Source organism: Prionailurus bengalensis, chromosome A3 (genome assembly GCF_016509475.1).
Source record: "Prionailurus bengalensis isolate Pbe53 chromosome A3, Fcat_Pben_1.1_paternal_pri, whole genome shotgun sequence".
Classification (NCBI taxonomy): domain Eukaryota; kingdom Metazoa; phylum Chordata; class Mammalia; order Carnivora; family Felidae; genus Prionailurus; species Prionailurus bengalensis.
Window position 1 is genome coordinate 101,236,972 of NC_057354.1, and position 144,179 is coordinate 101,381,150.

At 38.8% G+C, this 144,179-nt stretch overlaps 1 protein-coding gene across 4 annotated transcripts; it reads right to left on the reverse strand.

The window, feature by feature from the left end:
* Window positions 1-3,327: 3,327 nt before the first annotated feature.
* Window positions 3,328-112,641, reverse strand: LOC122497139 (E3 ubiquitin-protein ligase RNF103). Of its 4 annotated transcripts, XM_043603919.1 has the most exons (7): window positions 111,424-112,179; window positions 109,076-109,215; window positions 35,901-35,961; window positions 18,104-18,283; window positions 8,540-8,661; window positions 5,296-5,410; window positions 3,328-3,921 (listed from the first exon to the last, which is right to left on the reverse strand). In XM_043603919.1, the coding sequence occupies exons 1-7, from the start codon at window positions 111,647-111,649 to the stop codon at window positions 3,779-3,781; spliced, it is 987 nt and encodes a 328-aa protein (XP_043459854.1). In that variant the 5' UTR covers window positions 111,650-112,179; the 3' UTR covers window positions 3,328-3,778. The 4 variants fall into 4 exon arrangements, with proteins under 4 accessions (XP_043459854.1, XP_043459852.1, XP_043459851.1 ...); XM_043603917.1 differs by lacking the exons at window positions 109,076-109,215; window positions 111,424-112,179 and adding an exon at window positions 58,721-58,933; XM_043603916.1 differs by lacking the exons at window positions 3,328-3,921; window positions 5,296-5,410; window positions 8,540-8,661; window positions 18,104-18,283; window positions 35,901-35,961 and adding exons at window positions 89,507-91,522; window positions 98,540-98,655 and having other exon boundaries at window positions 111,424-112,629.
* Window positions 112,642-144,179: the final 31,538 nt, after the last annotated feature.

Genomic DNA, 144,179 nt, shown 5'->3' on the forward strand with positions numbered 1-144,179 from the left:
GTGGTGAAAGTGTGGGGTCTTCTCAGATCTTTTCTGATATTTCCTGTGCATGCATGTAGCTTTCCACATGCTTTTGAATGCCCTAATATCCCAAAGAAACCCTCTCCCTCACTTTTCTTCCCAGGTTTTAAGCGATCTATTGTAGGTCTCAAGTGTAATCTGTTGCCCCAGGTGGTCTCACTTTTTAAAAATTATTTCCTTAACATGTTTTCAAGCAATGCCTGCTGCTTCTCCACCCTAAGTTACAAAATAGGCAAACCAGAGATAAGCACCTTACATTAGTCCTTCAGGATGGCCCACAGACAGGTAAGGGCAGACAGACAAACAGATAATTTGTGACTAAGTCTACTCTGTTCTCCCCCTGGAACTAGGGACCAGGGTCACACACAGAATGTGAGTTCCTGTCTTTAAGACTGCTACCAAGTTAGGAGAAGGATTTGGCAAGGGCAAGTAAAATGCCACAATGCTTTCTTACTGTTTTTACATTTCTTTTTTCTTAATACAGTGTTCACTTGGTTGCTGTAAACTCTCGTTTCCCAGTTCTGACAAAGTTAGTTCTGACAGTTTCTGGTACTTCTGAAAATCTGGAGGTGTGAGTGTATGGAGCTGTCTACTCCACCATTTTCCTGATGTCACTCTACATTTTTTAAAACTATCATTAATTATATGTAGAAGAGGAATTCCTTAGCTTTAAAAAAGGCATTTCCATGCTGTGATTTAGACCTGCATTTCTGAAAAGACTTCAGTGATAAGGAAATGTTAATTCTGGCATCTCAAAAGAAAACTGTCTTGGTCAAATAAATTTGGGAAAAGTATATGAAAAGCTCTGAAAAGTTGGAAAAGACCTTGCTTTTTATTTGAACCAAATATTTCCAGTTTTACTTAAGAGCCTTTCTTACTGATACTACAGATTAGCATTTGAAGAGCAGCTGTGTCACTATGGTAGGACACGAAAAGTGGTCATAGTTCTTCAACTAGGTGTTGGGTGTCAGGAAGAGGTGCAGAGAAAGGCATGACTAGTACTCTTTGGGAACAAATATGAGTCAAAACCCCTTCTCTCCAGGAGTCCTGAGATAGATGAGGAAATACACGACAAGGAGGCCCCAGGTGATGTGAGCTGTATGAGTGGTAAGTGCTCAGGAAGGCATGAAAGGCAACATGGGGAGTGTGGGGAGGGACAGAGTAAATGAGGTTACAACCTGTCTAGAGTGAAATGCTGGGTGATCACCACAAGCTGGATGGTGGTTTTTAGTGTGAGCTATATTTCCAAACAAAACAAATGGGTCAGTGTTGTGGGATGCTACTGTTGACATTGTTTGTTTGTTTGTTTGTTTAGGGCACCAAGTAGATTCAGTCTATGGTTGGGGTGGAGAATGTGAGCTGGTGCTGCTAGTGCTGGACCTAAGCTGACAAGCTGAGGAAAGAGGAAAACTTTTATTGCAGGTATTTACACCATCATTTCCCTTCCCAGATTGTGGACCCTTACAGAGCCAGTGTAGTAACTGACTCTCCTTATTTCCAATGATGCCCAGAAGAATACTGAGGGAAAATGGACTATGTAACATGATAAGACAACAATGATATTTCCTTAACCTGAAAACAGGAATGGAGAAAAGAGGACCTCTTCAAACAATGAAAACAAACCAACCCTACATTTACATCATTTTATTTGAATGGCTGGAAGAGTGGTTGTAATTATTCTGTCCATCCATCCACCTGGATAAACTCTGATTATCCATATAAGACAAAAATGCTCAGGGATTCTGAGCATCCCTTAATTCCATTATCATTCTGTGAATAAACTAGCCAGATAAATGCAATCATGAAAATATATCCTGTTAATGTCAGTTCTTCTCAAGTTAATTTATAGATTCAAAGTAATCCCAATCAAAATCACAGCTAGTTTGTAGATATTGACAAATGAGTTCTAAAGTTTATGTGGAGAGGCAAAAGGCCCAGAATAGCCAACACAACAGTGAAGAACAAAGCTTGATGGTATTATCTGACTTCAAGACTTACTATAAAGGTACAGCAATAAGACAGGGTGGTAATTAGTGAAGGAAAAGGCAAATACATCAATATAACATCAGTGAAACAGAACCGAGGGCCTGAAACAGACCCACACAAAAATGGCCAACTGATCTTTGAAAATGGAGTAAGGACAATATAATGCAGCAGAAATTGTCTTTTCAGCAAATCGTGCCAAAACTGGACATCAACATGCAAAAAAATAAATCTAGACACAAACCTTACACACGTCGCAAAAATTAAATCAAAATGGATCAAAACCTAAATGTAAAACATTAAATTCCTGGAAGAATTTTGGAGAAAATCTAGGTGATCATGGGTATGATCATGACTTAAAATCTAACACCAAAGGCATGATCATGAAAGAAATCATTGGAAAGCTGGACTTAAGACTGAAAACCACTCCGTGAAAGACAATGTGAAGGAGTGAGAAGACCAGCCTTAGACTGGGAGAAAATATCTATAAAAGACATATCTGAGATAGGACTGTTATGCAAAGAACTCTTCAAACTCAACAATGACAACCCAATTGAAAATGAGCAAAGACCTAAACACCTCACCCAAAAAGATATACAAATGGCAGAAAAGCACATGGAAAAATGTTTAACATCATAAATCACTAGGGAATTGCAAATTAAAACAACAGTGAGATAATACTACATACCTGATAGAATGGTCAAAATCCAAAACACTGACAACATCAACTACTCACGAGGATGTGTAGCACTAGGAGCTCTCAGTCATGGCTGGTGGGAATGCAAAATGGTACAGCCAACTTTGGAAGACAGTTTGGCAGTTTCTTACAAAACCAGATATGGTCTTACCAGTGATCCAGCAATTGTGTTCCTTGGTATTTACCCAAATGAGTTGAAAAACAAACAGCAGCAGCAGCAGCAGCAGCAGCAGCAGAGAAAAGCAGCAGAGAAAAGCAGCTGGACGGTGAAAGTCCTAATCTCACAGCTGTCTGCTCTGGGTCCAACGTGCATTGGGAAGGAAGGGAAGCAAACTACATATGCACACCTGTCAGGACATAATACAGCCATCCGGCCAACAGGACAAGGAGTCACAATTCTTGAGGATCCTTTTGGTTAAACAGATGACAAAGCAGAAGCGTCGCTCCCACACCACATCTGTGAAAGCTGGGGAACAGCATCCACGGAGCAGAAGCCTCTTCTGCTGGGCTTCCAAGTCCCATATGACTGGCTATAGCACCTTCTCTCTTTCCAAGGCCAACATATAATCTGAGACCGCAAACACCTTGAAAATTCACTGCACATGACAATCTACAATGAGACCAAGTGTTAAAGCAAAAATTTATTAAAATCCATTTTATATAGTGTTTTAGAGACAAAAAAATGGAGAGTCCTCAACATTCAGGCCAACTCTATCCTCAGAAGTGCTTCGGGAGAAGACAGATTCCTTTGCCCTTCCCTCCAAAAGATACTTCTGTTTATGCTCCTGAAAATGATGCATCGCATGAAGTCAGATTCCTTTGCCCTCCCCCCCCAAAGGATGCTTCTATTTATACCCCTGTAAATGATGCATTTATAACCCCAACTCTCAAGGACAATCCCATTGAGATCCCCAAACCTCTGCAAAGTGAAGAGATATGAGCAGAGAACCTTCTCAGAATAAAAGTGCCTCAGAGGCGTAGTGCAAGAGATACATAACATGGTGACTGCTTCAGAGGAGTGTGCCCACTCCCAGTAGGTGGGCTGTGAAAGAGCCTGAGGGCCCAGCTGGGCAGCCACTAGCTGCGGAGTGTGGCCAGACGGGACTGCATGGCCTCCAGGGCCTCTTCTTCCTCCTCATCTTCTGATGCGGCCATGGCTCCTGAAGGTTCAGGCTCCGGAAGGGCGTCGGTCACTTTACTAGGTGCTTTGCCCAAGGCCCCTGAAAAGAAACAGCAAACAAATGAACAAATTATCATTTTAAAGAAGTGGTTCCCTATCCTCTCTGCCTTTCGTACCTGAAGAGCCTAACAAGAAACAGAAAAGGGGCAATAAAACAAGCTGTTTGAGGGCGGATTTGCTCACTGTGACAAAAGTGCAAACGCCAACTTGTGATGATACCAAGGTCATAATAACAGAGGATTCGGGTTTTAAGAAATTGGGTACTGCCACTCTTGTTCTAAATTCCTAAACACTATTGAATACTTAAGTTTCAAGATTCATGAAGATGTTACACGTCTCTCAGTAAAACTAAACTGTTTTTAAACTTCCACAAAAGGTTTTCCTGGAGGAACTAGTCTTTCCCAACAATTTAAAAACAAATAATTAAACAAATAATTTTAAAACAGATAAAAATTAAATCTCACGAATTTTTTTGTTAAACATAAAACCCAAACTCCAGAAGTAAAAATAAAGCTTAAAACTTCATTAACCATTTTTCAGAGAGGACTGTTTTTGTTCATCCTCTTTCCAGTCTTTTCTTATAGACATGTTTTTTACACACGAGCATGTATTTCAATAACAAGGCTCTTCTCACACATTATATTGTGAATGTCTTTCCATGTCAATGAACGTATTTCCACACTATCACAGCTATAAAGTATTCCATTAAAACAGATATAATTCAACCAGTATTCTATTAGTATCCACTTAGGTTATTTCAAACTTTTCAATATGATAAATAATGCTACAACAGACTTCCTTGAGTTAAATCTTTCAGCACATCCTTAATTACTAGTTTAAAATAAATTCCCAGAAATCAGTCTGACAGGTTGATGGCTTTTGACAGCTACTGCCTAATTGCTTTCAAGAAAGTCTATAGAAATTTAAGCTCCCCTGGGGCGCCTGGGTGGCTTAGTCGGTTGAGCGTCCGACTTCGGCTCAGGTCATGATCTCGCGGTCTGTGAGTTCGAGCCCCGCATCGGGCTCTGTGTTAATGGCTCAGAGCCTGGAGCCTGCTTCGGATTCTGTGTCTCCCTCTCTCTCTGACCCTCCCCCGCTCATGCTCTGTCTCTCTCTCTGTCAAAAATAAATAAAACATTTAAAAAAAAATTAAAAAAAAAAAAAAGAAATTTAAGCTCACAACAGCAGTGTTGTGAGAGCAGTTTCTCCTCACCATTCTGAAAACTTTAGGAATTTTTAAAACTCTTTGCATTTTTAAAAGATCTTGAAAAATAACACAATATATAGCTAACTTGCATAAAGAGTCACTGCATTGCATTTACAGTCATAAAGAAAAAGGTACTAGGTAATTTAGTGAATGCAAGAAGAATGACCATAAACGGAGGAGAGAAAGTCGAAGAGTCTCAGGACATACCTGCTGTGATTTCAAACAGAATTTTGTCAATTTCCATTTCTGCTGCTTCTTCCATTTCTTCCTGATCATCCATGCTTTCAAAAGTATCCTCTAACATTTCTTCTATGATGCCAGCCTAAACACAGAAAAAATCACGTCACGTCCCTCAACTGGTAAAAATGTTCCTCACAGAAACATCTGTGGGTCCAGTTCCACCTGAGCTCTAGTGTCTATAAGTCCAGACCACCCTTTTGACGGTGAACACTCAAGACAGATGGTCATGAGAAACGAGGATGCTGTCTGTCCTCTCTGAAGAAAGGCAACGGCCATAGGGAAACTTCCCAGACTCAGCACCAAGGTTGGACGGGGGCCTCTGTCAATGGAGCCTCTCACAGTAACCCAGACAGTAATGATGGCACTTGGGGAACAACTTGTTGAAAGTGAGTGTGCCTGAGCTGTCTTGGGAAGCATGAGCCCTAACGTTGCAAGCAGAGTCCGTGAGCACCGTACTTGAAACACTGTGAAAGCTGAGTGGAGTCTTAGTGGGCACTATGATAACAAGTACCAAGAGCAGAGTGGGGCTCCACAGAACCCTAAAAAGGCCTGAAGAGTACTTCAGCACGTCCAGGTCACAGCTGCTGGTGTAGGGCCAGTCCAGGGGGTCTGGCAAGGATCAATCAATTCACCAGAGCCTCATCCTCCATTCCTGACAGAATTGATCAGACAGCATTTCTGGACCCAACAAGGTAATGCCCAGACTCTACTGGAAGCCTTGTGCCTGGAAGCCTGAAGCCAGCCACTCAGCCTCCTTTCTCCTCGAGGTAGCAGGGCTCCAGTATGGCATACAAGAAAACTGTTCTCAGGGCGCCCGGCTGGCTTAGTTGGAAGAGCATGCGACCCTTGATCTCTGGGTCATGAGTTCGAGCCCCACACTTACATAGATAAAACATTTAAAAAAAAAAAAAAGGAAACTGTTCTTGAACACTTGCCAACACAGGCCAGACCCGCAGTCTTCCTTGCCAAGCACTGTCCTCAGCTCCCAACCAGGACCCTACTGACTGTTTTTTGTTTGGTTTTGAAGTAAAAGGTCAGAACAGCATCCTCCAATGTCAGAAAGAGGCCCCCTGGGGAGAAGAGGTGGGAAGGGATGGAGAGGCAGAAAGAAAGCAAGGGTTCGGGCTTCTGAGAAGCTGCCAATAGCGAAAAATCCTCACTGCTTTGCCACTTGCAACAGCTGAGCCCCTTGCTTTGTACCTAATCCAGTGATTCAAGGAGCAGAAGGTCACCTGTGACAGCTCCAGCCCTGGTTCCCTGCACTCGGCAGAGCATGACTCTCACTACCTACGCTGATGCTATCAGATGTAAAAGCAAGCCCTCTCTCCTGCCCGCCTTTGTGCTGCCAGAACACTCAAGTGACTCCTAATAACATGAATCAGAATAACCATATTCTACCCATTCTCAGATCCTTTCCTCTCAACCAAAATGAATAAACAGATTCAATTCAGATTCAATTCAATGGCCTGAATGAATGGATGTCATCTCAGTGCTGGAGGCTACTGAAAAGAGGTGCAGTACATGCTGGTTAACTAGTTACACGAGCCTCCTGGAATCCTGACTGTAACAGCCTTGCACATCCTGGAGGCAGAAACTGTTATTCATTCATTTATCCACCTATTCAATCAGCAACCATTCATCAAATGCCTACTCTGTGCCACACAAAGGACAGGGGCTGGGACAAATGGAATGACTAATATCATGTCCCTGCCCTTGAGGAGCTGGGCCCCTACCACAGGCTTCAGTTTGTACTTGGGGATGTATATCCTGGAGTGACCTCAGTAACTATTATCTACTACATGCAGGCCTTCCTCCAAATCTATACTCCTTTCACTATTCAGAAACCACTGTGGCAAAGACCCCAGGTTCTTAAAGGGGCTTCCCCTCAGATCCTAGTGGTCACAAATTTAGAATTTAGCGGGCCTAAAGTCATTCCAAGAATTACCCTGTTATCCTGTTCTACATGGACAGTCATCACAACTTGGGAGAAAAGATCCACGTACCACTTTTAAAGGACACACACTCCTGACCCTGGTCCCTCCTTCCTACTACTGCCCAAGGATTTCTCATCCCAAAGACCTAGGTTCTGAGCTTTATATGTTGCTATTGGTTTTCTCCAGTTCCTCTCCCCCATGCCTCATAGTCCCGCATATAATTCAAGTTCATAAATGAAATTCTCTAGGAAGAAGAAACACAATTTCTATGCACAAGCTGAAGTATACAATGTTGGCTCTTAGGTCACAAGTCAAAAGTGTGAAACACACCTGTCTGAGATACTTCCTATCACCATTTCTGAGGCAGCTCAAGCAATAAGGTCAGACATCTGTGCTCCAAGCCCAGATCTGTCACGACCAAGGCCACTTAGGTAAATTACCTGGCAACTTGAAGACTCAATTTCCTCCTGTGTAAAATGGGGTAAAAAAAATATCTCCCCCACAGGGTCACTGGGAGGACTCTATAGGACAGCACGTGTGACGTACCACTGGCTGGCAGGGAACTCAGTAACCGTGCTCTTCTGAGCCTTGTCCCTCCCTGTCTGAAGGCCACCGGTATAGGTCCTCTCCAGGCCCTGATCCTGGGGGTGGCAGGTACTTACTGCTTTCGGTTCTCAGTCTCTCCTCTTCTGGCCTAAAATAGGGGACATTAAACTCCACAGAGTGTGGGCCAAATCCAGTCCACTGCCTGTTTTTGTAAAGTTTTACTTTGATACAGTCATGCTCATTTGTTTATATTATCTATGGCTGCTTTTGTGCTACAAAGCAGAGTTGAGTGGTTACAACAGAAATGTATGGCCCATAAAATATAAAATACATTTTATTATCTAGCCCTTTACAGAAAAGGTTTGCCAATTCCTGATCTGGAACGACTTCCCTCCCCAGCGTCACTAATACTCCCCTGAGGAAGACCCTGGTTTCTTTCTGTCTCCCTGCTCATGTCGGAGCCTGGAAACTCTAGCTCCCTGAATCTTCCACCTCCCCTTGAGCCTTGGGTATACTTTCACTTCTTCTAAGGAACACTGGCAATCTGACCCATCCTCTGCCATGCTCAGTTCAGACAGTTTCAACCAGTGCTAACAGCTGCTCCTCGGTCTTCAAAATCATTTCTGTCTGGCACCAGTGGTCCGTCCATTCCCACCCAGCCCCAGCCCCCTGCTCTGCTGGAAGTGACTGCTAACTGTTTGGAATAGGATGCAGAGTTGGCCCCAGGTCACCTTCATCATCTCTTTGGATAGCTCCCTCATGGTGGCCTGGATTTCTGGGATCTTCACAAGGCTCTGCATGGCCTTCATCACTTCTGTGCTCTTCTGTAGGGAACCGGCCACTCGCAAAACCGCTGAAAAGGAAAAGGAACAGGATCGTTCAAGAGAATGTGACACAGGATTGGGAATAAAGCATGACAGTCAGGTGCGCCTAGGTAGCTCAGGTGGTTAAACATCTGAGTCTTGATCTCAGCTCAGGTCTTGATCTCAGGGTCATGAGTTCAAGCCTTGCCCTGTGCTCTGTGGCAGGTGTGAAGCCTAATTAACAACAACAAAGAAAGAGTGATAGTCAAATTATAAGCTATTCTAATAAAAGAGAACAGTAGTAGGTAGACTCCCAAAACTATCTGTGAACCTACATTACTATGCTAGTTGACCAAGAGACTGACTTTTCTAAACCGTACACTTTAGCTACAACAGGTACAAACTCTGAGCATGCACACCATCCGGCTGATGTGGAAAGCAGCCTGAAGGCGTGCATCTGAGCTTTAGGGAAGGAAGCCCGCTAGGAATGACTGTGATACCAGGACAAGTCACACGGGAGGAACAGCTCTAGATCTTGCCAGGGCCACACTGGAAAATACAACACTTTAGGCTATACACAACTAGTGTTCCCCATACACCAGCCTATGGATGGCTGCTGCTCTCTGAGGGTCCTGTCACTAGTCCTCAGGAAAATGAGATAAATCAGGATGAGATATACAGTGAGTCTACGTGTTGCTGTATGGCGGTTACAGTTCCTTGCTACGGAAACATTTTCTGTAGTTCGATCATATACACACTTCTATATAAGAAATCACGGTAATAGCAAATGATCATCCCTCTGCCCTGCACCCTACCCACCACCACACACACATCTTTAACATGTCAAAGATATGGCAGCCTTCCAAATCTGTTTTGCAATATCATAAGACTTAAAGTTCTGAGCTGTCCAACAAAACTGGCACAGAGACTGCCTGAGCACTGCAGTGCCTGGCTAAGCTACGAGTTACTAAAAATTTACCCATCTGAATCCAGACTCTAGGCAGCTCTCACATGTAAGGGAAAACAAGAGGCAAGGAAACAAGAGTGACCAGGGAAATATCTGGGTGACATACACACCCAGATTGGGGGAAGTAGATTTTTAAAAGGCCAATACTACAATGGAAACTCAAACACACACAATCAGGATTGGGGGAAGTAGATTTTTAAAAGGCCAATGCTACAATGGAAACTCAAAACAAAGAAAGATGAATATACAAAGAAAAATAAAAGACTAAAAACTAAAATGTACTTTCTATGTTCCACAAGGAAAGAAGCATGTGAGGAAAATAAAAACTGTTTTATAATAATAAGTCACCCCTACAGCAGAATGAGAAGTAGGCCATAAGCTGGAAGAAAATATTTGCAAAAAACAAATGAGAAAGGAATGTTTATCCAACGTATGCAAAGAACTCTTAAAACTCAGTAAGAAAATGAACAATCCAATTAAAAATGGGCAAAGACCTAAACAGATACCTCACCAAAAAAGATGGCAAAAACCCCGCAAACCCCACACGAAAAGATGATCAACATATCATTAGGGAATTGCAAACTAAAACAAGGAGATACCACTACACATCTATTAAAATGTCAAAATCCAAAACACTGACAACACCCAATGCTGGTGAGGATGTGGAGCAACAGCAACTGTTGGTGGGAATGCAAAATGGTACAGCCACTTTGGAAGACAATTTGGCAGTTTCTTACAAAATTAAACCTACTCTTATATATGAGCTCCTTGGTATTTACCCAAATGAGCTGAAACGTACGTCTACACAAAAACCTGCAGATTGACAGCTTTCTTCATTATTGCCCAAACTTAGAAGCAACCAAGATGTTGCTTGCAAAAGAACAACAATAATGGAGCAGATAAAGCGTGGTATATACAAGGGAATATTCAATGTTAAAAAAAGCTCTCAAGCCATTAAAAAAATGAAGGTAACTGGGGCACCTGCGTGCTTCAGTCAGTTGGGCATCCGACTTTGGCTCAGGTCATGATCTCACAGTTTTTGAGTTTGAGCCCTGCATGGGGCTCTGTGCTGACAGCTCGAAGCCTAGAGCCTGCTTTGGATTCTGCGTCTCCCTCTTTCTCTGCCTCTCCCCCACCGTGCTCGCTCGCTCTCTCTCTCTCTCTCTCTCTCTCTCTCTCTCAAATAAGTAAACCTTAAAAAAAAATGAAGGAAATTTACTTACATGCATATTACTAAATGAAAGAAACAAATCTAAAAGGCTTACTTGACACATTGTATCAGTCCAACTATATGACATTCTGGAAAAGGCAAACACTATGGAGACAGTAAAAAGATCAATGGTTGCTTGGGGTGGGAGGGAGGAGTGAACAGGCAGAGCACAGAAGATTTTTTAGCTATACATATTTCACAATAAAGAATCTCCAAAAAGGTTAGAATGATACAGAAAACAAGAGGTTAGCATTATAAAAACTACCTGACATTTAAAATTAGAAAGAGCAAAGTCACACGGGAAGGGATCATGACATGAGCCTCATTGCCCGGTTATAGCTCTTTCTGCTAGTCCCTCCCCAGCCCACCGCCAGATCTTCCTGCTGTTTTTCCAGCATTCCAGGCTCCTCCAGCTGCAAGGTCTCTGTATGCTCCTCCCTCAATATGCAGGGCAGGGCCCCACTAACAGCTCTAGAGAGTGGAGACCTAATGGATGGATTTCTTTTTTTAACAGTATGCTTCATGAATTTGCATACCATCCTTCTGCACAGACCATCTTCTCATTAAAGTCACCATTCTGGTAATATGTGCTGCCCAAGTCATTTAATGAATCTTCTCATTAAAGTCACCATTCTGGTAATATGTGCTGCCCAAGAGAGGACAAGATATCTTTTTTATTTGGAGGTGGACTCATGATTTTATTTCCAGTGCCTTCCATTGTGCCTGACACAGCTGACTCTCAAATGTTGAATAAACCAATGAATGCATTTAGAAGACAACAAGCAAAACTATGATATTCAAACTGGATTTTAAAAAATGTTAAACATATTCACGTCTTAACAGCAAGCAACACTGAGGTGGTTAATAAAGACTCAAATGCCTCTACATATAATGACATATTTAGATCAGAAATGTGTTATTCCTTTCTTGTACTGACCATAAAAATTCCAGAGCGTTTCTTTATGGAAATAAATAAAATCAACCAATTTCATATGGCAAAAAGAAGGGGAGGGACTTTAACAAATAGAAACTAGTTCTCCCCAAATTTTCAATTACATAGAATGATGGCACCTGGGGAACAACTTGTTGAAACACTCAACTTCTCACTTCCCCTCCTTCCAACTCCTGGCAACCACCAATGTACTTTCTGTGTCCGTGGATCTGACTATTCTAGGCACCTCATGTAAGTGGAATCATAGTTATCTGTCCTTCTGGGACAGGCCTGTTTCACTTAGCATAATGCCTTCAAGGTTTATCCACATTGTAACAAAGTGTCAGCATTTCCTTCCTTCCTTCCTTTTTTTTTTTTTTTTTTTTTTTTTAAAGTTTGAGAGTGAGAGAGTGCGAGCAGGGGAGGAGCAAAGAGAGGGGGAGAGAGAATCCCAAGCTGGCTCTGCATTAACAGCACAGAGCCTGACTTAGGGCTCGATCCCACGAACCATGAGTTCATGACCTGATCAAAAATCAAGAGTTGCACACTCAACCAACTCAGCCACCCAGGCGCCCCATTATTTTTTTCCTTTTAAGGCTGAATAATATTGTGTGTATATATACCACATTTTGTTTATCTATTCATCCTTCAATGGATACTTGGGTTACCTTTACCTTTTGTCTATTGTCAATAATGTGACTATGAACATGGATGTACAAATATCTGTTTGAGTCCCTATTTTCAATTATTTTGGGTATATACCCAGAGACATTATTTCTGAATCATATGGTAATTCTATTTCCTGTCTCACCTTTGAAACTTTCTCTTAACTTACTCCCCCTTTTAAAGCATACTCATCATCTGTCTTATTCTGCAAGAAGCTGCTGTCAGAAAGCTATCACTTGGAAAGCATCTAATCATAACGTATTAATAGCTGACAAGGCTTAACATGTTACCCTTCCCAGGGATATCTGCATTTTAGCTGAAGATCTTGAGGAAAGTGACTTCATCAAATGGTGGCTTTTCAAAGCAACAACAGGCTAGGATAGAAGGGGGGCAGACATTGAGGGCAAGACCCTAATCTTAGGAACTCTCATTATAGTATTTCTAGTTTTCTCTTCTCTCATTCCAAAATATAGACTCCTCCCTCCTGCTCTGTCCTCGGTGCCACCTTCTCTGCTGTATTTAATTTGCCAGCAGGAACATCCTACTATAAGGCCTCTCAACAACCTCCCCAGGGCTTCCTCCCACCAGCCTGGTGCTTAAGTACTTAGAAGCAGGGTGATGATCCTCCTGGAGTCAGTCTGGACAGCCCCAAATAGAAGCTCTGTTCTCTCTTTAGGGCCGCTTCCCTTCTCTCAGTTTCCAGTGTCTTTTAATGGCCCTGCATTCTTTTCAGGTTCAAGGTCTTAAAGCATTTCCAGCTTATTTGTACCCTGACTACATCCATTTACTCTGCATCCAGACTAAAACTTCCCAGTGTCCTCTCTTCCGTGCATCTCATTTGACTAAGCTACTCAGGTCCTGCCCATGGCCACTCAGGTCCCCCGCCTGCCATCCTGCTGTGCCAGTCCCTTGCTGCACCTACAGTCTGTGCTCACAATGTGCACGGCACTCTACTGCCTACAAAATGGAATGATAAGTCCTTGCTTAACTTACAAAACTGACTCCAAATTACCTTTGGAGCTCTACCTCCCACTGCCCCACTTAATGTGCTCTTGTCAAACTGAAACACGTACTGTTTGCTGAACACAGCCTGAAGTATTTCATCTGTGCCTTTGTGCACCCTAATCCATGAACTGAGATGCCTCTGATTCGCCTCAGAATACTTTTCCTCTGAACTCGTCCTGCAGTTTATCTGTGCCACCCCTACAGCGATCTCAATCTGAGCTTGTCTCTGAAAACCCTTGCTCTCCTGACGGCTGTAAAAACTGTCTTCCTCACCTCCCTGCTCAGCCTCTCCGGCCATCCCTCCTCCATGTTCTCCTGTACCCCAACCTCCCGGAACTTCCTAAATGTGCAGTTCTTCTTGGCCCCAGGGCTCTCCTATGAGCTGCCTGGCACTCAGGTTGGAGTACCCATGTCGTCCTTCAGTATTGTTGGTCCCTGAAAGGAGCCATTCTCCACTCCGGTTCCCTTTTCCAGTCTCCTGGTGCTTATCACAGTTTGCAAGAGAAGTACCACTTACTTGACTATTAAATTTATTATTTTTTAGGTATTTTTATTAAATTTACAGATTAGCTGCTTTCATCCCATACTTAGAGGGCAATGACTGTGCCTATAATGTTGACTATCCCTGGTGCCCAGCAATACATCTGCCACATAATAGGGGCTAAAAAATGGATTTATTAAAGAATTATCATTTCACTCTTGGTAGCTTTGTCTGCCTGAGAAGACTGGGGAAGTTTCTCATGCTGCCTACACTTAATCCAGCCTCCCCAACATCCCCACCCTCTCCTTTTCTTTCTTAAAAAAGAAGAGAGATAGAGAAAAAGAGGGTGGTGAGAAGGAGCTCTGACAAACAGTTCAAGGAACACTAGAACATTTCAGAAAGAAGTGTTCATGAAATAAGAACAGGATGATTTCAAAAAAAATCAGAGAACTCTTCTGTAAATTAAAATTCAGATAGCCAAAATGAAGAATTTGAGAGAAGAAATGGGAAATAAAGTTAAGGAAATTTCTCAGAAAGTGAAACCCAACAACAAAATTGGTGACAGTGATCATATTTTGAGCTATATATAGAGCAATCACCACACACCAGGCGTTGGTTGATAAGCCTCACAACTACTCTATGAGGAAGGTGCTATTATTATTTTCAAAATGGAAAACAGGAAAGGTAAGAAAATTAAAGGATCAGTCTGGGAAGTCTAACAAAATCTTCTGCTTCCAGAAAGAAAGGGAAAATACAGTGGAAAGGAAATGATCTCATGAACACATCCAAGAACTAAAAGACCAGGGAACTGAAGGGACAGCACCCTTGTCTTTTAGGAATCCATGTGGAAATATTTACAGATGAAACTGTGTGGGGTCTTAGGTTCCCCAGGGGGAAATACAAGGGAGTAGATGCAGATACAGATGAAGTAGGACCAGACAAGATTTCTGTGCAGGTGTAGTAATTCGGACATAACCATTAAGACATAAGTGGAGATAACCACTTAACATAACCATTAGGATATAAGTGGAGTCACCATACCCTAGGTGACAAAGTCAGGCGTGAAGATAAAAATGTGGAAAGCAGTATTTTGAGGCACGACATTAGATAAGGCCACCTGGGGGAAGAGAGTGAACATGGAAAACAGCGGAGGATCTAGAACGGAGTCTTAGGGCACTCTGACTCATTTAAAGGCCAAACGGGGAGCCTGGCTAGCGTGGTTCGTTGAGCATCCAACTCTTGATTTCAGCTCAGATCATGATCCTGGGGTCGTGGGACAGAGCTCCAAGTTGGGCTGTGCATGGAATGCAGAGCTTGCTAGGATTCTCTCTACCTCTGCCCCTCTCCCCACTTGTGCACGTGTGCTCTAATTTAAAAAAAAAAAAAAAACAACCAGCAAATATTTTACTTTCCAGTTGTGAGAAAACCACAAATAATATGTATCTGAAACAAACAATAAAATATATTGTTATGGGTGTATATTTAAAGGATAACAAGCTCTGACTTCTGTGCAGTACATTCAAGAGCTTCTGTTTACTACTGAAAGTACATGCTACAGGAGAAGAGATTTTTCATGTGGATGATTACCTATGAGCTCTACCTGCTTGAAAAGGTCTTTAGGAATCAGTACACCAGAAAGAAAAGCTAAACAGAAGACAGTGATCAAGTACACGAGTTCCCAGAGAAATGTTATCTGCTGTAATAAGGTAACATTTCTCAAAAATTACAAAGTCTGACAAGGGTTGGTGAAAAGGTATGGAAAAAGGAACTCTCATCCACTGCTTGTGGGAATGTAAATTAGTAAAGCCTCTTTGGAGAACAATTTTGCAATTGTAGCAAATTTCAGCCCACTTATTTTTAACCCAGCAATTCTACTTCTGAGTATAAAATTGTTCTAGAGAAACCTTTACACATGGGCAAAAGAGAAAAGACATTCACAGCAGCACTGTAATAGCAAAATATTGAAAAGAGCCTAAATGTCCATCAGTGGAGGAAAAGTAAAATGTGATACATCCATCTGATGAAACAACATCCACTAGTTAAAAAAAATATGTCATTATGGGTATGCTTCAAAAACACAATGATAAATGAAAAACAACAAGGCAGAATGGTATATACAGAATACCATTTCTACCAACATCAAGATTCATAACAGTGATTACTTATGGGGTGGTTGAGAGAGAAGGGAACTGGGAAGACATATTAAAGGAGCTTCAACTTTAGTAGTACTGTTTCTTCTAGAATATAAAACTGAAGCAAATACAACAAAATGTCAAATTGTATTCATTCCAGGTGACAGGTACTCAAACATCTACTATATTATCCTGCGTACTTTCATCTCTGCAACTGGGGAAACAAAAATGGCTGTGCATACAGAGCTTTATGGGGGGGTGTGGGGAGAATAAGCCAGATGTTTTCTAAATTTTTTTTTCAACGTTTACTTATTTTGGGGACAGAGAGAGACAGAGCATGAACGGGGGCGGGGGGGGGGGGCAGAGAGAGAGAGAGACACAGAATCGGAAACAGGCTCCAGGCTCTGAGCCATCAGCCCAGAGCCCGACGCGGGGCTCGAACTCACGGACCGCGAGATCATGACCTGGCTGAAGTCGGACGCTTAACCGACTGCGCCACCCAGGCGCCCCTGCCAGATGTTTTCTAATGTTCACTCAGAAGAGGAAATACCAAAAAAATTTTAAATAAACTCATCAGGGTCACAGCACAGAGCCCGACGCGGGCCTCGAACCCACAAACCGTGAGATCATGACCTGAGCCGAAGTCGATCACTTAACTGACTGAGCCACCCAGGCGCCCCTGAAAATGTTCGTTAGTGTAAAATTTCTCTGTAATTTCTGAGTCCACACTCAAGTCTAAATATCTAACAGTCATTTGGTGCCATTCTCAAGGAACTATAATTCTGAGTTAGGACTTCTTAATTTAACAGAAATTAAGTTAAAAAACAGAAACTAGGGGTACTTGAGTGGCTCAGATGGTTAAGCGTCTGACTTTGGCCCAAGTGATGATCTTGTGGTCCATGAGTTTGAGCCCAGAATAGAGCTCTGTGCTTGACAGTTTGGAGCCTGGAGCCTGCTTCAGATTCTGTGTCTCCCTCTCTCCCCCTCCCTCACTCACACTGACTTTGTCTCCCTCAAAAATGAATAAACATAAAAAAAATTTAAAAAACAAACAGAAAACAACTGGATGTAAATTTAACCTATGACTCAAGCTGTCACTGGCCTAGAGACAGATGCATGTGAAAGATCACAACAGTATTACACTGGACAATAAAAGAAAACTAAATTATGTTTATTTTTAAATATTATAATACATTTTTAGAAATTAAACTGATAGCTCACATGTGTGAATACCCATTACAAGTTTGCAGATTCCTAAGATGTAAGGAAGCATTAGGTAGAGAGCCAGAGACAAGACAGAAAAGGAGGTGGGGTTAAAGCCAAAGATAAACTTGGATTGAGTGATTACCTATCTATCTATCTATCTATCTATCTATCTATCTATCTATCTATTTAAAGTAGGCTTCATACCCAGTGCAGGGCTTGAACTCACGACCCTGAGATCAAGAACTGAGCTGGGATCAAGAATTACATGCTTAGGGGTGCCTGGGTGGCTCAGTCAGTTATTAAGCATCTGACTCTTGATCTCAGCTCAGGTCATGATCTCATGGTTTATGAGTTCGAGCCCTGGAATTCTGTTTCTCCCTCTCTCTGATCCTCCCCTACTCATGCTTTCCCTCTCTCTGTCTCAAAATAAACAAATAAACTTGAAAAAAAAAAGAACTGAATACTTAACTAACTGAGCCACTCAGGAGCCCCAGACCTGGACTATTTTAGCATTCTGCCTTGGGTGACTCTGCTCTCGGAACAGAGGAAATTCTCTTCTTATTCCTCCAATGCACAGGCTCACTTCTTACTCCTCTGACTCAACTCTCAGGTCACTTTATAACACTGTTCACATGAGGCAGAATATTCTAAGCAAAGCAGATTTATATGCTTATTTTGCCATTATTGCAACAACACTGCAAAAGAAAATGAATCATAAAATAATGATAGTAATAATTATATTTTGCATTTGTGTAACACTCCAACCAAGACAATATAAAGAATAAAAACCAGAGTGGAGTCTGTTCTTCCCATTCAAGAAATCCAGCCAGGACTAATAAAAGTAGCAAGAGCCATCAGCATTAATGAGGAGGCTGCAGATAATGGCCATCTTACCCAGCTGGTTCTTCATCCCCATGAGCACAGAGTTCATGTGAGCTTTGGAAGCATAGAGCTTGCTCACAGCCTTCCTTGACCTGATCATCTCCTTGGCCAAAACTACACAGACGTCTTTCTGGCCCTTCTTGGCAGCATCTTTCACTGACCGTTTTACTTTTTCTTCTTCTCTTTGGATATCTAAATTTAGAACATAAGACAAAACACCAAAAAATTAAGGGTAAACCAGATTTATTGGCATTCAAATCCATTCTTATGGTGATCTAAATGGGTCTATTAAAAGGAAAACAGAGGCGCCTGGGTAGCTCAGTCAGTGGAGGGTACAACTCTCAATTTTGAGGTTTTGAGTTCAAGCCCCAAGTTGGGTGTAGAGATTACTTAAAAATAAACATTAAAAAAAATTTTTTTTTTGAGAGAGAGACAGAGCACGAGTGGGGGAGGAGTAGACAGAGGAGACACAGAATCCGAAGCAGGCTCCAGGCTCTGGGCTGTCAGCACAGAGCCCAACATGGGCTTGAATACATTTACTATGAGATCATGACCTAAGCCAAAGTCAGACACTTAACTGAGTCAACCAGGTGCCCCTTAAAAATAAAATCTTAAAAAAAAACTAAAAAGAAAAACAGAGAGGATGATTTAAACAAAATTAAAATAATTAATGTGATAGGTTTTCATTATTTCCAGAAACAACATTAAAGTAACTTAGGAGTAAACAGGTAAGTAAATCCTATTACATTAGGCAAAATTTCAAAACTGCCTTTCCAAGGCCATTCTAACATTCATTGGTACTGTACTAAGGAACTTTAACCATACTATAAATGAGCTTTCTCTAATAATCAATAATGTTTCTGCAATTATGGGAGTATAATCTCTGTACATTTATTAATGATTTATAAAAACCTGCAACTTGAGGAAAACCCAAACATATTAAAGTATCAAAACATCATCAACCAGAGGTAAGATACATCTGTATTATATGCTTTATGAACAGCAGAAATACTTTTATTGTGGTAAAACACACATAACATAAATTTGCCATCTTAACCATTATTTTAAGTGTACAGCTAAGTGGTATTAAGCACATTCATTTTGGGTTTTTTTTTTGTTTTTTTTTTAATTTTTTTTTCAACGTTTATTTATTTTTGGGACAGAGAGAGACAGAGCATGAACGGGGGAGGGGCAGAGAGAGAGGGAGACACAGAATCGGAAGCAGGCTCCAGGCTCTGAGCCATCAGCCCAGAGCCCGACGCGGGGCTCGAACTCACAGACCGCGAGATCGTGACCTGGCCGAAGTCGGACGCTTAACCGACTGCGCCACCCAGGCACCCCAAGCACATTCATTTTGTTGTTAACCATCACCACCATCCATCTCCAAAATTCTTTACAACTTTCAAAACTGAAACTCAGGCTGTGTGCCCAGGGTCATGGGGATCTGTCTCTTGCTTTAACAATGTATGTAGACAGAAAGGCCCCATACCATTTTTCTAGTTGCAATTGTTGGAATCATCTTCTCTGCCACCCTCCACCTGTGGGATCAGCCAACACCACATTTCCAGCTTAACTCCTTACTGCTACTAAACACAAGTGCCCAGATTCATCTGAAGTATTTCACTGAGGTTCTGAGATTCCTAAGAATTATTCCACCTTCAACTTCCTGGTCAACATTTACCTGTGTACTTCCTATACCTGCCTCTCCTGGGCTTCTATTTCAACTGTTAGAATGTGACTCAGCAGGGCCTGGGCCACTTCCTTCATAAGTGGGCACCTCGCATCTCTTGAAGATGAAAAATCAGCTCCCTCTTCCAGGAGGTGCAGAAGCCGCCTCAAGATCAGTGGGGCAAAAACTTCAGGGTTCTAGACAAGAACCTGAAGCAGGCCCCTTGGGATCTGAAAGCCAGGGGTTCTGCCCACACAGACCCCCCCATGTCTGAGGCTTTTTGAGGAACCATTTCCTGGATGAGGAGGGGAAACTCAGGAGGATGGTGACCACCTGGCTTGCCTGCGCAGGCTGGCCAGCCACTAGGCTGGGCAAAGATCTCTTCGAAAGGCTCACTCCCCAAGCAAGACGGAGTCTGCATAGCCCGGCAGCCTCTGAAGGGATCCCTCTGGCACCCCCTTGGTGTCTGGGCTTCTGCCTGAGCCTCCCCGTGCAGCCACAAGGCAGCTTTCAACCACCCAGGAGCCCCACCCTGACCATGTACCAAATGGAAACAATAATGTTTTTTGCAGCAAAAACAACAAAAAACCTCAAACTCAAACCCATTAAACAATGACATCCCATTCCCTCCTCCCATCACCCCCCCAGTAACCATCATTCAACTTTCTGCCTTTACGAATTTGACTACTCTAAGCACCTTATATAAATGGAATCATAGAGTATTTGTCTTTTTGTGGACTAGCTTATTTCACTTAGCATAACATCCTTAAAGTTCATCTGTGTTGTAGCATGTATCAGAATTTCTTTTTAAGGCTTTCCACTGCATGTATATGCCAATTTTGTTCATTCATGTATCAACAGGCATCTGGGTTGCTTTTAACTCTTAGCTATTGTGAATAATGACACTATGAACATATCTCTACAAGACCCGTTTCAAATTTTTTGTGTATATACCTATATTACCATAGACTGGGTGGCTTAAAAATCATAGGTTTATTTCTCACAATTCTGGAGGCTGGAAAGTCCAAGATCAAGGTGCCAACAACCAATTTGGTTCCTGCTGAGAGCCTACTTCCTGGTTTGCAGACAGTTAGCTTTTTGCTGTATCCTGACATGGCTAAGAGACACAAAAATTCAGTCCACAGCATTCTGCTCTGCCCCCGCCCCCCGCCCCAAATTTATGTCCTTCTCACATGCAAAATGCACTCATTCCATCCCAACCACCTCAAGTGTCTTAACTTGTTCCAGCATCAACTTTAACTTCTCAAGTCCAAAGTCTCATCTAATGCCTGAAACTAATGTAACATGTGAGCCAACTATATTAAAAAATAAATTATATATAAAATATACAATCTAAATTTTTTTTAACATTTATTCATCTTTGAGAGAGAGACAAACAGAGCATGAGCAGGGAGGGGCAGACAGAGAGGAAGACACAAAATTCAAAGCAGGCTCCAGACTCTGAGCTGTCAGCACAGAGCCTGATGCGGGGCTCGAATTCATGAACCATGAGATCGCATGACCTGAGCCAAAGCCGGATGTCACCCAAGTGCCATATATATACGTAATCTAAATCAGATATGGGTGAGACTCAAGGTATGATTGATCCTGAGGCAAAATTATTCTCCAGTTATGAACATGCAACAGGCATTCCAAAAGGGAGAAATAGGGAAGGAAGGGGTGACAGTCCCAAGCAATTCCAAAACCTAGCAAGGCAAACTCTAGAAGACCTTAAAAGTCAAGAATAATCTTCTTTGACTGAGTGCTCTGACTTCCAGACCCACTGAGGTGGCAATATCACCCTCATACTTTAGTGGGGTACCACCATGCTGTGACTTTCTGTAAAGGCTCCATCCAACCTAAGGCTCTGCTGGGCGCGGGACGGGGGGGGGGGGGGGGGAGGCATACCACCAGGGGTCTACTAGAAGTCCTTCCCTACAGCTTTGATTAAAAGCAGTGTGGGTTCCTAGAACCAAGATGGTAGCTCTGATGATCTCTGAATCAGCTTTTGAGACATTCTTTCCTTGAAGAACAGTGCAAGTTTGAAGCCTAATGGTCTGTTTTATTGTCCTGTCCTGCAGAATCTAAGTCTGACAGCCTTCGTTCATTCTGACCTGTATCCATCTCCTTCAGTCCAAATTGGCAGTAATCTTGCTGGGGTCACTGAAGAAGTCCATGGTTAACACACATTCTAATCTCTTTATCAAATGGTTGGTCAGTCATACCCTTGTGTCTTCTTCTAAACATGCTTTCTCATTTTTTACAATATGTACAGATTGAGACTATTCTAAAACTTTAAGTTCTGTTTCCTTTTTGTTTAACGATTCCTTCTTTGAAATAATAAGTGAAGTCAGCAAGGTTGCCTGATAAAATACACAGAAATCAGCTACATTTATATACATTGATAACGAAGTGGCAGAAAGATGAATTAGGGAAACAATTCCATTTACAACTGCACCAAAAAGAATAAAACTCCTAGCGGGGCGCCTGGGTGGCGCAGTCGGTTAAGCGTCCGACTTCAGCCAGGTCACGATCTCGCGGTCCGGGAGTTCGAGCCCCGCGTCGGGCTCTGGGCTGATGGCTCAGAGCCTGGAGCCTGTTTCCGATTCTGTGTCTCCCTCTCTCTCTGCCCCTCCCCCGTTCATGCTCTGTCTCTCTCTGTCCCAAAAATAAATAAACGTTGAAAAAAAAAAAATTAAAAAAAAAAAAAAAAAAAAAGAATAAAACTCCTAGGAATGAACTTAACCCAGGAAGTGGAAGACCTGTACTCTGAAAACTATTAAAACAATGATAAAAACAATGAAGATGATACAAATGAAAATATATTCATTCCATGCTTGTGGACTGGAAGAATATTAAAATGTCTATACCATACAAAGCAATCTGCAGATTCAATGCAATCCTTATTAAAGTACCAACAGCATTTTTCACAAAACTAGAACACATAATACTAAAATTTGTATGCAACCACATAAGACCCTAAAAAGCCAAAGCAACCCTGAGAAAAAAAGAATAAAGCTGGAAGTATCATAATCCCAGGTTTCAAGATATATTACAAAGCTATAGTAATCAAAACCCTATGCTACTGGCATGCGCGCGTGCGCGCGCGCGCACACACACACACACACACACGACATATAAACAAATGGAACAGAATACAGAGCTGAGAAATAAACCCAAACTTATATGGTCAATATATGACAAAGGAGGCAAGAATATACAATGGGGAAAAGACACTGTTTTTAGTAAATGGTGCTGGGAAAATTGGACAGCTACTTGCAAAAAAATGAGACGATACCACTTTCTAACATCATACACAAAAATAAAGTGGACTAAAGAACTAAACATGAGACCTGAAACCATAAAATTCCTAGAAGAAAACATAGATAGTAATTTTTTTTACCATGGCCTTAGCAATATTTTTCTAGATAAGACTACTCAGGCAAGGGAAACAAAAGCAAAAATAAATTATTAAGGCTACATCAAAATGAGAGCTTTTGCAAAGGAAGGAAATTGTCAACAAAAAGGCAACCTGCTAAATGGGAGAAGATCTTTGCAAATAATATATCTGATAGGGGTGAATATCCAAAGTATATAAAGAACTTAAACAACATATCAACACTAAAAACACCCCAAAAAACAAAAAACCCACCCCAAACAAATCAATTAAAAAATGGGCAGTAGACCTGAATAGACATTTCTCTGAAGATCACCAACAAACACACAAAAAGATGCTCAACATTACTAATCATCAGGGAAATGCCAACCAAAACCACAATGAGATATCACCTTACACCTGTCAGAATGGCTAGAATCAAAACAACAAGAAATAACAAGTGTTGAAGAGGATGTGGAGAAAAGAGAACCTTCATGCACTGTTGGTGGCAATGTAAATTGGTGCAGCCACTGTGGAAAAGAGTATGGTGGTTCCTCAAAAAATTAAAAACAGAAATACTATTTGATCTAGTAATTCCACTACTGGGTATTTACCCAAAAACAACAAAAATACTAATGTGAAAAGACATATGCACCCCTCTGTTTATTGCAGCATTTACACTAGCCAAGATAAAGACAGAATAGAAAGATGTAGATAATAGGAAGATAAAGATAATAGAAAGAGATCTCTTCTGATAAAGACACTAAATCCCATTCATAAAGGATCCACCTTCATGGCCTAATTACTTCCCAAAGCCCCACTTCCTCCAAATACTATCACACTGGGGATGAGGGCTTGAACATATGAATTTTGGGAGCAAAACAAACATTGAGTCCATAGTAATACTCAAAAGCAGAATTGTGGAATCACATGGTAATTCTATTTTTAACTTTTTTAGGAATAGTCATACTGTTTTCCACAGCTGTTGTGCCATTTTACATTCCACCAAGAGTGACCACTGGCTTAAATTTCTCTACATCATTGCCAACACTTGTTTTCCATTTTGTTTTAATTGATAGCAGCCATCCTAATGGATGTGAGGTGTTATCTCTTTGCGGTTTTGATGTGCATTTCCCTAATGATCTGTGATTTTGAACATTTTTTCATGTGCTTATTGACCACTTGTATACTTTCTTTGGAGAAATATTCTAAAAGCCTGAAAGTCTATTCAAAACCTTTACAAATTTTTGGATAGGGCTATTTTTTAGTTGTTGAGTTTTAAGGGCTTTATATATATATTCTGGATATTAATCCCTTATCAGATATATGATTTATAAATATTTTCTACCATTTGGTGGGTTACCTTTTTACTGTTACTGTTTCTACTATGTATTTTGAGTCACAAAAATCTTTGATCTCCATAAAGTCCAGTTTGTTATATTTTTTTTGTTGCCTGTAGTTTTGGGGTCAAATCCAAAAAATCACTGCCAAATCCAGTATCGTGACGCTTTTGCCCTATGTTTTCTTCTAGGGATTTCAGTTTTAGCTTTTACATTTAGGTCTTAATTTTGAGTTAATTTTTGTATATGGTATTAAGTAGGGGTCCAACTTCATTATTTTGCATGTGGATGTCTAGTTCTCCCAGCCCCATCTGCTGAAAAGACTCTTTTCCCCAGTGAATGGTCTTGGCACCCTTGTCAAAAATCATTTGGCCATATATGGAAGGATTTATTTCTGGGCTTTCAATTCTATTTCGTTGGTCTTTATGACTGTCTTCATGCAGGTACTACACTGTTTATTTATAGTTTTGTAGTAAGTTTTGAAATGAGAGAGTGTGAGTCCTCCAAATTTGTTCTTTTTCAAGACTGTTTTAGCTCTTCCCTGGGATTCTATATGAATTTTAAAGTGGATTTTTCTATTTCCGAAAAAATGTCTTTGGGATTTTGAAAGGGTTTACATTGAATCTGTAGATCACATTGGGTGCTATTGATATCTTAACAATGCTAAGTATTCCAGTCCATGGACACAGAATGTCTTTCCATTTACTTAGATATTTAATTTCTTTCAGTAATGTTTTTATAGTTTTCTTTGTACAAGTTTTCCACCTCCTTGGCTAATTCCTAAGTATTTCACTCTTTTTGTTGCTACTGTAAACAGGACTGGTTTAAAAAAAAATTTTTTTAATGTTTATTTATTTTTGAGACAGAGAGAGACAGAGCATGAACGGGGGAAGGTCAGAGAGAGAGGGAGACACAGAATCTGAAGCAGGCTCCAGGCTTTGAGCTGTCAGCACAGAGCCCGACGCGGGGCTTGAACTCACGGACTGTGAGATCATGACCTGAGATGAAGTCGGACGCTTAACCGACTGAGCCACCCAGGCACCCCAATAGGACTGTTTTCTTAATTTCTTTTTCAGACTATTCACTGTTAGTGTATAGAAATGCAGTTAATTTTTGTATGTTTTATATCCTAATTTGCTGAATTAACTTATTAGTTCTAACAGTTTTGTTGTAGAATCTTTATACACATTAAGATGTTTTATACACATTAAGATTGTATTATCTGAAAAGAGATAATTTTACTTCTTCCTTTTCAATTTGGATGCCTTTTCTTTCTTTTACTTAATTGCTCTGTTTAGAGATTCCAGTACTCTGTTGAGGAGAGGTAGCAAAGTCAGGCAATTGTTGTGGTGTTTCTAATGGTACAGAAAAAGCTTTCTTTCACCACTGAGTGTAATGTTTGCTGTGGATTTTTCACATATGGCTTTTATTATGTTGAGGTAATTTCCTTCTATTCCTATCAATGTTACCATAAAAGGGTGTCAAATTCTGTCAAATGTTTTTTCCATCAACTGAGATGATCATGTATTTTTTCCTTTATTTTATTGATGTGCTATATTACATTGGTTGATTTACATATATTAAACTATCCTTGCATTCCAGGAATCCAATTTTGCCATGGTGAATAATCCTCTTGAATTTTGTCTGCTAGTTTGTTTTTTTTCTTTTCTTTTTTGGTTATTTCTGCATCAGTGTCCATAAGAGATATTGGTCTGTAGTTTTCTTTTCCTGTAGTGTCATCTGGCTTTGGTATCAGGGAAATGATGGCCTTATAAAAGAACTTAAGTGTTTTCTTCTCAATGTTTTGGAAAAGTTTGATAAGAGCTGGGGTTAGTTCTTACAATGTTTGGTAGAAATCACCAGGGAATATATCAGATCTAGGACTTTTCTTTCTCAGGAGATTTTTGCTTACAGATTCAATCTCCTTACTAGTTACACCTGTTCAGATTTTCTCTTCATGTTTCAGTCTTGGTAGGTTTTGTGATTCTAGGAATTTGTCCATTTCATCTATATTACCCAATTCATTGGTATACAACTGTTCATAGTACCCCTATAATATATATTGTCAATTTTTTTTAGAATCGTAGTAGCACTCCCACTTTCATTTCCAATTTTAGGCATTTGAGTCTTCTTTCTTTCTCTTTTGTCCTTTTAGTCAGTGTAGCCAAAGATTTGTCAATTTTATTGGTGTTTTCGAAGAACTCACTTTTGATTTCTTATTCTCTATTGTTTTTCTATTCTCCATTTTATTTATCTCTGCTCTAATCCTATTACTTCTTTCATTCTGCTAGTTTTAGGTTAAGTTTCTTCTTTTTCTAATTCTGCAAGATGTAAAGTTAGGTTGTTGATTTGAGTTCTCCTTTTTTAATGTAAGCATTTTTACAGCTATAATTTCCCTCTGAGTACTGCTTTTGCTACATACCATAAGTTTTGATATACTGTATTGTGATTTTCACTGATCTATAAATACTTTCTAGTTTCCTTTATGGTGTGTATCTATCTATCTATCTATCTATCTATCTATCTATCTATGATATCTATCTATCTATCTATCTATCTATCTATCTATGATACAGATATAGATGTACATATCGTATATATACATATAGGCCCATATACTGTTTTGAGTGTGTTGGGGTACCTGGGTGACTCGGTCAGTTAAGCATCTGACTTCGGCTCAAGTCATGATCTCACTGTTTGTGAGTTCAAGCCCCACATCAGGCTCTGTGCTGACAGCTCAGAGCCTGGAGCCAGCTTCAGATTGTGTGTCTCCCTCTCTCTCTGCCCCTCCCTCACTCACACTCTCTCTCTCTCTCAAAAATAAACATTAAAAAAAGAGTGTGTTAATTTCCCAATATTTGTGAATTTTCCAGTGTTCCATCTTCTGACTTCTAATCAACCTTGTGATCAGAGAAGACACATTATATAACTATATTTTAAATTGATTGAGACTTGATTTTTGAACTAACATATAGTCTATTCTGAATGTCCCATGAGCACTTGAGAAAAATATGTATCCTGTTGTTGGGTATTCTATATAGGTCTATTAGATCTAGTTGATTTATTATGTTATTCAAGTATCCTTATTTCTTTATTATTTTTTTAAGTTTATTTATTTATTTTGAGAGAGACAGAGACAGCACAAGCAGGGGAGGAGCAGAGAGAGGGGGAGACAGAGAATCCCAAGCAGGCTCCACACTGCCAGCATAGAGCCCAACATGGGGCTCAAACTCACGAAACTACAAGATCATGACCTGAGCAGAAACCAAGAGTCAGATGCTCAACTGACTGAGCCACCCAGGCACCCCCCTTATTTACCTTATCTGGTTGTTCTATTCACTTTTGAGAGTAGGTTATTAAAGTCTCCAACTATTATTGTAGAATTACTTCCCCTTTTAGTTTTGTCAATTTTTGCTTCATATATTTTGACAATCTTTTCAGGGGCATAGATGTGTATAATTAATTGTTATATCCTCTTATTCTACTGAAACTGTTAATAACATATAATGTCCTTGTTTGACTCTTCTAATCTTTTTGATTTAAAGTTTGTTTTGTGTAAATATAGCAACCTCCACTCTCTTTTGGTTACCGTTTCCATGGATTATCTTTTTTTGTCCTTTCACTTTCAACCTATTTGTACTTTTGGATCTAAAGTGATTAAGTCTCAGGGTCACCTAAGTGGCTCACTCAGTTGAGCATCTCTTGATTTTGGCTCAGGTCATGATTCCAGGTTCATGGGCTCCAGTCCCCTGTTGGGTTCCATATTGAGTGTGGAGCCTGCTTAAAATTCTGTCTCTCCCTCTGCCCCTCTCCCCTATTCGCACTCTCTCTCTAAAGTAAAAGAAAATAAAATAAGTCTTTTGCAGACAGCATAGAGTAGAATCATTTTTTAAAAAATCCATTCTGCCAGGGTGCCTGGGTGGCTCAGTCAGTTAAGTGTCCGACTTCAGCTCAGGTCATGATCTCGCAGCCCATGAGTTCAAGCCCCGCGTCTGGCTCTGTGCTGACAGCTCAGAACCTGGAGCCTGATTTGGATTCTGAGTCTCCCTCTCTTTCTGTCCCTTCCCTCCTCTTGCTCTCTCTCTCAAAAATAAAAATAAATAAACATTAAAAAAAAATACATTCTGCCAAGCTCTGTCTTTCAACTAAAGAATTTAATCCATTTACATTTAACTACTGATATGAAGGGGCCTACTTTTGCCATTTGTTGTATTTTTCTGTAGGCCTTACAGCCTTTTCTTTCATTTCCTGCATTAATGTCTTCTTTTGTGTTTACTCATTTCTTTTTTCATAATGGAACTTTTCAAATCCCTTTTCGTTGGCTTTTTGGTATAATGTATAGCTATTTTCTTTGTGATTACCATGGATATTACACTTAATATCCTAAAGTTATAACACTAACTTGAATTCATATGAGCTTAACTTCAATAGTACACAAAAACATTACTTGTATACAGCTCTGTCCCTACGCCCATTCAGTTACTGATATCACTGAAGTACTTTTTCTGTACTGTGAGTTCAAACACATATTTTTTTTTAATGCTCAAGTCTCCTAAATCATGTAGAAAACAAAAACGGATATACAACCAAAGTTACAAAAATGCTAGCTTTTATAATTGTCCATGTATTTACCTTTAACAGAAATATCTATTTTTTGGGGCGCCTGGGTGGCTCAGTCGGTTGAGTGGCCGACTTCGGCTCAGGTCACAATCTCGCAGTCCATGAGTTCGAGCCCCGCATCGGGCTCTGTGCTGACAGCTCGGAGCCTGGAGCCTGTTTTGGATTCTGTGTCTCCCTCTCTCTGACCCTCCCCCGTTCATGCTCTGTCTCTGTCTCAAAAATACATAAACGTTAAAAAAAAAATTAAAAAAAAAAAATCTATTTTTTCACATGGCTTCAAGTTACAGTCCTATTTTAATTTCAACCGAAAGGACACCCTATAGCACTTACTGCTAGGCAGTAACTAACACTAGGCTGGTCTAGTGGTTAACAAATTCCCTCAGTTTTTGTTTATCTACGAATATCTTGATTTCTCCCTCATTTTGCTGGATATAGGATTCTTGGCTGATCAGCATTTGAATATATCGACCCACTGCCTTCTGGGCCTCAACACTTCTGGTGAGAAATCTGCTGAAAATCTCACTGAGGATCCCTTCTATATGGTGAGTCATTTCTCCCTACTTTAAACACTATCTTTCTAAAATTTGATTATAATGTGCTTTGGCATGAGTCTGTTTGAATATACATCATTTGGAGTATGTGGCACTTATTGGATTATATTCATGTCTTTCATAAAATTGGGGAAGTTTTTGTCAATATTTCTTTAAATCATCTCCCTGCCCCTTTTCTCTACTTTGCTTCTGGGACTCCCACAGGGTGTATGCTGGCCTACTTCATGGTGTCCTACAGATCCCTTGGGCTCAGTTTACTTCAATTTTTTTCCCTTCTTCTCAGACTTGATAATTCCAACTATACTATTTTCAAGTTCACTGATTCTTCTGCCTGCTCATATCTGCTTTCAAATAATGCTGGCAAATTTTTCATTTCAGTTATTGTACTTTTCAGCAGAATTTCTTGTTTTTCATGTTTTTTCTTTACTGATGTTTCCATTTTGTTCATGAACATTGGTTCATGTTTCTGTCATTTTCTTGACCTTGTCCACATCTTACCTTAGCTCTCTGCACACCTTTAAAACAACTGTTTGAAAATATTTGTTGAGTAAATCAGTCATCTGGTCTTTCTCAGGGACATTTTTTGTTCATTTCTTTTCTTTTGGATGGACCATATTTTCCTGTTTGTACATCTTGTGATTTTTTTGTTATTGTTGAAAATGAATCTTTGAATCTTATAACTCTGGTATTCAGACTCTCCCACTTCCCCAGGGTTTGCTGTTTTTTATTGATGTAGGGTATTTCTGTGCTGGGCACCAACCTGCTGCACTATAAAGTTAAAAGTCTTCTCAGATCTTTTCAGAGCTGCATTCTCCCCTCAGTGTGCATAATGACCTTTTATATTCCCTCATATATATGGTTGTTTTTGGATGTCTTAGCTGTTGATATTAGGAATATAAAATAGTGGAGTGCTTTGGAAAGCACTATGGTGTTTCCTCAAAAATTAAATATAGAATTACCATTTGATCCAGCAATTCTACTATAGGGTATATACATACCAAAAAAAAAAAAAATGACATCAGGACTTTGATGAGATATTTGTACACTCATGTTCATAACAGCATGATTCACAATAGCCCAAAGGTGGAAACAACCCAAATGTCTACCACAAGATGAATATAATGAAGTACCACTCAGTCTTAAAAAGGAAGTTAAATCGGTAGGGTTAGGAAAAGGAAAAAAAAAAAAAAAAGGAAGCTAATTCTGATTCATGCTATATAACATGGATGAATGTTGAAAACATTATTATGATAAGTAAAATAAGTCGGGCACAAAGGGACAGATATTGTTTGATTCCACTTATATGAGGTACCTAGAATAGTCAAATTATACATAGAAACAGAAAGTAGAACAATGGTTACTAGGGAATTTGGTATCCATTGTGGGGGAAAGAAAGTTATTGTTTAATGTGTACAGAGTTTCAGTATGGGATAAAGGAAACGTTCTGAAAATGGATAGTGGTAATGGTTACACAGCAGTGTGAAAGTACTTAATGTCACTGAACGGTATACTTAAAACTAGTTTTGTATTAGGTATACTTGACTTTATAAGAAATAAATCAATAAAACATCAACAGGAAAAGTATGATCCATTCATAAATATTTTTGTACAAATACAAGTACAGATATAAGTTTGAGATATATCTGAAAGGATGATCACCAAAATATTTGTGGTATTATGTGTGGGTGGTAGAATTTCAGGGTGGTTTTAACTTTCCTATTTATACTTTTCTGCATCGATATGTATATTATTACTTTTATACTCATGGGGAGAGATATAAAAACCAAACTATTTTCATTTGAGAAGGGGGCAATGTATATGGTCTAAATTCATTCTAGTATTGTCTATGATGAGTACTCTAAGTGTATTACACATCTAACTGAAAGCTAAAACTCTGGACTACATGAGTTCTCCATAAGAAGATGAGAATTACTTGTACTTATACTTTGCTTTATTGAGGTTACTATTGTTTTTCTCTTTAAACTTTTTTTTCAAGTAGATCATACACACAGAAAAGCATACATTACTGTAGAGATATACAAATTTTCACAAATTAAACACACCCATGTAACCACCATATCAAGAAATAAAGGATTACAAAAGTCTCTCTATGTCTGCCTTAATGCACCATGCCCCCCCAAGGGTAACCAGTACTCTGACTTCAAGATCATAGGTTAATTTTGCAGATTCTACGTTTTGCACTGGTATTTTTTACAAAATCTATTCACCTTGACTGCTAATATAAAACCAAATGAAAGACAAGTCTTTCTATGATAAATTTTTATAAGCAAGTAACATTTATTTTATTAATGTTTATTTTGAGGGGTGCGGGTGGAGAGAATCCCAAGCAGGCTCCTGGCTCAGTGCAGAGCCTGACTTGGGGCTTGATCTCCATCCCATGAACTCTGAGATCATGACCTGAGCCAAAATCAAGAGTTAAGCATAACAAACTGAGCCATTCAGGCACGAAAATTCAGTAATTTTTAAAAGAAATTTTAAAAAGAAAAAACTTATATTTACTTACATATTTAATATTTCCAGCATGCTTCATGCCTCTGGGTAGATCCCAGTTTGTATCTGGTATAATTTTCCTTCAGCTCACAATTTCCTTTAACATTGCTTGTACTGTAGATTTCCTGGCAGCAAATTCTCTTGGCTTTTGTATAAAAATAGCTTTGTTTCACCTCCACTTCAGAATGCTATTTTCACTAGATATAGAATTCTAGGATAATGTTGAGTTCTTTTCTTTCTTTCAGCACATTAAAGATGTTTTGGTTTGAGGTGCCTGGGTACCTCAGTTGGTTGAGCATCTGACTCCTGATTTCATTTCAGTTCAGGTCACGATCCCAGAGCCTGGGATTGAGCCCTGAGTTGGGCTCCAAACTCAGTGTGGGGCCTGCTTAAGAATTTCTCCCTCTCTCTGCCCCTCTCCCCTGCTCGTTCTCTGTTTCTAAAAATAATTAAAATAATTTAAGAAACAGGAAAAAAAGATGTTTTGGTTTGCACTGCTTCTGAAAGAAAATTTTAATCATCCTTATCGTTTTGTTTTTTAATGTGATTTTTTTCTCGGACTGTCTTCTCTCTTGATTGTTAACTTTCAGTAATTTGAATGACATGCTGTGGTATGTTTTTGTTTGTATTATCCTTGACACATGACACCACTTGATATTGTTCCACAGGTCACTGATGCTGTGTTCACACATATTTTCCTTTACTTTTTTTCCCTCTGTATTATAGTTTAGATAGTTTGCACTACTTTCACTGATCTTATTTTTTATACTGTCTTATGTGCTTCTTTAACTCATGCAGTGAAGTTTTCATTTTATTTCAATTTATTTCTAAATCCTAGAAGTTCCATTTTATTCTTTTCTGTATCTTCTATTTATCCCATTATATCCATGTTTTCCTTTAAATTCCTTAACATATTTATAATAGCTGTTTAAATGCTTGTCTGCTTTTTCAACCACCCCTTTTTTTCTGGGTCTATTTGTATCACCTGATTTTTTTTCCTGATTCTGAATCACACTTTACTGCTTCTTTCTAGTCATTTTTCATGGGATGTTGGGCACTCTAAATGTTTCATTTTAAGTGTCTGAATTTTTTGGTCTTTCTTTAAAGAGCATTCACCTTTATTGGCATTTAAGCTGTCTGCAGATCAGCTTTCAAGAACTTTTTTTCTGGCTTACTTTTGAGAGAAAGAGAGAGCGAGAGAGAGAGCAAGCGCACACATGAGTGGGGGAGGGCCCCAGAGAGAGGGAGACAGAGAATCCAAAACAGGCACTGCGCCATCAGCGCAAAACCTGACATAGGGGATGAACCCATGAACCAAGAGTTCATGAGATCATGCCCTGAGCCAAAGTCGGATGCTCAACCAACTGAGCCACTCAGGTTTAGGCCCCAAGAGCTGTTTTTAAGCTTTGCTGGTGAGGGCTTATAGTTGCCTTTAATCTAGGCCTGCCTTAGCCTTAATATTAAGACGTGATCTTTCTGGGTTCTCTACTGAATGTCCAAGATGTTCAACAAAGTCTCTTTCCTGTGTCTTACCAGAACTCTACCATCTCTCAATTTTGTTAGCTCTAACAATTGTGTAGCTTATAGTGTATTTGTTTTGTCCCCAGTAATTGTTCTTTGCCTAGCCTCTTGAAATCTCATTCTAAGTATGCAGAGCTTAGAATTCAGCCAAAGACTCCATGGTACACTGTGTAGGCATTTAGAGCTTTCTCTGGGTACTGCCCCTCTCTCTGATATTTTGCCCCACAAATTCCAGTCACTACAGCCTCCCTGAACCCTGACCTCTGCCTCCTCAACCCCAAGACCACCATGCTCTGCTTAGAATTTCCTCCCATATGCTACAATCAGAAAGTTTCTCCAGGCTGAAAATCAGGACCATATTAAGACTCTCTTTGTGGGGCACCTGGGTGGCTCAGTCGGTTGAGCATCTGACTCTTGATTTCAACTCAAGTTATGATCTCATGGTTCGTGCTATTGAGCCCCATGTTGGACTCTATGCTGACAGCATGGAGCCTACTTAGGATTTTCTCTCTCCCTCTGTCTCTCCCCCCCGACCCAACTCTCTCTCAAAATAAATAAACAAACTTAAAAAAAAAAAAAAAGACTCTCTGTTTCCCTCTTCCTGGAAAAAAAAAAAAAAATCCTTTGCTGTCAGTTGTCCAAGGTTTGAAAACCGAAGTTTCACAGAATTTGTCCAGTTTTTTTCTTTATTTACGATGGAAGTGCAAATCTAAAATCATTACTCCATCATGCCTGGGAATAGAATTTCCTGTTCCAATTCCTTTCTTGAGGGAGTGATACTGGAATACACTGCTCGTATTTTCTCTAATTATGAAAGTGTTAAATATCATAAAAGTTTTAAACATTACTATCTCTTTGTAAGTCACTTTAATTTTAAGCTGTACTTTACAACAACATTTAGAAATATACTTTCCTTGCGGGGCACCTGGGTGGCTTAGTAGGTTAAGTGTCTAACTTGGGCTCAGGTCACGATCTTGTGGTTCAGGAATTCAAGCCCCACATCAGGCTCTCTGCTGTCAGCACAGAGCCTGCTTCAGATCCTCTGTCCCCCTCTAACTCTCCCCTGCTGGTTCTCTCTCTCTTTCAAAATAAATAAGTACACTTAAAAAATATATTTAAAAAAAGAAAGAAATATATTTTCCTCGGGGTGCCCAAGCCTGGGTTGTTTGGTCAGGTGAGCATCTGACTCTTGATTTTGGCTCAGGTCAAACTCACAGTTTGTGAGTTCGAGCCCCACATCTGGCTCTCTGGTGTCAGCACAGAGCCTGCTTCAGATACTGTCTCCTGCTCTCTCTGCCCCTCCACTCCCACCCCGCCCCCTCAAAAATAAACAAACATTAAAAAAACTTTTTTTAATGTATTTTCCTCAATTTATAGCTATGCTGAGATAAACAAAAGAGTGATGAAAATGGAATTGCACTGCATTCCTTACCCAAAATTTAACATGAATTTCATAAGATCATTTCTTCATAGGTAAGATGAAGTTTCTTTACTTCCTTTTTACAATGGCTTAAAACACAACTGTTTCTTTTACAATTCTAGTGGCCAAAATTCTAAAATTAAAGTGTTGGAAGGACTGTGTTCTTCTGGAAGCTTCAAGGAATAATCAATTTCCTTGCCTTCTCTAGCTTCTAGAGGACAACTGCATGGCTCATGACCTCCTTCTCCATCTTCAAAGGACATTACCTTAACATCTGGTTCCATGGCGACATCTCCTTTTTTCTCACTTTTTCTCAACATCATATTTCCTTTTTGTAAGGCTCCTTGTGATTACACTGGACCCACCCAGACACCCAGGATAATCTCTCCACCTGGTGATCCCTAATTTGATCACATCTGCAAAGTCCCTTTTGTCACATAAGTGACATATTTACAGATTCTTGAGATTCGAAAGTGGACATCTTTGGAAGGTCATTATTCTATCCATCACAGTATGTGAGCAACAGCTTTATTTCCAACACTAACCTAATCTCTAGGAAGTCAGAGATAATGAACATAGCCCCTTGAATAGCTGAATTGAAGGCCAGAGGAAAGACTTAGCTCTTATAAAATGTATATGCTTTTCTTACAATGATTAGAAAGCAAAATGATTAGGACAGCTATAAACAATTCATATAAGAATAAACTATGTCTTACAATAGGTAGATGCAGTTTATTTTTATGAACTAATACAAAATACACCAAAAGGGTAAGGAATAGGAGACATAAAATTATAATTTACCTCGTATTTGCCTGTCAACAACTCTCATTTCCTTTCTTATCTTCAATGACCATTCATTGACCTGGGAAAAATTTTAGAAAAGGAATTAAAACAAAAGCCAAAACTCCTAATTCACCAAATTTTAAAGAATTTTGTGTTAACTCTACATTTATTCCAGACACAAAATCAGTAAATCCGTTTTCAAACAAAAGCTTTAGGGCCAAATTCTATTTTTCTTCCATGTTTTTATTCACAGTACATAGAAGTCACAAGCTATTTAAAGATTCTTATCTGAATGCAGGCAGTAAGAAGCACTTTACAGAAGACCTCAGAGAGAGTTCAACACCCTGCAGGTACATCAACATTTTTCAGGAGGTGCACAGGCATAAATAGATAGGTTTTAAGGGCATCAGAAGATTTTCAACATCTAAACGTAACTATTTCAAAACTTGCTCTGCCTGTGTCACCTTTTCCTTCCCCTTTTTAACAATGTTTTTTTTTCATTTTACAAACAACAGAAATTCCTCTGACCTATGTCTCTTATTACCATGATATATTTCCCTCAGAGGCAAAAACCTCTAAAGCACTAAACATAGGGCCAGCTGGAAATACTAGTGTAGGTATTGAGGAAACACTAAACTACTCCAATGACTATCAAATTCTTAAGCAACTGAAGTGTTTTCTAATTCTTCAGTTGCAAAAAAAATACGAAGGAAAGTCTGAGTTGTCAGCTGATGAACCATTAAAACTAAATTTACATAACATCACTTTACGCTCTTTGGCATACGATAATTTCAAAGAACTCGGGAACAATGAAATAATAAAACTTCCATTACCATCTATTTATATTAACAATGTTTCTCAACATTAGAGTCTAATGAAACATAAAATAGGGCTTTCTTCCGGTTGTGGCACCTTGTGATGAGGCTCTCTTGTCCATACCCCTAGCCAGCGCTGTCCAAAGGCTCTCTGCAGTTGGCACAGGTCTTTGGAGGCAGGAGGATGGTCACAGGTGTGGCACACTGCAATTGGGGCACCAGCCTCATTAGGTGAATGGGCGATCCCTGGAGATGGTCCAACTAGGCATGCTGCAACACAAGCTACTGAAACCTGCCCTGCTTCTGGGCAAGGAGCAACTCGCTGGCATGCACCTCTGTGTCTGTACAGAGGGTGGTGGTCACATGGCACAGATTCACACGTTCGGTCCACCTCCAAGCTATGGTGGCCTAGTACTAAAAATAGGTGATTAGGCTTCCAAGGAAAGACATCCTCATCTGGTGTGACTGGCCCCTACTGGTAGCTGACCTCCATCTCTGCCAATCCAAAATGTTTACCTGTGATCACTACCAGAAATCCAACCAATAAGCCCATGATAAGCATCAGGGTTCACCTTTATAATAAACAATGGCTGTGGGATTTTAAATTAAAAATAATAAATAAAATGGGAATAGAAATGATGCTGAACCTTGCAGTATTCATCCATGGGCACATGAACTAAATGGCATTAAAAAAATCTATACAATTAAAAGAAGATGTAGTTCCAATAAATTTCACTTTTTAATGATTTCATGAAAATCATTATTTAACAAAATATGTACAAAATTTATTTTGCAACAACTATAATAACTCCAACCAAGAAGAAGAAAGTAAACAGTAAAGGACTTAAAACCATATGGATATAAACTTTTAAAAATTTTAACAGGTTTATAGGCATTTTTTAGGTAAAATTCACATTACAACTAGTCATTTCAAAATACACAATTCAGGGACACTTAGTGCCTTCACAATGTTTTGCAATCAACTCTCTCCAGTTTCAAAACTTTTTTAACATGTCAGAAGAATACACCATACCCTTTAAATGATCTCTCCCTATGTCCTCCTTCCCCATTCCCTGGCAACCACTAATTTGCTCTCTTTTGATCTGCTTATTTTTACTATTTCATATAAAAGGGATCACACAATATGTAGTCCTTTGTGCCTGGCTTCTTTCATTTAGTACAGTGTTTGGGGGTTTGAAGTATCAATACTTCAGTACTTTTCATGGCTGAGTAATATTCATCGTATGTATACACCACAACTTGTTCACTCATACATCCTTTGATGGATATCTGGGTTGTTTCTGTCTTTTAGTTACTGTGCTGCCATGAACATTCGTATACAAGTATTTATTAGAATTCCTATTTTCAGTTCTTTGGAATATAGATCTAGGAGTAGAATTGCTGCATCATATGGTGATTCTATGTTTATCGTTTTTAGAAACTCCCCAACTATTTTAGAAAGAAGCTTCACCATTTTACATTCACTCCAGCAATGTTCAAGGGTTATTTCTCCACGTCCTTACCAACACTTGTTACCCTCCATTTTTTTTTATTACCACCAATCTGTTGGACCTGCGGAAACAGTATCTCATTGTGGTTTTGATTTGCATTTCCTTAATGACCAGTGAAGTTAAATATCTTTTCATGTGCTTGTTGGCCATTGGCGTATCTTCTTTGGAGAAACACCTATTCATGTCTTCTTTCCATTTTTTTAAGTTTAGCTGTCTTGTTGTTGCTGGTTGTATGAGTTCTTTTACATTCTGACAGTAGAACCTTATCAGATATGTCATTTACAAATATATTCTCCCATCCTATAGCTTACCTTTTCACTTTCTTGATAATGTCCTTTGATGCATGAAAGCTTTTAATTTTGATGAATTTCAATTTGTCTATTTTTGCTTTTGGTGCTTGTGCTTCTGGTGTCATAGCTGAAAATCCATTGCCAGATATAAGGTCATGAAGATTTATCCCTATGTTTTTATCTAAGAATTTTATGGTTTTCTAAGAGCTTTAACTTAATTTCTGTATATGGAATGATGTATGAGTCCAGCTTCATTTCTCTACTTTTGAATATCCATTTGTCCCAGCACCATTTGTTGAAAAGACTACCCACTATTAAATGGTCTTAGCACCCTTGCAGAAAATCAACTGGCCATACATGTATGGGCCTATGTGTCTATCCTTATACCAATACCACCCTGTTTACATTACTATAGCTTCATAGTAACTTCTGAAATCAGAAACTGTGAATTCTCCAAATTTGTTTTTCTTTTTCAGTATTGTTTTGGCTATTCAGGGCCTGTTATATTACATATGAAATTTGAGAATCAACTTTTCCTTTTGAAATTTTGATAGGCATTGTATTGAATCTGCAGATTGCTTTGGGTGGTACCGCCATCTTAACAGCATTAAGTCTTGCAATCCATGATTCTGAAATTTCTTCCAGCAATATTGCAATATTTTATAGTTCTCAGTGTATAAATATTTTGCTTCATTGGTTAAACTTATTCCTCAATATTTTGTTCTTTTAGATACCTTTGTAAACAAATGTTTTTCTGTATTTCCTTTTAAGAGTTTTCATTGAAGGTGTAAAAACTACAACTAATTATTTTATAACTGTCTTGAAACCTGAAAATTTGCTGAATTCACTTAATAAGTATCTTGTACATGAGGATTCTTTGGGAGTTTTCTATGTATGGAACCATGCCATCTGCAAATATAGTTTTATTTCTTCCTTTTCAATGTGGATAGCTTTTATTTATTTTTCTTGCCTAAGTACTCTAGCTAAAATTTCTAGTACAATATTGAACAGTAGTGGCAAAAGCAGGTATCTTTGTCTTGCTCCTAATCTTAGAAAAAAAGCTTTCAGTCTTTCACAATACTACATAGTTAGCTGTAGTTTTCCATAAATGCCCTTTATTTATCATGTTAAGAGAGCTCTCTTCTATTCCTAGTTTGCTGAGCATTTTTCTCATAAGAGGTATGTATGTATTTTGTTACAAGTATAATAGGATGACTGTTAAATTATTTCAAGCATAGAAGTATCTATCACATTAGGAGAAATTCATGTGGTAAAAGTAGAATGGAAACAAATGGCAATTCTCTTTTGAAGAAGAAAGAGAATAATGAAAAAATGCCTGACTATAAATAAGAATGTGTGCATGTATGTTTCAAATGAATACTGATGGGGATCAAATTGCCGTGATGCTTTTAAAAGAGTGATGTAACAATTTTACGGTATTTCAATATGCCAAAAATTACATCCTGTGCAACTTTACTTAAAATTGTAACAAATATTAAATATTTATAACTGTCCAAAAGGGTACACAAGTTGTCAAAATTATTTTAAGAGATATAGGAAGAAATTTGAAGACACTCTTATAATCTAACCAGAACTTCAGAACCAGCAGGAATGGAAACCCAAGACTCACACATTCATTCAAACATTTACTCAGTACCTGCTCAATGTGCTAGCGATATAGCAGGAGACAAGGACTCCACCTTATGAACTTACATTCTAATAAGGAAAAAGACAGTAAGCAAATAAACAAGTAAACACTCTGTCACAAAACGAGTGCTACAGAGAAAATGAAGCAAGGAAAATAGGATGAGAGCAGTGGCGGGGGAGGTTTGCTATTTTTTATAGGGTGATGGAAGAAAGCTCAACTACTAAGGTGACTTTTGAGCAGAGACCTCAAAAAGTTTGTAAGGGAACCATGTGAGTATCCACTATGGTGGACTGGGGAGGAGGGGAGGAGAAAGGGGCTGTAACATTTTACTCAGCAAAAACAAAAACCACTAAAGGACCTAGGCAAAACAGTGTCCTTTTCTATAGACTAAGGGGACGGAGTACAAAAATAAATGTGGTTAAATAATGTTTGTCTGAACTGGCAACATTGATGGGTAAAGCTATTTGATTCAAGTTGCGAGAAAAAAAACATTTACGTCTATTATATTATAGCAATGAGTTTTGTAAGGCAGCAAGTTATTCCTAATCTGGTGCTAAACATAAATTTTAGATTTTTATTTTCATGGGTCAAATATTGATTAGTTCCTATTATTTCTGCTTTCAACTGCTAATCCCTGAGGATAGCCAATCAAGTGGAAGCAATGCACCCATGAAGAGTACCAACCTGTAGCAGTTACTAAAATTCCAGGAACCACAACTACGATAGGTTTCACAATTCAAATTTAAGCCTTAAAATGAGGCAGAATGGGGGCGCCTGGGTGGCGCAGTCGGCTGGGCGTCCGACTTCAGCCAGGTCACGATCTCGCGGTCCGTGAGTTCGAGCCCCGTGTCAGGCTCTGGGCTGATGGCTCGGAGCCTGGAGCCTGTTTCCGATTCTGTATCTCCCTCTCTCTCTGCCCCTCCCCCGTTTATGCTCTGTCTCTCTCTGTCCCAAAAAAATAAATAAAAATGTTAAAAACAAAAACAAAAAAAACCACAAAAAACAAAAAACATCGAGTTCTGAATGGGAAGAATACTGTTAAAATGTCCATACTACCCAAAGCAATCTGCACATTCAGTGCAATCCCTATAGAAATACCAACAGCATTTTTCACAGAACTAGAACAACTAATACTAAAATTTGTATGCAACCACAAAAGACCCTGAACAGCCAAAGCAAACTTGAGACAGAAGAAAGCTGGAAGTATCATGATCCCAGATTTCAAGACATACCACAAAGCTATAGTAACAAAACAGTTTGGGAACTGGTAGAAAAACAGACACATAGATCAGGAGAACAAAAGTGAGAGACCAAAAACAAACCCATACATGTATCATCAGTTAATCTATGACAAAGGAGACAAGAATAGACAATGGAGAAAAGACAGTCTCTTCAATAAATGGTGTTGGGGAAAACAGACAGCTACACGCCGAAGAACGAAGCCAGACCACTTCTTTACACCTTACACAAAAATAAACCCAAAATGGATTCAAGACCTAAATGTGAGACCTAAAGCCATAAAACTCCTAAAAGAAAATTTTAGGCAGTAATCTGTTGAACATCAAATATCACAATATTTTTCTCAGGCAAGTGAAACAGAAGCAAAAATAAACAATTAGGACTATATGGAACTAAAAAGCTTTTGCACGATGAAGGAAACCATCAATAAAACAGAAAGGCAACAAACAGAGGGAGAAAATATTTGCAAAAGATATATCCAATAAGGGGTTAGTATTCAAAATATATAAGGAACTCCCATAACTCAACACCAGAAAATCAATCTGATTAACAGATGGGCAGATGACCTAAATATCTTCCAAAGAAGATACACAGACATCCAACAGACACATGAAAAGATGCTCAACATGACTAATCATTAGGGAAATGCAAATCAAAAACCACAGTAAGCTATCACCTCACACTAGTCAGACTGGCTAACATCAAAAAGACAAGAAATAAGCGTTGGTGAGGATGTGGAGAAAAGGAAGTCCTCATGCATTCTGGTGGGAATGTAAATTGGTGCAACCCCTAGGGAAAACAGTATGGAGGTTCCTCAAAAAATTAAAAATTAAGCTACCATACAATCCAGTAATTCTACTTCCGGATATTTACACAAAGAAAACAAAAACCCTAATTCAGAAAGATATATACACCCCATGTTTATTGCAGCTCTCTTTACAACAGTGAAAACATGGAAGCAACCTAAGTGTCCATCTATAGATAAACGGATAAAGGTGGGGCACATATACACAAATGGACTGTTACTCAGCTGTAAAGAGGGATGAAATCTTGCCATTTGTGGCCACATGGATGGACCTAGAGCGTATTCTGCTAAATAAAATAAGCCAAAGAAAAGCAAACATCACAAGATTTCATTTCTATGCAGAATCTAAAAACTGAAACAAACAAAAAAAGACAGAAACAGACTCATAGAGTATTGGTGGTTGCCAAACAGGAGAGGAATGGAAGAAGGATGGGCAAATTAGGTGAAGGGGATTAAGAGGTACGTACTTCTGGTTATAAAATAAATCATGGAGATGAAAAGTTTGACATAGACAATTTAGTCAATAGTACTATAATACATTTATCATGGATATTCATAATGTATATGATCACTGAATCTTTATGTTGTATACCTGAAATTAATTTAATATTCTATGTCAACTTTATTTCAATTAAAATTTTAAAATGTAAGACTATTTTATGAATTTTTTTAAAAACCCAGTTTATAAATGCTTTAAATCATCTTTGGAAGAAGTATTTTTAAATCCTTTTTATTTTTTAATTTTAGAGACAGAGCACACAAGTGGGAGAGGGGGACAGAGGGAGAGAGACAGAGTCTTTAAGCAGGCTCCACACTCAGTGCAGAGCCCAACACGGGGCTCCAATCCCACAACCCTGGGATCATGACCTGAAATCTAGAGTTGGATGCTCAAGTAACTGAGCCACACAGGCACCCCAGAAATACTTTTAAATTCTATCCCATAATTTTAGGAACACTTATTGAGTATTTTTTTTAATTGTTTTATTTTATTTTTTTAAAGATTTTATTTTTAAGTAATCTCTACACCCAATGTGGGACTCAAACTTACAACCCCAAGATCAAGAGTCTCATGCTCCATTGACTGAGCCAGTCGGAACCCCTTTTTAATTGTTTTAGATGCCACACTCCCTTCTCTGTTATACAATCACCCAAAACTTCAAAATAGTTACAAAAACCCAGATTTTGTTTCAGTTTCATAACTGACATTTAATCAGCATCTTCTAAAATAAATGAAAAATGTATGGCAAATGATTACTGAAAACTAAAGTCAATCTGTCTTCATTACAGGAAAAATAGTAACTAATGAATTACCTATACTTATTTCCAAACCAGAGTAAATTAAAGTCACAAGTTTTCTAACAGCAAAAATACATATTCATCTCTCAAAAAGGCTTCAATAAGTCATACATTCCACTGTAAGGACCAATATATGGCATATTTAGGGTAGTAACAGGAAAACAATATCACGAAAGAAAAATGTGCAAATGGATGCAAAATAGAGAAGGATATAATACACAGTGGTTGAAAAAAAATGTAAACAAAGGCACTTAAGAAATGGGTCTAATTTAATGGGGGCACTTTCCAAAAAGAATTTGAGACTTCCATCTCTGCTGAGATACTGAAAGCTGGGAAGACTCTCAATAAGACAGTAAGACAAAGCTGGACGAACTACAAAATAACTTTTCCTGAACTTGCCAAAAAATAGGTTACAAGGTAACGAAGTAATATGAAATATAAACAAACTCACTTCCAAGAAGAGAGGGAACACTGAACACTAAACCAGCTGTGACACAGCATGGGATGGCAGGTACTTTACGAGCAATTAAGGAAAACCTGGTTAAAGTTTTTAATAAATTGATGAAGTCCAAGAATGGGTTAGTGGAGAGCACAGAACCTCAGGAACCACAGGCACAATGGGCACTCAAATCCACTTTCAGTCTCAATTAAATATGGTAGAAAAATGTTGAAACATATACAAAGAATGTCTTAACTGGCTCATCAAACACAGCTGAGGAAAGAATCAACAAACCTAAAGTCAATAAAAGTTACCCAAACTAAAAAACAGAATAAAATAAGACAAAGTATTCAGGAACTACGAGACATAACAAATGATCTAACAGATGTATAATTGGTATTCCAGCAGGAAGTGAGAAGGAAAACAAAGTATTTAAGGACAGAATGGCTGAAATTTTTCCAAAAATAATGAAAAGTATCAAACCACAGATCTAAGAAGCTTAGAGAATCCAAAGCCATGGAGACACCAAAAATAAACAAAATAACAGAATGTAACACTACACCACACACCTAAACACGTTATATTTAAAATTTTTGTTTATTTATTCTTGAGAGATAGAGAGAGACACAGCATGAGCAGGGGAGAGGGAGAGGGAGGGGGAGACACAGAATTCGAAGCAGGCTCCAGGCTCTAAGCTGTCAGCACAGAGCCTGACGCAGGGCTCAAACCCATGAACCACGGGATCATGACCTGAGCCGAAGCTGGACACATGACCGATTGAGCCACCCAGGTGCCCCTACACACATTATATTTAAAATGCTGAAAATCAGGGGCGCCTGGGTGGCTCAGTCGGTTAAGCGTCCGACTTCAGCTCAGGTCACAATCTCGTGGTCCGTGAGTTCCAGCCCCGCGTCGGGCTCTGGGCTGATGGCTCAGAGCCTGGAGCCTGCTTCCGATTCTGTGTCTCCCTCTCTCTCTGTCCCTCCCCAGTTCATGCTCTGTCTCTCTGTCTCAAAAATAAATAAACATTAAAAAAAAATTTTTTTTTTATTAAAAAAAATAATAAAATGCTGAAAATCAGAGATAAATATCTTAAAACCAGCTATGGAGAAAAAATACACATTAATCATAATCACAAAGGACCAAAAATAACAATTACATCAGACTTCTCAAAAGAAACTATGCAAATCAGAAGACAATGGAGTGTCTTTAAAATGCTGAAAGAAAAAATTATCTCAATCCCAAATTCTATGAGTGAAAAGTAGCACTTAAAAGTGGAGAAAAATTTCAGATTCAGCTCTGACTGAATATATAAAGAGCTCAGAAGTCATCTTGTCCTATAACAAAAAAAAAAAAAAAAAAAAAAAAAAAAAAAAAGAGTGAAAAGAAAAGAAAATTAAAGAAAAGAAAAAAGAAGAAAAAAAAATTTACAGGGCAAACTATTAACCAAACTACAGGGCAAATGTGGAAAGAGAGAGGTGAATACAGAAAATCACAGTTGAGACACGCTTACCTGGAACACTGGAAGGAACATTTAAATGGTAATTTTGACTAGTTGCTGCAGGATGGGTATAAAGTATCATGAGAATGAAACTCCTAGGGGACACCACTACTGCATGGGTTTTACCTCCAGAAGCTTTTCATTTTGAAAAGGCAAGAAAGATCCCCCTTGTGTTTCTGACAGAGGGAGGAGGAAAGTAACCACTCTGAAATATGCACAGACTGTCTTCCATAACAAAGGCCTATTCTTCGATAAAATAAACCTTACTAGAGCCTTGTTCCACTTTGGAAAAGGGCATGTACCAGACTGCTCTTTTTTAAATCTTCTTTTGTCACCAGAAGTGGGCAAAAAATTAAGAAATACTTGCAAATGTCATAGTCCAGGGACACAGGCCACAAAAACACTTAATAAGATTATAGAATGCTCCAGTCCCCCACATCTTACCATCACACCAATAGTAGAACAATAAACTAGAGCTAAAAGAGATGCAAGGTAAGTTTTATCCGTCTATCTAAGGAGGAGTTTTTTTGGATGTCCAAGATAACAAGGAGACAAAAACAGGCACACTAGAATAACTTTAAGCCTATGGCACCTATAGCTCCAGAAAAATATTAACAAAGCCAAACTCCTAGCCTAATTAGCATAAAACCTCATACTGAAGACCAATTCACCCTAGTTCTTAATGCTTCATGTATCATGTCCAGTTTTCAACATAAAATTACAAGGCATTCTAAACGGCAAGAAAAAGCAGTCTGAAGAGACCAAGCAAGAATCAGAACCAGGACTAGATATGACATAAAGATTGACATGTTTGTTGGGGCTCCTGGGTGGCTCAGTCAGTTAAGCATCTGACTTCGGCTCAGGTCATGATCTCACAGTTCGTGAGTTCGAGCCCCGCGTCGGGCTTTGTGCTGAAAGCTCAGAGCCTGGAGCCTGCTTCACATTCTGTGTCTCCCTCTCTCTCTGCCCCTTCCCTGCTCATGCTCTGTCTCTCTCTGTCTCAAAAATAAATAAACATTTTTTAAAAAATTAAAAAAAAAAAAAGATTGACATGTTTTGGCTCTTGTAAAAAAAAAAAGAAAAAAAGTAGACATTATCCAAGAAGAGATGAATAATGTAAGCAAGTACAGGGAATGGAAACACTAAGAATCATAAGGAAATGCTAGAAATATAAAACATAATATTCTAACAGAATGAAAAATACCTTTGATAGGTCTATCAGTAGACAGGACACAGCCAAGGAATGAATGAATGAATTTGAGTCACTGAATAGAAACTTCCCAAATTGAAATTTAAAAAGAAAAAGATGAAACAAAAAGAAAAAAAATGACTAAGAACTATGGGATGGTTTCAAAAGATGTTAACATACACATAACTGGAATATCTGAAAGAGATAAAAGAGGAAACCGAACAAAAAAATACTGGAAATAATTATTATTGAGAACTTTCCAAAATTAATGACAGACACCAAACCAAAGATCCAGGAAGTAAAGGGAACAAAAAGTAGAATAACAATCCAAAAAATGACAACTAGTGATATCATATTCAAACTGAGACACCAAAGCAAAGAGAAAATCTTGGAAGAAGATAGAGGAAAAAAGCACTTTACCTATAGGGGAACAAGGGTATGAATTACAAATGACTTCTTGTTAGAAACTATGCAAGCACTAAGAGAGTGGACATATTTAAGGTGTTGGGGAAAAAAAATCACCAACCTAGAATTCTATGTCCAACAAAATTATCTATCAAAAGAGGAGAAATAAAGACTCTCAAACAAAATTGAGGGAATTCATCACAGCAGATCTGGCCTACCAGAAATGTTTAAACAAAGTTCCTCAGGGAGAATAAAAATTATATAGTTAGAAACTTGCATCTATATAAAGAGTATCAGAGAAAAAAATAAGTGAAGCCAAAATTTTTACTTTTCTTATTCTTAAATGATTTAAAAGATAACTGTTCAATTACAGCAAATGTGGGGGCGCCTGGGTGGCTCGGGTGGTTAAGTGTCCAACTCCAGCTCAGGTCATGATCTCGCGGTTTGTGAGTTCAGGCCCCACATCAGGCTCTGTGCTGACAGCTCAGAGCCTGGAGCCTGCTTCAGATTCTGTGTCTCCCTCTCTCTCTGCCCCTCCTCTGCTCATGCTCTATTTCTCTGTCAAAAATAAGTAAACATTTAAAAATTAAAAACAATAATAGCAAATGTGTATTGGATGAAGATAGCATATGGATAAGTGAAATGAGTGAGAACAACGTCATATTGGACAGGAGAGAGGAACTGGGAATACACTGCTAGAAAGTTACCTGCATTACATGTGAAACAGTATGTTATTAGAAGTTAAGTTAGTTTGGGGCGTCTGGGTGGCTCAGTGAGTTAAGCATCCCACTTCAGCTCAGGTCATGATCTCACAGTTTGTGAGTTCGAGGCCCATGTCAGGCTCTGTGCTGACAGCTCAGAGCCTGGAGCCTGCTTCAGATTCTGTGTTTCCCTCTCTCTCTCTGCCTGTGCCCTGTTCACACTCTGTATGTCTCTCTCTCAAAAATAAATAAACATTAAAAAAAAAAAAGGTAAGCTAGTTAATTACAAATGTATATTTCAAATCTGGGATAACCACTAAAATGTTTTTAAAAATTTGTAATTGATATGCAAAAATATGAGATAAAATGAATCATATAAAATCCCCAATTAAAATCACACAAGACAGGGGCGCCTGGGTGGCGCAGTCGGTTAAGCGTCCGACTTCAGCCAGGTCACGATCTCGCGGTCCGTGAGTTTGAGCCCCACGTCAGGCTCTGGGCTGATGGCTCAGAGCCTGGAGCCTGTTTCCGATTCTGTGTCTCCCTCTCTCTCTGCCCCTCCCCTGTTCATGCTCTGTTTCTCTCTGTCCCAAAAATAAATAAACGTTGAAAAAAAAATAATAAAAAATAAAATCACACAAGACAAAAAAAAATTTTTTTAAGATGGGAAAAAAATAACAAAGAAGTATGACAGACACCAGTTACAACACTGTAGACATTAATGCAGCTATATCAATCATTATTTTAAATGTGAATGGTCAAGGGGCACCAATGGTCTAGGTGGCTCAGTCAGTTAAAAACACCTGACTCTTGATCTCAGCTTAAGTCTTGATCCAGGGTTGTGAGTTCAAACCCTGCAATGGGCTTCATTAAAAAAAAAAAAAAAAAATGTGAATGGTCTAAAAAACCAACTAAAAGACAGCATGTGGTGGTGGGGTGGGGGGAGATAAAAAGCAAGACTCAACTTGGGCACCTGGGTGGCTCAATTGGTTAAGCAGCCGACTTTGGCTCAGGTCATGGTCTCACAGTTCCTGAGTTCAAGCCTCACATCAGGCTCTGTGCTGACAGCTCAGAGCCTGGAGCCTGCTTTGGATTATGTATCTCCCTCTCTCCCTGCCTCTCTCCTTCTCACACTCTGTCTCTTTCTCTAAAATAAATAAATACTAAAAAAAAAAAAAAAAAGGAAGACTCAACTATATGTTGCCTACCAAAAACCCACTTAAATATAAAGACTAAGAGTAAAGGTAAAGGCATACAGAGATATATCATGCAAACATGATTTCTTCTTTCAAAAGTAAGCTCTGCTCCTACCTCCAGCATATAACACAAATCAAAGACTTAGCTATAGGTTATAAATCTGTTAAAACTCTTGAAATAGGGGCGCCTGGGTGGCGCAGTCGGTTAAGCATCCGACTTCAGCCAGGTCACGATCTCGCGGTCCGGGGGTTCGAGCCCCGCGTCGGGCTCTGAGCTGATGGCTCAGAGCCTGGAGCCTGTTTCCGATTCTGTGTCTCCCTCTCTCTCTGCCCCTCGCCTGTTCATGTTCTGTCTCTCTCTGTCCCAAAAAAAAAAAAAAAAAAAAAATTAAAAAAAAAAACAAAAACTCTTGAAAGTATCAGATTTGGCAATGGATAATTAGAAATGTCCTAAAAGAATGAACAAATAGAGAAAAATACATAAACTGAACCTCATCAAAATTAAAAACAAATGTGCATCAAAGGATATTATCAAGAAAGTAAAAAAAAATAACCTATAAAATGAGAAAAAATATTTGCAAATCCTGTACCTGATAAGAGCTTACTATAAGCATATAATGAACTCATACAACTCAACAACAAAAAGTCAGCCCAATTAAAAATGTGCAAAGGACATAAAAAGGCATTTCTCCAAAGGAGATACACAAATGGCCAACAAGCACATGAAAAGATATTCAACTTCATTGGTCATTAAGGCAATGCAAATCAAAACAATGAGGTACCACTTTGCACCCAGCAGACTAGCTATCAAAAAAATTTTTTTAATTGTTGGGAAGGATGCAGAGAAACAGTACACTTGTACATTGCTGATGGGAACATAAAATGGTGAAGCCACCGTAAAAACAAAAACAAAAAAAACAGTTTTGGAGTTTCTCAAAAAGGTAAATAAAGAATTACCATATGACCCACCAATTCTACTCCTAGGTATATAGCCCCCTCCCAAAACAAACCACTGAAAATAGGTACTCAAACATTTAAGGAAGAAATGAAAACAATTTTCAAGAATAAAATCTTCAAGAAAACATATGAGGGAACACTTCTTAACTCATTCTATGACAGCATTAATCTAATAGCAAACCCAGATAAAGACATTACTAGGAAGGAAAACTACAGAGCAGTAGCTGTCATGAACACAGATGCAAAAGCCCTGTATAAAATGTTAGCAAATTGAATGCAAAAATATGTGAAAAGAATTATAAACCATGACCAACTAGAATTTATTCCAGATATGGAAGGCTGGTTCAAGATTCAACAATCGATTACTGTAACCCCACATCAGTAAGCTAAATAAGAAAAATCATGTGAATCGACACAAAAAACACATTTGACAAGATCCAACACCTACTCACCATAAAAACTCTCAGCAAACCTGAATAAAGAAAGGGAAACTCTTAACATTTTTTAAAAAATCTGCAACCTCCCCCCCACACTATACCTAAAATCATAATTAATGTAAGAATTTAGAAGCTTTCATGCAAAGATTGGGAACTCAGCAAGGATATTTCTCTCTACTCCTACTCAATACTGTAATGAAGTCCTAGCTAATACGACATGAAAAAAGGTATACAGAATGGGAAGAAAGCAATTAAACTGTGTGTGTGTGCACGCACACGCGCACAGAAGACATGATTTTTTTCTATGTTAAAAACAAAAAAATCCCAAAGAATCAATTAAAAAAATCTCCTGGTACTAATAAGCAAGTATAGCAAAGTTGTAAGACAGAATGTTAACATACAAAAGTTAACTGCTTTCTCATATACCAGTAATAACTGGAATCTGAAATTTGAAAAAAAAAAAAAAACTTTTACAGTAGCACCAAAAAAAAAAAAAACAAAACACTCAAGTATAAATCAAATAATATGTATTAGATCTACTGGAAAACTACAAACCACCGATGAAAGAAATAAAAGAAGATATAAATAAATGGAGAGATAGTCCAAGTTCATGGATTGGAAGATAACATTAAAAGACATCAATTCTTTACCCAAGGGATACAGCAGAACTGATGCATAGGGGCACTTGTACCCCAATGTTTATAGCAGCACTCTTAACAATAGCCAAATTGTGGAAAGAGCCTAAATGTCCATCAACTGATGAATGGATAAAGAAATTGTGGTTTATATACACAATGGAGTACTACGTGGCAATGAGAAAGAATGAAATATGGCCCTTTGTAGCAACGTGGATGGAACTGGGGAGTGTGATGCTAAGTGAAATAAACCATACAGAGAAAGACAGATACCATATGTGTTCACTCGTATGTGGATCCTGAGAAACTTAACAGAAACCCATGGGGAAGGGGAAGGAAAAAAAAAAAAAAAAGAGGTTAGAGTGGGAGAGAGCCAAAGCATAAGAGCATAAGCATAAGCAAAGCTAAGAGACTCTTAAAAACTGAGAACAAACTGAGGGTTGATGGGGGGTGGGAGGGAGGAGAGGATAGGTGATGGGCATTGAAGAGGGCATCTTTTGGGATGAGCACTGGGTGTTGTATGGAAACCAATTTAACAATAAATTTCATATATTAAAAAAAAAGTTAAAAAATAAAATAAAATAAAATAAAATATAGTTTAAAACTGAAAAGACAAAACAAAACAAAACAAAAACAACAACAAAAAAAGACATCTATTCTTTTTAACTTCTTCTGTAGATTCAATGCAACCCAATCAAAATCACCAAAATCTATAATTGTAGATATCAACAACCTGAATCTAAAATGTGTATGTAGGAGCACCTGGGTGACTCAGTCAGCTGAGCGTCCGACTCTTGATTTTGGCTCGGCTCATGATCTCACAGTTCATGAATTCAAGCCCCACATCTGACAGTACAGAGCTTGCTTGGGATTCTTTCTCTCTCTCTCTCTCTCTCTCTCTCTCTCTCTCTCTCTCTCTGCCTCTCCCATGACTGCTCTTTCTCCCTCTCTCTCAAAATAAATAAGCTTAAAAATATAAATAAATAAATAAATAAATAAATAAATAAATAAATAAATAAATAAATAAATAAAAATGTATATGTGAAGGCAAATGCCCCAGAATAGCCAACATAACAGTGAAGAAAAACAGGGCTGGGAGATTCCCCACTATCCAATTTCAAGACAATATAAAGCTACAGTACTCAAGACAGAGTAGTATCAACCAAAGAACAGACACATAAATCAATGGACTGAAAACAGAACCTAGAATTTGGCCCACACAAGTATACTCAACTTTATATATGAAAATAGATATTTTTCCTATAATTAATTGAAGCAAACTAGTTTTCAAAAGGCCTCACTTCAAATCTTCAGGATAATTCTGACTAAGCTCAATATCCATTTATTAACATCTTAAAATGACAAATTATACCTTATGTTTATACTTGTTAAAGTATTTCTATAATTAGAAGCACTGAGACATGAATTGGAGCAATTTAATAACTATGTAGAAGGTGGCAACTGATAGAACACTTTCTCATGACTACCAGAAAGTATTTCTTTCCCCCAAATGTTAGCAGTAGTCAAGAAAATAGTTAAAGAACATGTTTTCTGAACTTGTTCTTCAAGTCTCAGCTTTAAGGTTACTTTGAGGAGGTCTTGCTTGACCCCAAGGACAGGTTAAACCCCTTGCAGCATAATTACACACAATGCTATACCTCCTTCCTTTTGTAAACCACATTGTACTTATAATTACTTATAGACTGTCCACTCCAGAAGGTTAAAGATCTTTTATTTATTCACTTAGCCCATATACAACATCTGGCACGAAACAGATGCTCAATAACTTATGTTGAATTCAACTGCACAGAATATGTGCTCCTTGGAGAAATGGCTGATTCCAGGACTCAGGTTGGGATACACTAATCACACTGCTATAGACAGTTTGTATGTCTAAATGTTTGTGCCACCCCACCAAATTTATATTTTAAACATAATCCTCAATGGGACAGTATTTGGATGTGGTGCCTTGGTCATGAGTGCAGAGCCCTCATGAATGAGTTTAGTGACCTTACAAAAGAGACCCCAGAAAGCTTGATTCCCCCTTCTGCCATGTGAGGACACAGTGAAAAGATAGCCATCTATACCTAGGAATAAGGTCCTCACCACTGAGGACACTGAATCTGTGGGTGCACTGATCTTAGACTTCCCAGCCTCCAAAACTGTGAGAAATAAATTTCTGTTACGTATAAGATACCTAGTCTATAGTATTTTGTTACAGCAGCCTGAGCAGACTAAAACAGGGATATAGTGAAAACTAAGCTCCCTTCCCACTTTTGACCCTCAGCTACTTAGCACCTTTCCCTAATTATAAAATTATTTATTCCCTAAATAAGTCATATCTCTGTAAACTTGTATCCTTCAAGATTTAAAACATATATATAAGTAGAAATTTACCAAAAGGAACAAATATAACTTAACTTAGGTCAAATTTTGCATACTGTGATCACTGTCAGATGGATATACAAGAGACAAGTAGGCTGTTCTCTCAAATGTGGAGCTGTTCTCTCACCATCTCTACTTTTGTTCATCAAGCAAATATTTGATAAGCACCTTACTCTTGCTAAGGGAGTTCAACACTATGCTGATCCAGTGAATGATAAAGAAAAACATGATCCTTGCTCTCAAGAAGCTTAGATTTTTGTTGAGGAGACAAGGTAGAAAAATATTCTCCTGGGATAAGCTTTTCTCTACTGTCTTCCCTGATTTACGGACTTCTGTCCAAAACTGAACTCTGTGGTTCCTTCTCCTCCACTATTACTACTTCATCAAACTTGTTCTTTTCCTTAATTCTCTCAATTTCAGTTCATGGTACCACACTGAGGGGAATGATGGGTTTGACTGGAGGTGAGGTTAAACAGAAACCTAAGAATCAGTTCTGCACTCTTATTCCACATCCACTAGATTAGCAAATTCTGAACACATATCCTAAATATTTCTAAAATTCACCTTATCCTATCTCCATATTTCCAAGCTTAGTTAAGACTAGCATCATCTCTCACCTGGACCACTAACTGGCCTCCAAACCCACGTCCCTTCCCTTCAATTCTTGCTCCAAACCACTATTCTAAAAGCTCCCATCCTTAGTAGGCATGACACACAAGCCTTTGCTAATCTGCCCTCTATCTATGCCTCCAATTTTATATCTGACACTGCCATCACTCCCCCTGCATCCCACTCAGATTTCACAGTATTTCATCTTCTGACCACTCTTCAGTTTTTTCTGGTTCCTCCAACCTATGTTCCACACTTCCACACCTTGTATATGCAGTTTACTTTGCTTGGGATTCCCCCTTTCGTAATTCTATACCAAATCATCCACATGACTGTATCTTGTGACAAGACCCAGATATCCTCCCTGACCGGGTCTTCTTCCTCACTTGAACTGTTAATCACTCCCTCCACTGTGACATCACAAATCTTGCATATACTTATTTCACTGCCCCTATTTACACTAAAATATAAGTATTTGTTCACATGCCAGTCTGCCCTAGGAACATTGGTATTCTTTGATGTTGTCATCCAGTGTCTTATTTTTGAAAAACCACATATCCAACCCAATGAACACTAAAATATCTCAATAAATGTTTATTGTATGAACTAAAAGTAAATGAAGCTTTCTCTTTTCCTCCATCTCCCCATCTCATTTTTTTCTCTTTTCTGATAGCAACCCACAACCATGAGACATGACTCAGTAGACTAAGTTAGGATGTAAGTTAGTCATATGATTTAGGAATTCTGCTGCCATGATTATAACTACTCTACCCAGAGGCTAAATCGGCAAAATCCCTAACAAGGGCAGCATAATTTTCCAGCAGAACCTCAAGTCCAAGAGAAGAATCTCCTTCCAGCACAATTACATGACCTCTTGATTCCCATCACAATGCAATCACAAGTTCCTAAATAAATTATAAGCCTCCTTCATCCTTAGCAGGCCCAATCTGCTCTCCACTCAGCCACTTTAAGACAGAACAAGTTTCACCACTAAAACGTCTCCATTAAAGCCTCTGAGATGCCTGAGGGTGACGACTTTAGTCTGTAAGGTTCCTTACATAGCTAAAATGTTTCCCGGGAGTAACCCCTGAAACACTGTTCATCTTAGGACTATTTGACTTTAAACCTTGATCTTATTCCAACCATTATTTATTTATCATTATTCATTTGTACTCAACACATATTTAGCACACACTCTGTGCTTCATACTATACCAGAGTTGTGTGAACACCACCCATATCTTACTTGCCTGACTTGTGACCATGGCCTAAATGACAATCATGATGGTGTGACACAGCTGCACCTGGCCCCTGCTTATCCTGTGCTGGGACCAGGACCCACATGCCCTCATCTTCCAGCCCCCAGTGGAAGACATACTATAAATCTATCCTAACTCAAGAGTTGCCCAGCTGAGACTATGGCATTTGTCAACTCTCTCCTTCTTTCTCTCTTCCTCTCTCTCTGCCAACATCATCTTTAGCTTTAATTACCTTTAGTTCTTTTATAAAGCTGACCATTTTTCTCTTTCTCCCTCTTAAAAAATGCCAAACTAAAACTAAAATGCCTCATATTAAATGTTTTCTTAATCATATATAACTCCCAATACTTTATCTGTGTGTCAGTAGCTCCACAGAGGGGAAAAAAAAAAAGTAGTTCTCATTCCTGCTTCATTGGCACTTTTTGGAATGACAAACTCAATGCTAAAGAACTGTGGCAGGTGACAAAACACTTTCCTTGGTCATAAGTCACAAGTTATACAGAGAACTTGGTAGAAGCTGAACCTAAAGCAAACAGAAACATTGTCTGACAAATTAGAAGATACAATCAGAACTCAAATGTTAGCTTGAAGTACTTTGAAGAAAAACTTGAAGAAAATCTTGAGCAGGGTGTCTCTTGCACCAGTTAAAGTAAATCTAATACTAAAAATCCTACTAACTAGTCAAGAACCAATTCACAATATAGCCAATATACCAGGAGATGTGTTGAAAACATGATAGTAAAGGGCCAAACCACTTCTGATCACCCCAGCCTAAGAGTGATGACTCCAACGTCTTACTTCCTATAATGTGTATATAGTACCCAATCCAGACTTATTTTTGTTTTTAAAAAAAAAAAATTTTTTTTAATGTTTATTTCTGAGACAGAGAGAGACAGAGCAAGAGTGGGGGAGGGGCAGAGAGAGAGGGAGACACAGAATCTGAAGCAGGCTCCAGGCTCTGAGCTGTCAGCACAGAGCCCGACGTGGGGCCCGAACTCACAAACTGAACTCACAAACTGCGAGATCACGACCTGAGCTGATGTTGGTCGCTCAACCAACCGAGCCACCCAGGCACCCCCCAGACTTGTTTTTGAAATGCTTATCTTACTTGCTAGATGATACATTCCTTGGCTGTTTATTTCATCTTTCTTTTTAATTAAAAAAATTTTTGTCTTAAGTTTATTTTTGAGAGAGAGAGACAGAGCATGAGCAGGGGAGGGATAGAGAGGGAGACACAGAATCTGAAGCAGGCTCCAGGCTCAGAGCTGTCAGCACAGAGCCCGACGTGGAGCTCGAACTCATGAACTGTGAGATCATGACCTGAGCCAAAGTCAGACGCTTAACTGACTGAACCACCCAGGCACCCCTCTTTAGTTCATCTTTATGATACTCCACTGGTTTAAAAACCAATCTCATGCATTAGCTCTAAAATTTTCTGGCATGAATTTACCTTCCTAGGTAGGTTACCCTACTCGAAAGAGTACCTTGACATCATGTTCTTAGCAATTATATTTATCATTTAAAAACACTGTGTTAAACAAGTAACACATATACAAGAGATCAGTTTAAATAGTATGAAACTATTTTCCCAGAATCTTATCTTATGAATGGCAAAGCTGAGGCCAAACACTGAAAGAAATAATCTTTCTCTAACAACAAAAATATACTTCTACAATGACAAGCATCTTTGAATACATACATGCCACCAAACATGCATGTTTACAATGCTCTATAGCTTACACATACAAAAGTGTGTAATGTCACACACTCTTAACTCATTTAAGCACCACAATTTTTATTTTACAGAGTTAAGTTGCCTAAAGAAACTAATATTTATGAAGTATTGTTCTAGGATGTATGATTAACAAATACAACCAACATAAACACAGACATTATGTCCCAGCAACTTCATGCTGTAGGACACTGGTTCTAAAAACATGCCTGTAGGGGCCCCTGGGTGGCTCAGTCATTGAGCGGCTCTTGGTTTCGGCTCAGGTCATGAACTTACGGTTGGTGAGTTCAAGCTCCGAGACGGGTTCTCTGCTGACAGTTCAGAACCTGGAGTCTGCTTCAGATTCTGTGTCTCCCTCTCTCTCTGCCTCTCCCCCACTCACACTTTGTCCCTCTCTCTCTCAAAAATAAACTTAAAAAAAATTTTTTTTAAACTTGCCCACAAAAGCTGAACAGGTGAGATCATTTATTAAAGGATTTCGGGGTTTGTTTGTTTCCATTATGGATAAATCTGTACTGGATACTGTAAAGCAATGCTTCTCAAACCTTAATATTCACACAAATCCCTGATTAACCTGTTAGAATTCAAATTAGGATTAAATAGGTCTTGGGTAGGGCTCCCGATTTCTAAAAACCTCCCAAGTGATGCTGACACTGGTCTGCACTTAAGTGTCAAGGTTGTAGAATATATAAGAAATTAACCCAGGGGTGTCTGGGTGGCTTAGTCGGGTAAGTGACCAACTCTCGATGTCGGTTCAGGTCATGATCTCATGGTTCATGGGATGGAGCCCAAGTCCAGCTCTGTGCTGACAGCACTGAGCCTGCTTGGGATTCTCGCTCTCCCTTTCTCTCTGCCTCTTCCCTACTTGAGCTTACTCTCTCTCTCTCTCTCAAAATAAATAAACTTAAAAAAAAAAAAAAAACCATATATTTTAAAAAAAAGAATTAACCCTAACTAGCACTACTAGCCAAAACTTTACAGCCTTTCATCTTCCATGACTCTGAAGTGAAACTATTCTCATTCCCAGTTAATACACAAGACTAAGGCACAGAGAAATGAACTTTCCCTAGATCACAATGCTTGGTCTGTGGAAAACCAGGGTTCAAATTTAGGAAGACGGACTCTGCAGGACCCTCTTAACCGCTACACATTATCCCGACATTATCTCCGTTAACAGGTAGACCCAGAATCCTAAGCCAGGTCCAGAGTTCTCCTCGGTACCATTCGCACGAGTCGGGTGCCTACTACAATTCATATGTCTGCAGTCAACATAACGCTGTAGGGCAGGGAAGGAGGAAACAGAGCCTCCCACTCAACGCAGCGGGAGAGGTGGAAGGGGCGGCAGGTCCCTCCTCTTCCCGCAGCTGTGGCTGGCCTCCCGGAGGACCACTCTGCGGGTAACGGCAGGGCGGCCGATGGCCGGAGGCGGGCATTAGAGGCGGGGCGTCGGCAGGGAAAGGTTCCGGGCTGGATGTACCAACGCGGACAGGGGAAGGGGTTTCCAGGGGCCAGGACCGCCTTGCTACCTCCGAGCCCTGTACCGAGGCTGAGAAATTCTTTATCTAGTGTCCCAGGCTGCCTTGTGGAGTGTTGAGGTAGCAGGGCTCTTTTTAGCCACGGCCGCCTCCTTAGAGACTCTTCCTCTGGCACCTCGGTCGAGTGGAAGGCCCCGGAAATGGGGGCCGAGTGGCACCTGGCCAGTGCTGCGAGGGAGAGGGGCCAGTCGCTTACCAACTCCACTACGCCCCACGCAAATCCCCCGACTCTTCTGCCGCCGCCGTAGCCCTTACCAGCTCTTTGGGCGGCTTCTCCTGGGTTTTCCCAAACAGCCCCATGGCGAATTGAACTCGTCTTGCCCCTTCTGGCTTTCCGTTCCCCGCGCCCAGGCAGGTCACGGATAGCCGCCTGGGCGGGGCGGGCGTGAGGAAAGGAGCCCAGACTCCCAGAGAAGGCAGCGGCCGCGAGAAAGGTGATGCGCATGCGTCCGGCTCATGCGCAGAATTGGGCCAGGCGCAGTTTCGTCAGAGAGATTGTTGCAATTGCGCCCCTTCTGGGAGGGGATTTGTAGATGGTAGTGACGAGTTAGGCGTGTTTTTGTGGGGTGTGGAAGTGATTCCTTTGGGAGATACGAACTTACTAACTACATGTGGTGATTACAGCTGCTTCTGATACTTCTCTTAAACCTGTATGTTGTGGCACCGGAAGTCTATCTCCACCTAGACGAGGTACATTTACAACCACTTTTCCCACGGCATCACTCTTGAGTCCCCTAAGCACGTAACTTGGGGCAAGCCAGAAACGACCCCTTCTTTCTCCCGCTAGACTTGTTCCTCCCTCCCCTCTGTTGTCGCCACCATCACCTAGTCACTCTAACCTGGGCATCACCTTCTCTACCCCCTTTACCAAGTACCAGTAATGGTAACTTTTCCATGTTTTTGAACTCCAGCACTCTCCTTTCCGCCCAAAGTGTCACAGCGTTTGTTCGGGCCATTGTTATTTCCAACGTGGATGATTTCTACCTGGCACTTGTGTGTCCGTCGTCTTATACTCCACATGGACCATGACCTTAATCAGATTCCCAAAGGTATCTGTGACTAAAATAGAGGCATTTTAGCCCAGCAATCTGATTGAACCTACAGAGTGAGCTGATGGTTGTTATTACCTCACGTCATCGTGGAGAGCCATTCATTTAGTGCCACAACCTCATATTCCCATCTCTGGTGGTAAATGGTACAACCACTTGAAAACGTTTTGATAATTTCTTAAAATGCTAAACATACACCTATCTTACGCAATTCCACTGCTAGCGGGTTACCCAAGAGTAGAAAAAGCAAATGTCTTTACAAAGACTTGTAAATGGGTGTTCATAGCACCTTTATTTGTAATAGCCAAGAACTGGAAATAATCCAAATGCCCATCAAAAGATGAATGGATAAATCAGTTGCGATAGATCCATATAATGGAATGCTGCTCAGCAATAAAAATGAACAAACTATTGATACATGCAACAATGTGAATCTCAAAATAATTATGCTGAAAGAAGACAGAAAAAAAAAGTAAATACTACATGATTACATTTCTATAGCATTCCAAAAAAGGTGAACTAATCTGTAGTGACAGAAAGTGGCTCAGCGGTTGCTAGGGGACAGGGGTTGTTAGGAAAGAGGCAGGAAGGAGGGATTAGAGACACATAAGGAAGCTCTTGGAGGTGATGGATATTCTCTTGATTGTGGGGATGGTTTCACAGATGTATATAATGTCAAAACAAATGGGTACTTTAAATATGTGCAGTTTATGTCAATCATACTTAAATAAAGTTCTTTTAAAATAGCAGTACAAATTCAGTGTAGAAACTAAAATCCCATTCTTACTTCCTCAGGGGAAAAGGTCTCAAAGAACCTTATAATTAAATTACTATAATTATAGATAGTATGAATTCTTTGAGATCTTCTCCTTTGGAGAATATGCTTTCACATATTTTTACTTAGTTGGGATCATATTATACATATTGTTTTCCGATCTCCTTTAAAAAATTTTTTATATAAATTGTCATTGATATTAATATTTATAGCTGAGGACTGAGTGTTATACATAAGAGATGAATCACTGGTATGTACTCCTAATTCACTATTGCATTATATGCTAACTAACTTAGAAGTAAATTAAATAATTAATTAATTTTAAAAAAAGAAAAAATTTTAAATCATTAAAAAAAAAAAAAAAGAATGGTTTACCTGATGGTAGACATTAGCAAGTGGTGGTCCCAATGTATTAAAATGCATTATATTAAATTGGTTGATTTTCATAATAGGTAACTAAATAATAAATTCATAATAAATAAATATTAAAATAATAATTTTATTTTAAGTTACAGATGTCTTAATAGTTCAAATATATTTTGAAAATGAAATTCAGATCAAACATTTTATTCCACCCCTGAAGCACAGGGAACTTTTAAAACCATTCCACCAGACTCATAAAACCGAAGGCAGAAAACACCTTTTACTCATCTCTGTCTCTTCAATACCAAACACAATAGTTTGATGAATGAACATTGTTAATTGAAAGTATGGAAAAATTGATTTCTAAGCCCTAAAGTAATCTTATTAAAAATTCATCTGTGTTGATAAAAAAAAATTATAGTTGAAGGATAATTTGGTGGGAATGGACTAAAATTTATTTAACCATTTTCCTATTGTATGAGATTAAGTGGTTTCTAATTTTTCCTTATTAAGTAATAAACATAGACAGCTTAAATTGTAAAAATACTACCATTGCTCTCTACACAGGTTGCACGGTTTTCAACTACCAACAGTGTATGAGAGCATCCTATTCCCTAAATCCTTGCTAACAATGAGTATTATCAATATTTTGCAATTTTGCCAATCTCATGGTATAAAATATTGTTCCTAATTTTCATTTGTATGATTACTAGTCTAGATGATCATCTTTTTGGTTTTTTATTGGATATTTGAATTTCTTCTGTAAATTACTTCTTGTATCCTTTGCCCATTTTCCGTTGAATTGTTTTCCTCTTTTCCTTCCCTCCTTGTTTCAATGTGAGGGAAACCTTTGAAAATGAGAAATCTATGGAAATGTTTTTAAAGTTTCCTTCACCATATCTCTCCTCCTCTTTTTTTCATTTTTTTTTCTTTTTGAATGAACCATAAGGCAGAAATTTTTCACATAAGAGGACACTGAACTTCCAATTAGTCAACAATATTTATCAAATACCTACTATGGGTCAGGGATTCTGTAGGCTCTAGGGAAACTATAGTGAACAAAAAAGAACTTCATACAATCTGGTGAGAAGGACAGGTATTAAACAATGGTGATCCATAAAATTAAGTGAATTACTACAAATGTGCACAATTCTGGCCATAAGAAGAATATGGTGATCAGTGAATCTTCCCTGAACAGGTTATACATAAGTGAGCCTTGCAGGGTGAACCAGCAGAAATATGAGGAGAACCCAGTACAAAAGAAACAGCATGTGCCTAAGAGCCTTCCCAGTTTCTGGGTGTAGGCTTGGGACCACAGACACTTCAGTTCCTAAAGCTGCACTTACCGGAAAATTGGTTATCAAGGGAAGAGAGGCCAAAGGGAGCATGGAGGAAGGTTCAATTGGGCATGTGGCATCCAACCAAAAGAGCCCATAGCTACAGACAGAGCCCTATAAACACGATGATGCAGTTGTTCCTCAGTGACTAAAAGGGCACTGTGCATCTTCCACACATGTTCCAGGCTCCAACGTCAGAGCAACATATACTCTATTTATGTCCTGATATTGCCATGGCACTGGACAAAACTGTGGCTGTAGGTTGTCCTTCATACATGGACCTCAGGAATTACGCACCAGATCCTCCCACCTGCTAAGAATCACATCTGAGGGGGTGGGAAGAACTAAGTGAGCAGGCATTCTAGCTCTTCACTCCTGCCAAACACAGCAAGTGTTTAACAGGATCACACTCCCTTGCCATATGTTCACAAAGACGTTTATTCACACACAACTTCAAAGGTTTTGTGTGAATTCTCCTGATCCCTGAAAAATATTATAAATAGATGCATATCCTTGACTTGAAAGATACTGCAATGCCTGATGCTTTAAATATTTCCCTTGAATTTGAAATGAAAAATAGAAAGGACTGTTTTTCCTTCATTCTCCAGTTTGTCCTTGCTCATTTCTGTGATGTTTCCCATCTTAGGGAGCATTGTGGCTCAGAACTGTTCCCCATTCACTGGGTAGATTGTTAAATGAAATGCTCTGGGCAAGAAAATCACAACCCAATTCCTAGCAGGAATTTTGGCCTAATAAAACCAAGATATACCTTGTTTTATACAGCAGATGGATTCTGAAAATATTAGATATAAACTGGCTTCTGGAAAACTGAATTCCCTCCCATGACTTATCTAATAATTTTGGGATGGATTTATCTGAATTTCTGATGAATCTTCATCTCAGGGGCTCCTAGCCACAGCCTATGAGTTGAAAGAAGGTAAAGGAAAACCTTGAGTCATCTTTCCATTTCCAGCATTCCTCCGCCAACCTTACAAAAACCCTGTACCAGTTCCCTAGGGCTGCTATAACAAAGTACAACAAACCAGGTGGTTTAAAGCAACAGAAATGTATTCTCCCACTGTTCTGGTGTTTCAAAATCCAAAATCAAAGTGTCAGCAGGACTGTGCTTCCTCTGAGACTCTGGGTAGAATCCTTCCTTTCCTTTTCCTAGGTTCTACTGAGAGCTGTTGATCATGGGCATTCCTAGGCTTGCAACTGCATTACTCCAGTCTCTGCCTCTGTCATTAAGTAGTGGTTATTTGTCAGCTTGTGCTGCTATAACAAAATGCCATAAGTTGGGTGGCTTAAACAACAGAAATTTATTTTCTCAGTTCTGGAGGCTGGAAATCTTAGATAAGTGCCAGCATGGTCAGGTGCTAGAGAGAGCCCTCTCCCTGGTTTGGACTTCTTGTTGTATCCTCACATGGTAGGCAGAGCAAGCTCTATCGTCTCTTCTTTTATTAGGGCACTAATCCCATCATGAGGTCCCCACCCTCATAATCTCACCTAAACCTAATGATCTCCCAAAGGCTCCCTCTCCAAATACCAACACATTGGGGGCAGGGCTTCAACATATGCATTTGGGGGGGTGACACACTTAAGTCAATAGCAATGTTCCCTCTGCATCACTCTTCCTTTTCTTGTAAGTACACCAGTCACATTAAGGGCCCACCCTAATCCACCACCACACTGTCCTAACTAATTATATCTATAATGATCCTATTTCCAAATAAGATCACATTCTGAGGTACTAGGGGTTAGGACTTCAATATATCTTTTGAAAGGGTACAATTTAACCTACAACAATCCTCATTTATACACAAGCCCCCACCCCCACTTTTGAGAAGAAAGAAGGTGATAGAGGGTGGAAGGAGACTGGTTAGGTGAATCCTTTCAAAATAAACAAACTTCTGTCTTCTATGGCCCCAAAGTAGGGACAGTTTCCACTTGGGAAAGGTAAGTAAATATCTGAGGCCTGACTTGAACTTGGAGGATGTACTCTCCCTGCGGAATCACAGTAACCACTGCAGCCACTGCATATTGCCATCTAAAGCACCATTTCCACCATTAAAACTCCTGTCGTGGGAGATTCACATGCCTTTCCTTATTTCCTCACAGCACAGCAGAGACAAAGCCTGAACTTAAAGAAAAATCCAGCTGGAATATTTAAGCAATACTTCACTAAAATTGCCAAAAATTGTATCGGAATATCAGAATTGGAAAAATAGCATGTGACTCACACATTCAACATGATGTTAGACTGGATATTCTGGAAAAACTCACTACAAACACATAGGAAGTCTTTTTTTTTAATTTTTTTTAAACGTTTATTTATTTTTGAGACAGAGAGAGACAGAGCATGAATGGGGGAGGGGCAGAGAGAGAGGGAGACACAGAATTGGAAGCAGGCTCCAGGCTCTGAGCCATCAGCCCAGAGCCCGACATGGGGCTTGAACTCACGGACCGCAAGATCGTGACCTGAGACGAAGTCGGACGCTTAACCGACTGAGCCACCCAGGCGCCCCGCCTCACTAGAAAGTCTTGATACAATATAACCAGAATTATTTTATGTGCACGGTTGATCTCAAAAAAAAGAAAAATTAGTAATTTCCTCCAATAACAGAAACTTAGGACCTTGTTTGTGTGTTAAAAAAAAAAAAAAAAAAACAAAACAGGGGTGCCTGGTGGCTCAGTCGGTTAAGTGTCTGACTTCAGCTTAGGTTATGACCTCATGGTTCATGGTTTGAACCCCACATTGGGTTCTGTGCTGACTGCTCAGAGCCTGGAGCCTGCTTCAGATTCTGTGTCTCCCTCTCTCTCCCTGCCCCTCCCCCATTTGTTCTTTCTCTTGCTCTCTCTCTCTTAAAAATAAACAAACATTAAAAAAAAGAAAAAACCAGGAGTGCCTGGGTGGCTCAGTCGGCTAAGCATCCAACTTCAGCTCAGCTCATGATCTCACAGTTCGTGAGTTCCAGCCCCACAATAGGTGAGCTCGAGCCCCACATCGAGTGAGCACGAGCCCTGCTTCAGGTGAATGCTGCTTCTCTCTCTCTCCTTCTCTGCCCTCGTGGGATTCTCTCTCTCTCCCTCTCTATCTCTGCCCCTCACTCACTTGCGCCCTCTCTCTCAAAAAAATAAATAAATAAAAATTTAAAAATGAAAAACAATATAGCTTATAGATGGCAAAGTGCATAGGTCTTAAGTGTATGATCTGATGAATTTTTACATATGTATATATATGAAACTATGTATATCAATATTTAAAACATTTCCAATATCTTAGAGGGCTCTATCATGCCTGTTTCCAGTCAATACCCACCAAAGAGAATCATTATTCTGACTTGTATCTCCATAGATTAGTTTTATCTCTTCTTGAACATCACATAAATGAAATCAAATTGTAGGCTCGGTTTTAATAATTGAGCAGAGGACCAGGAGGCAAGGCTTTTAAAGGCTGGGGAAAATGCGGAAGCAAAATTAAGACCTCCTGAAGATGAGAGCCTTGAAGACTTCACCCTCAATGAAATTACAGGATAGTGGGGGAAAAAATCTATCTGCTAGAGAAGGGGGCTAAGAAGAAATGTTTGTTTCAGGCCAAATGCCTGGTGAAAAAATAAAAGTAGAAGGCTTCCTTAAGGAACTGTAATTATAAGGCTGCCTTCCTGTGGGTTTAAATTTATACTACTTCCATAGTGTTGCAGATCCCAAGCCTGGATATTAATTTAAACAGTTCCTAATTTAAACTGTTGATAACTTCATGGTGACCTGAAGGGAGAAAAAACCAAACTGTGAACTTGTAATTATATACCCTGTTAAGTTATCCTTCCAAAATTAGGGCAAAATAAAAACATCTTCAGGAGGAAAAATAACAACAGATCAAAAAAATCCACCAACCAATAGATCAACACTAAACAAAATTCTAAAGAATGTGCTTTACAAATAACAATGATCTCAAAAAGTGGGCGTTTTTTTAGATACAAGAAGAAATGATCACAAATAATTTAGTGAACATGTGTTAATCTGAAAAGAGTTGACTCAATAAACAATAATAATATTGATTTTGGGGAAATTAAAAGAGTAAAACTAAAACATCCCATAATTGTAATATGAAAAACTGGGTAGTGGGGCATGTACCTACATGTGTTAAGCATCTGACTCTTGATTTTGGCTCAGGTTAAGATCTTGGAGGTTCATGAGAATGAGTGCCTCATTGGGCTCTGCACTGACAGTGTGGAACCTGCTTGGGATTCTCTCTCTCTCTCTCTCTCTCTCTCTCTGTCTGTCTTTCTCTCTGCCCCTCCCCTGCTTGCACTCTCTTTCTCTCTCTCTCAAAGTAAATAAATAAACTTAAAAAGAGAGAGAAAGATAAAATGGGTGGGGTGGTTAAGTCATTGGATTTGAAAATGATCTCAGAGGATTCAAACATCTTCCCCTCTTTCCCCACAGCAGTGAGGTACTGAAAACAAGATATACTTTATCTAATATTCTTTGGGAAGGAGTAAAGATATTGAATAATTTTAGATATTAAATAAGCTTGTTAGAATTTTAAGGATAATCACTAAAATAAAAGAGATACTTCCAAAATATTAGAGGGAAAATGGAATTAAGAATATTAATCTAAATAAGGTAGAAAAGGAGAAAGAAAAGTCGGGAAAAGTAGAAGGCACAAAATACAATGATAGAAATAAAGATATATCAGTATTAATAATGAAATGAACTAAACTCACCAGTGAAAAGAGATTCCCAACTAGGTTTTTAAACATTTAGTTTGAGGCCATTTAAAAGGAACACACTACAACATAGGGTATCAAAAAATTGGAAGAAAGACCTGGACAAACATACTTACCAGGCAATACAAAGCTTTTACAGCTATATTATTACCAGACAAAATAGATTTTACAGCAAAATAACTTTTTACGAATAATGAAGTTTATAATGTACAAATTTCAATCTATCAGGAGGCTAATCATATAGTCTCAAAAAAAAAAGGAAAAACTGACAGAATTTCAAGGAGAAATCCATAAACCCACCATCATAGAGGGAAATTTTAACTTTTCTTTTAGTAATTGGTAGATCAAGAAAACAAACATTTGGCAAAGACAAAGAAGACACAAAAATAAGACTCATTTAATCTAATTGTCACAACAAACAGAATAAGTTATCACATATCAAATGTTTACCAAAATTGAATATGTACTAGAATATAAAACAAGTGAAGAAATCATTTTGATTTACATCCCATTATATGACCACACATCAATTGAGTTAAAAAGCAATGACAAAAAAATTAAAAAATTTTTTTGAAATATAAAAACACATTTCCAAATAACTCATAAGTCAAAGAATAAATCTTAATGGGAACAGGGGAGTCACAGGCAACCCTCCCCCACCCAACTGGGGTGGTATCAGAGGAGACCTAGTAGAGACTTAGGACTTTCAACATCACCCAGTGATACTGTGACTACGCCCAACATAAGGTCAGTGGAGAACTGGATCTCTCACCTCTACCTAACATTAAAGGGGAACTTCTCTTGGGGTGCCTGCATGGCTCAGATGGAAAAGCATGCAACTTTTGATCTTGGGGGTCATGAGTTTGAGTCCACCTGCGGTGTAGAAATTACCTAAATAAATAAAAACTAAAAAAAAAAATAAAATAAATATAATAAATATATTTATTATATATTTTTTTAACATTTATTTTTTGAGACAGAGAGAGACAGGGCATGAGCTAGGGAGGGGCAAAGAGAAGAGACACAATTCAAAGCAGATCAAAGCAAATAAAAAAATAAAATAAAAATAAAATAAAATAAAAATAAAAACAAAAATAAAAAAACAAAAAAAAATAAATAAAATAAAAATAAAAACAAAAAAAATCAAAAATTTGGGGGGTGGTCTCCCCTCATATCTCACTGAAGGCCAAGTAGGGAACTTGGACTTCTACCTCACCTGTAAGTAATTAGGGGGCACCTCCACTTTTCTACCAAAGCAGTGTCAGGAAAAAAACAGCAGAAACAGGTTTAAATAAGATGCATAATCTCAGAACATAAACTGAAATGTCCAGATTTCAAATAAATGAAAATCACTCATCATACCAAGAACCAGGAAGATCTCAAACTGAATGAAAAAATATAACCATTATATGTCTTACTAGGGTAAACAGTGTCTCCCAAAAGTTCATGTCCACTGGAACCTGTGAATGTTACCTTATTTGAAAATAGAGTCATTGCACATAAATTAAGGTGAGATCATACAGGATTAAGGTGGGCCCTAAATCCAATGAAATTGTTGTCCATGTAAGAAGAGGGAAATTTGAAAGAAACACATAGTAGAGAGAACCATGTAGAGACAGAGGCAGAGATTGGAGTGGGTATTTAAAAGCCAAGAAACGCCAAATATTAACCTATCAAAAGATAAAAGAGCAAGGAAGGATTATTCCCTAGAGCCTTCAGAGAAAGTATGGCTCTGCCAAAACCTTGATTTCAGCTTAATTTCTAGCCTCAAGAACTGTGACAGAATAAATGTCTGTTAGTTTAAGCCACCTAGTTTGTGGTCATTTGTTGTGGCAGTTCCACTAAACTTAATATAGATGCCAAGAATGAGATGACAAATATTAAAATCATCTAATAAAGATTTTTTAATTCCATGATTTTGAAAATTCAATAAGGAATTTAAAACATGATTGAAACAAATGAAAAAAAACTCATTAAAAAAAGGAACATACAAAGAAGAACAAAAGGGAAATTTTAGAGTTAAAAAAACACAACAACCAAAATAAAGAGCTCATTGGATAGGCTCAACAGTAAAATGGAGAAGACAGAAGAAAGAATCAGTGAAATGGAAAATAGAATAATAAGACAGTACCCAACCTGAATGACAGAGAATAGACTGAAAAAGAATGAACAGAATCTCAGAGACCTGTGGGACTATAACAAAAGATGTAGCATTTGTGTCATCAGAGTCATGGAAGGAGAAGAAAAATAGGGCAGGACTGAAAAAGTATTTAAATAATGGCCAGGGGCACCTGGGTGGCTCAGTTGGTTAAGCCTCTGACTTTGGCTCAGGTCATGATCTCACAGTGTGTGAGTTGGAGCCCCGCATTGGACTCTGTGCTGACAGCTCAGAGCCTGGAGCCTGCTTTGAATTGTGTCTCTTCTCTCTGCCCCTCCCCAGCTCACGCCCTGTCTCTCTCTGTCTCAAAAAATAAAGGTTAAAAAAAATAAATAACGGCCAAAGAAAAGAAATACTGACTGAAAACTTCTCCAAATTGGCAAGAGACGTAAACCTGCAGATTCAACAGACTGAGAAAACCCAAAGAAGAAATAGCCAAAGAAATACAAAAAAATCTTGAAAGCAGCCAGAGAAAAATGACATCTTATCTATATGGGGAAAACAATTCAAACAGCAGTGGATCTCTTATCAAAACCATGGGACATAGAAGGAAGTAGCACAATATTTTTAGTGCTAGAAGAAAAGAATTGTCAACCCAGAATCTTATATCCCAAGATAATGTTCTTCAGGAATGAAAGGGAAACAAAGACATTTTCAGTTGAAGGAAAACTGAAGGAATGTGTCCCCAGAAGACTACCTTAAATGAAAAGATAGTTTCTAAATAGAAATTTCTCTAAACAGAAAGGAAACCACAAAAAGAAGGAATCTAGGACCACCAGGAAGCAAAAAAAGAACAGACTAGGCAAAAGTATGGATTAAATATAATGGGCTTTTGCTCTCCTTTGGAGTTTCCTAAACTGTGTTCAATGGATGAAACAAAAATTATAACACTAGCTAATGTGGTTCTAAATGTACGAAGAGGAAATACTTAAGATAATTATATTATAAATGGAGGAAGAAAATGAGATCTAAAGAGAGGTAGGGTTTCTATACTTCACTTGAACCAGTAGACTGTGATAAGTTATGTATATATAATATAATACCTAGAGCAACCACTAAAAATTTACAAAGAAGTATAATAAAAAATGGCATAGATATTAACCATCAGGGAAATGAAAATCAAAACCACGAGATACCACTTCACACATGCTAGGATGGCAATAATAAAAGAGACAGGTAATAAGTGTTACTGAGAATACAAAGAAATTGGAACTCTCACACACTGACAGTGGGAATGTAAAATAATGCAGTACCTTTGGCAAGCAGTTTGGCAGTTCCTAAAGAAGTTAAATACAATACCATATGATCCAGCAATTCCACTCTAGATATATACAAACCAAAATGAAAATATATGTCCACATAGGAACTTGTACACAGATATTCATAGCAACACTATTCATAATAGTCAAAAAGTAGAATTAACCCAAATGTCCATCAACTGATGAATGGATACATAAAATGTATTATCCATGTAATCGAATAGTATTTGGTCATTAAAAGGAATGAGGGGAGCCTGAGTGGCTCAGTCAGTTGAGCATCCGACACTTGGTTTCAGCTAAGGTCATGATCCCAGGGTTGTAGGATCAAGCCCTGTGTCAGGCTCCATGCTGAGTGTGGAGCCTGCTTAAGAGTCTCTCTCCCTCTCCCTCTGCCTGTCTCGACCACTCATGCATGCTTTTTCTCTTTCTCTAAAATAAAAAATGAAAAAATGAATAAAATATTGATTCATGCTACAATGTGGATGAAAAATTGAAAACATAATGCCAAGTAAAAGTAGCCAAATTCAAGGACACACGATTTTGTATAGAATAACCAAATCCATGGTGAGAGAACATAAACTAGTGGTTTCCAGGAGATGGGAAAAATGCAGAATGGAATGTGATTGCTAATAGGTATGGGCTTTCTTTTTGGGGTGATGAAAATGTTCTGGAATTAAATAGTAGTGATGGTTGCACAACTTTGTGAATATACTAAAATTCATTGAATTGTACATATGGAGATGAAAATATAGTCAACAATATTGTAATAATGTATGGTGACAAATGGTAACTACAGTTATTGTGGTGAGCATTAAGTAATGTATAGAATTGTTAAATCACTGTGTAGTACCCCTGGAACTAATATAATAAATTTCAACTATACTTCAATTATAAAATATTTTTAAATGAATGAATCCTATAGTATATGAATTATATTTCAATAAAGCAGTTTTAAAAACACTATAGATAAATCAAAATGGAATTCCAAAAAATGTTCGAGTAATTCACAAGAACAGAGGAAAAGAAGACAGAGAAAGGAAACAGAAAATAAAACATACAGTCAGACTTAATTTGAACATATCAATAATTGTATTTAATGTAAATGGTCTAGGGGCGCTTGGGTAGTTCAGTGGGTTAAGTATCTGATTTCAGCTCAAGTCATGATCTCACAGTTCATGGGTTTGAGCCCCACATTGGTCTCTCTGCTGTCAGCACCAAGCCCACTTTGGATTCTTTGTCCCCTCTCTCTCTGCCTCTCCCTCACTCACATTCTCTCTCTCAAAAATAAACAAACATTTAAAAAAATGTAAATGGTCTAAATACAACTTAAAGAGATTGATAGAAAGGGTTAAAAATATAACACCACTATATGTCATGTGCAATAAACTCACTTCAAATATAATGATATAGGCAGGATGAAGGTAAAAGGATGGGAAAAGTTACAGCATGCAAAAAATCAAAGGCAAGCAGAAGTGGTTATATTATCAGATAATTTACACTTAAGAGCAAAGAAATTCACCAGGAAAAAGATGTACACTATATGATGATAAAAATATCAATCCACCAAGAAGACATAGCAGTCCAAATGTGTATACATCAACAACAGAACTGAAAATAATGGGAAATAAAAATTGATAGAACTGAAATTTAAAAAATAGACAAATACATAGTTACAATTTGAGATTTCAACACCACTCTCTCAACATCTGATAGAACAACTAAGAAAATCAGCAAGGATATAGAAGAACATCATCAACCATCAGGATCTAAAAGACATTTATAGAGCACTCTACTCACAACAGAATACACATTCTTTTCAAGTGCCTACAGAACACACATCAAGAAAAACCATATCATGGGGCATAAAATAAACCTCAAGAAATTTAAAATAAGTTAAATCATACCAAGTATGTTCTCTAGCCACAGCGGAATCAAACTAGAAATCAATGACAGAAAAACCCTCCAAACACTCTGAAACTAAAAAACACACTTGTAAATAATTAATGGATCAAAGAGAAAGTTTCAAGAGAAATTTAAAAAATACACTGAACTAAGCAAAAATGAAAATTGTTATAACATATCGATGTTTGTGGAACACAGCTAAATCAATATTGAAAGGAAAATTTATTGACCTAAATGTACCATTAGAAAAAGAAGAAAAGTTTTAGGGGCGCCTGGGTGGCTCAGTGGGTTGAGCGCCCAACTTCAGCTCAGGTCACGATATCGCGGTCTGTGGGTTCAAGCCCCGTGTAGGGCTCTGTGCTGACAGCTTGGAGCCTGGAACCTGCTTCAGATGCTGTCTTACTCTCTTTCTGCCCCTCCCCCGATCATGCTCTGTCTCTCTCTGTCTCTCAAAAGTGAATAAACGTTAAAAAAATTTAAAAAAAGAAAAAGAAGAAAAGTTTTAGGTCAGTAATCTAAGTTTCCACCTTGAGAACGTAAAAAAGAGAACGAAATAAACCTAAAGCAGGAGAGAGAAGACAAATCAATGAAATTGAAAACATAAAAGCAATTGAGAAAATTAATGAAACAAAGAGCCAGTTTCCAGAAATTCAAATAAAATTGACAGAGCCCTAGAAAAACAGACATAGAATAAAAGATTGAGAGAACACAAATGACCAATATCAGGAATGAAGCAGAGTATCACTATAGACTTTGCAGATACCAAAGAGATAATAAGGGATAAAATGGACCAATTTCCTGAAAAACAAAAACTACCACAACTTACCCGATATGAAATGGATAAGATAGATATTATTGATAATAATATTGATATTATTATATATCATATATATACTATATATACTATATATACTATATACTATACTATATACTATATATACTATATACTATATACTATATACTATATATACATATACTATATATATATATAGTATGATAGACAATATTCAATTAAGGATATTGAGTCATAATTTATTTTTTTAATTTTTAAAAGTTTATTCATTTACTTTGAGAAAGAGAGAGAAAGAGAGAACACATGCACAAGCATAGGAGGGGCAGAGAAAAGGAGAGGCAGAATCCCGAGAAAGCTCTGTGCCATCTGCACACAGTCGGATGTGGGGCTCAAAATCACAAACTGCAAGATTGTGACCTGAGCTGAGATCAAGAGCTGGACATTTAACTGACTATGTCACCCAGGTGCCCCTTGAGTCATAATTTAAAAACAATTAACAAATAAATACAAAAATATCTATGTAAAAAGATCCCCCCCCAAAGTCTCTAGGCTCAGATGGTTAAACTGTAGAATTCTATCAAATGTTTAAAGAATAATTAATTCAGAGACAGACACAAAAATACAGAGAATAAACTGATGGTCGCCAGAGAGGTGGCAAAATGGGTGAAGGGGAGTGGGAGATACAGGCTTCAAATTATAGAATGAACAAGTCACAAGGATGAAAGGTAAAGCATAGGGAATATAGTCAGTGGTACTGTAATAGCGATGTAAGGTGACAGATGGTAGTTACACTTGTATGCATAAGATAATGAATAGAGTTATAGAACCACTATGTAGTATGTCTGAAAGAAATGTAACATTGTGTGTCAACTATACTTCAATGAAAATGGAAACAAAAAAAGAACAATTAACACCAGCTATACAAAACTTCTCCTACAATTAAGAAGATGTGGTATATTGTTACAGTGGAACACTACTTGGTGATGAAAAAGAATGAAATCTTATCCATTTGCAACAATGTGGATGGAACTGGAGGGTATTATGCTAAGCAAAATAAGTCAGTCAGGGAAAGATAGACATCCCATGATTTCACTCATATGTGGAATCTGAGAAACTTAACAGATCATGGGGGGCGGGTAGGAAAAATAAGATAAAAACAGAGGGAGGCAAACCATAAGAGACTCTTAAATACAGAGAACAAACTGAGGGTTGTTCAGGGTGGGGAAAATGGTTGTTGGGCATTAAGGAGGGCACTTTCTGGGAGGAGTGCTGGGTGTTATATGTAAGTGATGAATCACTTCAATCTACTGCTGAAACCAAGACTACCGTGTATGTTAACTAACTTGAGAATAAATTTTAAAAATAATAAATAAATCTCTCCCAGAAAATAGAAGAGGAGAAAATATGTCCCAATTCATTTTATGCAGGTAGTATTACCCTAATACCAAAACCAGACCCCCCCAAACAGTATAAAATAAGAAAACTCCAGACCAATATCCCTCATGAATATAAACACAAAAATTCTTAACAAAATAAAGCAAAGAGAATTCAGTAATATGTAAAAAGAATTAAACACCATGACCAAGTGGGGTTTATTACAAGGATTTAGGGCTGTTCAATATATGAAAATTAGTCAGTGTAATCCACCATAACAGGCTAGAGAAGAAAATCAAAGACCACATTACACAACACAGAAAACAATTTTGACAAAATTCAATACCATTTGTGATTAAATAAGTAACTCAAAAAATAGTAACAGGGAAAGTTCCTCAACTTGCTAAAAGTCATCAACAAAAACCCTGCAGCTAACATTGAATTTAAAGGTGAAAAACTGAATACTTTCCCCTAAGATTGTGATATCCACTTTCACCACTCGTAATTCAATTTACTGCAGAAAGTTTTAGCCACTGCAACAAGAAAAGGAAATAAGAGACATACAAACCAGAAAGGAAAAAAATTAACTGTTATTTACAGATGACATGATTGTCTATGTAGAAATTTCAAAAAACCTACCAAAAATGGTAGAAATCTACTATTTCTAGCAATTAACATGTTGACACCAAAATTAAAAATACAGTGCCACTTACAATCACTCAAAAAATTAAATACTTAGCTATAAATCTGACAAAACATGTATAGTACTTGCATGCTGAAAATTACACAACACTGACAGAATCATGAAAGATCAAAGATCCAAATAAAATGGAGACATATACAATGTTCATGGATTGAAAGCACAACAGAGTAAAGATATCAGTGCTCTCCACAAAAAATATACAAGTTTGGTACAATTCTTGCTTTTAAAAAAGGCTAAATACAAAAACACATTCTTTCTATATATAATAAACAATTAAAAAAGAAAATCTGTTGCCTGTAGCAACTTTATATTATATAGGTCTCCTGAAGCAAGGGAAACAAAAGCAAAAATAAACTATTGGGGTTACATCAAGATAAAAATCTTCTGCATAGCAAAGGAAACAATCAACAAAACTAAAAGGCAACCTACAGAATAGGAGAAGATCTAATAAAGGGTTAGTACTTAAAATATATAAAGTTATAATACTCAACACCTAAAATATGAATAATCCAATTAAACTGGGAATAAAACATGAATAGACATTTTTTTCCAAAGAAGACATCCAGATGGCTAACAGACACATAAAAAGATGTTCAACATCACTCATCATCAGGGACATGCAAATCAAAACTACAATGAGATATTACCTCATACCTATTAAAATGGCTAAAATCAACAACACAAGAAACAACAGATGTTAGTGAGGATGTAGTGCATTCCCTGTACTGTTGGTGGGAATGCAAACTCATGCAGTCACTCTGGAAAACAGTGTGGAATTTCCCCCAAAAGTTAAGAATGGAACTACCCTATGATCCAGCAATTACACTACTAGGTATTTACCCCCAAAAATACAAAAATACTAATTTAAAGGGATACATGCAACCCAATGTTTATAGCAGCATTATCAACAATAGCCAAATTATGGAAAGAGCCCAAATGTCCATCAACTGATGGATGGATGAAGAAGAATGGAATATTACTCAACCATCAAAAAGAATGAAATCTTGCCATTTGTGATACATTTGCATGGCATTTGCAATGCTGTGGATGGAGCTAGAGAGTATTATGCTAAGCAAAATAAGTCAGAGAAAGACAAATACCATGTAATTTCACTCATACGTAGAATTTAAGAAAAACAAATGAGCATAGGGAAAAAAGAGAGAGACAGGCAAACCAAGAAATAGACTCTTAACAATAGAGAGCATACTGATGGTTACCAGAGGGATGTTAGTGGGGGGATAGGTTAAAGAGGCGATGCGGATTAAAGAGTGCACTTGTGATTAGCATTGAGTGTTGTATGTAAGTGTTGAATCACTAAATTGTACACCTGAAACTAATATTACACTGTATGTTAACTGGAATTTAAATAAAAACCTCAAAAAAGTAAAATTTGTAAAACACTATTTTTTATGCCATAAAAAAATCATAAAATCATAAAAAAATCAACCAATTAAGAATAAATTGAATTGAATAAATTGAATACAAGGCCCTTTTACAGACAACTACAAAACACTGCTGATAGAAATTAAAGAATATCTAAATAAATGGAGAGATATATTCATGAAATGGAACTCAATATTGTAAAGACATCAGTTCACCCCCAAAGTTATCTATAGATTTAATGCAATTCCATTTACAATCACTCAAAAATCCCAATTAAAACCTAGAAGGGTTTTTTTTGTGTGTGCGTGTGGTAAATTTGATAAGCTAATTTGAAAATTTTCTATGGAAATGCAAAATACTAAAGTTGGTGGATTTATGCTACCTGATATCAACAGTATTATACAATTCTAATAACTAAAATGGTGTGGTGTTGGTATGAAATTATTATACAGACTAATGGAAAAGAATAGAGAACCCAGTAGTAGAACCATATATAAACACTGTCACCTGGTTTATAACAAATACCACCACAATTCAGTGGGGGAAAATGATATTCTTTCCATTAAATTCCACAAGGACAATTTAGATATCCATAAAAAAAAAGAAAAAAAAAAAAGAACTTTGATCCCTACCTCACACCACACACAAAACTTCATTTGAGATGGAGCACAGACTGAAATATGAAAGGTAAAAAAGCAAAACTTCTAGAACAAAACATAGGAAAATATTTTCAACACTTTGGGTAGGCAAAAATGAAACAGAACACAAATTAAGAGCTATACAAAATCATTAAATTGGACTTCTTTAACATTAAGAACTCATATTCATCAAAAGATGAGGGTGAAAAGGGAGGCCCAAAACTGCTCCATATTTCCAAAATAAAAACTCATATCCAGCATATATAAAGGACTCTTACATATTAATAACAGTAGATTCACCCCAATTTTTAAATTAGCAATGTGAAGTATTATTTAATTTGCTATTGAGAGTATGAAAAGATGATCCATATCATCATTCAGAGACATAAAAATTAAAAACATAATTAAATTCTACTATATCCCCACAAGAATGGTTAATATTAAAATCATCGACAATATCAAGTGTTGGAAAAAATATGGGAACCCATATATACTGCCGGTTAGAGTATACATTGGTACTACTAGTTTGGAAACTTTAGCAGTGTATACTGAAGCTAAACATATATATAAACTTTATGATATAGCAATTCCATCCCTTGTTATATACTCAACATAAATGTTACTGTCCATTGAAAGACATGTATAATAATATTCAAGGCAGCTGTATTGATAATGGCAAAATCTGGAAATAAATGAACCATCAACAAATGAATATATAAATTGTTATATATTTATCACAATTAACATATATTATATATATCACAATTTATATATTCATATAATAATATACTAATCAATACAGCAATACAAAAAATGAACTATAGATACATACAATATCAATGGAATTTCAGTGGAACTTCTCACTGTGCTTTGCTTGGACTTGAGCTCTCTGCATCGCAGTCAAGAAATTGCCCTTTGCAGAGACCTGAGTAATCATGGGGTTTATCCTGTTAGTTTCCTGCTTCTCAGCAATCTCTTGTTTTTTTTTAATATTTATTTATTTTTGAGAGAAAGCGAGAGAGAGCACACACAAGTGTGAGTGGGGAAGGGGCAGAGAGAGAGGGGGTCAGAGGATCCAAAGTGGGCTCTGTGCTGTTGACATGATAGCAGAGAGCCCGATGTGGGGCTTGAACTCACAAACTGTGAAACCATGACCTGAGCCGAAGTCAGACACATTAACTGGCTGAGCCACCAGGGTGCCCCAGCAATCTCAGTCTATATTGCCTATTGTCCACTTTCTGAAAACAACCACTCGTATATTTTTGTCTGGGTTTATAGTTATGGCAAGAAGACTAGTCCAGTACCAGTTACTCCATCATGATCAGAGGTAGAAAACCAGAGTTATTTTATTATTTTTGTTATGTTTTATTTTTTTAATGTTTATTTATTTATTTTGAGAGAGAGAGAGAGACAGAGAGAGAGAGCAGGGGAGGGGCAGAGAGAGAGGGAGAGAGAGAATCCCAAGCAGGCTTCACCTGTTAGCACAGATCCCGACACGGGGCTCGAACCCACAAACTGTGAGATCATGACCTGAGCAGAAACCAAGAGTCAAGATGCTTAACCAACTGAGCCACCCAGGCGCCCCATAGAAATCCAGAGTTATTTTAATTTTTTTTTCAACGTTTATTTATTTTTGGGACAGAGAGAGACAGAGCATGAACGGGGGAGGGGCAGAGAGAGAGGAAGACACAGAATCGGAAACAGGCTCCAGGCTCCGAGCCATCAGCCCAGAGCCTGACGCGGGCCTCGAACTCACGGACCGCGAGATCGTGACCTGGCTGAAGTCAGACGCCTAACCAACTGCGCCACCCAGGCGCCCCCAGAGTTATTTTAAAGAAGTGGTATGAACCGCACTTAGGAAAATTGGTTGAGAGAGAAACACTGACTAGGTAACTACAGGAGCCTTTACTCATACTGGAACTATAGACATAGGATATTTAGATGAAAGGATGATTAGTAAATTTTGGATATGATGGGACTGAGATGTGGTCATAGTTAAAGGTTAATCTGGTATAACAAAGAGACCTCAAAACGCAATGACTTTAAATTAAATAGAAGTTTGTTTCGTGAAAGAGTCTAGTGATCTCCATGGTCAGGTAGCTCTGTTTGAGGTCATTCAGGGACCAAGGCTGGTGAAGCAGCTCTGTGCACTGGTTTCACCTGACTTTCAAGACTGCATCGATTATCACCATATCTTGCAGGGTAAAAGTAGAGAAGAGAAAGTGTTCATACATATACCTAATGTTTTAAGTCAAGATCCAGAAGTGGGATGCATCATTTTTGTTTACCTTGTACTTGTCAAGAATTAGTCACATTGGTCACACGTAACTACAACGTGGGCTGCAGTCTAAGACAGTTCAGCTAAAATTCTAGTAAAATGGAAGAATGGGAGAATAGATTAGTGGCAGGGTTGGGGGAGAACGATCAGCTTGGCCACCACGGATGCTTGTGAGTCATTCAAGCAAAATGCCCAGCAGATAGCTCCATACAGAGATCTAGTATCAAATACAGTGTTCTGGAGATGCAGATTCAGAAGCAATCAGCATATTTAGTTGGAGTCTAGAACATGAGTATTTTTTTTAAGTTTTTTATTTTGAGAGAGAGAGTGTGTGTGTGCATGCAAGCGGGAGGGGCAGAGAGAGAGAGGGAGGAGAGAATCTCAGGCAGACTGCGCACTGTCAGCTCAAGCAGACTGCGCACGGTCAGCCCAACCCGGAATGGTGAGATCATGACCAGAGCTGAAATCAAGAGTCAGACGCTTAATTGACTGAGTCACCCGGACGTCCCGAACATGAGTATTGATGAAATCCCCCAAACGAATTGAGAACTGGAACAAAACTGTAGAGGAACAATAACTCTGAAGGAGCAAGGGAGGAAGATCCCAGAAAGGAAATTACTTTTATTTTTAAAGTTTATTTACTTATTTTGAGAGAGACAGAGACAGTGTGAGTGGGGAGGGGCAGAGAGAGAGGAAGAGAGTTAGTGGTCCAAAAAATGAAGGTATTTTTTAAACTGCCACATTCACTCCAAAGCCCATTTATCTCCTTCAGCATCCCAAAGATGAAGCACGTGTTCTGCTCAGCTGTGTAATAAAGTGGCAAACACAGCACGCACTGACATCACAGTAGAGTTGCCTATGTTTAGTTTTGGTAGACACAGTTTTCTAAAGTAGTTATATCAATTTATATCCTCCCCAGCAGTATATGAGTCCCAGTTGTTCTACATTCTTGCTAAAATTTGATATTATAATTTACAATTGTCAGAAACTGGAAATAAGAAGCCTATTATGGTAGAATGGATAAATTGTGGTATGTTCAGACGATATAACACTATGCAGTAATGAAAATGAACAAAGCACTGCTACACATAATAGAGATGAACCTCATATGTAATTTTAAATGAAAGGAACTATACACAAAATACAACACACTATACGATTCTAGTTATATAGCATTCAAAGAGAGGCAAAACTACCCTAGGATTTTAGAAGTTATCAATAGAGATTAAATTTGGGCAGAATGGTGGAAGTAGTGACCAGGAGGTAACCAGGGGAGGTTTCAGGGATGTGACAATTGTTCTGTTTCTTGATCTGGGTGATGGGTGTTGAGTTTGTGAGAAACTGATAACCTGCACATTTAATATTTATATACTTTTATGGAGATGTATTGCCTTTCAGTAAAAACTTCAAATGGAAAAAAGAATGTATTTTCCTTGGATAACTGGAAGTGATTAAAGAAGAAATAGATGGTGAAGGTATCTTCATTTTGTTCCATCCTTCTCTCGTCCTACTCCCCTCCCTTTTAGCTGATCAGTAATGTTATTATGAAGCATCAAAAGCCTTTTCTGATTCCTACCTATGGTTTACCCTATAGGAAAACATTAGTCCTGCACTCAGACTATGTACTAATTCTCCGATAAACAAGCAACAAACACATTCGCCGGACTAAGAACTCCAAGCTGTTTCAACAAACGCTAGGTCTCTGATTACCAGATTCTAAATAAAATGCATATATTTGCCCAGAATGGGTTAATTAGATATATTCCTCCTTAAAGGAATGTAAGTGAATGAATCATTATAGTCTTTTTTTTAGCTCTCAGAAAACTTTGAAGTTTATTTGAGAGAGAGAGAGCGTGCACATTCAGGGTAGGGGCAGAGAGAGAGAGAGAGAGAGACAGAATCCCAAGTAGGCTCCACATTTAGCACGGAGCCTGAGGCAGGGTTGCTCTCACGACCCTAAAATCATGACTGAGCTGAAATCAAGAGTCAGAAGCTTAACCTACTGAGCCACCCAGGCATCCCAGCTCTCAGAAAACTTTCAAATAAGTTTCCCCAGTTTCTATATAACCCAGTCTGGTGCGTATCATGCCATAAACCATCTTTTACCTCTCAACCTTTCCACAGCCATGAAAATACAGCAGAGTCTGTGTAGATATGCCTTGATTCAGTAACAGCAGAGAGTGGAGAATATGCTCAGCGGAAGCAGAAGAAAGCTGATCTCGTATCTCCTGTTCCCTGTTTCAGAGATAATTCAGGGTAACAGGATGAGCTGGTCACTGAACTCATGAGGTTGGGGTTTAAGAATTTACAGTTCACAGGTTTTCCTCTAAATAAAGATCCTGGTTAAATACGTGCCATTTTGATGAATAAATGTAGATAGCAGAATATGTTTCAGAGCAAGGAGGTTTTCCTAGGACTGGCTTTTCTAACAGATGAACTCCTGATTTCATTCTCCTTCCCATGGCGACATGGGAAGTATCCAAATCTGGGCATTCATCACCTGCTATTGCTATATTGCCAGTTAATGGCATGCTTTTCTGTGGATCCTGGCAGGTGGGTTGTTTATAGATTTTTGCAAATGTAGCATGCAAATGATGAGTGTGCCAGTTTATTTATGACTGGGATATCAACAACCTAAATTAAGGCAGAAGACTGGACAAAATGGCCTTTTTATTTGCTTCTGACACTCAGATTCTATTATTTGAAACAGGAAAACTGTAAGAATCACGTCCCTTTTCTTTTTTCCTTCTCATCAGACAAGTGTTTTTAAAGTAAAGCAATATACATCAAGATTTGTCACAGTCCGCCATGCTCAATACTAACAAACACTTTGAACAATATTGTTTTAAAGGCCCCAAATTTGCTGTGTTTGGCAAGAGGAGTCTCTTACCCAAGCCTCCTGCAACTCAGAGTCAGCTTGAGGCATTTGGTTCCAGAAACCTACTGTTTTAGCCACTTAACTCAGGAATCGAGTAAAGCTAAATGGGAAGCATTTAAACAATAACAACAAAAGCAGCCCTGAAAATACCAGAATTCTTCTAACTTCTCTTTTGCTGGTCTGAAACGCTACTACTTTGTTTTTGTAAAAGGACTTCCTTCATAAAGCCCCAAATAAGTTTCCATGTGGAAATATGTCACCAGACCCTGCTTTATCAACAGATGAAGATCTCAAAGTACATTCCCAAATGAAAAGAGCTCACAGAATTTCACCAACAGTAGTGACGGTGACTAAATATACATTGTATATGAACATCCTTTTTCTAGTATACAACTGGCAGCGTGCTATGGATAACTGGTGAGGGTGTGAGGAGTTAACCTTTTATAGGGATGCAAGGAACAAGATTTCTGTTTTCCCACCCTAGCCCACTGAATGGGTTTTCCAGGAAACAGAAACTTTCACTTTATTGAAACGTTTTAAAGTTTCAAAATATTTTAAAGTTTAATAGTTTTTTTTTTAATTTTTTTTCAACGTTTATTTATTTTTGGGACAGAGAGAGACAGAGCATGAACGGGGGAGGGGCAGAGAGAGAGGGAGACACAGAATCGGAAACAGGCTCCAGGCTCTGAGCCATCAGCTCAGAGCCCGACGCGGGGCTCGAACTCACGGACCGCGAGATCGTGACCTGGCTGAAGTCGGACACCTAACCGACTGCGCCACCCAGGCGCCCCTAAAGTTTAATAGTTTTAAAACGATTTTGAATATAATAAAATGAATTTTCCTGACTTCTTGTGCAAATGGTACTGATAAAATGTTTTTTTGGATAACACAGAATCATTCTTGGCAAGATACTGATATTCTCTCGGGAAATTATTTGACACTATACTTCTGGCACAAACTACTGTTTTTTGTTTGGGTCTTTTACATTTAACTCTTACTATCAAAACTACTGTAACTATGACTTCCTTGCCTGCCCTGCCTCTATCAGATTCCACTCCCTGCTTCAAAGTCTCTATATGTGTAGCTTCTACCCTATAGACTGGGAGGCTAAATTACTAAGCTCATTTGAGTTCTATATAAAGCAAGAATAAATTCTGAGTAAGAATCTGTGTATGACTCCTCATTCATTCAGTAGATGCTTCTAAGAGAACACTGTCCATCGACAGATATATGGATAAAGATGTGGTATATATACTACCATATGTACATACCACATCTATACAACGGAATATTATTCAGCCACGAGAGACGAGGAAATCTTGACATTAGTGACAACATGGATGCGTCCTAAGGGTATTATGCTAAGTGAAATAAGTCAAAGACAAAAACTGTATGATATCACTTACATGTGGAATCTACAACAAACTCAACAGCAAAAAGCCAAACTCATAGAAACAGAAAACTTCCAGTTAGAAGATGAGTAAGTTTTTGGGATCTAATGCATAGCATTGTGATTATAGTTTAAAATATTGTATTTATATACTTGAAAGTTGCAAAGAGAGTAGATCTTAAATGTTCTTATTACAAATAAGTAATTATGGGATGTGTTGGAGGTGTTAACTAATGCTACCCTGGTAATCATACTGCAACGTATAAATTTATCAAGTCAAGTGTACATCATACACTTTAAACTTACACCATGATATATGTCAATTTTATCTCAATAAAGTTGGGAAATATAAATTTTAAAATGAACAAACAAACAAAAAAAGAAAACAGTACCTGAACTTTGACATGTTTGGGTGGCTACTTTTTTTTTTTTTTAAGGTTTATTTATTTTTGAGAGAGAGAGAGAGACAGCGAGGGGAGGGCAGAGAGACAGGGAGACGCAGAAATGGAAGCAGGGTCCAGGCTCTGAGCTGTCAGCACAGGGCCCATTATGGGGCACGAACCCAGGAACCACGAGATCATGACCTGAGCCGAAGTCAAACGCTTAACCGACTGAGCCACCCAGGCACCCCTCTTTTTTTTAAATGTTTATTTATTTTTGATAGGGAGCGTACACATGCGTGCAAGCAGGGGAGTGGCAGGGAAGGAGGGAGACAGAGGATCCTAAGTGGGCTCTGCACTGACAGCAGAGAGCCCGAGGCAGGGCTTGAATTTATGGAACTGTGAGATCATGACCTGAGCCAAAGTTGGACACATAACCGTCTGAGCCACCCAGGTACCCCAGGTACCTGTCTACTTTTAAGCTTATATTTGTTCTTATTTGATAAATATGTTATCAAGTCAGTTAGGCAGTGTCAATACTAAGAGTGAATTTTAAAACAGACTGTAAATAAGAATATTCAAGCACCATTTAACATAGAACATAAAGAGCTTATTATCCCATCATGCCCATAAACTAAGTGAATTTGACAGTAACAAGTATGCAATTTAGCATCGGCATGAAGGAGAATATAATTTTGACAAGACAGTTTCCTATTGTCTTTTCCACAAATGCACTTATTTCTAAGTAAAAATGTGGTAGAAAGAGCCCTGAACAAGATAGAATCTCATCCAGAGGTTATAAAGAAGCCACCACCAGCTTTGACTGGCTGATGCAATCTTTAAAAACAATATTTAAGGGGCGCCTGGGTGGCGCAGTCGGTTAAGCGTCCGACTTCAGCCAGGTCACGATCTCGCGATCCAGGAGTTCGAGCCCCGGGTCAGGCTCTGGGCTGACGGCTCAGAGCCTGGAGCCTGTTTCCGATTCTGTGTCTCCCTCTCTCTCTGCCCCTCCCCCGTTCATGCTCTGTCTCTCTCTGTCCCAAAAATAAATAAACGTTGAAAAAAAAAAATTTTTTTAAAACCCAATATTTATTTATTTATTTATTTATTTTTATTTTTTTTTTTTTTTTGGTCAGTATTACTCCTTTTTTTCATTTTAATGATTTGGAATATGTACAAGCTCAGTAAGAATTACAGTGTCATTCAGATTTCCTCTCTTTTCTGCTACGTGTTATTGAATGCTAAGGCATTGGGGCTATAGTGGTGAACACAACAAACCATGTCCCTCATCTCATGGAACTTAGCGGTTTTATTAGAGGGATAATAGACAAGTAAATGACTAAATAAAATACTTTTGATTGTGATAAATAAGTACAATGAGGGAGTAATAATAAGAGGTCTTGAGAGAAATAACTGGTGAGAATAGATTGTGAGAAGTTCATTGAACATGCACTTCTTCATGAAAAAAAATATTTAAATACCTTTAGATGGAGCAAGCACACTGTTGCCCTCACCACTCCCACTCAAACTGTTTCACTGGGCCCTAAAGACAATTCAAATTTGAAAGCTGTGTCCTTTGCTGAGTCACATCTTTAACTCAATTGACTATTAAGTGGGGATTCCTTCTGTTCTACCTATTGCACAGGGATATTAGGCAGTAAAATGATCTATTACATATTAAACAATAAAAACTTTGGGTGAGAAGATGGTACAAAAGATCAAGTAAAGAGATTGCCTAAATTAATCATTAATCAGAATACTTAAAATTTGGCACCAAGAACAAGAATACACTTGATCTTAGCCAAAAGGCAGAGAAGCAATGAGAACAAGAATAGAATGATTAAAACACAGATGATTCAAAATGTCATTTTCACAATTGAATTTGTTTTTTCTTCTCTAAATTTTAATCAAATCCAATAGCAAAAAGGACCCAACACTTATTTACTTCTGCCATCTTTTATCCCTTGGGTAGAGTTTTAAGTAACAATAAAATGGCCCAGGGGGAAAACATGGGAGCAAGGAGAAAGATTCCCAAATAATCTAAAGAAGAGCTGAAAAGAGGTTGTGACTACAAAAAAAAAAAAAAAAAAAATTAAGATCTTTGTCTTGGAGCAGACCATAAGTATCGATTATCTTTGTCCCTACTAATGGGTACTAAAAATGTAATTTCTTCTATCTTTTCTACCAATACTAGATGGGTGGTAAAAAGTTTGGTAAAGGATAAAATTAACATAGATTTTTAAAGTTCAAGCCAATAATTACTTACTGTATATCAACTCTGGGTCTAATACTGTAAGGATATAACAGTAGATTATAGCATTACACCTATCCTCAGGGATATTATCCTTAAAGAAAGACACAAAAAAATGAGAGACAGTAGAAAAACATTTGAGCAGAACACAATCATGTGTCCTACTATTGCAGTTAACTCCAGAGTTCAGTAACTACAAAGCCCACATACTTGGAATCTTTAGTTCATTAAATTCAATAGGTTGTTCTGTGAATCCATACTTTCTTTTTAAACACAGTTTAAGTCTAGAGTCTGTCAACCTTGAATATGTCTTTCAATTCTCCACCTCCAGGAAACTGACAAAAACATTATTTGCTGTGCTTAACATTTAAGGGATGAGTCAAGCTTTCCCTGGAGATCTGAACCTCTGGTAATGATTTCCTCCCCAACTTTATTGTATTATTTTTATTGCATGTCTAATATGCAAAATGTCTATATTATGCCCTGCACTGTGGATATTTAGGTGAATAATGCACAATTCCTACTACAAATTCACAAAAAAACCATGCATAGTTTTAATATAATACAGCTAAATATGACAGAAATGTGTGAGGTATCAGTAGGATATAAGAACATGTACGTATCAGGAATGGCAAGCTATCACTAAGATTAGAAGGGCACATATCAGTTTGCTCCATTGTTGGTGATGATAAGTTTGATCATTTGAGTAAGAGGACAGCTGCCTGAGTTTTCACTGTAAAGATATCTTTGTCTCTTTATAAACTTGGTGGAGAAGGAAAAGATGGGTAGGAGGGTGTAGAATTTCTGGAAAAAAATGGGATCTAGCCAGACAAAGCAGAGAAGGGGTGAGAACACTAGGCAGAAGGGAGAGCAAAGCACCAAGCTGAGAAAAACTAGAGCATGGGCCTGGAGAGACAAGCAGGCCAGAGTCTGATGTGTCTAAGAAGTCAGCCAGGAAGATTATGAAGGGCCTTGAAAACTGGTTTTAAGGAGATTATTTTATCATCTAGGGTAGTAGTCTCCAAAGTATGGTGTGCCCTGGGATGCTGGAGAAATTTTAATTGTCTTTTAAAATGTCTACACTTTTGCATACATTTCATAAGGTGACAATATTATATGTCTATGACCCATTAACTGAAATCAGGACCCTAAGAGAATGACTGGGGTGCGGGGGGTAGGGGACAGAATGAAAAGCTGTTTTACTTACTAAGCACTGAGAAGCACGCAGGAGAACCTGTTCAGCAGATGGCTGTACAAAAAACTGCAGATCTGGGGAGGGGACTTTGCCTGGACACGTAGACTGGGGACAACCACTGAAAACATGAAAGAAAAGAGCAGTGGACCAGTCGCAGAACTCTGGGAAACACTAACATTTACAACGTGATTACTTTTTTTCAAAAGGAAAATAACACAAGGAGCAGTTTTTGCATTTTTTATTTAAAAACTTAAAAGAGCTCTCAAATACTAACAGCTGGTCCTTACAGTTTTTATTTGAGAGAGAGAGAAGGTGGGGGTGGGGGGAAAGAGAAGAGAGAGAATTCCAAGCAAGCTCTGCACTGTCAGCACAGAGTCCGAGTGGGGCTCAAACTCATGAACCATGAGATCATGACCTGAGCTGAAACCAAGAACCAGATGCTCAGCCAACTGAGCCACCCAGGCACCCCAGTAATAGCCGGTCCTTACTATTTTCATTGATGTATGAAAATAAGGCTCAAGTCTACCATGAAGGCAGTGGGGGAAGGTGGGGGTGGGGGTGGGGGAGGAAGGCTTCTGCTAGTAACCAAGCAATAATTCAGAATGAAAAAATTGCATTTTGTTACCATGTGGGGTGGGACGGTCAAGAAAGATTTTTAAAGTGCACTATGAAACTCAGACATGATCATAGTGCTGGGCCAGAAAAAATACAAAGTGAGCCTGGAATGCCTTGTGTCAAAAAGCAACCGTTTCAAGATTGAAAGGGACATATCAATAGCACAGAATGGAATTAGCCTAGAAGGGGGCTCTCCCTTATCAAATTTGGGATGACTTGGACGCCACAAAGAATAATGAACTTTAACACACCGAATATAAAAAGAAACTGAGTCCAGTAATATTCAAAGTATGACAGAAAGAAAAATGGAAAGCTGTTCTTCACAAAAAGTGTGAGCTAAAAAATGTAGAATGAAGGGTGCAATTAGAAAATCCCCATGTTACAACTCCTATTCAATAACTGACTCAGATTAATAACCATCAGTGAATGTTAAAACCGTTGGCTTACTAATATAACGCTGTATGCTAACTATACTGGAATTAAAATTAAAAACAAAAAAGACACCAAACCGTTGGGATATTCACATAGCCTCACAAGTTCCATCTTAAATGAAAAAGTATTTTATGATGGAAACAGAAGACAGCTATGACTTTAACCAAATTTAGCTTCACCAATGATGGGACAAACTGGTATCATGTGACTCCCAATGTTATACAAATGGGAGGTACATATCATCCAGGCAATATTGTTTAATTTAAATCTTATCGTGAGGAAACACTCAGAGAATTTCAGAATGTAGGACATTCTATAAGTTAACTAGCCTGTTCTCTTCCAAAATGTATCAGAAAAGATTTACAAGGGAAAAAAAAAAGGCAGGGAACTGCTAGAAAAGAATGAAAGGAAGGACTCCAAACCCAGCACATGAACTGTGCCTAAGTTCACAATAAAAACAAAAACATCTAAAGATATAAAGGATATTTGGGGAGCAAGTAGGAAGTAGGGATTGTATGTTAAATATGACTGAATCAACGTGAATAAATTTATTCGGTGTAATCATAGTATTGTGGTTACGCAAAAAAAAAAAAAAAAAAAAAAGTCCTTGTTCTTAGAAGATACATGGTGATACATCCAGTGGTAAAGAGGCATCAGGATGACTAAAATTTATTTCCAAAGGGATCAGTAAAAAACAAAAACAAACCAGAAAAAAAGAAAGAAAAAAAGATAAATACATATAGAGAAGATAAAGCAAAGGTAACAAAATACATACAGTTGGTGAATTAGAGAAACAGATGTTCACTGTACTGCTACCAGTTTTTCTGCAGTTTTGACATTTTTCAAAATAAAAGTCAGGAAAAACAAAGTAATCAATGTATGACTAATATGTTATAGTTGATTTTACTTAGACGAATATACTTCTCATAAATGACTTAATACTTAAAAAAAAGCCCACCATGAAATCCCTTCCCATCAAAGCTAACCAAGCTAAGAGGCTGACTAACATGACCTCTGGCTAGTGTCAGCAACATAATTTATTTTTGTTTTTCCTCATGAATCTAGGATCACTTACCTGTGAAATGAACAAACCAGCAAAACACCTATAACATTCAACCACCTCACTAAAAACAATTTGACATTGGGAAAGCTGTAATCTTCTGGTTTTAAAATAATTTATTTCATAGGTCCGTTTTAATTTCATGTCTCAGAGCATACATTATTTAATCAAGAGGTGCTGGACAGAGATTGTAAAAAGGGAGGAAACATTTAGGATAAGAAACTGCCTCAATTCCATTAGGATTTGATCCTACCTTGTAAAGTCTTGCTAGGATAAATTTCTATCATACTTCTTTTGTGCTTACAAAAAACATTAACTTCTGAATTTCCAATGTTGTAAATAAAAATTTTTACAATTAAGTATGCATTCAATTGACACACAAGGCAACCAAATAATTGTCATCAACATTAGCATAATGTGTATTTCCTGTCACTGCACTAACATTAAACTAAACTTCAAACCACAAAAACATTGTGACTAACATTAAAAAGGCAAGCTGTAAGATACTCAAAGCTTATAAAGGACAAATTGCACATGGTTAAGATGGGACATCATTTGACAAGGGCTGGTGTTGTGCATACGGCTGCTTTTTTTTATAAGAAGGCCACCGGCAAACAGGGCAACAGTGTCGGCCCCCAGCCAACCACATCACAATGCAATTCTGATGGAACACATGACCACAAGGCAACCCCATTAGCAAACATCCGTTTTCAAAATTCTCTAGGCAAACAACACATTCAGTACAGTGCAGCATATCAGCAGGCCAAGTTAACCAATCAGGTTCCATATCTTCATTAGCATTATATAATCCATATGACCTCCCCTTCTTTTCGTATGGGCTGGTCTGACAATATTTATTGGCACATGAACAAGCCTCAGCATCACAGTGACTTGCTCTTCCTGGAGAATTGTGAACTATGCTTTGTTTATCTTCAAATACTTCCTTTTCACTGCTAAAAGTGTCTGTGCTCTCGCTGTCTGAGTCATTTTCAATATCTTGAGAACCCTCCGACATTTCCTCTTCAGACTGGACTCCAAGACATTTAAATCGCCACATTGGCAAATTTTTAATGTAATCAGTTGGTATCAGAGGGTGAAGCCAAAGGTCAGGGAAAGCTAACCGCTCCAAGAATAAGTCAGGGTCTTCGTCCCAATCAGATTCTATAGGAAAGTTCTGAAAAGAAGCAATCGGGTGGAAGAGGTAGCTGGTGTACCAGTCCCACAGACTTGATAACCATTCTAAGTTATTGGCATTGACTTCATCATTGTTGCTGTTGCGCCGTCTCTTCTTCTCAAAGTAATCAATTAGTAAACCATGTCCAAGGTACGTACTGAGAAATAGGGCCGGGTGGGAAGAATAGAACATCCAGTCTGCCCTTACCCATGAAGCCAGTGTGGTTGTATTAGAATATCGCAACAATTTTAAGCTATATTCATAAAAGCTATCTAAGTAAGGGAGCTGTAAAAAGCCCAACACAGGTAGCCAGGAAATAATTAACAGAGAGTTGTATGTCCCTAAAGTGCTTATGAGAACCACAAATCGCTTTATGGTTGCTCCTTGTGTGATAAATAAGTCCATCCAAGCCATAAGATTAACTAGAACCAAGCTCAAAACAAACAGATCATTTACTTCAGGTTGTAATGAGCGCAAAAATGAATCCATGGCCTGAAGGGATATAAATTCACCTGTGTGATTTCCATATCTGTAAATTCCTTCAGGAGTTCTAAGAATGTATGATGGCATGTTATATACACCAATATCTGTCATAAAACTCTTATTGTCCCAATTTTCCACATTAACAAAAATAAACTCCACTCTTCCGGTAAACTTTATACTTAGTGCAGAGAAGAAAGCTGGGGGTTGGTCAAGGTTTGCAAATAGGTATATTTTTACCCAATATTGATCGCTTTTATTCCATTCTTCTTTCAAATGTTCAGCATTATAAATGGTTTTGATCCGAGAAGCTGCATGAGCAGTTATCCACTTAAAAATGTGCTCCACTTCAATCTTGCGTCCGCTGTATTCTTTAAGCATGACTTTCCCTTTAGAAGTGCTCGTTTGTGGGACAGACATAATGAGTGTAGATCGCAACCAGCCTCTTCTCCTGCAGTATCTGTAAGAGAGCAAACCAGAAGGAACAACTAGGCTGGTAGATCAGCTAGCTTGCTCATCTTCACTGTTGTGCACCTTGTTTCCCCCTAACAAATTTCTTTAGCACCTGAAAGATACGCTTTCCCCCAAACCAAATAACCTCCAAATAATCAAAGTAGTGCCAATACCTGGCAGTTGTACAAGAACAAAAGCAAGCTCTCTTTTTGTTGTTATTGTGCTTGTTTGTTTTTGCTTCATATCTCTGTATTTCTAGTCTTTTGAAGAATAGCCTTTAGTCAGGGAAATCAGAAAATACTTCAGCATCTATTATGTACCTACTACTGTATTATGTGCTTATAGGATCTAAAGATAATAGGAAAATAATTCCTGCTCACAGAAAATTGAAAATACTATTAAGGAAACAAAATAGAAGTATAAAGCTATATATATTCAATTACTAAATAATGTAAAAGTTCAAAAAAAAGGAATAAGGAGAGTTTGAGTTGGTGAAGATTTCATGAAAGGTTTGGGAATTGAACGAGGAGGTCTTGAAGGTGGTTAGATTCACATGGGTAGAGAAAGACTAGGTTACCCTACATGCCAAGTCCCTGACTCGAATGCAAGATGCTTGAGGGGAGGAGCCATGCTGTGCCCATGTATTAACCCAAGCCCTCACCAATACCTGCCCCACACAGGCACTGCTACAAAGTAATCCATATAAAAACTCACCTAGGAAAGACCAAGTCCCATACTTTTTTGTATTCTCTCATCTCTTTAATGAAAATCATGAGGATGAGCATTTAATACAGATGAAACAATGTTTTCAGATTAAGAAGAGATTCGGTCCAAGGATGAGTACACACAGAAGAATTTAACTAAAATTAAATCACTTGTTTAGATTTATCCAGTGTGGTCATGACTCCAATCCTTTGGAAATGGACAAGTTCTTGCTATACTACTTGTGACATCACTCTCTCCCTAAAAAACTAGATGAGGAATGAAAGGAAATGCTGGAAAATAAAAACAGCTGTTGTAGGACAGTGTAGAGATTATAAGTGAAACATTTTCCTTTTTTAAAAATAGTATTTTCTAAAAACCTACCATATGGAATTTTATGATATGTAAATTTACCTCAATAAGGTTGGAAAAAAGAAAATCTACCATGCAGATAATTTGTTCATTATAGATTTGTAATTGGATGGTTATAAATACTCAATTTCTTATTTTGCTATTCTAAATACTGATATAAAAATCATAAGTGTTATGCTTTACTTAGTAAGCATGGATTACATTTTATTTAAACAAGCACACTACACATTTACATGATCAGACTGAAAGTCTCGACATGTCAAAAAGTTTCATGATGACAATACAATTAATTGCATCTCAGGAATTTTGTGTATAACCTAAGGTAAGTGAAGACAGCATGTTATGTCATAAAGACAAGGTTAAGTAATGACTCTGAGAAACTATCTGGGTTACTCAGAATCACAGACCCCAATTCAGCTTCTTGTTGAGTTGATATACTTCCTTAACAAGATAGATTCCATTAATGTCAATATTGGTTTTTTCTTTTCTTTTTTTTTTTTTTAAAGTTTATTTTGAGAGAAAAGAGAGGAGGGCAGAGAGAGAGGAAGAGAGAGAGAATCCCAAGCAGCCTCTGCACTGTCAACGCAGAGTCCGATGCAGGGCTCAAACTCACGTCAGCCGATTAACCAACTGAGCTACCCAGGTGCCCCAATATCAACATTGCTTTCAGTGAAATGGATTGAGAATTATGAATTCCTACAAAGAAAATATCTTCTATCCCTTAACACTGTATTTGTATAATGCAAGTAATTCATTGACATGAATTCTATTTTTCCCCTCTACTCCCAAAAGCAACAAGTCAAATAGGTACTTGCCTTATTTACATCTTAAAAAGCTTTAAGTAGCTTTAATTCTTAAATTTCATATGATACTTGTGATGACACATTTCTGCTCTTGGTCATCCTTTCTATCTTTCTATAACTACCTCAGGGAATATTGGCTTCTTAGTGCCATAAATTAAATGACAATTTTTGTGACAGAAAACCTTATTGTGCAAAACAGTCAAAGAAAGTCTTAGTGTACACATTTCTTCATGTAAGAAAACAAATGTATTCCGCGCTTTCAGTTCAGAATTAAGTGACAGCTTTAAGGTTTATCTTTCCAGATAGAATCTAAGAGTACCAAGGAAAAGAAAATGTCATATGGTCATCATATATCTTTTGAATTCAATCAGGTTTTCCTGACTTTAAAAAAAAACCTCTAATACTTATTTTTAAAAATTTTTTAAATGCTTATTCATTTCTGAGAGACAGAGAGAGACAGAGCATGAGTGGGGAAGGGGCAGAGAAGGGAGAGCATGAATGGGAAAGGGGCAGAGAAGTGAGACACAGAATCTGAAGCAGGCTCCAGGCTCTGAGCTGTCAGTACAGAGCCTGATGCGGGACTCAAACCCACAAACCGTGAGATTATGACCTGAACTGAAGTCGGTGGCTTAACTGACTGAGCCACCTAGGTGCCCTAAAACTCTAATACTTATAAACACCAGGCTACTTATATTTACCTAAACACTGGTCTGAAGAAGTCTAATAAACAAAAGTATATCATATCAATTTTAAAATTCTACTGCTAAACAGAAATAAAGACTAATGTACATATTTTTAAAAATAATTTTACATTACCTTATACTGATATAAAAACTTTTACTGCCAATTCAAAAAAAACACTTTTTTAAAAATTCAAATAAATTCAATGACAATACCATGAAAATAACTTCTAGTTCTTAAAGTAAACCTTTTGAGATCTCTTAGAGAATCTGAAGACTAAAAATGATAGAAAACAGTGAGTTTGCTACTCCAGTTTCTTGCGTGGGATGTGTACTTAAAAAGAAACGTTAGTGGGGTGCCTGGGTAGCTCAGTCAGTTAAGTGTTCAACTCCAGCTCAGGTCATGATCTCACGGTTCGTGGGTTCAAACCCCGCATCAGGTTCTGTGCTAACAGCTCAGAGCCTGGAGCCTATTTCAGATTCTGTGTCTCCCTCTCTCTCTGCCCTTCTCCCACTCGCGCTCTGTCTCTGTCTCAAACATTAAAAAAATATTTTTTTTAAAGGAACATTATTATTTGTTTACATAATGTGGTTTCTTCAGAGAAAGTCATTGCCCTCCCTGGCCTTCCAGGTTCACTGTCCAATCTCCCCTTTATTTTCCCTTCTCTGCTTATTCCACAGGCCCCCTGCCCTTCTACTCTCACCATAGGTCCTCCTGATCCCTGTTTGCCACTCAGCTCTTACAATTCCAATGTTCTCCATCTGCTCTTTACTATCCCCCATCTTTCCAGCCGCCCAAAGACACACCCCACCTTGTTTTCTACTTTAGAAGGGAAAGGGAAAGGAAAGAAAAGGAAAAGAAAGGAAAAGAAAAGGGGCACCTGGGTGGCTCAGTGGGTTGAGCATCAGACTCCTGATTTTGGCTCAGGTCATGATCTCACAGTTTGTGAGATCCAGCCCTGCGCTGGGCTCTGCACTAACAGTGCCCCTCCCTCTCTGTCTCTCTCTCAAAATAAGTAAATAAACATTTAAAAAACATCTAAAATATTAAACATTAAAAAACCATTTAAACATTTTTAAAAAAACGGAAAAGAGAACAGACCTAACAGAAGGCTTTTTAGCCCTCTATCCTATTTTGCTTGATTGAGGAATGAGAGGTATTAGGGCCAGGCAAGCAGGGCAAGAAATTAAAATTGCTGCCACGGGCAGAGTCAGGTGCTTCCCAGAGGTGGTGGTCCTGAACGTTCTTAAGAGGAGCTAACCAGGTCAGGAAAGTACTGCTGTGCAATGGGACCAGCACATCGGAGGCTGCCCTAGAAGCCACACCGGAGAAAAAACTCCGGTAAACAAAGCAAAATAAACATGGAGTAGAGAGTTTAGTGTTTATAAAAATCTGAAATTAAGATGACTCAATTATCCAACATATGATTAAAACACTTGCTAAATAACACTATTTCCTGCCCAGTTATACCCTGCATTGACATTCTTTATGTTGTTGTTGGTTATTTATTTATTTTGAAAGAGAGGGAGACAGAATGAGCAGGGGAGGGGCCAAGAGAGAGGGGGACAGAGGATCTGAAGTGGGCTCTGCACTGACAGCAGAGAGCCCAATGCAGGGCTCGAATTCACAAACCGTGAGATCATGAGCTGAGCCAAAACCAAGAGCTGGACGCTTAACCGACTGAGCCACCCCAGTGCCCCACCCGACATTGACACTCTGAACACACATTTCTGTATTTCCCCATTTTGTTCTCCTAGATCTCCAAAATCCTCAAAAAAAGAAAAAAACAACCCTAAGCACAGCTTTTATGTCAATAGTTCTTACTCCAGTTGTAAGATTTTCCCAATAAAAGTTAACATGAATATGATAATATCAAAACTAATGTATGTAACTATGCATCAAGACCTTCATTTTGTGATGAAACTGAAGATGAAGTAAAAGTGCTTTTTTAATAACAAAAAATAATAGCTGCAATCAACAAAGAAAGCAAAATTTGCTCAAAAATGATCTGTTCCACCATAAATAAGAGGTGAGATTTTTTTTTTTTAATTTTTTTAAAGTTTACTTATTTTGAGAGAAAAAGAGAAAAGGAGTGGGGCAGGGGCAAAGAGAGAAGGACACAGAGAATCCCAAGCAGGCTCTGTGCTTTCACTGCAGAGTCCAATGCACGGCTCAAACCCACAAACTATGAGACCATGACCTGAGCTGAAATCAAGAGTCAGACACTCAAGTGACTGAGCCAACCAGGGGCCCAAAGAGGTGAGATTATTTAAAGATGAAAAATTTAGAGGAAAATATACAAAGGTAGTTTATATGTATCTCTTCACCATCCCTCACCTAGTATAGAATCAAAGTTTTTCAAGAGAAAAGCTAGAAAAATTTGTATTAAAATCCGCTAGACTCAATTATCATTTGAAATGATAAAATGCACTTTTGATGCATTTTGTTTCATAAGATTACACCAAAAGAAGTCAAACACTGCTATTTCCTTCAGTTTTTCATATTAATAGATTATATGTTTTCTGTTGTGCTTAGCTTACTTTTGAATTCTTTATTGTTATGTAACAATTTATATATAGCATGTGTTTAACCTTTATATTTTTGTAAATTTATTTTCACTTGATATTTTTTAGTATATTTGTAAGTTACAGTGTCAAAATACATTAATTAGTTCATTGATTTTTTCAAAAATCAATTCCGAATATTTTTCAATAAAATAGTGATGTTAATACTGACTTTTGGCATTATCTGAAAAAAAAAAAAAAAGAAAATATCGGCACTATCATTTGTTCTGGTATTACAATCACTAGTGAGGGTAAGAAAGATCTCTCACTCAGACTCTATTTGGGAATGATGGAATCAAACCAAACGCAACTGTCTTTGATAAACGAAGGACAAAAGTAACAACGATCTGCCTTTCATTAAAACATTAACACTAAGGCTGTTTTGGACATTTCAACAAAAGGCATTGTTAGAATATGATCAAGACTCTGTGGCAAAGATGAGAATGCAAGCTTTGTGGGAAGACGGGGAGACTGTGAGTTAGAAGATACAAGAACTTTCCTTCTTATCTCCAACTCCTAGGGGATCCTACACCCTACGGTGTGGATCACATCCTATAATACCAGTAAGCAAAACAATCTTGAGGCAAAATGAAGCAAACATGAGCCTAAAGGAGAAAAGGCAGGAAAATATGCGGTACAACAGTAGCACAGGAGGGTTTTCTACATACAGTTAATGGGCTTCCCACTGGGGCCACATGTAAGTAAGTAATACAGACAGTTATATTACTTACATTAGAAACTACCTAATGTTGTGGGGTTTTCTACATATACATCATACACCCCCTCCTCAGCACCAAACACAACATGCTATATATGCTAATCTTTTATTATTTACTGAATGGATAATTAAATAATGAATACTTGTAAGTGAAAATTTGATGGCACTAGAAGTTGAAATAAAAAGCACTTGAGGGGCGCCTGGGTGGCTCAGTCGGTTGAGCATCCAACATGGGCTCAGGTCACGGTCTCATGGTTCGTGAGTTCAAGCTCTGCATCGGGCTCGCTGCTGTCAGTGCAGAGCCCCCTTCAGATCCTCTGTCCGCCCCCCCCATCCCTCTCCCGCTCTCAAAAATAAAAATAAATAGAAATAAAAATTTAAAAAGCATTTCCAAGAAATAATGTAATAATGAAACAAGAAATAACATGACAGATGAAATAGTGGAGATGATGACAAAAGAACACAAAAATGCCTGAAAGGATTCTTATCTGAGAAAATGGGAAAAACAAAAGACAAAACAGTAAAGAACAGAAAAAGGACAGGTAGAAAGGGTACATGCCTGATTTAAAAAAATGAAATTGAAACTGAGAACAAACTAAGGGTTGATGCGGGGTGGGAGGGAGGGTAGGGTAGGTGATGGGTATTGAAGAGGGCATCTTTTGGGATGAGCACTGGGTGTTCTGTGGAAACCAATTTGACAATAAATTTCATATATTAAAAAAAAAAAATAAATAAATACAAAAATGAAACTGAATCTGAATTTGGACACTGGGATTAGGGAAAAGGGCACATCTAGGGGCAGCTGTACAGCAGATGGAAATGAGTGTCCACATGTAAACCAGAAGTCAGAATTATGACAAAAGATTTTGATCAGCACAAAGCTATAAATGTGCTGAAGTCTCTTTGGGAAGAAAACTGAAACAAAAGGACTGAAGACATACTCTTAAGAGTCACCCCCACTAGGAAGAATATGGAAGAATGGGATAGAGAGAGAAAGACATCTCAGAAAGGAAGTAAGTAACTGCCAGTTTATCAAAAACTATTTATCAAGTGCCTGTGTAACCCAAGCGTGCTAAACATTATGATTAGCTTTCAGTTCAAATAGGCTTCTAATATCATGGTCTTCATTGAGTGAGACAATTCTGGTCAGAACTCAAATTCTAAGAATTGCCTAACCAACTCACCTGGGGTCACTGGAACAATTAAAAGTGCCTGTACGTATTCCAAATCTTGACACCTTTTTCACCATTTTCTCCCAGTGGATTTTACCGACCAAGGGACTTCTGTCATTTGCTATGACCTATTCTCCCAGAAACAAAAACAGAAACTTTAATTACCTAAAATGAAGTCAAACCAACCACTTATATCTATAATGCATCTTCACCTTTTGCAAAAAGATTCTGTTCTGTTCTATCATCATTGCAATTCTTGCAGAAGGAATAACTGTCCGACTGAAAAGGCTTAAAACATTGAATACAGTGCATTAAACTTCCACACTTTATGGCAGTTACATTGAGGGGAATCAAAATCATATTAAAAAGCTAGCCACATCCTCCACCCTGATTCTTTAGAAATAAGTTACAGAGGAAGAAAATGGCCTTTGGAGTCATTTCTCCACTATGAAAATTTTAAACAATACAAATAAAGCTTACTAGAAATGATCACATGTGAGTTCAAGGAGTTCAAATTTCACTTTTTAAAAGTGTAATTATGGAGCCAAGAGTCAAACATTTGTTTTCTATTAAACTATGCTTTGACTAAATCAATACTACTACTTCTACAGCTTTTTCTTAACAATCACGAAAATGTTCTAATATATAAAAAGAATTACCACAATGAATTCTACACTCTTGAACGTCTACTTCAAATCTGCATATAGCTTTCAAACACAATTAAGATTGGGAGAAGTACAAGATTTAAAAAAAAAAAAAAAAAGAAAGAAAGAAAAAGGAAAAAACTGTAAATTAACCTTCAAAATGTGTAATGACATCTTTCTTGGCTTTTCTAATCGTTAACACCTTTTCCTTTTATTCCCTAATCTTCCTGCTTTGAATGAAGGCAGGACTTCAACACAGATACCAATAAAAAACGAATTATCTATTAAAAACAAAACCACAAAAACAACTAAACGGGAACTTAAAGGAAAGCCAAAAATGTCTAAAGTCTTCATGAACCATCTGTTTGATTTATTTTAAGCCCAGGGTATATAGGCCAAGTTTATTTTCACAAATGCTATGCAGCTGATGTTATCTAATTGAAAATTACAACACAATACTCTGGGGTCCTTCCTGGGAGGAAGGGCCAGTTTCATGGTCACAAAGCCTTCAGGAAGTGAAATCCCAGGTTATGTGTGTGAAATAAGTGCCAATAGTCTACTCCCTAGGAGATGCAAGAGCGGTCCAGCTACCTCATGGTAGCCTTTCTGCTGGGAAGCCTAACAAATTTCAAGGGCAGCAGAAAGAGAGTACATGGTGGTGACAAGTGACTTGAAATTCACTTTATGTGCAGACAGAACACTGTCCACTAACCCCTGCCATATACCATTGCTACTATCATCCCCACATCTACAGAGACGTACATACACACCTAACATTTTGTAACAACTCTGATGCTTAATAAATACACAAACACATACACAATTTAGGGCACTAAACAAATGGTTTTGATAGTGCTTTTCAGTGAAAATAGGTGGTCTTATTGAGGGAGAGAGACACCAGTTATTATTTAAATGTTCAGATGGTGGAGGTAACCAGGGAAAGGGCAATATGAGGACATGAAAGCTTTTTCTGAGGTTTATATGTTACCCACTAAGTCTCTACTTTCACGTTTTTTTCATGGTCCAAAATGACTGGATATATTTTACATGAATAACGAGGAAGATAAAGCAAGGCAGATATTTCTTTTCTTTTTTTTCCCTACTACTCAAGAGTCAATATGGTAGGTGCGTGTGGGTGGCTCAGTCGGCTGGGGCATCCAACTCTTGATCTCAGCTCAGGTCATGATCTCACAGATTCGTGAGTTCGAACCCCACATTGGGCTCTGTACGGACAGCGCAGAAACAGCTTGGGATTCTCTCTCTCCCCCTTTCTGCCCCCTCCCACCCTTGTGCATGCACACCCTCTTTCAAAATAAATAAATAAGCATTAAAAAAAAAAAAAAGGGTCAATAATGGTAGTTCATCTTTTCAACAAGTAATCAAAGAAATCTTGAACTTATTTTCCAGATTACTGAGAAGGATTGAGAAGTCTCTGTGCAATCATATCACCATACTCCCTACTTTTTAAGAGAACTCTTTCCTAAAGAGCTTCCTTTTCATTCCCATTTCCCAATCAAGGCTGTAAATAACCCAAAATTTTCAGGTCTGTGTTTATAATGACATTGCATCAAGGGGTTAAGAGGTTGCTTTAGTCAATGTAAGGTATGGCCCTGAGTCTGGGGGCATCCTTCAGTGAAGATCTTATCCACCACACACATATCTTTTAGATTTACAAGAGCTCCAATTCTAGAAGAGGAAGTAAGAATGAGAGGCAGTTGTTGGCAGGCACTCCTGGTTATAGCACAGACAACACAAGTCTGTGATCAGAGGTGGGAACATCTAAGCAGGTATGTGACAATGTTTACCCCCAGGGCCTTATTTATTCAGCAAGCTGTTCTAATACCTGCTTTTGAAGAGTTTAATGATCCCTAACAGAGAAAGCCACACAAAAATGAAAACTCCCCTAGGCATTCATTGCATGAAAGCATTTTGTTTGACTTTGCAGTTATATTTATGTAGTTAGAAATTGCTCTGTCCAACATTCTATATAGTTATATTGCTCAACTAAAGGTCTAGCATAAATTAAACTTTGTAGAGGCTGAATGAAACCACCACTAAACATTTGAATATCTTCACAAAATAACTCATCTGGCTGACTCACATGGCACAATCAAACATTCTGAGCCTATTACTACTGGGTCACACCAGTAGGAGTTCCCAACTTACAGCTCATATCCAAAAGTATGCACGATGATTCTGAGTGGCACTCACACTGCTGGTCTTATTAAAAGCAGAGACATACTCCTCGGCAGTTCAGGAAGGATGTTGTGTTCTCTGTGGGGAATATTTTCAGAGACTAGAAAAAAACTAGATGAAAGTACAGCCTGAGTTCCAAGTCTGGGACAGACTTGGCAGGATAGGCTGGAAGTGAAAGAATCTTTCCCTCCCCCTTCCCAGGGTATCTGCCTAACTGGCATCCCCACACTGGCTCACCATTGTATCTCCTGCAGCTAGTATAGTGCCTAACTCATTTGGGTACTCATTAAATATTCATGCTGAACTAAACTGTTTCCGCTTTTTACAGCTTAGTAACTTCATTCTTCAACTTTTGCCTATACAGATTCTCTAAAGCCACCAAGTTTTTGACATCTACTATAAGTCCCTTCCCCAGCAACCTGTCATTTGGAATATTTTCTGGACAAATGCTAGCATAAATAGTACTTTGCTATCCAATTACATATCTTGACCCCAGTGAGACATAAGGACTTCTAATTCAATGAATTTAGAAATATACTTTTTCCAGAAAAAAACTACCGTAATTTTCCCAGGTTCCACTTCACTGTCTAAAGAGTTCTTTATCTCTCAAGATGCTAGCACCAATATAGATGATCTAACTCAGCTGGGAAAGTTAATCATATACTGAGATTTTTACCGATCTACACATTTTAGTAAACCAAACTGTAAGCTGTTTTATGACACAGGCTATAGGTTATTCGTCTTTGTGCCCTCAGTGCTAATCACAAGGTTCAGCTGGCACACATTAGATTTCAATAAATATTTGTTAGATGGTTGGATGAACGGATGAAACCAGTGGGTTTGCTGGTACATGTTTAACAACCAGCCCTCCAGAAGAAAAAGGAAGCTCTGATTTCTATTACTTGCTGATTTCCTTGGTATAAATACTCCCATATGGCCAATTTCAAGTTACCAATGTGCTATCTCTAAACATGGAATTGGGAAGAGATCTTAACAGTCACTCTTCATGAAGCAGTATGAGCTAGCTCCAGCATACCATGCATGGAACTACGCTGGACAGTGTGTGATGCTAAGTGCACATATTTTCTGATGTCCACCTTGTGTAGTCCAGTTTAAAATTACAAAAAAAAAACCCACCTGGGGCTCAGTTTACTGTCTATTTCCTTCCACATGTATTATAGGTATTACACTGGTATAATGAAAAAAAAAGCCATATATTTTTGCCTAATGTTTACAGGTGGGTTTTATTAGTAATCAGAGTACCTGCCATAGATGCCATACAGCATCTAGACTAAATTAAGTAACACAACTCCCCAGAACAGGAGAGCTGTGCTGTGATATTTTCTGCATCTCTCAATATTTCATTTTATTTATTTATTTATTTTTTTTTTAACATTTATTCATTTTTGAGACAGAGAGAGACAGAGCATGAATGGGGGAAGGTCAGAGAGAGAGGGAGACACAGAATCTGAAACAGGCTCCAGGCTCTGAGCTGTCAGCACAGAGCCCGACGCGGGGCTCGAACTCACGGACCGTGAGATCATGACCTGAGCCGAAGTCGGATGCCCAACCGACTGAGCCACCCAGGCGCCCCTCAATATTTCATTTTAATAAGGAGTTTCTACTTTCAAAATCATAGACCAACTTTTTTTTTTTTTTAATGTTTATTTATTTTTGAGAGACAGAAAGACAGAGCATGAGCTGGGGAGGGTCAGAGAGAGGGAGACACAGAATCTAAAGCAAGGTCCAGGCTCTAAGCTGTCAGCACAGATCCTGACACAGGGCTTGAACCCACAAACTGTGAGATCATGACCTGAGACAAAGTCAGCCACTAAATTGACCAAGCCACCGAGGCGCCTCAATCACGGACCAACTTAAGTAAATACATGCAACTTGTATAAAACCATTAAAAATGGAGACAAGTTGGGAATGCAAGCTGGTGCAGCCACTCTGGAAAACAGTATGGAGGTTCCTCAAAAAACTAAAAATAGAACTACCCTACGACCCAGCAATTACACTACTAGGTATTTATTCAAGGGATACAGGTGTGCTGTTTCAAAGGGACACATGCACCCCACTGTTTATAGCAGCACTATCAACAACAGCCAAAGTATGGAAAGAGCCCAAATGTCCATCGATGGATGAATGGATAAAGAAGATGTGGCATATATATATATACAATGGAGTATTACTCGGCAATCAAAAAGAATGAAATCTTGCCATTTGCAACTACTGGAGGGAGGGATGGAACTGGAGGGTGTTATGCTAAGCGTAATTAGTCAGAGAAAGACAAATATCATATGACTTCACTCATATGAGGACTTTAAGAGACAAAACAGATGAACATAAGGGAAGGGAAACAAAAATAACATAAAAACAGGGAGGGGGACAAAACATAAGAGACTCTTAAATATGGATTTACTGGAGGGTTGTGGAACAAACAGAGTTACTGGAGGGTTGTGGGAGGGGGATGGGCTAAATGGGTAAGGGGCACTAAGGAATGTACTCCTGAAATCATTGTTGCACTATATGCTAACTAATTTGGATGTAAATTTAAAAAGAAATTAAAAAAAAAGAAATAATGGATGAATTCAAAAGCATAAAAAAAAAAATGGGGACAAATGATTGACAAAAACAAAACTCAATAGCATTTAATTATTTCTTTGGTATCTTCACTAGCTTTCTTTATGAGTAAACAGAAATAAAAGTTTTTTACTAAACAGAAATAAAAGTTTTTCACCAGAACAAAATAAATGGCACAGTGGTTTGCCATGTATTTTACCTTTAGAGTAGAGTCAAGAAAGGAATAAAGGGGTTAGAATCTCCCTGAACAAAGCTTTGTCTAGAAACAAAGATAAACAAGTTTTGTAACAGCTATTAACTCTTTTTAGCCAAACAGGAAATAGAGTAACGTGATACTCTGGTAAATATTGACCCAAAGTTTTACTTTAAATCAGGTGATGCTTTTCACTGCTACCTCAATTCTAGTGACGTTAAATTCCTTATGATGGGGATAAAGCCAGTAGGGAACAAACAACACAGTCCTTCCTTGAACAAAGGTCAAAAAGAGAAATAGAAACGTTAAGATAAGGATAAACCCATAAACCCCACAACGCATGCTAACTTTTCCATTTCAGGCTAGCCACTGTCCCATCTGCCTAAGAGTTTTCTGGGGTGGGAGCAGGGGAAGGAACTGTCTTCAATTTGTGATACTCAGATGACTGGGTGGTGGTAAAATCAAAGAATCACAATACTAGAAGATAAATAACTAATGAAAGATATGAGCAGAGGTTAGGAACAAAGCAGGGAAACTTAGATTGTTAGAACTGCTAGAAAAAAGAAGACTTAGTTGTTCCATGGGTTATATAGTGTGTTACATGTCCCATATGTGTTGCTGCCTGGAAAACTGCACTTCATATTACAGAGACTACAGGATAGATGTGGAAAAGCTTCACATGAAAAGGAGCATCCTACTATTCTGGTTTAATGTAAGGATAATTCATGAGCACTAACACATTTTAGAACAATTAAGAAGAGAAAGACATAAAGACCACTAACATGTATCATGCAGCAAATAAAAGCATGGGCTGCACAGAAGACAGATTCAAAAGGAATACAAATTAGGTAATTTATAGAAATTTATTCTTCTCGTGTAGTGTCATTCCACGTGTCATGTCACCAAAAAAGATAACCAACCTAGATTACCAATCCACTACAGAAAAATAATGAACTGACCAAGTGATGAAACAGGTAAGTAATATACCCATTTATTAAAGTCACATTTTCGGGGTGCCTGGGTAGCTTAGTTGGTTAAGCAACCAACTCTTGATTTCAGCTCAGGTCATGATCTCACAATCTGTGAGATCAAACCCTATGTTAGGCTCTGCACTGAGAGCGTGCAGTCCACTTAGGACTCTCCCTCTCTCTCTGCCCCTCCCCCACTCGTGTGCACGCTCTCTCTCAAAATAAACTTTAAAAAGTCATACTTTCCCTGAATAAATCCAGACATCCTTTCAATGACATACGAAGCCTAATGTCCTAATTATCAGTTTTATGATGCCTAACTACATTTTTTTCTCAATAAATACAAAAGGAAACCATAATTCATTGCAGTAAGGAAGGATATTAGAAAAATGGGAGGAAAAGAAAGAACTCTGATGTGTTTAAGTATTTCTTATACAGGATACCTACAATAAAGGCAATATGAAGAGGACTGAACTGGCTGGGATCTATGCACTCTCACAAATTAAAAAAAAAAAAAGACAGAGCCAACTAAAATTGGTCAGCTTCTTTGAAAATAAATAGGAAAGAATAATTCAAATTATTAAAAACAGAATCTTTAAGTTATCCTTCACAAGAGATTAGATAAATATGATTTGAGCTGAAAGAATGACAAGCAACCAAGAGAATACTTGTTTCTAACAGACATTTTCAATTTAAAAAACAAAACAAAACAACAACAACAAAACTAAAAGCCCTCTTTTAAGAGTTTAAACCAATGTCTGTGCTGATGACCTTAGCTTGGTGACTTGAGAATGAGGACAGGGTTTCAATCTCAATCTTCTCAGTTGTCCTGCCAGAGATTGTTCTTCTAAGCCCAGCCAGTTTGACAGATGTAAGCCACTGGCTCCAAGGGATATAAGCCAGACATTGGTGATCAGTGCAAATCCTGAAGGTCACTGGAAAAATTAAATGTGTGTCCTACTACCATTAACACACAGAAAACCATATAAACACATTCCACTTTTCTTAGAAGCCATTTTTCAATCACTAATACCTGTGAGGCTTAAAAAATATTTTCAGAGGAAAAGAATTTAGTGATTACAATTTAAATGCTAACATTCACTATCATTCATTATTTGTTCTTCATTTCATTCAAGTGTCACTTTATCAGAGAATTCTTTGCCATTCTCTGACTCCTTGCCTTGCTTATTTTTCTCCTTAGCATTTTCCACTAACTTGATGTTGTATTAAATATTTACTCACTTATTGCCTACCTCTCCCAACTGGAATGTGAACTGCCTGAGAGAGCAAAGACTTAGCCTGCTGTATGTTCCTGGTATATCTCCAGGGCCTGGCATACAACTAACTGCTAAATAAACTATTTCATATTTTAAGGGAGTTTATATCTTTTTTTCTTTTTTATATTTGTGGGGGTTTTTTTGAGGTGGGGGAAGGGCAGAGACAGAAGGAGAGTGAAAATCTTAAGCAGGCTCCACACCCAGCTAAGAACCTGAGGCATAAAGCCCAATGTGGGGCTCGAACTCAAACACCATGAAATCATGACCTGAGCCAAAATCAAGAGGTGGACACTTAACTGACTGAGCCACCTAGGCAGCCCAATCCATGGTTATATTTAATAGAACATTAAAAAATAGGGCACTGGGTGGCTCAGTCGGTTAAGCATCTGACTCTTGATTCTGACTCAGGTATGATCTCAGGGTCATGAGATGGGGCTCCACACCGTGCTTCACACTGACAGTGCAGAACCTGCTTGGGATTCTCTCTTTCTCTCTCAAAAATAAACAAACTTAAAAAAGAAAATAGCAGATCGTTTGTAAGCCAGGAATACACGTTAGTGAACCAGAATGTGTTCATTTTTTATAGGCAGAATCCTATATACCAAAAGAATTTCTAGACTTTTGACATGGCTTTTCCAAGTTTGGAAGGTGTTCTGCATCTTTATTATTCATCTCTATGGGATCATTCAGTGTATGGACACTTAGAAAACATAGGGAAATGGGACAGGCTATTCAACTCAATCTCAGTAATAAAACTAAAATTATCAAAACCAACAAGTCTTTTTTTTTTTAATTTTTTAAATGTTTATTCATATTTGAGAGACAGAGAGAGACAGAGCGTGAGTAGGGGAGGGGCAGAGAGAGAGGGAGACACAGAATATGAAGAAGGCTCCAGGCTCTGATCTGTCAGCACAGAGCCTGACGCAAGGCTCGAACCCTCAAACCGTGAGATCATGACCTGAGCCAAAGTTGGATACTCAACCGACTGAACCACCCAGGCACCCCCCAACAAGCCTTTCTTGATCAGACTATCAGATATGAATATCTGGGAAAGGAAATGGAATTAACTATTCACTTATAAATTAAAGCTTTAATGATGCTAGTTTATTTTTCTTTTTTTTTTTTTTTTTCAACGTTTATTTATTTTTGGGACAGAGAGAGACAGAGCATGAACGGGGGAGGGGCAGAGAGAGAGGGAGACACAGAATCAGAAACAGGCTCCAGGCTCTGAGCCATCAGCCCAGAGCCCGACGCGGGGCTCGAACTCACGGACCGCGAGATCGTGACCTGGCTGAAGTCGGACGCTTAACCGACTGCGCCACCCAGGCGCCCCACTAGTGTATTTTTCAATACCAATTAATTCAGAGAAATAAACTAGAATTTGATGGATAACGTATAGACTATATCCATAATCTCCCAGGGTCTCCCTTTGCTAAATTTAAAAATTACTGAATTAGATAATCTGGCAGGTAAAAGGTCAGACACAACAGGAAGACTGCATGTAAAGGAAAGTCATGAATAGTCAACGTAATCACCTGAAGAATTCCCAAACCTCAACTCTTTAGCCCCATGGACCACAGTACTGTTACATCTTCCTTAGGTGTATATGTTTTATTTGAGGTCAGGTACAACAGAAAATCTATCTATAATCATATTGCAAATCTATGACAAGACCAGATCTGCATCTAACTGCATCTCAGCTCATAGCTTTTTCTACCATATTTTGACGTCATTGTTCTCAGAAATATGAAGAAGCAATTTTGATTTTTATACCCTGAATCAAACTTGGCCAACCCCAGTGTGAAATGACAAAAGTAGGTGACAAAAAATCAGGAGTCCTGAGATTTGATCCTGATTGAATAATCATAATTTTAGCCAAAATCATGCTGTTAATTTGGTTGATATTTTATTTTAAATGAACTTACATTTTTAAAAAAATTAAATAACTTTATCCTTGCCCTAAATATCTGTGAAATTAGATGTTCAATGCAATATTGATTTTTCTAATTTGTATAAAAATCCATAAATGATGATGTGTGCCCATTCACTTACCATCAAGTGATACATAAACTGCACTTTGCAAAGCATAAAAGATGAATTTTTAGACCCTTCATAGCTCTACAACTCTAACATGCTAACTCAATTTCACAGTTTTGATATCACAAGAGCTAGGGTTTAAAATTATCATCTCATCAATTTCATAAGCAAAGTAATGGCACTCCCCACCAGTCCCCACAATATCTTTTCCTCTATTGTCACAAAGTTGGCTATTTCCCTAATAGCAGGATTTTCTTACTTTTACTTCAGGGTTTTTCCTCTAGATACAAAAATCCTTTGGATTACTGCATTACAAACTGGAGTTAATCAAAACTGTAACAGCGCAAATCACTCAACAAAAGGAATAGATGTGTGTTTCTTACTTTCATGAGGATCCAACAACCAAAATGGATTTGTTTCTGCTGATTCTAACCAGTCAACCCTCTTTCCCCAACACTTCCCCTCCCCACTCTTCAATCTTCATTTTCCATGGTCTGTAGACCTCTCATAGGAGGCTCCTCTCATAGGAGCCTACCTATGAGAATTGAGTTATGTTGAAGAAACACGACACAAATATATAGAAGTGTTACCAGCTGGTGAATACTATTTTGGTAAAAATAATTTTACTTCTATCACTTTACTTCTGATACCTGAACCAGCCAGATGCCATCTTTTGTGTCTTCTACAAGCTCATAGAAGTGCATTTCACCACTGAAATTGGTACTAGAAACAGATTCAGATGCTTCTTCTTCCTTGAGTGCAGAATAGAGCTCACCTTCCATCAAGTCACCTGAAGAAAGAAAAAAGTAACAGCGGTAAGATTTCAAAAATCCTACCTTCCCAACTTCAATGATTAATTCCATTACACAGTGTTAAAAATCATGTCATAGGACTTCCATTTCCCTCTATAGAAGAGTAGAACCTGAATACACCCATTTAAAATTCAGTCAGCCAGTATGTCATAAGAACCTAGTACGTGTCAGACAAAAGTGAACAGACAAAAATCCATCTTCTCATGGAACTTACATGCTAGTGAGGTCATCACATAATTTATTAGGAAATTACTTAATTTCCTGGTAAGCCCAAAAAGCCATCACAGTATTATTTAGTTTTGTGTGTGACATGCCCAGGCTTCAAATAATTTTTAAACAGTATGATTTACATACTTCAGACTTGTAAGATTTAGAAATGGGTTTACAGAATTTGCCATCACCACCTGCTTAAAATAGCAATAGGGCCTGTAAGACTTGAAGGTTAGATACAAAAGATTACCTGTAAGAAAAAACTCCATACTCAAACTTTCAGTGTAAGTTGAGAGCATATATGATCAAGTAAAAAGGAAAACACTAATGTCAAATTATTCTAATTTTGTCTTAAATGCGAAAACAAGCACTGTATCATGATAGCAGCAAAATCATTTACAACGAATACTTAAATTGTAAAGTTAAACTGCTATACCAAGACTTCTCTGCTATAAAAGGTGTGATCTGAGTCATATTTTTGTAGGCTGTGTGCATTCTTTAAATGATATGTGCATTCTTTGTACACTCAAAGTGACAAGTATTTTTAGGCCCAAAGGAAGCAACACAAATAAAAGTCAAAAGAAAAACGTGTTATTAAATTTTTTAGCATGAGAAGTGATTTGGCTGTGGCAGTGAAGATACTTCTCATTTCTGAACCCAGAAAATTCATTTATTAGGGATCTACTTTACTCCATTTCCCATTCCCCGCCCCCACGGTAGAAGTAAGTTACCATAAACCAGTCAGTAAACGAGAGGCAAGAAAAAAAAACCCGATTTTATGTTTTCTCCATAAAAAAGTATCACGTTTACATGCAAATATTACACATTTATATCACTACCCCAGTACTGAAATACAAATTTGATAACTCTTAACCTGGAAATATGTGAGTGCTCAACTCCTCTGGAGTTAGTATTCTTGTCTATCACACTACACGGCTATACAGTACTAAATAAGGGGACAAAACGCCTTGTTAAAGACACAGCAGATCTACTTGAAACAACAAAAAAGATAACCATCAGTTTCAACTGCTTCCTCCAGCAACCCAGAATGCCTTTCTCTAGTTACAGTACATTCCCCTTCCAGGACGTTTACCTAAACAAAGATATATTTTCTTCAGGGGTGAAAAAAAATTAACTATATATCTTACTTAATCCTTCCCCAAACCTACAGTTACGGCCAGCGCATTTTTCTTTAAAACGTTAAACAAATGTTCACTTAGTACTACTTCAATTCTATGTCTCAGAGCATTTACAGTGATGCAGCAGCGTCTGTGACTTCTACAAGAGAAAAGTTTACATCCAAGACATAAGGATTTTTTTTAAAAAACCCTGACAGTAATACAAACAAGGTAAGAATTCACAAAAAATAAACTCACTTCATTTTCACCAAACTTAAAGTATGAAAAGCCAATACTGTACAGTTCACCCTTTCTCGATATTTATCCTCATGATTTAAAAATTAAATCTTAGCCCTAAATGCCTCTTTGATAGTAAGTATTCCAATGTTATTTTTCCCTCCTGTTATTATGCTATTATTGTTATTTATTATTATCGTGACAAACACTGCTATCTACAGACAGCGTTTTGGGGTTTTCCTTCTCTTATATCCTTAGGAATTTCGACTGACAAATAATGTTTTCCAGTTTGTCTGCAACCGGCTGACATTCCCTAATTTTAAGAAAATGGTTTCTTACTAAACATTGCTAAGAAGCTGCACTTAAATCTGTTATTTAAAAAAAAAAAAAAAAACAGCTTAAAAAGACACAGCAACACCCCCCCAAATAATTCCAGGCCCCTTCTCAAAACTGGGATTTACTTTTTTTTTTTTTTTCCCGCAGAAAGCCTGGACAGCTCTCGAAGTTGTCTGCGTAACCCACCCAGGTAATGCCCCATTCTGAGGGAACCACTAGGCACGAGGAAGTACAAGTCGCCCCTCCACCGGGTGGAGGGGGACCCCACGGGAGCCCGATACTCGCCTGACTTTTCCACCAGCTCCCGGACATCCTTCTTCTCGGGCAGCCCCGAGTACCCCAGCCCCCGGCACTCCAGAATGGTCTTCAGCTTCTTGAAGCTCAGCGCCACCGGATCCACCAGCTGGGTGGCAAAGATGCCAGTTTCATACCACACAATGGCCTCAAAAAACCTGGCCAGGACGAACAGGACCAGAAAATAGAGGAGTAGGAAAAACAGCTTCAGCCACATCTTTCCCTGCGTCTTCTCTCTTCTCAGAGAGCTCAGGAGACGAAAAAGAGGGGCGCGGAGCGGGGGAGTGTGTGCTCACGCCCGCCGGGGCGCGGGCACTATCCCAGCGTGGTCCGGCCTCGCCGCCCTCACTGTCGCGCCATTGCCGGCCCGGGGGCAGGGGGTTCGGCTATTTGTGCGGGGTTGAGGAAGAGACGGGGAGGGGCAGAGGCGCAGAGCCTCGCGCGGGGCCTTCCCGTCGAGAGGCGAGAGACATAAAGGGGGGGGGGGGGGAACACTAAAAAAACCCCATCAGTCAAACACCGAAAGGAGCGGGGCGCGGGTGGGCCCTCGGGGAACAAAACGAGGGACGTCTCCCCCGGCGGAGGGCTCTGACCGAGGTGGCGGGGTCGGTCTTCCAGCACCGTAATCTCAAGGGGGAAGGAGGAGGCCCCCCAAATCATTCAGATCCACAAAGGAAGGCTGGGCGGGAGGCCGGGGCCGGAGGGGCGGCGGGCCGGGGAGGCGGTTGGGGCCGGCGGGCGGCGGCCGGGCTCCCGCGGCGGCTGGTCAGGAGGGCGCGGCGCTCGGCTCCGCCAGGCCCCGGGCCCAGCTCGGGGAGGAGCGGCCCGCCGCCAGGCCCCAGGCCCCGCCGGCCGCCCAGGCTCCGCGAGAGGCGCGGCGGGCACGGCGGCGGCGGCTCCAGATTAGCTCGGGCCGGCGGGCGGCGCCTTTCAGGCGGGCGGGCACCGCGGCCCGGCCCGGGAGGGGGCGTCGCGGTCTCTGCAGAGATAAATGGGGCGCGCGGGCCGACGGTCCTGGAGGAGAAAGGCAAAAACAGGCCCCGACGGCTCCCTGAGCAGCTCTGGGGCGGCTTCCTGGCCACGCAGCGCCCGCCCCGCTCAGATGGGCGGCGCGGGTCTCGGCCGCCGTCCCTGACGCCCCCGCCACCTCGCGAGGCCGCGGCACTCGCCTCGGGAGCAGAGGATCAGCTGGGGCCGCGGCCCGAGCCGAGACATAACAACTGACGTCGGCGGCGGGGCGGGGCCTCGGGCGGCGGGGCGGGGCCTCGGGCGGGGCCACGATGAAGCGCTGGCCAGGCCAGCGTTGGGGCAAAGTGGGTGTGGGGGGGAGGGGGCAGTCACACCTGGGGGCTGGAAAGCATTTCGGGGCCGCAGCTTTAGCCCCCATAACTTACCTCTCTGGTGTCTTCTCCGCTCTTTCATTTTGCCCTGCAGATGTTTAGTAAATGATTTTGGCTAAGGGTTGGACTTTGGACTGTCACTTTGTGTATTTTTTGTACAAATAGGACAGTTAATGATCCTCTTAAAATCAGTAAAACCAGATGACTACGTTTATGCAAGGTCCTGGTGAATTGGGAAACTTTGGGCACTGTTGATTTGAGGTGGTAGAAGGTGAAACCCAGAAAACAATGATTTTCCGTTTCTAAGGAGAGAATGTAGTTTGCGCACCACGTGTATTAGAGGAGGTTTGGCAGAAACAGGGAGTTAGAACGAGGCCCACTTGTCCCGCCTGTTGCAATTTTCCCTCTCCCTCTTCAATGTTAGGGGTGTTAAAAGCCAGGTATTGAGGCGGGTATTGGGTTCCCAGGACAAAGGTTGCTGAGTGTTAATATGTCCCTGTGCAAAGTTTACATGTCTTTTCTTTTGTTACCCTCCCTGAGTGTGGCCACTGCTAGCAAGATGAATGTATATAAAGTGAGTAATGTGGGTGACTATGCATTATCAGTTTCTGTATTTAACCTCGTGGAGCACACTCTTTATGTCAAACTCTGTGTCAGTCTTGAGGGAGAAAAGGGTTGCATGGTTAAACCAACAAGGCTGGCTTCTACCAACTCCCTTGATTAGGAAGGGCAAGACCCAGGAATTACAAGAGAACCCTTAGCCATTGTGCAAAGCTGTAAAATGTCCTGAACTGGGGGGGGGGGGGGGGGGGGGGGAGGGCGGGGGGAGGGGAGGGTATGTTTTAGAAAGAATAGAGGTGTGATCCTCAATCATGAAGCAAAGGAGGAATGGAAAGCAAAGAATGGATGGTGAGAACATAGCCAGAATGGCACCCCTTTAGAATAAAGCGCACACACTAAATTCTATTCCTGAAATTATTATTACACTGTATGTTAACTAACTTGGATTTAAATTTTAAAAATACAAAAGGTAAATAAAATAAAATAAAATAAAATAAAGCACACAAATGAATTTCAGTGGCCAACTAGTGAAGGAGGACTTATGAGGGAGTGGGCCCAGGGAGTAGGGAGAAAGAATCAGAGGAGGAAGTGTAGGAATGTACAACCAGCTCTTGGCTTCTGCTCCTTGTGTTAGCGAGCTTCAATGTGGCTTTGTTTCCATGGCTGGCAGATCAATGCGGGAGACTGTATTAAACAGTTCATTCTAACAAGCTTGTTTTGGGAATTTGGGGATCCTTAGGCATGTCAAGGTGACCTTTTATGGGGTGATAATGCTGTCCAAAACTTGACATATAAGGTGAACCTTCATCTCAAAGGACTGTACTTGCTAGTAAAGAGAGACTCCAAATCAAGTAACATAAAAGAGGGACAAGTGGGGAAAGTTGGGCTGTTAGCTGAGGATGAAACCAGCCAGGCCAGAGTTTCAAACTGGAAAAATACTAGTGTGTGGGAGGGACTCCAAAGAAGGAACTAAAGACCTCTTTTGGCATTTCTTGTTTGTTTCAACTGCTTCTCATCTCAGCTCCCTTGCCTGTTCCCTCCTGGTTAAACTCTTAGAAAAGATGACAGCACTGATCAAAGAACACACAGAGTTGGGATACAGTGGTACAGGCACTTGCATCCGTTACTGATAGGAGGTACAACCTTTCAGGAGGGCATTTACAATATGAGTTAGAAGGCTCCCTGAAATACATGCTCTCTTACCTAGTAATCTCACTTCAGGGAAGTTATCCTGAGGAAACAATTGGACATGTGCACAGAGATGTGTGTGCAGAGTTTTGTTGTTGCTGTAGAAAAAGAATAGAATAAAAAATAGAAATAATAGAAAAAACAATTATTATTAATCATTAATAATAGAAAAAAAAGAGAAAGAATGAGCATATAGTAATCTAAGTGGTGAACTAGGAGGTAGCTACTAAAAACCATATTAGACAACTGGTTACAGACATGAAACTGTGTCTGAAAGAGAGCGTTTGGGGGAGAAAAGCAGGTTACTGAGAAGTTTGCATCATATGATCCTATTTTTTGTGTTAGTGTTAGAAAAAGGCAGAGATATATAAACTAAAATGTAAACCATGTTCATTTTTAGGAAATGGGATTTAGATAATTGAAATGTTTTTCTTTTGTGTTTTATCTCTATTTGATTATTTTTCTGAAATAATCATGCACTGTTTTTGTCATTTTAAGATATGTTCTAAAAACTTCACCGTTAGGACTGCTTCCTTGGTCTGAAGGTTTGCAGCAGGGATTTATCCACTCCAAGGGAGGTGTGGGAGGTCCTTCCCTGAGGGTGATTTCAGCTTCCACTATGCCTAACTGGGTGGACTAATTACAATTTCTGTTCAGAAACCAGTCTGACAAAAGGATGTTTGAATTATTCATTGGTTTTCATCATCTGTTTCTCTAACAGCCAGGCTGTTAACCTGAGTTCTTGATTTTACATATCAGATTTTGTTTATTGATGGGATGACTTAATATCCTTATTACTTGATATTGTGGCAAGAGCATAGGAACCATCATTCGTGGGCCTGGTCCAGTGTGGCCTCGTATTCTCTGGTCGTATCACCTTGTTAGAAAGTCACACGATCTGTCTAAATCTCATTTTTGTCATCTATAAAATGGGAGAGTATGTTTACCCCATGAAGCAGTTGTAAGGATTAAATGAGGCAGTGAATGTAAAAAGTGCTTTGAAAGAGACATATTGCTTGTATGTATGTATGCATGCATGTATTTTGTATGTATGTATTTTGTATTCATTCCTTTATTTAAGCAATATTTATGAGCAAGTCACTGAGTTTACTACTGAGAAATGTACATGGATGAAGTCAAACAAGACCTTGCTGTCAGGTTATTTGAAATCTAGTAGGGATACTTTCCAAAATTGAATATTTTTTAAAAGTTAAAAAAAAAATGTAGGCCTCTTGTAGACTTAATAGTACAAACACAAGAAAAATAAAGATAGGAGTTCTCTAAAGCAATATAAAGTACAGACTATTCAGAAGTACAAACGAAAAGATACGAAAGAAATAGAAGCTAGTTCCTGCCTTTAAGGGTTTCAATTCGTTATATTTAATCATTTTTTCTTTTATAACTTCCATTAATTTTTTTAAAAAATTTTATTTGAGCATAGGTGACACACAATGTTACATTAGTTTGCGGTAGTCAACATAGTAATTCAACGTCTCTATATGTTATGTTATGCTCACCACAAGTGTAGCTATCATCGGTCACCATACAACACTATTATAATATCACTGACTATATTCCCCCTACTGTGCCTTTTATTCTCATGACTTCATTTGATAACTGAAAGCCTGCTTGTATTTAATTTAAAATGAATAATTAATTTTAGAGAAAAGAAAATGAAAGTCTTTGGCTCAGCTGGATGGACTATGGTTATTTTATTTAGGATCCAAAGAGTTCTCTTTTTATTTTATTTTTTATCAAAGCATTACCTAAATATAGTTTAAAAAGTCAAGTACCAACAACAAAAAGTCAAATAACACTTTAAGATTTCATCCAAATTGGAACAATTTTGAGAGTGAAAGGGGAAAAGCTAATAAAATTATGCCTGACTAACAAGGATAAACTGGGACTATGCCAGACAAACTATGAAAAACAGATCCTCTGCCCATCCCTACCCACTCCAAGAAAACCATCATTTCTCAGAGAAAAACTATCTTCAAATTCTTTGAAGCATTTTTCTCATGTTTGTCTTTGTATTTCCAAATTAGAGTTTTCTACTGCTTTTCTTGATCTTTTCATTTTATACATTATCTATTGATTTCTTGCCACAGAAAATGAAGAATGATCTCTTTTATACCCTCTACTCACTCACCATTTCCCTCCCTCATTCCCAAAGTGATTATATTATATATTCATTTCGATATTAATGTGACCATATAAATCTTGTTGATGGCTGAACCACATCATTTATATTTCCTTGTGCAATTGTTCATTTTCCCTGGAGTTAATAATTAACTCAGATTTGGGGTTGTTCTGTCTTCTATAGCCCTGTCCACTTATTCATCTCCAAATTCTCTGTCTGAACTGTAAAACTACTCAAATGGTTAACGTATCAATTCCGTATTTTGTTGGAAATCTATCCTGGCTCTCCTGCTCCAGGCTCGACTGGCTCTTCTCCAGATCATTATGCAGCTGTCATCCCAGGGCTACCCTTTGCTCCTATGTTGGATTCTAGTTTCTTGATCCCATGGTGCATGTTTGTTCTTTCACTTCCTTGTTTGCATAGAACACATCTCATCCTGAAGTGACAGGATTAAAAAAGCGGACACCGAGGTAAACTTTGGAGACCTTACACATCTAAAATTCCTTTACTCTCTCCTCATTCTTTTCTTTTTTTCAAATTTAAAGAAGACTTGCAAGAACAGTACCAAAACCCCCTTTGTACCCTTCACCAATTCAATGATTCATGTTTTTACCATATTTACTTTACATGTCTTTTCTCTATACTGTAATGCATTTTTTTTTCCTTGAACTATTTAAGAATTAGTTGTAGTTACCCTGTTTAAATGATAGTTTGGTCAAATACAGAATTCTAAATTGGAAATCCCTTCCCCTCAGAATTTTGAAGGCATCGATCCATTACCTTCTGGCTTCTGTTGTGACTTATTTGTTCTCTTTGTAAGCTCTCAATTCTTCTTTTCCTCCTTGGTATTCTGAACTTTTATGATGATGTGCCTGAGGGCAAGATTCCTTTCCTCATTGTGTTGAGTGCCCAGTGGGCCTTTTTAATATGGCAGCTCATGACCTTTGATTCTAGAAGATTCTTTGATAATTTCCCAGTCCATTTCTCACTTTTCTGGAACTCCTGTTAATGAGATGTTGAATCTCCTAAATTGATCCTGTAATTTATTCTCTTCTTTCTCCAGTTTTCGTCTTTTGGACTTTTGTTCTACTTTTTTTTCAATTTCGTTTGTCATCCCTTCTGCTGAATTCTTAATTTTGTCTATCTTATTTTTAATTTTCAAAAGCTCTTTATTGTCACAGGGATATGCCTTTTCTGTAACACTCTGTTCTTTTTGTTTTATGCATGCAATACATTCACATAGCTCTCTGAAAATATTATTTAATAGTAGTTTTCCCCCTAAGTTTTCTTTTGCTCTAAGAGGCCTTAGACCTGAGTTCACTTTCAATTTGTTTATTTTGGACTTGGTCTTTCATGTTAGAGGCTGTCTTTAATTACTTGATGATTCCTGGCTCTCTCCTTGTTCATAGTTTCATAAATGTGAGGTACTGAAAAGTTCTCTGAGAGTTAGTGGGGCTCACTGCAGGATAAATGGTCAGGACCCAGACATTTTACTAGGAAGATCTAGAAGTTTTTCTCCTCGGCTGTTTGCTTTCTTCAGAAAGGAATCCTGCCTGGAAAGTTCAAGTACAGTTATCAGCATCCTGAGACTGAGTGGGAGAAGGAGGCTGGGAATATCAAGTCTCAATCATTAGAGCTCCTCATCTGCCTTACATAACCATGCCAGGAATTTCTAAGTCCAGAACAAATCTCTTAATTTCAGAGTACAAACCCCCCATCTTCCTCTGGGATCAGAAAGGGGCAAGTGCCTGGCCGCACAGGGTCAAACTGTACCTTGTGAAACTTTTAGCAAATCCTCCAGTTTTTAGTCCCACCCACCACCTTGGGCTTCCAAAGTGTCAGTCTTCCAATTTCTGAACCTTTCCTGGATTCTGTGACACCAATTGTTTCACGTAGTAGAAATAGTGCCACAGGTCCCCCGCTCTGACCAGCAGTCTAGACAGAGCACAGCTTTTGGCCTTTCTTGCAATTAGGTTGGGTAAATGATGGACTTGTGACCAGTGGGAGGCAAGTAGTGATGTGCACCCCTTTCAAGCGTGGCCCTCATAAACAGCTTCCAGCCCTCTCCAGATTAGGTAGTTAGGGAGAAAGGTGGACCCAGAGAACAGCCCGGACACCTTTGCACCATAGCAGGCCCTGGGCACCCTCAGATTTGCTCTTGTCTGTATTTTTTGTCTCTCTGTCTCTCTCTCTATCTCTCTCTCTCTCTTTTTTTTTTCTTTTTTGTCAATACATCTCTAAGTCCAAGATGCGATCAGTTCCACTGAGCCAGAGCAGCAAGAGTGGGGCTTGCAGAAATCTCAGAATGGTAGACAGGGAGCATAGGAAAAGGGATGTCAGCACTTACTGCCTTGCCTTTCTAGTGAGGACAGGAAGTGTGGCTGATGAAAAGGAAATAACCCTATTTTTCTTCACTTTGATTTTTAACCCCATTATGAAGAACACATTTTGGTTAAAAAAAAGGGGGGGGGTAAAAATGGCTAGCAATGGTTTAAAGAAAAAGTCTAGAAATCTAAGTTCTTTGTAGGTAGGTTAGGTGTTTAGCATTATATCTAATTGATATATCCCACTGAGCACAGATTTGAGGCAGGTAAGGGAACCATTTTAAGTCTGTCTCCAGCATATAAACATATTTGATATTTCCAATTTTGGCACTTAAATGTTAATTTCATTCATAACTGGTAATAAATTGATGATATGGGTAGCCCTTGACTTAGGGCAGCTCACCCTTCAGCTATGTCTTCTGGGAGCTCTTTTTTTTTTAATTTTATTTTCGTTTTATTTATTTTTGAGAGAGAGACAGAGAGAGCGAGTGGGAGAGGGGCAGAGAGAGAGGGAGATAGAGAATCCTAAGCAGGCTCTGCACTCTTAGTGTGGAGCCCAATGTGTGGCTCGAACCCACGAACTGAGATCATGACCTGAGCTGAAACCAAGAGTTGAACGTTTCACTGACTGAGCCACCCATGTACCCAAAAAGGGAGCTCTTTGCTACAGACACACTGTTATGAGGTGATGCCAAGCAGTGTGTACGTACCTCCCCCTGAAGCTACCATCCCCGGGCTTTCCCCCTCTCTGACCATAGCAAACAACTGTTAAACAACTAAACAAAGATAACTGAAATGATCAATTTCTTTATTACCAGACTAATTGATTCACATTCTGAAAGCTTACTAACGGACAGCATACAATTACGTACTTTATAGCCGACTTGAATACGACATTTATGTTCATTAAAAGAGAAGAGTTGAGAGTAAGAAGGCCTTAGGCATGTAGCTAGTACAGTGTTTCCACGGGAAAAGCAGAGTGCCCAAGTGTCTTCTCCAGGAACATCCCTGCTGTGATTGTGAGAACTGTACATCCTACCCTTTCTGTGTGGAGATGACCCTATTGACTACCACCACAGCATTGGTACCAAGTTGCTTTTTCCAGTGCATTAAGGCCATTATTTGCTGGAGTAAAAGGTGTCCCAAAGCAATATTCGGAGACCTATTTGGCATTCAAGCTGGAATCTTCAAAAAGAGGAACCTCTTTTCACCAGACAGATACCTGCAGAAAGTGGCTTTCAATAAAGCTGAAATGAAAGTACCCTGGAGAAGCTCTGCTCTGTACACTGCCATCCATTTGATAAACAGCCCTTCTCCCACGGCCAGCCAGCAAGCCGGCCAGCGAGTCTCACCAGTGCTCTCCTCTTCCAGCCCAGGAAGAGCAAGCCTAGGTTACTCTGTGTATAAACACTCTGAAGACCAAGTTAAACAAGGGTGGAGTAAGCAAATAAAAAGTCACCTTTCCTCCTGGAGTAAACTGTTCCCTCCTCTGATCACCTGAAGCTACATGACACATGGTCTGACCCTAGGACAGCAGGGCCGTCTACATAATTTTCTGTGCCCCAGACAAAATGAAAATGCACGCCCCTTGTTCAAAATGCAGGAAAAGGTGCCGTTAAAAGGCACTATCTAAAGGTTTTCCTTTCTTTTCCAGTGGCTTTCTTGAGCCGTCATGGTGTTTGTAATTTGCCATTTAATATAACTCTCCCTCGGTCAGGGGATACTCCCAGGGTAAGTGCAGGTCCTCACACATGCCCCGAAACTCTCCCTCCAGCCGCAGGTCCTCCACCTCCTCCCACCCCACCCTACTCAGGCAGCGGTGGGCCCGGAAAGGATTGCAACATCTGTGCCAAGACATGCTCAGTACCTGGGCTAGAGGTAGGCAAGAGGCCTGTCCCCAGAGGTTCACCCTCCAAACATTTGTGGTGCTACCAGCCCTGGGTGAGGACAGCTGCTGCCCAGCCTTGCCACGAAGGGCCAACGTGGGGAGGGTAAGAGTGGGCAGGGCCCCAGGTACCAGGTGATAGAAAGCAGGCTGCCAAGGAGATGGGGAGCTGACAGCAGGCAGACCGAATGTGAGCTGAAGTCTCCAAGGTCATGGCACATGCTCCGATGTTCATCAGATTTCACTTACAAAACACAAATTCAAAGAAAAATTTACTTAGAATTTCAAGAGGGCAACTAAGGAGCATTGAACTCCAAGTGTTCAGAGTCCTTCTGAACTTGGGGTCCTATGCAACTGCTCTGTTCACACACCCATGAAGCCGATTGTGTGGGACAGACTTATTGAACTCAATGAAGGTCCAGAAAATTCTATATTTTTTTTATCACATTTGTGGCATTTCTCATAGGCTGCTTGTACATAGTTTTATTTCTGTACATAAACTGCTTCTCTTCCTGGATGTCGTCTTCAAGGCGTAGCTTACCAGCTATTCTCTAACATATTATAGCCCCTCTCTAAGCCTTATTTGTTAAATAGAAATAACAGTAATCTCATAAGATTATTATGAGTACTTAGTGAAGCAAAGCTTATAAAGCACTAAGTCCAGTGACTGGCGCATGCTTTATACAAACGGACATACACATATACATGTATTTACCTACATACGATGATACCTGTACATCTGCTATAACAGTAACAGAGTACCTAGAAGGTACACAGTAAGTCTATTTTTTGGATAAAAGAACACGTTATAACACGTTTTCAAATGTCAGTCTGGCTAATGGATGCTTTATGTGAAATGCAATGCAAATATAACTCTATTATTTAAAAGAGAAGCCAGGGTGCATGGGTGGCTCAGTCTATTAAGCATACAACTTTTTATTTCAGCTCAGATCATGATTTCATAGTTCCTGAGATCCAGCCCTACATTGGGTCCTACACTGACAGCACAGGGTCTCCTTGGGATTCTCTCTCTCCCTCTCTCTCTGCCCTTTCCTCTCTCTCTCAAAATAAATAAATAAACATTAAGTAAATAAAAAAATGAGAAACCAGAAAGCATTTTCAAAAATTCAAACCAATTGTAGTAGAATAATTTAGAGAGTAAGCTCAACTGAATTAAAGACAGAAAAAATGAAGAAAGTTGTGAAAATCTTGAGAAATACAATTTCAGAAGGAAAATAGAGCTTGTACAAAAAGATGATAGAAATGGAATTGGTTAGCATGGTGAAGGATAAGAAAGAACTTTGAAATTGCAATCTTGCTTTCAATTAAAAGTGTTTATTTTGTTACTAAAGTGGTATGCAGCTTTATAGAAAACCTACAAGATGCATATTAGCAAAAAGAAGAAAATTGGAAATAGGCCCAATCCCACCGCTCTCACACAAAGAACAAGTGTGTGCTGATTGATTTTCCTACTATGAAAATAGGTTGGATACCCTCCATGAAACTGGATGTTTTCATTTTAAAAAACATTTTGCCAGTTTTACATCTGAAGCAGCGTCTAATTTCTATTTTGGCTTAATTACTTCTTTTGAATAATAAATTACTTTTCTTCTTATGATTATTGTCTGTATACATTTTTTTATTTTGTGAATTACCTTGTATCCTTAGGCCATTTTTAATTAGGCTGTTTGTTTTTAATCAGGACGTTTGTTTTTCATTTAAAACATTAGAAATATTAAAAGTACACATAAAAAGTACAGAAGATATTAGAGCAGACACAGCATTTTAGTGTGTTTTTCAGAAAGAAGGTGTACTGGGGTAAGGTAGGGGCTATATTAACACAATCTGCCATGTTGCTAGAAAAATAAGAAAAATGTTTGTCTTTTTTGCATGCTGATTTACAAGAGTTTTTAGTACATTAAGGATGTTAACCTTTTTCTATGCCATAGAACTTTTACTTTAATATGTCTGACTAATACACGAAAGTGACTGATAAGAGCAGAACAAAAGGAAATTAGTTTAAATTAAAAAAAACTTTTTAGGTGGACATAAGAAACAATTTCTTAACTATGAAGAGAATAAATTCAAGAAAAGGAATTTGTCATTATGGGCTCTCCGACCCTTCACCTCTCTTCTAGGTTTTATATTACACTTAATTGGCTAGGCAACACAAGGTAGACTAAATGGTTTTTCATGTTTTCTCCTACTTCTATTTATTTTCTTAGATTATAAGAAGAACTAATTTCAGAACTAGTAGTGAAAGTTCTGAGTTATTTGATTCAAGTTGTGTTCCTCACCATTATAAACAAACCAGCTGAATCTCTGCAGGACTTTTGAGTAAGGCCTCTAAGTCTACTATTGTTTGGTGGTTCTGCAAATGAATGTGAATTCTATTATGTAACAACTGGGACAAGTGTTCTATTTATAAAAAAAAACAAAAACAAAAAACTGCTTGCTTAGGCAGCACACATACTATTTATAAAAAAAACACAGCATGCTTACTACTGAGTATGGCAGTCATTAGGACTATACACAAATAGTCAACTCTCTCCTAGGCACATGGTAAGATGCACTTTCCCGGTCCCTTGGAGTTGGGAGGGGACGTATGACTTTCACTGGCCAGTGAAACACTTCATGCCAGTGACATTTTCATTTTGGGGCCTAAGTTTGAAAAAGGTTTGATATATAATTTATGTCAGGTATATTCAATGAAGAGGTATAATTTTATACACAAAGTTTATACATATGTATTTTTTTTACTAAAGTTTATATATAAAGTTTATAATAAACTACATGTTTAAAGTATATAATTTTTATATGTATGTAAACCTATAAAATCATTACTACAACCAAGATAGTGAAGATATTGAGGCGCCTGGATAGCTCAGTCAGTTCAGCTCAGGTCACGATCCCAGGGTCATGGGATCGAGTCCCATGTGCGGCTCCCTGCTCAGCGAGGATCCTGCATAGGATTCCCTCTCTCTCTCTGTCTCTTTCTCTCTCCTCTGCCCTTCCCCTACACTCTCTCTCTCTCAAAAAAAAAATATAGTGAAGATATCTATCAGCTCCAAAAGTTTTTGCTTGTACTTTTGTAATTCCTCCCTCCCATACCACTTTGTCCCCTATCTCTAAGCAGCCAGCAATCTCTTTTCTGCTTAATTTTAAATTTTCTATAGTTTAATCCATATAATAAGTACATTTTTTTTTGGTCTGGCTTCTTTCACTCTGCATGATAATTTTAAGAATCATCCATGGTGTAATATGTAGCAGTAGTTCATTCCTTTTTATTGCTAAATAGTATTCCATTTCATGGTATGTCACAGTTGGATTACTTGTTTACCTACTGGTAAGTGGTTGAGCTGTATCATCTATATCTATGTCTTTATATCTAAATTTAAATGATGGCTCACTTTGCATTCTCACCAGCTGCTTATGCAAGTAGTCCATTTCTTCATGCTCTTTTTTAAAAATTTTGTTTAAATACAAGTTAGTTAACATATAGTGTAATAATGATTTCAGGAGTAGAATTTAGTGATTCATCACTTACATATAACACTCAGTGCTCATCCCAATAAGTGCCCTTTTAATGCCCATCACCCCTTTAGCCCATTCCCCCACCCAACACCCCTCCAGCAGCCCTCAGTTTGTTCTCTGTATTTAAGAGTCTTTTATGGTTTGTCTCCCCATCTGTTTTTATCTTAATTTTCCTTCCCTTACCTTATGTTTTTTTTTCTTTCTTAAATTCCACATGTGAGTGAGATCATATATTTATCTTTCTCCAGCTGACTTATTTCGCTTAGCATAATACATTCTAGTTCCATCCACATTGTTGCAAATGGAAAGATTTCATTCTTTTTGATCGCTGAGTAATCTTCCACTGTGTGTATATACATCTGCTTAATCCATTCATCAGTCAATGGACATTTGGGCTCTTTCCACATTGTTGATAGTGCTGCCATAAACATTGGGGTGCATGTGCCCCTTCGAATCAGCATTTTTGTATCCTTTGGATAAACACCTAGTAGTGCAACTGCTGGGTCATAGGGTAGTTCTATTTTTAATTTTTTGAGAAACTTCCATACTGTTTTCCAGAATGGCTACTTCAATTTACATTCCCACCAGCAGTGCAAAAGTGTTCCCCTTTCTCTGCATCCTCAACAACATCTGTTGTTTCCTGAGTTGTTAATTTTAGCCATTCTGACACTTGTGAGGTGGTATCTCATTGTGGTTTTGATTTGTATTTTCCTGATATTGAACATCTTTTCATGTGTCTGTTGGCCATCTGAATGTCTTCCTTGGAAAAGTGTCTGTTCATGTCTTTTGCCCATGTCTTCACTGGATTATTTATTTTTTTGGGTGTTGAGTTTGGTAAGTTCTTTATAGACTTTGTATACTAACCCTTTATCTGACATGTCATTTGCAAATATCTTCTCCCATTCTGAAGGTGGCCTTTTAGTTTTATTGATTGTTTCCTTTGTTGTGCTAAAGCTTTTTATCTTGATGAAGTCCCTGGTGGTGGTGGTCACATGATTGTATGCATTTGTCAAAATTCATAAAACTGTACACCTAAAAAGAGAACTTTTATTATATGTAAATTTTACCTTGGTAAATCTAACCAAAAAAAACCCAACAAACAAACCAAAAAACCTCTCAGAACTTACCAGTAAAATAATAAACAATCCAATTGGGAAACAGGCAAAAGACATGAAGAGATGTTTCACCAAAAAAGACATACAGATGGACAATAAGCACATGAAACAATGTTCAACATTAGCCATCAGGGAAATACAAATTAAATCTACAATGAGGTGTCACTAGACACCTATAAGAAGGGCTAACATAAAAATGGTGGCAATGCCAAATGCTAATGAAGATGCAAAGCAAACTAGATTACTCATTCACTGCTGGTGGCAATGTAAGATGGCTCAGCCACTCTGGAAAACAGTTTGGCAATTTCTTTCAATAAACTAAATCTACAACTACCATATGACTCAGTTATCTTGATGAAGTCCCAATAGTTCATGTTTGCTTTTTTCCCCTTGCCTTTGGAGATATGTCTAGTAAGAAGCGGCTGTCAAGGTCAAAGTGGTGGTTGCCAGTTTTCTCCTCTGGGGTTTTGACCGTTTCCTGTCTTACATTTAGGTCTTTCACCCATTTGAGTTTATTTTCATGTATGGTGTAAGAAAGTAGTCCATTTTCATTCTTCTGCATGTTGCTGTCCAGTTTTCCCAAGACCATTTGCTGAAGAGACTGTCTTTTTTCCATTGCATATTCTTTCCTGCTTTGTCAAAGATTAGTTGGCCATACATTCATGCGTCCATTTTTGGGTTCTTTATTCTGTTCCACTGATCTGTCTGTTTTTGTGCCAGTACCACACTGTCTTGATGATTACAACTTTGTAATACACCTTGAAATCTGGAATTGTGATGCCTCTAGCTTTGTTTCATTTTGGTTTTGGTTTTGGTTTTTCAACATTACTTTGGCTATTCAGGATCTTTTGTGGTTCCATACAAATTTTAGAATTGTTTGTTCTAGCTCTGTGAAGAATGTTGGTGTTATTTTGATAGGGATTGCAGTGGATATGTAGACTGCTTTGGGTGGTATCAACATTTTAACAATATTTGTTCTTCTGATTCATGATCATGAAATGTTTTTCCATGTCTTTGTGTCTTCTTCAATTTCTTTCAGAAGCTTTCTATAGTTTTCAGCATATAGATCTTTTACCTCTTTGGTTTATTCCTAGGTATTTTATGGTTTTCAGTGCAGTTGTAAATGGGATCAATTCTTTGATTTCTCTTTCTGCTGCTTCATTATTGGTGTATAGAAATGCCACAGATTTCTGAATGTTGATTTTATATCCTACAAATTTCCTGAATTCATGTATCAGTTCTAGCAGGTTTTTTGGTGGAGTCTTCTGGGTTTTCCATATAGAGTATCATGTCATCTGTGGTGAGTGAAAGTTTGGCTTCTACCTGGCCAGTTTGAATGCCTTTTATTTCTTTTTGTTGTCTGATTGCTGAGGCTAGGACTTCCAACACTATGTTAAATAACAGTGGTGAGAGTGTACATTCCTGTTGTGTTCCTGATCTGAGGGGAAAGCTCTCAGTTTTTCCCCATTGAGGGTGATGTTAGCTGTGGGCTTTTCATATATGACTTTCATGACATCAAGGTATGTTCCTTCAATCCCGACTTTCTTGAGGGTTTTTATCAAGAAAGGATGCTGTATTTTGTCAAATGCTTTTCCTGCATCTATTGAGAGGATCATGTGGTTCTCATCCTTTCTTTTATTAATGTGATGTATCATCTTGATTGATTTGTGGATATTGATCCAGGCTTTTTGGATATTGAACCGGTCCTGCAGCCCAGGAATAAATCCTGCTTGATTGTGGTGAATAATTCTTTTAATGTATTGTTGTATTTGGTTAGCTAGTATCTTGTTAAGAACTTTTGCATCCATGTTCATTAGGGAAATTGGTCTGTAGTTCACCTTTTTAGTGGGTGAACCAGTCTTTGTCTGGTTTTGGAACCAAGGTAATGCTGGCCTTGGAGAATGAGTTTGGAAATTTTCCTTCCATTTCTATTTTTCGGAACAGGTTCAAAAGAGTAGGTGTTAACTCTTCTTTAAATGTTTGGTAGAATTCCCCCGGAAAGCCATCCAGCCCTGGACTCTAAGTTGTTGGGAGATTTTTGATTACTGATTCAATTTCTTTAATGGTTACGGGCCTGTTCAAATTTTCTATTTTTTCCTGTTTTGGTTTTGGTAGTTTATATGTTTCTAGGAATTTGTCCATTTCTTCCAGATTGCCCAATTTGTTGGTGTATAATTGCTCATAATATTGTCTTATTATTTTTTGTATTTCTGTGGTGTTGGTTGTATTATCTCCTCTCTCATTTGTTCTTTTAATTATTTGGGTCCTTTCCTTTTACTTTTTGGTAAATCTGGCTAAGGGTTTATCAATTTTGTTAATTCTTTCAAAGAACCAGCTCCTGGTTTTGTTGATCTGTTCTATTGTTTTTCTGATTTTGATATCATTGATTTCTGTTCTAATCTGCATTATTTCCCTTTTGCTGGTTTTGGGCTTTATTTGCTGTTCTTTTTCCAGCTCTTTGAGGTGTAAAGTTAGGTGGTATATTTGAGACATTTCTTCCTTCTTTAAGAAGGCCTGGATTGTTATATACTTCCCTCTTATGACTGCCTTTGCTGCATCCCAGAGGTTTTGGACTGTTGCGTTTTCATTTTTATTGGCTTCCATGTACTTTTTAATTTCTTCTTTAATTTCTTGGTTAACCCATTCATTCTTGAGGAGGATGTTCTTTAATCTCCAAGTATTCATGGTCTTTCCAATTTTTTCTTGTGGTTGATTTCAAGTTTCACAGTGTTGTGCTCTGGAAATATGTATGGTATGATCTCAATCTTTTTGTACTTGTTGAGGGCTGATTTATGACCCAGTATGTGATCTATTCTGGAGAATGTTCCATGTGCACTCGAGAAGAAGGTGTATTCTGCTGCTTTAGGATGAAATGTTCTGAATATATCTGTTAAGTCCATCTGGTCCAGTGTGTCATTCAAAGCCATTGTTTCCATGTTGATTTTATGCTTAGATGATCTGCCCATTATTGGGCTGTTGAAGTCCCCTACTATTATGGTACTATTATCAATGAGTTTCTTTATGTTTGTGATTAATTGATTTATATATTTGGGAACTTTCAATTTGGGGGCATAAATATTTACTGTTGTTAGATCTTGTTGGATAGACCCCTTAATTATTATATAATGCCCTTCTTCATCTCTTGTTACAGTGTGGTTTAAAATCTAGTTTATCTGATATAAGTATGGCCACTCTATCTTTCTTTTGATGTCCGTTAGCATGATAGATGGTTCTCCATCCCCTTACTTTCAATCTGCAGGTATCTTTGGGTCTAAAATGAGTCTCTTGTAGGCAGCATATAGATGGATATTGTTTTTTATCCATCCTGATATCCTATGTCTTTTTTTTGGAGCATTTAGTCCATTTAAATTTAGAGTGATTATTGAAAGATATGGATTTAGTGCTTTTGTGTCATGTGTAGCATTGGTATTTCTGGTGATGTTCTCTGGTCCTTTCTAGTCTTTGTTACTTTTGTTTTGTTTTCTTCTCCATGCAAAGAGTCTCCCTTAAAATTTCTTGCAGGGCTGGTTTAGTGGTCATGAACTCCTTTAGTTTTTGTTTGTCTGGAAAACTTTATCTTTCATTCTATTTTGAATGACAGACAGTGTTGCTAGATAAAGAATTCATGCCTGTGGGGCACCTGGGTGGCTAAGTCAGTTAAGCATCTGAATTTGGCTCAGGTCATGATCCCACAGTTTGTGAGTTTGAGCCCCACATTCGACTCTGTTGTCAACAGTGTGGAGCCTACTTCAGATCCTCTGTCCCCTCTCTCTTTGCCCCTCCTCCCTTTCAAAAATACATAAATATAAAAAAAAATTCTTGGCTGCATATTTTATGATTCAGCACATTGAATATATTCTGCCACTCCCTTCTGGGCTGCCAAGTTTCTGTGGACATATCTGCTGTGAACGTGATCTGTTTTCCCTTGTAGGTTAAGGACTTTTTTTCCCTGCTGCTTTCAGGATTCTTTCCTTGTCTGTGTATTTTGTGAATTTGACTATGATATGTCTTGGTGTTAGTCAGTTTTTGTTGAATCTAATGGGAGTTCTCTGTGCTTCTTGGATTTTGATGTCTGTGTCCTTCCCCAGATTAGGAAGGTTTTGAGCTATAATTTGCTCACATAAAACTTCTGCCCCCTTTTCTCTCTCTTCATCTTCTGTGACTCCTATGATTTGAATGATATGAACCCTAACCCTAACTCCTTTTTCATAAGTCACTTAGTTCTCTACATCTTGTATCATGATTTTTGCCTTTGTTTTCCTCTTTTTTCTGCTTCATTATTTTCCATAATTTTATCTTTATCTCATTGATTCGCTGCTCTGCTTCGCCCATCCTTAGCATTATGGCATCTATTTGAGATTGCATCTTGGTTATAGCATTTTTAATTTTGGCCTGACTAGATTTTAGCTCTTTTATCTCCACATAAAAGGATTCTCTGATGTTTCTGATGTTTTCTGGAAAACCCCAGCTAGTATTCTTTTAATAATGGTTTTAAATTCTGGTACAGACATCTTAATAAAATCTGTGATGATTGAGTCCCTGAACATCATTTCTTCTTGTTCTTTCTCTTGGGTGAATTCTTCTGTCTTGTCATTTTGGAGGAAGAAAAAACAATGAAATTAAAAATTAAAATTAAAAATCAAACAAAAAAATCAAACAAAGGAAGCTATATCCTAGGTGTGTTTTAGCCTGATTGTTAAAAAAAAGCTTGATAGGGGCGCCTGGGTGGCGCAGTCGGTTAAGCGTCCGACTTCAGCCAGGTCACGATCTCGCGGTCCGTGAGTTCGAGCCCCGCGTCGGGCTCTGGGCTGATGGCTCGGAGCCTGGAGCCTGTTTCTGATTCTGTGTCTCCCTCTCTCTCTGCCCCTCCCCCGTTCATGAAGCTTACAGAGCATCGCCAGGCACTGAGCTCCAGACCTTCAGACTCTGTACTCTGTTGTTTATATATTAGTATTATTTATATACTAATTTATATACTGGTGGTATTGAAACCTTCTCTTCTTCTCCCTGTCCATGGTTTTGGGCAACAGATTTCTTGTCCAGTCCCCTGTGAACGTTTTCACCTTCTCTCTCTCTCTTTCTCTCCAGCTACTTTTGAGGGGAGTGCTTTTCTTGTGTGATCCCAATGGGCCGCACTCTCCCCCTTTTTCTTTCTCCCTCTGTCCTCTCTCCACGAAAATGGCTCTCTACTTTCTGCAGCTCCGTGGCTTTTCTCTCCCCCATTTCACCTGTCCACACCATGTACCTGCAAAATTCTGTGGCTCAAATTATGCAGATTGTTGTGTTAATACTTAGATCAATTTCCTAGGTGTTCAAAATGGCTTGATGTTGATTTAGCTGCATTTCAGGGATGAGACAAGCTCTGGGTCCCCATACTGCTCTGCCATCTTAACTCTAAGATAAATTTCTGTTATTAGTATCTAATTTCATTATGGTCAAAGAACATATCATGTAGGACTTGTGAGTTGTAGTAGGAAAATTATAACTTAATATCAACCAAAGAGGAATTCTTATTTCTCAGGAAGCCCTCCCAACCAACTAAAGGTGCTATAACCATCTAGGTACCAGTTTAATTCAAGTTGACAAATATTTGCTGAACACAGATTATATATGCTAAAACTCCAGGCAGTGCACAGGTTACAGAAATAAAGAAAGCAGGGTGCTTCATCTCAAGGAACTTACAATTTAAACATTAACTACTGATACTAGGAAAGCCATGGTAAAATCCCAAAACAGATTAAACAAAGAACAGAGGGGGTTCAAAAAAGAAAAGAATCAGGAAAGGTTTCACAAAGGAGGTGGCCCTTTAAGAAGGGTCTTGACAAAGAGGGCTTCAGTTTGACAGGTAGAGATGGTAGAGACAGCCCTCCAGGAAGAGGAAACCGAATAAGCTCAAGACAGGAAAACATAGTGCATGCTCAGGAAACTTCACTTGGACTGGAGGTTTGGGGAGTGGTGGGAGATAAGGCTGGAAGGGTATCTTGAGAATATTTTATTAGGACCTTTATACTTAGCTGAATAGGCATTTAGGTGGCACTGAGATTTTTTTTTTTTTTTAGCAGAAGAGACCCTTTCCTTAACCCACCACATTTTCTCCATCAAATCTGGTTGGGGCTACATCCACCATAGAGCTCTAGAAAATGTTGAGTGGTTGGAATACATCACTGACTCCCTTGCTCCCTCCCCACAGCTGTTAGATAAAATCCCAAAATTTCTTTTCAGCCCTGCATGGTCTGCTTTTGACTACCTAATCTACCACTACTTTTTTTTTTTTTTTAGCTTGATTTAGTACATTCTATCTCCGTCAGCTTCCTCAAACACAGCTAGGATTCTCCCCAGTCAGGACCTTTGCATTTTCTCTTTTTTCTGCCTGAACACTCTTTTCCCAGCTCTTTGCATGGTGCAGTAGGCAGCCTCTAAGATGGTACTGACCATTCCTGCCTCCTAGTATTCATACCTTTGTGTAAGTCCTTCCTCTAGAATACAGGTTGGATTTAGTGACTTGCTTTTGGCAAGTAGAATGCAGTAGAGGTGATGAGTTACAAAAAGAAGGTGGTTCCCATTGGGGTGCCCTCTTTCTTTCTCATTCTGTCATTGGCTTGCTCTGAGGGAAGCCAGATGACTACTGTGAGCTACTCTACCGACAGGCCCATGTGTGGCAAGGCACTGATGTTTCAGGCCAATAGCCAGCAAAGACCTAAGGCCTGCCAACAGCTGTGTGGGTGAGGTTGTAAGCTGATCTTCCCCCAGTGGAGCCTTAAATTGACTACACTGCCCAGCTATTTTCTGGATTTTAGTCTTGTGAGAGGTCAAGCCAGAGACACCTAGCCAAGCCACACCTCAATCATCAACCCAAAGAAATAATGAGATAATAAACATTTGTTGTTTTAAGTTGCTAACCTATGAGGTAGTTTGTTATGCAGCAATAGGTAACTAATACATATAGTTGGCTCAGTCTCATCCTTCATGGCTCAGCTCAAGTGTTACCTCCTCAGAGAGGCCTTTCCTAACCAGCCTGGCTAAAGTAACTTCCTGCTCTGCTTCTTTCCCAAGTCACTTTTTAATATAGTGCCCTATTTTCTTTCTACCACAGCACTTACTATCATCTTTAATTTATTCATTTACTAATGTATTACCTGACATCTCACAACTAGAATGTAATCTGTTCACTTCTCTATCTCCAACAGCTGGAATGATACCTGGTTCAAATACTTGTTGAATAAATGTAAGGGGTTAATAGCTCTCTATTATTTGCTCCAGAAATTTCCTGGTGCTTAACAGAGCCAAATACTATGAACTGAGCATAATCTGTGCTTTGATAAGAACTTTGATAGCCAATAAGGGCTGGGACTGTTTTCAGTTTTTATTTTTATTTATTTATTTTTTTCATTTTATTTATTTTTGGGACAGGGAGAGACAGAGCATGAACAGGGGAGGGTCAGGGAGAGGGAGACACAGAATCTGAAACAGGCTCCAGACTCTGAGCTGTCAGCACAGAGCCCGACCGGGGCTTGAACTCACGGACCATGAGATCATGACCTGAGCCAAAGTCGGCCGCTTAACCGACTGAGCCACCCAGGCGCCCCTGTTTTCAGTTTTTAGAACAAGATCTGCTTTTATTTCACAGATCAGGAAAGAAACTTGCCAGAGTCACAGAGGTAGTAAGACGTAGAACTGGGATTCAAATAATGATCTATCTAAGTTCAAAGCCAATGCTGCTGCAAAAAATTAAAATTATTTAATACAAAATAGAAGACAAGAGGCAATAATGAAGGGGGTAGGAGAGGAAGTGGAATACTTTATTGGAAACCATGCACTAGTCCATGAGCAGTTAAAGCGAAAGACATCATAGGAACCTGGGCTTACTTAGAAACCTCCTGTGTATTGAAAGGATCAAATAGGGAAACAGACTAACCATGAGGAATGTATGGGCAAAAATCATTTGTCAGGATAAAAGTACCCACACTACCACACTGCTTGCTGTCCACCCTCCCACCTCAGGTGGCTTTGTAGGTGCAGGTAGGTATCTGACCCTCTTCCAGAGGACTTTGGTTCTGCAGTAGATTTGTGTGAGCCTTGCAGATCTTACCACTCTGACAACTCAAGATGCAATGCCTAGCAGGGACTACAAGATGTAGTACACTTGTAGTACATTATAAAATGAATAGAGCCACAAAACCATTGCCCATGCCTCATTTACCTCCCCTCACCTGCCCTCAGTCTCCCCAGCAATAGTAAGAATGAAACAAGAATGCCATCTTGCTGGCAAGGGCTCTCATAGGGCTTTGTGTTCACATCCCAGCTCTGTCATGTTCCAACACATACTAGTGTTTGGGCCTTGAGCAGAATACCTATTGTGCACTTCAAAAGCCCTTGGCCTCACTTCTTAATTTGGCCATTGATGAGGTGACCAGTACTATGCAAGCCTAGATGGTGTAATCTGATAGTGTCTAAGCCACATGACTCTTGATTTTAGTCCCAGGGCTTTTCTGACATGCCTTGTGGTGATTCTACAATACTCCTCTCAGCAATCACTCATATGCAGCTTGGAAGTATGGCACTTGATGTACTATAGGGCAAACTTTGACCAATGGAGTGTGGGCTGGGTTAGCTAATGGATAGTTTGTCTTCTGTCTTCCTTGGGTGGAAAATTCTCAGAAAATCCCATGAGATGAGGCAACCAGTTTTCCACCATGCTCGTCAACTCAGTATGCAATATTGTGTTGGTTTCCTTCCCTTCTCATTTCACTCCCTTTCTCCCTCACTCCTGTCCCTAGAATCCCATTTCCCCATTTAAGCTACTCACCCAGAATCATTTGTCTTGGGCTTTGCTTTATGTGAAACGTAGATTATTTAATCTCTGTGTCTCAACTCATCTATAAAATAAGGAATATGTGTGTCTATTTCACAAGGTTTGTATGAGTCCCAAGTAATCATGCACGAAAAGCATGTAAGAAACTGGTACACAGCAATCATTCTATGAACTCCAGCTATTGTTGTTATTGAAAAAAAGGGAACCCTCAATGTATATGGAGAACCCAATTTGTCCCTAGGTCTGAGAAGAATTTAACCACAATATAAACATCCTTCTTTCTCATTTCTTATTTTCTTCCTCAATTTTTCTGCTTGGAGGCTTATAAGTTATCAACTACTCTGCTGGGAGCAAACAAAAGAGAGAAGAATATAGAGGTGCTCCACATAGGAAGTTGGCACTCACGAAGTCAAAGACAAAAATGTTAGAAAAATTTTCTCCCCAAATTTAATAACCTGGGGATTACCAACAGAAAACAGAATTTATTTGAAGGTTGCATATACATGCTACGCTCACGTGTCTTCTGTGGGGGAAATTCTCGAATGGGGGTGCATGACTAATGTTTACAGTTATCTTAAGATAGAGGTTTGCAGATCAGCCCTGTGTGAGTTGAGTGTGTCACCTCCATAATATGTCTAGTCTTTGCTTAGCTGTCACAGGTGGTCGGCAGTGTCTTTTTTTTTTTTTAATTTTTAACGTTTATTTATTATTGAAAGACAGAGAGAGTCAGAACGTGAGCAGGGGAGAGGCAGAGGGAGAGGGAGACACAGAATCTGAAGCAGGCTCCACATTCTGAGCTGTCTGCACGGGGCCCTGATGTGGGGCTCGAACTCACAAACTGTGAGATCATGACCTGAGCCGAAGTCGGATGTTTAACTGACTGAACCACCCAGGCGCCCCTAGCAGTGTCTTGAACTAAATAGCCAAAGTCTACCCCCAAAGACTTCCCAGGTGTGGTCAGAATTCTGAATATCTGAATCAGCATTGGCTTTTAATTCTCCTTCATAGACCATGTCAAATGCAACACCCAGTTCCACAGAGTCTTCTTTGGAAATGTCTCCCATACCTGAGCTCCTCTTTACATTCGACTTTACTTTCCCACATCTTAGCATTCCTTCAAACCATTTCCTTGGAATAGCTTTCTCTGTTCTCCATCTGTCCAGTTTAGAATCATTCTTAAATTTTCAGCTCTTTTCTTCTCCATGAAGCAACCTCAGGTCCCTATATTGCTGCTTCTTCTCCCTCTAGAATCTCAGCTAATGGTTAGACTCACTAGGAGATAACCTCTCCTGAAGCTGCTCCCAGTCCTGGAATATACTCTTCTTCCTCTACTGAGACTAGCTGAAGCCCAGTGTCATCCATTAAGCCACAAGCAGCTGCTTCAGCCTATGCTGACAACCCTTTTCTCAACACCCATCCTAGGCTAAGTCTATATACCTAAACTACTAATATATCATTAAACAGTTAGTTATACAATTGTGTATATATGAGATGCTCTTTGTTTCAAGTTTCTGTGTGGGAAGAGTTTTAAGGCAATGACAGGGAGGAGGAGCCCAGGTAGAGGCTCTGCATGAATTAAGGAGATGAAATTCAGAGTTCATGAAGACCAAAGGGGCTAGAGTTTGCAGGACAGAGTATCAGAGAGGAAAAAGTTTCACAGAAAGACTACTCTGAAGATTTTTAGAATATGCCCCTTGATTATTGATCAGCACATGTGTATGTGGGAACTAGCCAAAGCTAGGTGAAGAACTGCCCATAAAGATTACTGGCAACTGTGACTGGCATTCACATAGGTTGGGAATTCTGCCTCTTTCCACCAGCTACACTGAACAGCTTCATGATTTACATGGCATTGGGTAGCATACAACGGATGTTACTTCAATAGAAGAATACTTATCTTCAAATCAAAGATTGGTCTGGTCCCACCTGACAAATCATAAAAGCAAGACCCAAAAGTATTGAACTGTTTTCACGTAACTGCATTCCACAACAAAGCTTAAGAATATTTGTAGGGATTGGGGCACCTGGGTGGCTCAGTCAGTTAAGCATCCAACTCTTGATTTTAGCTCAGGTCATGATTTCCCAGTTTCCATTGATTACGCACAGCCTGCTTGAGATTCTCCCTCTCTCTCTCTGCCCCTCTCCCCACTGATGCTTTCTATATCTCTCAAAATAAATTAATTAATAAAAAAGAATATTTGTAGGGATCAAAAATATTCACCTGGGAAAGGGATTGAGGAAGGCAAGTGAGTGAGCAGAGCACAGAGGATTTTTAGGGCAGTAAAAATATTCTGTATGAATTATGATGATGGATATGTGTCATTATACTTTTATCCAAACCCCTAAAATGTACATCAAGAATGAATCTTAAGGTAAACTATGGACTTTGGGTAATTATGACATGTCAGTGTAGATTCATCCTTGGTAAATGTGCCATTTTGGTAAGTGATGTTGAAAATGAGGGAATCTATGCATGTGTGGGAACAGGGAATATATGAGTTCTTTGTACCTTCCATTTTTGTTGTAAATTGAAAACTGTTCTAAAAAGATAAAGTCTTTTATTTTTAGTTTATTTGTTTATTTTGAGAGAGAGAGAGAGTAAGAACGTGAGTAAGGGAGGGAGAGAGAGAGGAAGAGAGAGAATCCCAAGCAGGCTCCATGTTTTCAGCACAGAGTCTGATGTGGGGCTTGAACTCATGAACTGTGAGATCATGACCTGAGCCAAAATCCAGAGTTGGACGCTTACGTGACTGAGCTACCCAGGTCCCCCTAAAAAGGTAGGGGGACCTTTTTTTTTTTTTTAAAAAAAATCTATCTCCCAACAAGGTGAAATTTGCAATGTCCATAATCCAATCAAAGATTCCCAGACATTTGAGGAAGCACAAAAATATGTCCCATAATGAGAAAAATCAATCAATCAAAAATGAACTTGAACTGACGTAGCTGTTAGAATAAGAAATCAACTAAATTAGAAGTTATTATAACTGTATTCTAGATGTTCAAAAAGTTAAGTAGAAACATGAAGATAGAAAACTATCCAAACTGAAATTGTAGAGATGAAAACTACAATGCCTAGGATGAAAAATACATTGGATGTGATTAATGGCAGATTATACATGACTGAAAAAGGATTCGTAAATGTGAAGATCTAGCACTAGAAACTATTCAAATGAAATACAAAGAGACAGAGAGAGAAAGAGAGAGAGAGAGGTTGAGTTTAAAAAAGAAAAATGAGGGTTCTGGGGAAGATGGCAGGATAGGAGGGCCCATAGCTCACCTTGTCCATTAAATATAACTAGATAATACCTACATCAGTCTAAATAACCCCAACACTGACCTGAATACTGGCAGAACAGACATACATAGAGAAAATGTATAGAAAAGTCCATATTGAAGCATGTAGGAAGGATGGAGACACAGTTGGGAAGATGAGGGAGAAGAAACAGACACCCCAGGCACCCCAGGCATGGGGAAGATGAACCCCCATAGCATTTGGCTTTGAAACCCAGAGGGGCCACATTTGGCAAGTTCTTACTATCAGCAGGGCTTAACACCTAGAACTTTAAAAATCAACACAACTGGGCTCTGGAAGAGCTAGAGGGTGACAGGAAACTGAGTCCCCACCCTTAAAGAGATAGCACAACAAACAGCCCTGGGGAGATACAGCATAGAAGCAGCAGTTTAAAAAACTCAAGGAGATTTATTTACTAATCTCAGAGGTGTGCTAGAGGGTCAGGGATCATTGGGAGACTTCTCCAGGAACAAAGAAACTGAAGGCACCATTTCCCTCCCATGTCCTCCTCTTCCCCCCCCCCCCCCCCGCCAATCTAGACAAGTGGACACTTACAGGAACCAGCCCAGGGACAACACTCTCCACCTAACTTGCTAACACCACTTGCTCAGCCCATGCACTTCTGCCGACCTGCCCCTACCAACACGGTGTCCTTGACAGGAGTTTTGACCAGGCCAATGGAGACCCTGCTGGCACTGCCTTCCATGCCCCCCACATTCTCCTGTAGACCTGCACCCTCCTATATGGACTGAGACTATCCAAAGAGGTGCCACAAGCCTGGCTGTGTGCAAGCTGCCCCAACTGGGGCTAGCACCACTCCAAAGTGACTTCTATCCTGGGAAGAAGGAAAGATAACCACAGGAATGAGGCTCCAGCAGTGGGCTTGGGCAGACATCTTGTCTGATTGCAGGCCCCACCTATCAATGAAAGCTTATCAAGGGAAAGTGCCCTGCAGTTTGATGCTACTGTTATCTTTGGCAAACATTTGATCTGACTCAACTCAAACCCAAGGCTGTCCAAACTAGCCCACTAACAACAAAGGGACTAAACCCTGCCTACAACAGGCAAGAGAATCATTGTAAATGACTGGACTGAAGGCAAAAGCAGCTCAGCCACAATAGTAGAGTGCACACAACACACATAGGAGACATCCCTGAAGCACCAGATTCTGATGAACAGGGGCCACTGCAGGGCACTACAGGACCTCTTCTTCATAAAGCCACTACTTTGAAGAGTAGGAGACATAGCTGACTTTCCCAACACAAAGAAACAGACACAGGGAGTTAGACAAAATGAGGAGACAGGAAAATGTCCCAGATTAAAGCACAGGACAAAATCACAGCAAGAAACCTAAATGAAATGGATATATGTAATATGCTTGATAGAGAACTTAAAGTAACGATTATAAAGATACTAAATGGACTTGAGAAGAGAGTGGAGGTTTTCAGTGAGACCCTTAACAAAGAGATAGAGCATGTAAGAAAGAACCAGAGATGGAGAACTCAATAACTGAAATTAAAAACATACTAGATGGACTAAACAGTAGACTAGAGGAAGTAGAAGAATGGATCAGCGACCTGGAGGATTGAGTAACAGAAAGCAATCAAGCTGAACAGGAGAGAGAAAAAATAATAACAAAAATGAAAATAGACTTAGGGAATTCAACAACACCATTAAGCATACATAACAACATTTGCATTATAGGGACCCCAGAGAGAGAAAAGGGGGGGCAGAAAGCTTATTTGAAGGAATAATAGCTGAAAACTTCTTGAGTATAGGAAAGAAAACAGAAATGCAGATCCCAGAGGCACAGAGACCCCCCCCCAACAAAATCAACCCAAGGAGATCCATGCCAAGAAACATAGTAATTAAGATGGCAAAAAATAGTGATAAGGAGAGAATTTTAAAAGAGCAAGAGAAGGGCATCTGACTTCGGCTCAGGTCATGATCTCACAGCTCGTGGGTTCGAGCTCCACATCAGGCACTGTGCCGACAGCTTGGAGCCTGAAGCCTGCTTCAGATTCTGTGTCTCCCTCTTTCTCTGCCCCTCCCCCGCTTATGCTCTGTCTTTCAAAAATAAATAAACATTGAAAAAAAATTTTTAAGAGCAAGAGAAAAGAAAACAGTTACATACAAGGGAAACCCCATAAGGAAAGGGTGGAAAGGAAAGACCATGAGTAGGAGTAAGAAAAATAGAAAGCACAAAAGCAGTAAAAACAAGTATATCTATAAAAATTGGTCAAGGGATTCACAAAATAAAAGGATGTAAAGTGTGACACCATATACATAAAATGTGGTGGTGGAGGAGGCAGCAGAAGTAAGGAATGGGTTCAAACTTAAGCGACCATCAACCCAATATAGACTGCTATGTGCAGAAGATGTTATATACAAACTTAATGGTAACCACAGATCAAAACCAGCAATAGATATGCAAAAAATGAAGAGAAAAGAATCGAAGTATGTCACTAAAGAAAACCATAAAACTGTGAGAAAGGACAGCAAGAAAAGAAAGAAAGAAAGAAAGAAAGAAAGAAAGAAAGAAAGAAAGACAGAAAGAAAGAAAGAAATTAGCAAGCAAACAAAAGGACAAGAACAAGAGAAAGACTAGAGAAACAACCACAAAACAAACAAAAAAATGGCAATAAGTACATACCTATCAACAATTACTTTACATTTTTTTTCAACGTTTTTAATTTATTTTTTGGACAGAGAGAGACAGAGCATGAACGGGGGAGGGGCAGAGAGAGAAGGAGACACAGAATCGGAAACAGGCTCCGAGCCATCAGCCCAGAGCCTGACGCGGGGCTCGAACTCAAGGACCGCGAGATCGTGACCTGGCTGAAGTCAGACGCTTAACCGACTGCGCCACCCAGGCGCCCCAACAATTACTTTAAATGTAAATGGACTAAATGCTACAATCAAAAGACATGAAGAGGCAGAATGGATAAAAAGAAAGAAAAGAAAAGAAAACTAAGACCCATCTATATGCTGCCTATAAGAGACTCATTTCAGGCTTAAAGACACATGCAGATTGAAAGTGAATGGATGGAAGAGAATTTATCATACAAATGGAAGTGAAAAGTAAACCAGGGCAGCAATACTTATATTAGACAAAACAGACTTTAAAACAAAGACTGTGAATTTACCCAGAAAACTGCCAGAAGACTAGCAGAATGGACTCTCTGGAGCCAAGCATAGATGAGAGGCCCACAGAAGAGGGTAGGAAGGGTGGAGAGGTGGTACGCGCTACATGGACTGGCAGGAGGGACCCAGGGCGGTGGAGGGGCAGCTGGACCACCCAACAAGGCAGAGCCCCTGAGTCTGGCTTGCAAAAGCGGAGGGGTAGGACGGAGTGTGTTCTGACAGCTAGCGGGACTTAACACCTGGAATGTTATAAGTCAACAGCTCTGCTCAGAGAGCGGGAGGGCTAAAGGACAATGGGAGGGAGAGTTGTTGAGCCCCGGAGGACAGAGCTCAGCTTGGCAGGGAACAAAGGCACTGGGAAGAAACATCTCCCTCACCCATCTCCCAGCCAAAATCCCAAAGGGAACCAGTTCCCATCATGAACTTGCTTGCACCGCACAAACACCCAATGCGGTGCTTCTGCGGATCCATCCCTCCTGGTGCCATAGAGCCCCTCCTGAAGGGGCCCACCAGAGGCAAAGCGAGCTGAGCCTGCCCCTCCAGCCCCTGTGCACCTTGCAGATCCACCCCGGCTAATACACCAGATCCTATCAAAGCAACACCACAAGCCTGGCAGTGTGCAAGTATCCCAGACAGAGGCCACACCACTCCACAGTGAGTCCTGCCCCTGAGAGAGGGGAAGATAAGGTACACACCAGTCTGACTGTGATCCCAGCAGTGGGCTGGGGGCAGACATCAGGTCTGACTGTGGCCCCGCCCACCAACGCAAGTTACTCCAGACAGCACAGAGGAAGAGCCCTGCAGTTCTGCGCCACTCCAGGGACTATCCAAAATGATGAAACGGAAGAATTCTCCTCAAAAGAAACTCCAGGAAGTAGCGACAGCTAGCGAACTGATCAAAAACGATTTAAACAATATAGCATAAAATGAATTTAAATAATAGTCATAAAATTAATCACTGGGCTTGAAAAAAGTATACAGGACAGCAGAGAATCTATTACTACAGAGATCAAGGGGCTAAGAAACAGTCAGGAGGAGCTAAAAAATGCTATAAATGAGCTGCAAAATAAAATGGAGACAACCACAGCTCAGATTGAAAAGACAGAGGAGAGAATAGGTGAATTAGAAGATAAAATTATGGGAAAAGAAGAAGCTGAGAAAAAGAGAGATAAAAAAATCCAGGAGTATGAGGGGAGACTTAGAGAACTAAGTGACATAATTAAATGAAATAATGTACGCATAATTGGGATTCCAGAGGAGGAAGAGAGAGGGAAAGGTGCTGAAGGTGTACTTGAAATCATAGCTGAGAACTTCCCTGAACTGGGGAAGGAAAAAGGTATTGAAATCCAAGAGGCACAGAGAACCCCTTTCAGATGTAACTTGAATCGATCTTCTGCATGACATATCATAGTGAAACTGGAAAAATACAAGGATAAAGAGAGAATTCTGAAAGCAGCTAGGGATAAACATGCTCTAACACATAAAGGGAGACTGATAAGACTCGTGACGGATCTGTCTACTGAAACTTGGCAGGCCAGAAAGGAATGGCAGGAAACCTTCAATGTGATGAACAGAAAAAATATGCAGGCGAGAATCCTTTATCCAGCAAGTATGTCATTTAGAATAGAAGGAGAGATAAAGGTCGTCCCAAACAAACAAAAACTGAAGGAATTCATCACCACTCAACCAGCCCTACAAGAGATCCTAAGGGGGATCCTGTGAGACAAAGTACCAGAGACATCACTACAAGCATGAAACCTACAGACATCACAATGACTCTAAACCCGTATCTTTCTATAATAACACTGAACTTAAATGGACTAAATGCTCCAACCAAAAGACATAGGGTATCAGAATGGATAAAAAAAAACAAGACCCATCTATTTGCTGTCTACAAGAGACTCATCTTAGACCTGAGGATACCTTCAGATTGAAAGTGAGGGGATGGAGAATTATCTATCATGCTACTGGAAGTCAAGAGAAAGCTGGAGTAGCCATACTTATATCAGACAAACTATAATTTAAATTAAAGCCTGTAACAAGAGATGAAATAGGGCATTATGTAATAATTACAGGGTCTATCCATCAGGAAGAGCTAACAATTATAAATGTCTATGCGCCAAATATGGAAGCCCTCAAATATATAAAACAATCACAAACAAAAGCAACCTTATTGATAAGAATGTGGTAATTGCAGGGGACTTTAATACTCACAACATTGGATAAATCATCTAGACACAGGATCAATAAAGAAACAAGGGCCCTGAATGATACACTGGATCAGATGGACTTGACAGATATATTTAGAATTCTGCATCCCAAAGCAACAGAATATACTTTCTTCTCGAGTGCACGTGGAACCTTCTCCAAGATAGATCACATACTGGGTCACAAAACAGCCTTTCATAAGTATACAAGAATTGAGATCATACCATGCATACTTTCAGACCACAATGCTATGAAGCTTGAAATCAACCACAAGAAAAGGTCTGGAAAACCTCCAAAAGCATGGAGGTTAAAGAACACTACTACTAAAGAACACCCTACTAAAGAAAGAATGGGTCAACCAGGCAATTAGAGAAGAAATTTAAAAAATATATGAAAACAAATGAAAATGAAAATACAACAATCCAAATGCTTTGGGTTGCAGCAAAGGCAGTCCTGAGAGGAAAATACATTGCAATCCAGGCCTATCTCAAGAAACAAGAAAAATCCCAAATACAAAATCTAACAACACACCTAAAGGAAATAGAAGCAGAACAGCAAAGACACCCCAAACCCAGCAGAAGAAGAGAAATAACAAAGATCAGAGCAGAAATAAACAATATAGAATCTAAAAAAAACTGTACAGCAGATCAACGAAACCAAGAGTTGGTTTTTTGAAAAAATAAACAAAAATTGATAAACTTCTAGCCAGGCTTCTCAAAAAGAAAAGGGAGATGACCCAAATCGATAAAATCATGAATGAAAATGGAATTATTACAACCAATCCCTGAGAAATACAAGCAATTATCAGGGAATACTATGAAAAATTATATGCCAACAAACTGGACAACCTGGAAGAAATTGACAAATTCCTAAACACTGACACACTTCCAAAACTCAAACAGGAAGAAATAGAAAGCTTGAACAGACCCATAACCAGCAAAGAAATTGAAGCAGTTATCAAAAACCTCCCAACAAATAAGAGTCCAGGACCAGATGGCTTCCCAGGGGAATTCTACCAGACATGTAAAGCAGAGATAATACCTATCCTTACCAGGCTATTCCAAAAAATAGAAAGGGAAGGAAAACTTCCAGACTCATTCTATGAAGCCAGCATTACTTTGATTCCTAAACCAGACAGAGACCCAGTAAAAAAAGAGAACTACAGGCCAATATCCCTGATGAATATGGATGCAAAAATTCTCAA

What these genes read in the sequence shown, in the direction of transcription:
- LOC122497139 (XM_043603916.1), bottom strand. Translation starts at nt 111,649, where the DNA reads ATGTGGCTGAAGCTGTTTTTCCTACTCCTCTATTTTCTGGTCCTGTTC. An exon ending in GGAGCTGGTGGAAAAGTCAG is followed by an intron (nt 109,216 to 111,423) that starts GCGAGTATCGGG and finishes TTCTTTCTTCAG; the next exon opens with GTGACTTGATGGAAGGTGAG. An exon ending in AATTGTTCCAGTGACCCCAG is followed by an intron (nt 91,523 to 98,539) that starts GTGAGTTGGTTA and finishes GCTCTCTTACAG; the next exon opens with ATACTGCAGGAGAAGAGGCT.